The sequence below is a fragment of the Ipomoea nil genome, unplaced genomic scaffold (assembly GCF_001879475.1).
Source record: "Ipomoea nil cultivar Tokyo-kokei standard unplaced genomic scaffold, Asagao_1.1 scaffold2868, whole genome shotgun sequence".
Classification (NCBI taxonomy): domain Eukaryota; kingdom Viridiplantae; phylum Streptophyta; class Magnoliopsida; order Solanales; family Convolvulaceae; genus Ipomoea; species Ipomoea nil.
Genome location: NW_017619296.1, coordinates 301258 through 445436, shown reverse-complemented (window position 1 = coordinate 445436; position 144179 = coordinate 301258). Strand labels below are relative to the sequence as shown.

The window sequence follows — 144179 nt, the reverse complement described above, 5'->3', positions numbered from 1 at the left end:
GTAATCAATGGATGCCAAATACTAATCTCAATTTTACCACATAATAATTAACCATGACTATTATGATACTTAGGGAGACTGAAGTTAAGGTAATAACCAAATTACCATTAAACAAATTAAACAATATACCAACTATATTGCTTTTGCCATAAAATTAAAGAGTTAATATTATTATTAAGGCCCTGAAAAACTATTGATAGATTAAAATTTTAATCAACTTAAACAATAGTTATAGTTCTTAATGGCCAAAATAACAATTAAATCCTTAATGTCTCTAAACAGGCCAAAACAATAATTATTACACTTAATCACTCAAATTAGGCTCACAAACCTTAACGGCCCAAGTGAATTATAACATGGATGGAAAATGGTCTAATATTGAAGTAGACCCAAAACTTAATATTATTACCAACGATGAATAACAAAATATAGTAGTTAGTAATAATTAAAACTTAATAAACATGTTATAATCAAATAACAGTGCTACAATTATTATTTAAATATCAATCAAAATGATGGGATCCATACTTTAATGACCCAAGATAGGTCCCAAACAGCTTGTTCAAAATAGGTTCTAAAGTCCCAAAGGCACATAAAATTAAAATGTGCTCAAAATTAAGGCGAAACCAAACAAGCTGATTTAGTAGGTCATAATACCTAAAATTGACTTAAGGATCCAAAATTGAATGATATTTAATAATAAATTTATGAGTTAATAATATGCTAAATCCAACCTTAATGCATGCTATTATGAATATATAATTATAACAATAATTTATAAATATACGTAGCATGCTTGGATGTGCAAATTAATACATTATTAACCCATATATACTAAATAAATTGCAACACTCGAGACAATTTAATTTGCACTTTAACATTAAATTAAAATTCAAATAGCAAATTAAAACTTAATATTTGCTCTAGAATGATAATTTAATAATTAATTAAGGAGAAATTAAATTAAACAATTGGCTAGTCAAAGCTCAAATAAGATGAAGGAAAAAACTGAAAGAAGCCCAATAAACTTAAAAGAGGCCCAAGAGTTTGTTTATATATAACATTACATCAGGTCTGCCCAAAAAACTGACCCAGCCCAAATAATATATTCCATCATCTTCATCTTTATGCCTAGCCAGAAGCCTTACTTCATGCGGTGCCGACAGGAGAAGCGTGCACCGTTGTCCTCGTCCTCAGTGGCGATGTCGACAGCGATGGAAGGAAAAAAAAAATAGGAAACCCCCCCCCCTCCCCCCCCCTCCTTTTTTTTTTTTAACCGTCGTTGCTTCGCGATAGTCGGAAAATTCGGTCAGTCGCGGCCTCGTAGTGAAAACAGAAAATAATAAATCCAGCAACATTAATTTCCAAAAGACACGACATATAATTTCATAACCCGAACGAACGTGTTTATTAATGCTGGGAAATAATTTTTCAACCGTCCAAAATCATATACGAAAACACGATGTATATGAAAATTAACTTAATACTATTTTTAGCAAAACAATCAACCATGCAGAGATTATAAAGGCTCTAATACCAAATGTTAGATCTAAATAGTTTAACTAATGCTGAACAATAGTATACGAGAAACCCGACCTCGTATGATAGCGGAAGCGTAGCCATGTAGATCTCCAGCCATAGTTGATGTTCCTGTTGTGTTGCATCTTAACGGTAGACATGTTTTGCCTCAGACCTGACTCAGAACCCTAGATGGTGTATTGGTATCTACTAAGCAGTCTGAGTACCGTAACTGAATGTGCTATCTAATCCATAATCCTGTATCCCATCAATCCAGGTTTATATTAGGCACAGAGTTTGGTTAACTAACAACTACTAGTTATTAAGTCCAACCAGACCACTTAATAAGCCTAGTCAACTAGCACCACTTAATTAAGGCTCTAATATATAATATATAATATATAATATATAATATATAATATATAATATATATTATTAGGGAAAATCTTACAAGCACCCCCGAAAGGCCACTTACTGCCTCCACCACTTTGGAAGATTAGACTCCTATCCAAGGTTTACTCACAGCTGTGATAAAGGTCCCTTGGTATATTGCAAGCTCAAAGTTTGAACATTTTCCTCAAGTGCCATATTTCCAAGCTTGCAACATAACAATAAGGTTCCCTTGTCCCAAGCTTGCCATATTGATAAAAAACTTTTTTCATATGGGTCCCAATACAAGTGTTTACATTAAAATTTTGTGCCTGGAAGTAAAAGTTTTGACTAGAAAATGGGAGTACATACATATAAAATTTTCTGTTCATATATTACAGCTCCTGCTATGCTACCCCAACATCATATCCAGCATCACTCAAGAACACGTACACAACATCCATCATCATCATCTCTGCTGAGCTTTGTGCCTCTTAACTTTTCATTGCCTCTCAATCATTGTAGTTGTCTGTGTTTAAGAATTAGATGTTAAGGAGAAACGAAATGCCTGATGAAATTAGATAAAGATTAAAAGAAAATAAACAATACTGAAATAGCCAAAAAATGAAAACAATTAAGCGTGATTTTTCTTTGAGGAGAAACAAAACAAAATCAGATTCAGGTACAACACACTTATTTAAGATGTTTGAGATGTTTACTCTCGTGGTCGATGCTGGAAACAATAAATTAAGTTATTAACGCATTTATATAGGTACAAAAAAATATGAGATACAAAAAAATGAGAGAAAGCAGATAATTATTGATTGCAGAGGAATTGCTACCCTGCACAAAAAATTTAAATAGCATGAAACATGAAACGGTGAGAAATATAATGGAGACAGAGATAGAAAGAGACCCGAATATATTTAGAACGAACAAGGAGGGCTTCATTTCCATAGCTTCGCTGCTCATCTTGAATAAGCTTCGCAGAAGTCAAAACGGAATCGCAGCAGTATTTTAATTGAATATTTAAAATTCAAGTGTGGCAATATCGACAAACGCAATAGGGATCTCTCGCGACGAACTGCAACTTAACTCCAAATGTTGAAGCACAGGGAAATGATCACCCACGGCATTCCAATCTTCCCAAGTCCAGCTGTCAATTACTAACCTTTTCAATTGACGGAACCCTCCCTCATGACTCCCACTCTTTCCCTTCACAAGAATGTATCAATTTTAGAACTTTTAGATTCGGCAACATACCAATCACTACTGGAAATTATGGAATTTCCGACCACCTGAAAATGATCTTAAATTAAGTTGATACCAAAAAGTCCAAAAAGTGGTCGGAAATAGCAACAAAGATTTTTCCAGATACCAAAAGTGGTCGGAACAAGGCTTTTGACTTGATTTAAGATTACTTTCAGGTGGTCGGAAATTCCATAATTTCCACTAGTGAATAAGCCTTATTTCACTCCATTGCAACTCAGTCTCGAAGAATTTGAGCATCTTAAGATTTGGTAGAAAACTAGTTGCCCATGGGATGCCACTATACGGAAGTTTGAGATGCCACTTTTTGATACTTAGTTTCTCAAACTTACCCAAGTGCACAAAATTATAGAAACCATCTGAATTTTCATTTTCAAAATACATTTCACCTTGAATCCCCAATTTTTTAAAAATTTGGAATCCTCTTAAAAAGGTCCTCTGTACAACACTTCGGACGCAACCAAGATATAGTCTCTATGTTTCTATGGACAACCTCCGAAGCCTCTAATGTAAAATGAATTCCGTCAGCATAAAAATTCCTTAACAGTGGCATTTCCAAATTACAAATGCATTAGAGGAATGCAATATACATAATTTTTTACTTAGGGACAAAGCTAAGTATCTCAAGTGAACAAGATTTGCGATATATAGCATCTTATCTTCAAAGTTCCAGAATCCAAGTTTCATGCCTACTACTCTTAATAGTTTGAAGTGACAAAGCACCTTACTGCTGAAATCAATTCTATGATCAACAGAGTGTAAGGAATGGAATTTGTCAAAGCCCATAGATCTAATTTGGATATAGTAACATCCAGGTTTAATACTTATCCAACGACATGCTTTTGAAACCAAGTGTTGTGATTTCCTCTTGTTAAATGGAAGTTCTACTGGTCCAGCAACAGCACCATGATAATCATTTGCAATGACATATAAGAGATTTTCACATTGAGCTTCTCTTAAGCACAAGTCGCGCAAGAGATCATGCATCCTAATTGTCTTGATTTTGCCATCATAACTTTGTTTACCATTTAGAACAAGACTTCTATCAACAAGATCTTGCAAGCATTCCGTGGCCACTTCCTCCGGATTCTTATTGTTCACTGCCCCAAAAAATCCCTCTGCTGCCCACAACTTAACTAACTTCTTTACAGGGATTTCATAATCTTCTGGAAAAACTCCAAAATATAAAAAGCAAGCTTTAGACAGATGTGGTAATTGGTTGTAACTCAGAGATAGTACACTTGAACACGCTCCATTAGAATCACTAATTACACTTTCTGCAACATTGTTCCACTTTTCCACCTTCTCCTCTGTCTTGGAGAGAAGACTAGCTACTAAAGTAATAGCTAGAGGTAATCCTTTACATTTCTTAACTATGTTTTTACCTATTTGCTCAAACACGAAAACAAATTCTGTTTTACCAAACACATTGCAGTAGAGATTCCAACTTTCATTGGCATCTAGGAAAGGCATTTTAATGATAGAGTTACCTGAACTACTAGCATATTCAGCCACCTCTCTCAGTCGAGAAGTCAATAGTATACGGCTTCCAGTATTATCATCTAGAAAGCACCTTTGCACACTACCCCAAGCTTTTATTCTCCATATATCATCTATCACTATCAAGTATCTCTGATCCTTCAAGCGTTTACGTAGCGTTTCTGCTAAGTTGTCATTTCTTTGTTCATGGAGTACATTGCCCTGTATAGGGAGTTCATCTCTTGATGCTGCAATAATGCAACCAATAAAGCATTGGAGCATTTGGTCCAGGTCATATTGTTGAGATACAGTAGCCCATGCTCTCTTGTCAAAATAAGAAATAATTGATGGATCTTCATAAAGTTTTTGAGCTAAAGTGGTCTTGCATATTCCTCCCAAGCCAACAATTGATACAACTTGTAGCTGCTTCGCTGATTGTCGAGTGAGCTGATCCATTATCGTCTTGAACTCCTCATCGCATCTAGCCATTCTGTTGTCAAACTTTGAAGCGCTTTTGGAAAATTTACTCACAGTAATATTCTGGCGTTCTGGATCAAGCTGCGATGATGTTGAACCAAGGAGTAGTCCTCTTTGTCGCATCCGACCAAGGAGTGAAACGTCAGTGATCCTTTCACCTTGTGATGGACCATTTGCTAGCTGCTTTTCACTAATTTTAATCAACTTCTTCTTGAGGTAATCAATCTGTTTTACTGCTTCAGTGAAGATTCCACGAAGACTGGGGAGGGAAGCCTTTATACGAGTACGCTTCGTCCAACCCTTTAATTTGCTAGATATATGACACTCAACTCCATCTCTATCCTTTCTTCAATGCTACATCTCTGATAAGGCTGGGGGTACAGGGTGGCACTAGGAGGTAAGGGTTGGAACTGTGATAAGGCCGGGGGTAGCTATAAGGTTGAAACAGGGCATAAGGTTGGAACTATGAAACTTGTGACATGTAGTTGTCACTGTGTGAATGTGATTTCCTTGCTTATGAGCATGTCTTGATGTGTTCTACCCTGGGAATGGTAGGATGCATCCCAAGTTGTGTGTCTATGCTGGTTGTGGTCTCGTCTTTGTTGTGAGGTTGATGATCCTCGTTTTTATTGAGAGTGTGATGGTCTTTGATGTTGACTTCCTTCCTTGGTTTTGAAATGATATATATTGTATTCCGTTTCAAATGGTTTTGTTTATATCTATCTATATTATGCTATTTAACGCGTATTGATGGGTTACCAGCATTATTCGCTGACCGGGTGTTATCCCTTGATTTTACAGGTTTTGAGTAGATGCCGAGTGCGCTAGATATGGACCTTAGATAGTATAGATCCTATGCTAGACGTTTATCCTTTTTGGCCTGTGTGCCTTAGAATTGTTATTGTTATGTTGGATTGTTGTTGACTAGCCTGTGCACCCATGGTTTATGGGTGTGGCATAACATCTCTCCCATTTTAATTAAGTTTCCGCTGTTGTTTATCTTAATGATTAGATGTTTACCTTTGAATTTAAGTTTTAAAAATGTTGAAAAATCGGGGGTGTTACAACCATCACCATCACCGCCGCCACCACCACTGCCGTCGCCGCCACTGCCATTGCCACCACCACCACCATCACATATTTTTATAAGGTTATTTATGTCTTTTAAAACGTATTTCATTTCTATTCCTTAAATCCACCAAACACTGTAATATAATTCCTAAAATTTATTCCTTCTTCGAACCAAACAATAGAATACAATTCCTATTATATTGCTTACCTATTCCATTCCTTATGAAATAGCATTCCTATTACCTCAAAATTCATTTCATGAACCAAACGTGCTGTTAATAATAATAAGGTTAGCAGTAAAAAAAATGAAAAATTGAAAAGAATTATCTTTATAATAAAAAATTTAAAAAATCATGTTAATGCTTTTTAAAATTATTTCCCCTCCTCCAAAATTTATTTTAATAATAATATAATTTCATAAATCATATTACATATCATTTTCCTAAATTAAATGCAATAAAACGAGTCATATATTATTGATACTTTTACATTGATCTTATAATGAAATAAATGTACACTTTTAAATATTATAATTATTTCTATACTTACCTTTAATTTTATTATTTAAATATATAATAAAAAAATTAATCCGTGCATCGCACTGGTAATTTACTTGTTTTTACTAAAACTAATTGATCACGAGGGTGACTGTTAACTTAGTCACCACAAACACAATAGAACGCACACCATGAGATTGGGTGATTTTCTAAGAGATTTTGTTTGGCGGCATTTTAGAGTGTTGAATCTTGTAGCATCTTGCCATTGAAACGTGGCACATACAATTACGCAAATATAAAAAAGATAAAGTTGTGAATTATGTACTAATTATAAGTTTTGGTGTAGTGGTCAATGCTTGATTATGACATTTTGTATAAGAGCAAGTCAAGCGTTCATATTATAGATTGAAAGCATGTTGAGCAGTTGAGGCCGACATCTTGGAGGGTCGGATTCAACATCCTGCCATTGAAACTTGCACTTTTGCTAATAGCTAAGTGTGAGAAATTGCTCTTCGAATGTTATTCCACCGTTACCAAGCAAACAGTGGCGATTCCCAGGCGGTTATTTCGGCAGGATTTTCAAGTATAAATAGCTTGGAGCAGTTATTTTTACTAATCTTTTGATCCCTTAGTTTAATTTCTCTCTATAGGCCAGGTCTTCTTCCAAAGAAACTCTCCCAAACACTTCTACATTGTAATCCATCAACATTATTGAAGATCTAAAGGAATAATTCAACTTATAATTGCTTTTCAATCTTCAATTCCAGATTTGATCTTCCTATTTCCATAATCGAATGAAGCTAATTAAGTGTTCATTTCAATTGCAATTTACTTTCCTTTCTAATGCTTCCATTGATTCTTCATCTTAGCTATTAAATTGTGACAATGTCTAGCTAAGTCGTAAGGAATTAGGATTAGGTTTACTTGTTAGGATGCTAAAATGTTTTTATTACAATTACGAAGTGACTTGATGTATTGACTTGATTCTTGTTGGAAGTGGACTTTGTATAGACTATTGTATGGTGATGGCCACATCACGCAATAGGTCTTGGAGGTGTGTAGTTGTCAAGAGATTGAGACTACACTATATAGCTAGCCTAATCCACTTGCATTTTGCACCTTACACTGGGAAGTAGAGCTCGGAAGAAAATGTCATGTGGACTCTAACTGTTCGAAGAAATGTCTCAAGTAGTAAGATTGCTAAGAGTGTATGATTTTACTACTTGATAGACAAAAGACCACGAGAGTGGCTTGACAATGGAAACATCTTCAAAGAATCATGACCAATGCATTATACGTACCACTCCCTATACATATGGGCATTCTATTGCATCACCCCAAGGAACACCAAGTCTGAGTCCCCTCCATTCATTTACTTGCTTCTTTACATTTACACGTTGCTTTATTTTCACTCATTACTTTAATAGTGCTCTTTGTTTAAGTCTTGAGACCTAGCTTTCTATCGCTTTTATACACTTGTGCTTAGCTGCGCATTGTTCAATTCTCATTCGCCATCCTTCGGGACGGAGCCAGGAATTCCGTTGAGGGGGATGAAGAAGCAGGGACGGATCTAGAAATTTTTTCCAATGAAGGTGAAACGTTAAAATAAAAGAGATAATTTGAAAAAAAAACATCTAAGAAATATAGGTATAAATATTGTTGGATATGAGCAAAAAATAAAACTCATCAAAACTTTATTAAAATATTCATAACAAAATATGAAACATAATTAATTTGATAAAATAATTTGAATAAAAAACACATTATAAATTACACATCTCATTATTAATATTAAAGAATGTTATGTGTGTGTGTGTGTTAAATATTAAAAAAAAAAACTATTAAAAACGTGATTGTGTTGAAGTAAAAAAAAAACTGTGTAAATGTGTTAATCCAAAATTTGAACCCATAACCTTCATTATAACCAAACACATGCTTTGCCAAGTAATCTAACTCACTTCTTGTTAATATTCATCTGTTTTTTATACTAATACTAAAACATAATAATATTAAAACTTGTAATATATATATATATATATATATATATATATATATATATATATATATATATATATATATATATATATATATATATATATATATGATGGGGTGAGGGGGAAGCTGCACCCTGCCCCCTTTGGCTCCGTCCTTGCTATCCTTAGAGAACGACGTCCCCGAGGAAGTTCTATCTTCCTCACATCTTCTTTCCACCCCTACAGGTATACTATGAATATCAATGATGATGGAGAAACGAAATGAATGGTTAAAGATTAAGATTAAAAGCATTTGAGAAAAGGGTCAAATAAGCCCCTAAACATTTCGCAAAAAGTCAATTAGCCCTACAAACTTTTAAAAAGGTCAATTGAACACATGAACACACGATTTTTAGTCAGTTGACCCCATTAGTCGGTAACTTCTCCGGTAAAAGCCGGTAATTGCCTCCATGGCGCGCCACATAAGCGTTGGTGTGGATACTTGGCTGCCACATAAGCATAAATTAAAAAAATTAAATTAAAAAAATAAAATAAAATCACGGTTCAACCTGCGTCTTCTTCATCTGATTTGCGTCTTCTTCACTGCTTCTTCTTGCCTATTTGAAATATTATTTATCTAATTCACTAGCTCTTAAATATGAGGTACACTTTTCAGCCTTATTAATAAATGTATTCATGGCCTGTTACCAATCTGCGAGTATGCTTTTCTTGCCATTATTTGTTCATCCATCCACAGCTTCTACCCTAGTTGTGTAGCTGTGTAGACAGCAGACTATCACCCAAAGAGGAGTGGGTTATGGTATGCTGGGTGATGGTTGATCTGTATACTCATTGTATTTATTTTCTAGGGATGCTGTAATTATGAAATAAAATAGAATTTATCTGAACATAGGTGGGATGGTGGTCTGGAATTTCAGATGATTATGATGACCCATATGGAGTACAAAGATGAAGAAGAAGAAGAAGAAGAAGAAGAAGAAGAAGAAGAAGAAGAAGAAGAGGCAGTGAAGAAGACACAGATCAGAGGAAGAAGACGCAGGTTGAACCGTGATTTTAATTTGTTTTATTTCTTTAATTTAATTTTTTTATTTATGTTTATGTGACAGCCAAGTACTCACTCCAACGCTTATGTGGCACACCATGGAGACAATTATCGACTTTTACCGGAGAAGTTACCGGTTAATGGGGTCAACTGACTAAAAATCGTGTGTTCATGTGTTCAATTGACCTTTTTAAAAGTTCGTGTGGCTAATTGACTTTTTGTGAAATGTTTAGGGACCTATTTGACTATTTTCTCAAAGCATTTACTTTGTTTGGTGATTATAAAACTAGACTAGACAAGACTAGACTTGACCAATAATTATGAATGAAATTAAAGCTAAATCTATATATCTATATCTATATATCTATATATCTATACAAAAACAAAATCCTTCTATTTCATTTTCCCTCCCAAACTTTTGTAGTAAAGCTTATTTGGTAAAATGCACTACTGAAAATTATGGAATTTCCGATCACCTAAAAGTGATCTTAAATCAAGTCGAAAGTCTTGTTCCGCCCATTTTTGGTATCCGGAAAAACCTTTGTTGCTATTTCTGACCACTTTTTACTTTCGAATTGATTTAAGATCACTTTCAGGTGGTCGGAAATTCAATAATTTTCAGCAGTGATGAGAAATAAAAATTAATTAAAATCTATTAATAGGTAATATTGCATAATTGGTAATATTATGTATGGTATTATATTTTATAGTATAATTGATAATATTATTGTTCAAGTATAATAAAAACCCTATGTAATAATGTAATAATAAAATAAAATTACAATAATAATAATAATAATAATAAATAATAATAATAATAATAATAATAATAATAATAATAATAATAATAATAATAATAATAATAATAATAATAATAATCCAAACCAAACTTTATACAAATTAAAATTAAAAATAATAATAATAAGAAAAAGACAAAGGGGAGCCACGGGATCCCCTTTGTAAATGTTGTGGGATCATTTTGATCTCACATAGAAAATGTTTGGAAACGGAAAATAAGAGGAGCAATACTCCTCTTCCAGTTGTTATATTATAGACCGCGGTGCATAATCGATTATGCACCGCGGCCCATATACGGCGCCGTTTCTTTAAGTAAAGAAACGGCCCGCCGTTAGAGTTAACAGAGTCCGTTTGTTTGGTGTATTAAACACCAACTGACACTACAGTATATCCAAACCGACACTGCAGTTATATCAAAATGATACTGTAGTTATAGTGAAATGAAACTGCAGTGTATATAAACTGAAACTGAATAACATTTCACATATTTGAGTGTATATTGTACAATGAAGCTGTAATTATATCAAAATGATCATGTAGTTGTGTTTTAATAAAACTATAGTGTATATAAAATAAAATTAAATAACATTTTCACATATTTGAGTCTATAAATATCGAATGAAACTATAGTTATATCGAAATGAAATTGTAGTTGTGTTCAACTGAAACTGCAGTGTATACAAAATGACACTGAATAACAGAGTTACTTTTTGCAAAAGGGTGCGAAACGGCGGAAATAAACACGGTTAATTTTCATTTAACAAAAAAGACGCGCGGTGCATAATCGATTATGCACTGCGGTGCATAATATAATTTGCCCTCCTCTTCTAAACATAATTGTTTGCCCATCAATGTGGAAACGGAAAATAACTTCCTCCAAAAAAAAGGGGGAAATCATATTCCATAAAATTCTCCTCTCAACCCAAACACTGAATACCCAGAAAATGATTTATGGAATCATTTTTCGATCAAGTTTCCAAACGCACCTTTAGTATAATTGACTAATAATTATTATGATAACTAAGCTAATAACCTATTTATACTTATTATTAACCTATTTACTCATGTAGGCAAGATTGAGATGTGGTTCATGTTGTTCCATTCCTCCATATGTTTGGCTCATATTCCAATTCATATCGTATCCATAAGGAGGAATTTGGAATGGTGGTAAGGATCTTTGAAACTCATACCCATACATATTTGAGCAATTAGCACTTGAGCACATAAAGCAAATAAAAAAAAAAAGAAAAAAAAATGGTCTAGTCTCCTAGAATAGTCATTCACCAATGTTAACTACCACAAAACAATCAAAACCAAGCCATCCCCGGCAATGGCGCCAAATTTGATGATGACGTTTTTCACACATCCATCAAGTATCAAATCACAGTATAGAGTTTAGATATCGTTCCACTGGAGATGGCTCTTGTAATGTTAGGAATTGATGTAAAGTGGAGTTAAGCACAAGCTAAAACTACCCTTTTAGAAGCTAGACCTATCGATAAGGAGATGGTTTGATATGATTAAGCTAATAACAAATAAGACAAGTAAAACAAAGGACCGGGACTTGGTTGATTCAAGCTAAGATGCCAAATATTGTACCCAAGATTAGGGAATTAAACAAGGCATAGGGTAAGTGAGATGCACAAAAGTGTCCAAATACCACTCTCATAGCTATTTGGACTTGCAACCTCACATTAAACTCCACTCTCATGGTAATTCAACCCAAGGATGCCCAAACAAGAACACAAGGCAAAGATTCTCCTTAACACCCGAAATACTCTCGTATTGGGCATTAAGTGTGTGAATGTGTGGCTAGTGTACAAGCTCTACTCTCGTAGCAACAAACACACTCCAAATGAAGCATATAATTGGGATCCAACAATCATACACAAATTTCTCAACAAACCCATTTCACACAACAACCCTAGATCACCCAAATAATCCCCTTTATGCAATACAACTCAAATAGGCATCAATAGCAAGAAATCAAACCAAATCCTAGTCCCAAAGCACTTAGCTACTCATAATATAACAATAGATACACAATATTAAAAGAGAAATTGAAAGCATAGATGAAAAGTAAAGAGAAGAGATGAATAAGAAAACTTCTCTATTGAAGTCTTGAAATCCAAGATTTGCAATGTTCTTGAGCTTGGAAATGGAAGGGAACAACAAATCTAAGCTATTTTAAACTAACCCTAACTAGAGAAATGAAAGGGAAATGAAAGATGTAATGAAAGATATGTTTTGGGGTGGAAAAATCCTCTTAAAAGGGGTCAAAACGCGTTGCAAAAAGTTGTAGAGGGCTGGCCACGGGCGTGGCTTCACCCGTGGCCAGAAATGCAGGGCACACTGCCCAGTGGCCACCGGTGTGGCTGATGCGTAGTATATTTGCAAACAAATAATTCTCGGAGTACGAGTTATCGATCCACAGGGAAGTGGTTGTATCAAGCACTAGTTACTAACTTATTCACTAGAGCTAATCCTAACAATTACTTAGATGATTGATTGGCATAAAATAAATAAAATAAAACAGAGGTTCAGGATTTTGAAAACAATTAGAGAGAAGTTGAGATTCATGGGATTCAAGTATTTAATCACCTAGTGCCAATTATCGTTTGCAATATTTAGTTTGGAATTAAGATTTGTGTGGGAATGCAAAGTGGAATCGAATTACTCCCGTAATCTCTATTTCTAGTGAATTTCCACTCCCATGGCTTAAACACCCAATAAGATCAAAGATCAGCATTCAATTATTCCTAATTACTACCATCTCCCGATTGGCAACAATCTAGAATAAACTTCCCCTAATAAGTTCCCCTTTCACAAGGACCAACCATTAGGTGCAATCGTGTGTGCCCTAATTTATGCCCCAACTCCCATTGGTGACACAAACATGGCTATGAAGCTAGTAACTATGGCCATTAATTACAAGCATCAAACAATTATTATCACGATTGCAACACAAGTATTAAACCCAAATAATAATATATTAAAGAAACTGAGAGCTCAGGCACATAGGTTCATAAACACTTTTACCCAAGAATCTCTAAAGAATTTAGCCAAGCATGACTAAATTATACATAGCAAATATAAATAAAGAATTACAAATCATCAAAAGAGTACAAGAATTAACCAGACGATTTTCCCAAATCTCCCTAGTCTTCTTCTTGCTTTCCAAGATAACTTGTGGCTCTTGATTTCTCTCCTTCTTGTCTCCAAGAATCTCTGAATTCTCTCGGTCCCCGGTCTCCCATTAGGGTTGAGGAAGGAGGGATTTTATAGTGGGTACAAAGTTGAGATGAAATAGGAATCTTGTACCAAATTGGACTCAAATTCTAATTCCAATATTTAAATAAAGAAATTGTCGTCTTTAATGATATTTAGAATTTGGAAGATTCCTTGAATTGCTAACTTTTAATATGGAGATATGAGCCTTGAAATCCGCGCAATTGATATTAGGAAAAGAGATCTCGCGCTTGTATTGAATTTTGCCCAGCAGCGCCACTTTAAGCGTCTGTTTTTTTATCCGCGCCACTTTAGGCGTCTGTTTTTATCACAGAAACAGACGCATATTCGACGCGTCGAGAATTTTCTCGAGCATCGAGACTTCCTGTGCGCGAATTAATTAGCTACTGGAAAATTTCGACGTGTCGAGCCCTTGGCTAGATGCGTCGAGTCCACTGGGCCCCGAACTCATCCAAAATTGCTCCAAACTCATCCTTGAACTCCCCTTGGTCATATCTTTGACCTAAAATGGTTCAAAAACACTAACAAACACCGTAAAATATTCAAAACAAGTGCGAACCATAATTAAATGATAATAGCAAGGAAAACATGTATTAAATAAGCAAAATTAAAGAGCTTAATTACTGTGATGATTCAAAATAACCATAAAAACAAGCACAGATGTGATAACATCAGTGGCCACGGCCGTGGCCACACCCGTGGCCACAGGCAGTGTGCACTGCCTGTGCACTGAGTTCATCTTTTATGCAAATTTTGGACCCTCGAAACGTTTGAATTGGCCTTCGTGGTCTGCATCAAAGTTGTAGCCCTTGAAGTTAGCCTTCCAATGATATAAAAATCACTTGATTTGGACACTCCTAGACCGAGATATGGTCAAAATACGGAGACTGCGCCAATCTGGGGGAGAAATGCCACCTTACTATCTTTTGCTTTGCCTTTGCTTTGAATTGCCTATATTATCAAGACCACTAAGGCACAAATATTTGGCACATGAAAGAGTGTTGTTCAATCTTCTTTTCTTTATTTTGCCTCACAAAAATATCCCCATGCATGATGACTTGAAATCTTGATCAAATAACTCAATGTTTGGCTCAAAACATCATTTTCTTGTCAAGTCACCTAAGCACAAACAATCATTCCATAAGTTACCAAATTGGCTCAATAATATAATGATTAACAATTAAAAATACCAAAATGTGCAAGGAAAAAGCATTAGTTTTAGACATTCATCAACTCCCCCACACTTAGACTTTTGCTTGTCCTCAGGCAAAAACAAGATCTAAATCACCAATATAGCACCGAAGTTGATCATACTCCCACATTGCACAACTTAACAAACCACAATCCAACTTGACACAACACAACTTGTTTCAAGAATCATCTTAGCATTCCACACAAGTCCCATTCTCAAGCCAATAACCAAGCACCAAAATTATTATAGAGCGTGAGGATCAAGTGTGCACAAATACTAAGTTGAGATTATGCAAAACTTGACTTTGAATGAGATTCCATAGGCTTGCCCTTCATACTCCCACTAGTTCAACTCTAAGATTGCTTGCTAAGATCAAGTAGGACTTTTATTAGGCTTGTCATGAGGCTAAGGGTGAATGGTTGACAAAGAAGGGGTAAGGAAATCAAACAAAAAAGAGAACTTCACACTTATTCACAATTGAGATTGGAAGAGATATGACATCAAAGAACTAAGGAGCAACTAACAACTAAACACAAAACAACACTCTAAAGTAGTGGAGGTTGAGTACAACTTTCAACGCAAACTATCAAACTTTTATTCTAACTTCTTGTTTTTCATTTCCACTTTTTTCCTTTTCACCTTTTTCATGCCTTTTTTTTTTCTCATCATTTTTTCTCATTTTTTTTTTCAAATCAACAAACCAACTTTTTTAATGAATCAAGACCTCCACACTTAGACAATATTATAGAAAGGGTTGCTAACAAAACAAGCTCCTATAAGAAAAATAATCACTTCCATGAAACAGAACAAGTGCTCTATTCTCTCAAGGGTGGAGGGAAACATTTTGGCTAAGGTTTAAGGGTTAGATGACAAGGGTTAACACAAGAAAAACAAACACAAAGGGGATTAGGTGCTTAGCACTTATTGAACAAATAGAAAAGGCTCAACGGGGACAACTAGGGGTAAACATATGTGTACAAGGGTAGACTTAAAGGCTTGGGCTAAACAAAAATGGCCTAAATCATTTCAAAACATGCAAATCTTAGATTTCACTTAGAGAGTAATGAGGCAGGTTCTAGCAAAACAACCATTACCGGAATCTCACATAAGCCTTCACTAGCAATGCACAACACACAAGATCAAGAATTTATTCAATTATTAGGTGGTTAACAAAGTCATTGGCAAGGGAATAGATCAATCATGTGTTACACATTGACTCATCAATCACAAGTTGCATTGTAACAAGTTCCACCAAGCAAACCACAAACCAACAAAGGGGAGTAATCACAAATTCAAGTATATAAAGGCAATTTATTCAACACAAAGCACAATGAGTCATCCAAGCAAGGTTTCAAAAAGTTCATCATTTTTTTTTAGTTCAATTTTTTTTAGAAAACACCCAAATTATCCCCCCCCCCCCCCACACACACACACACTTAAAGGCTACATCGACCTCGATGTGAAAGAAAATAAAGCACGAGGGGAGGAAATGGTGGCACAATAAGCACAAGGAGCACAATCTCTACTATCTACATTAAGTAAAGCACTAAACACATTTAAAGAAAGTAGAGAAGGTAGATGAGACTCCCCTAATGAATCTTCTTGTGCCAAAGAATCATCATGAAGCCTTCTTGGAATTGAGCATACTCCTTAGTGTCACTCCTAGAGTCAAGGGAATATACACATTAAAGCACAAGTGAAAGCATAATAAATCAAAATTCAAAATACAAAGAAAAAATAAGATAAAATGCAATAAAGTGAAAGATAACATGGGGTGCCTCCCATGAAGCTCTAAGTTTAACGTCGCTAGCTCGACTCAACCTCTCAAGTGTTCAACCATCAATGGATTGGAGGAGAAAAATTACCATCTTTCTATCAACCTTTGCTTCTAGGTATTTCTTCAAGTGGTGGCCATCAATCAATTCCCTTAAGCTCATCGTCACCACTTGAAAGTTTAAGACACTAAGCTCATCCAAATCAAACTCCAAGAATATCCCTTCCTCAAATCCATTTTTGATCCATAAATCAAATGAGGTCTTCTTCCTAAAGATTGGGTCTTGATAATACTCAAGAGCTTGATCATTTCCTTGGTCTCCACTTCTTTTCTCTTCTTGACTTTCCTTTTCATTTGCAAATAAGGAGAGTCTTGGATCTTTCTCATGCACCAATAAGAAGTGGGAATCCTTTGATTCAAATATAGGCCAATGCGGGCCTCCACTTTCAAGAACATCAACTCCTCCGGGTTCCCACACTCTTCTAAAGTCTTCACTAATGAGAGTATCATTCATTGGAGAGCATTCATCAAATTCACCGTACATGTTATCAACTTCACTCTCATTAACTTCTTCTTCAAATGGGGTGCTATGCAAAAATTCCTTGCCACCATCATCTTGAATCTCAATTTGAGTCTCAATCTTGTCTTCTTTCTCATTCAAATGGTTGGATTCAAGACACTCCTCAAGCACTTCATTTTCAAGATATTCCCTTACATTCTCATCTCCATCAACCTCATCCCCTTCATTAGATAAGGGAAACTCTTGTTGAACCTCTTCATTGGACAATGAATCTTGAATCGGCTCTTGAGTTGCCCAACTTTGTACTTGAGCCATCATGTTTTCCGATTGAGTTTGTAACTCATCCACTCCTGAAGACGTTTGCATTATCAAACTCATCAACTTGGACATCATCTCGGGCTCTTGATCAAGGGTTGAAATCCTTGTTGAGGCTCTAGGTAAGAGGGCTCTTGAAATTGGCACAAATGTTGGTAGTTAGGAGCCAATGTATAGCAATTTTCGGCATCATGTGCTCCTCCACAAATGGTGCACCATAAAGGTTGTGGCATGGTAAATAGTGGTGTGCCTCCTTGACAAGCTTCTTGACTCATGTAGGCAAGATTGAGATGTGGTTCATGTTGTTCCATTCCTCCATATGTTTGGCTCATATTCCAATTCATATCGTATCCATAAGGAGGAATTTGGAATGGTGGTAAGGATCTTTGAAACTCATACCCATACATATTTGAGCAATTAGCACTTGAGCACATAAAGCAAATAAAAAAAAGAAAGAAAAAAAAAATGGTCTAGTCTCCTAGAATAGTCATTCACCAATGTTAACTATCACAAAACAATCAAAACCAAGCAATCCCCGGCAACGGCGCCAAATTTGATGATGACGTTTTTCACACATCCATCAAGTATCAAATCACAGTATAGAGTTTAGATATCGTTCCACTGGAGATGACTCTTGTAATGTTAGAAATTGATGTAAAGTGGAGTTAAGCACAAGCTAAAACTACCCTTTTAGAAGCTAGACCTATCGATAAGGAGATGGTTTGATATGATTAAGCTAATAACAAATAAGACAAGTAAAACAAAGGACCGGGACTTGGTTGATTCAAGCTAAGATGCCAAATATTGTACTCAAGATTAGGGAATTAAACAAGGCATAGGGTAAGTGAGATGCACAAAAGTGTCCAAATACCACTCTCGTAGCTATTTGGACTTGCAACCTCACATTAAACTCCACTCTCATGGTAATTCAACCCAAGGATGCTCAAACAAGAATACAAGGCAAAGATTTTCCTTAACACCCGAAATACTCTCGTATTGGGCATTAAGTGTGTGAATGTGTGGCTAGTGTACAAGCTCTACTCTCGTAGCAACAAACACACTCTAAATGAAGCATATAATTGGGATCCAACAATCATACACAAATTTCTCAACAAACCCATTTCACACAACAACCCTAGATCACCTAAATAATCCCCTTTATGCAATACAACTCAAATAGGCATCAATAGCAAGAAATCAAACCAAATCCTAGTCCCAAAACACTTAGCTACTCATAATATAACAATAGATACACAATATTAAAAGAGAAATTGAAAGCATAGATGAAAAGTAAAGAGAAGAGATGAATAAGAAAACTTCTCTATTGAAGTCTTGAAATCCAAGATTTGCAATGTTCTTGAGCTTGGAAATGGAAAGGAACCACAAATCTACACTAATCTAAGCTATTTTAAACTAACCCTAACTAGAGAAATGAAAGGGAAATGAAAGATGTAATGAAAGATATATTTTGGGGTGGAAAAATCCTCTTAAAAGGGGTCAAAACTCGCTGCAAAAAGTTGCAGAGGGCTGGCCACGGGCGTGGCTTCACCCGTGGCCAGAAATGCAGGGCACACTGCCCAGTGGCCGTGGCGTGGCCACAGGCAGTGTGCACTGCCTGTGCACTGAGTTCATCTTTTACGCAAATTTTCACCCTCGAAAGGTTTGAAGTAGCCTTCGTGGTCTTCATCAAAGGTTTGAATTAGCTTTCCAATGATATAAAAATCACTTGATTTGGATACTCCTAGATCTAGATATGGTCAAAATACGGAGACTGCGCCAATCTGGGCGAGAAATGCCACCTTACTATCTTTTGCTTTGCCTTTGCTTTGAATTGCCTATATCATCAAGACCACTAAGGCACAAATATTTGGCACATGAAAGAGTGTTGTTCAATCTTCTTTTCTTCATTTTACCTCACAAAAATATCCTCATGCATGATGACTTGAAATCTTGATCAAATAACTCAATGTTTGGCTCAAAACATCATTTTCTTGTCAAGTCACCTAAGCACAAACAATCATTCCATAAGTTACCAAATTGGCTCAATAATATAATGATTAACAAGTAAAAATACCAAAATGTGCAAGGAAAAAGCATTAGTTTTAGACATTCATCATACATCATCAAGTAAAGAAAAATTAAAAATGGAAAGGAAATATTTCAATAATAATATTCTACATCATCAATAGTAAAAACATATTAAAAATTGAAAGAAAATTAAAAATGAAACGAAAATATTTGAACAATAATATTCTACATAATAAATAAAAATAGAACGAAAATTAGGTAAAAATATCACTGCATATACATTCTAATTGACTAAAATGGAATCTTTTTTTTTTTTTGAATGTTACTGGCCCTACTACATTGTAGTATCTGTTCATATACTTTCTCAACCTACTGAAACACAAAGAACCAATAACGCCTTCACTGTGGCTCAAACTTGTAACCTTCCAAATGGAAGTCCAACTCGGGTACCATTAGACCACATAGTCTTGGTACTAAAAGAATAATTGGCTAAAATGGAATCTAATATTACTAATTGACTTAAAATATAAAAGAAAATGGTCTTGATTTTCAAAAAAAAAATCCATAATTGACTAAAATAAAAAAAAAAAATGGTCAGATCATTGCATTATAATTAAAAAGTAGATGAAAATATTTCAATAATAATATTCTATATCATCAATAATAAATGCATATTTTAAACAATGGTAAAGGTAAATTAAAAATGGAATGAAAATATTTTAATAATAATATCTATATCATCAATTAAAAATGGAACGGAAATTAGGTAAAAATATCACTGCATTTGATATTCTAATTGACTGAAATAAAAAAGAATAATTGACTAAAAATGAATCTGATATTACTAATTGACTGAAAATATAAAAGGATTACTAATTGGGTGATATCCTACCATTATATATTCACCCGAGTAACCCGTCCTGATGGACTGAAGGTGTTAGCTCTAGACGAGGATGTACAAGATTGTATTGGCACTACCAATGTCGTCTACAAAGAAGTTTCAATAATGTGTAAATACAATCGTTGATATTATGTTTTTTTAAATGAAAAAATTGCTATATATATATAGACAAAAAAAAAATATATCTTCCATATATACAAATGAATTAAGATATATAGCAATTCATTCTTATAACTGAGTTGCTAGAGAACGAGCCATTTGCCTAATTTATATAAAAAAAAATACTAAACAATGATAATAAAATCTCCAAAATTACAGCACTGCATGCGTACATCTACACATTAGCTATTAATTTGAGCAATTATTTGCTCAAATTCAAACAATGATAACATCAAAACACATAAATGATTCAAATCACATCTTCAATTGCACTATATAATATTTGATGTTCTAATTTAAATAATTATATATCGATCCAAATATTCTTAATATATTACAACAAATCCATTCCGTGCACCGCACGGGCGAAAATACTAGTTTCAATAATAATTAGATAATTGGGGTTGGTGGGCAGGAGGGGGCAATCGTTATATCGTGGACCAGGGTCCACAGTGCACTGTGGACCCTGGTCCTAAATGATTTAGTTTTGAATTATAATTTTGACCGCAACAGTTTATTGTTCAATTCACGTTTCAGGATTTTTTTTTCTGTAAAGCATGTGTATGTGTCTTGTGTTATGCGTTTTTGTGTCTCATGTTATGCAATTCTGTACCTTAAATGTATAGATTCTGTACCTAAAATAGATTAGTAGTTGTGTAACACAATACATATTGTTTGTCTTATTTTACGAAATTATATCATGGATTATGAAATTATGTGACTATAGGACATATACTATCTACGTAAATAAGATTTGAGAATAAGTAAATATATAATATGTATATGTATCTTGTGTAGTGAGTTTTTGTGTCTCGTGTTATAGAATTATGTACCTTAAGAGTATTGATTTTGTACCTAGAATAATTTAAAATTTATATTAAACATGAGAAACGTGAAATTACAGAATCTGTTAAAACTTAAATATAAAAAAAAAACGTCGTTTTGATCCAGAATCCATAATGCTATGTAGACTCTGGCCACGATACAAAATGCCGTGGGAGGGGGGGGGGGGTGGGTGGAGAGGGGATGGAATATGAACAATACTGAAATCGCGAAGCGTGATTTTTTTACTTTTATTTTTTGAGAAGAAACAAAACAAAATAAACAGGTTTATGCAAATATAACAGACTTATTTACCTACTTACCCTTATTCATTGGTCATGTTGGGTGGACACCGATAAAGAATTCAGTTCATCAATTGATGATAGGTAAGCGCTTGATCCTAACAACTCATTCTTTACCTTCCCCTGGGTGAAGAATTTAAAAAGCATGAAATGTGAAACAATCAGAGATATAATGGAGTAATAGAAAGAGACCTGAATATTTTTAGAAAGAGATATTGGATTTAGTCTTCTATGTGATTGAATTATGCTATGAGTTACACTGCCTTATTCATTCCTCACTCTCTACCTTCCCAATCATCACATCCTTCCCTTAAGATGTTACATTAGGAGTTATCTATTAACCTTCTGGACACTGGAAACAATAAATTAAGGGTTATTAAAAAAAAAAAAAAACAGGTGGACACATTTATATAGGTAAGGAAATATGAGATACAGAAAATTGAGAGAAAGCATGCACATAATTATTGATTGCAAAAAATTGATAGAAAGAGACCTTAATATATTTCTAGAATGAACAAGGAGGGCTTCATTTCCATAGCTTCGCTGCCCATCTTGAATAAGCTTCGCAGAAGTCAAAACGGAATCCAAGCAGTATTCTAATTGAATCAATTCAAGTGTGGTAATATCGGCAAACGCAATAGGGATCTCTCGCAACAAACTGCAACCAGTTAACTCTAAATTTTGAAGCACAGGAAAATGATCATTCACGGCATTCCAATCTTCCAAAATTCGGCTTCCAATTACCAACCTTTCAATTGACGGAACCCTCCCTCACAGGGATTTTGACTGAAATGGGCATTGGGAAGTGTTTGTGGACAATAATGGGAGGTCAAATTTTTTTTGACAAGAATAGGAAAAACGAGTTTGGGAAATGTGGTTGTGGTCAAAACCGCATTTCCCAAACTCGTGTGGGGCGCACGCATATTCTACGGACAACCGCATTTGGGAAATGCGGTTGTCGTATAATATACAACAGCCGCATTTCTCAAATGCGGTTGCCGTATAGACGTAGCCGCGTATGAGAAATGCGGCTCTCGTATGTAATAAGAAAGCCGCATTTCCCAAATGCGGCTATGGTATTTCTTTGTCGCCGGCCGGCCAACCGCCGGCGATAACCCGGCGACATAAACGCGTTTGGGAAATCCGTTTTTCGAAAAACGCATTTCCCAAACGCGTTTATGTCCTCCGCGGGCCGGATATTATTCTAATGTTTTGCTACATACATCCCTTTTTTCTAGGCACATTATATTTTTCTAAATTTTGCGACTCTAGTGCGCGTGTTAGTATCTGATAGTCTACATTTACATATTTATACTTTTTTTGAAGTTGAGTAGAGTAGACTAGAGTTGTGGTTGGAATTTATGTGTGTATTAAACTACACATTACGAAATTTAATTTGAGGATACAATACAGAACAAGAATTTTGAGGGCGTTTGTAGTATGTAACTGCAACATAATATATGCATCTAATTTGTGGTTTTTAAGAAAGCCGTAAAAAACAAAGCATAAAATTTTGTATATGCATGTTTCATGATATTGTATTCAATTAAAATTTTATGCATAATGTTAATAAAAAAATTGTCAATTACATGGTATATATAAATCATATAATAAATGATTACAAATTACATAGTTTGAAATATAAAATTGCATAGCTTTTGAAAGACTAATATTACACATTGAATATTATTTTGCATAAATAAACAAATATTCGTTACAAATTTCACAAAGGCAAACCCATGTGGGAGCGTATAACTTGTCAGCTTATAACATGTGGGTGACGCCACGAATGAATAATATCCCATTCGGGCTTTGAATTGAAGGAGTATGTATGCGGAATTGTGAGGCTGCTGTCCCCGACGAATAAATAATGTCCCTCTTGGATTTTGAATTGAAGGAGTATGTCTGCAGAACTGTCAGGCTGCTGTTCTGACAAAAGAACTACCCCTCGTTGTCATTGGAACTTTGATTGAGGTGCATTTTGTCAATGTAAAACCAACCTAGCAATGTAAAGTGAGAGTTATAGAAAAAAAAATTAAGATGTGGTTGTATTAAAAATTTAAGATAATTACGTCGAAACTCACCGCAAATCCAACAATTCCGTGCATAACAAGAGCAATTGATTGTGATTGTAATCACAAGCACTTGCTCTAACCTCAAACCCAACGAACAGAAGGATAGCAATGGCGGAAAGAACCTTTCCCTTCGGAATCGCTCAAAACTCTCATCTCTCGGGTTTATAGGCATTCGCGAGATTTAATTGTATGACATTCAACATTATCCACCGTTGTATCAGGGTGTGATAAAATTTCAAACATTTTGAAAAATTTCCAATCAAAAAATAGAAATTTACAACTCCAAAATTTAGAAAAATACAGCATGTAATTCAACATGATTAAATATCTTGTTGAAATTCAGGAATGCAGAGGGAACAATTTATAGTCCAAGATGTGTAATGCATCCAAAAAAAATTATAATTCTACCTTTATTAAATTCACATGGGCTGTCAGCCCTGAGATGACAACCCATGCGTTGTCATCTCACGGCTGACAGCCCATGTGCGATGTCAGCCCGGCTGACAGTCCCGTATGGGCTGTCAGCCCGGCTGACAGTCCCGTATGGGCTGTCAGCCCGGCTGACAGCCCTATGGGCTGGCGCCGAGATGACAGCCCATTTGGGCTGTCATTTCGATGGCAGCTCCAGCCCATGTGGGTGTCATAATGAGATGTTATCTCATTATGACAACCCATGTGGGTTGATTCATGCATTGTTTTTAACCGCGTAGTGTGTTGAGTTTTTTGAAGTGTGGCTTTTACAAAGTGTCATGTAAAAGTTTGTATTTTGGAACCGGAGTTAATTAAAGGTTAGTGTATTTTAGCATTTTTTATTTTTTAAAGTTTATTTTTGATAGTTTGTAACGCGTTTTTTATCATAGTTATATCTGATATGTATTTTTTTTTTTTTTTTTGCAGGAATTACCTTAAGGAAAATGGCAGGTATGAATTTCACTTCTGTATATGAAATTATTTTTATTGTAAGTATAATTTTATCATGTATGAGATTTTATTTTCTATAGGTAATCAGGTGGTTGTGTTGATATGTCGTCATCCCGAACATGAGGGTCATAAAGATGATGTGGATTTCAACATTGCTCCCCAAAATGCCGTGTTCGTCTCTGCAACATGTTCGTTCGAACAGTTAGTGTCCGAGATTAAGAATTGTCTTCAAATTGGAGACAATGTTGGTGATATATTGTTATGGGGAAAATTTCAGCCAAATCAATCTCAGGGTGATGTAGTTTATCCATTTCCAATAACTGATAATCAGACGTGGTCATATTTTTTGGGGGCTATGTCAACGTTTGGGGCGCTAGTGGTTTTTGTGAAACTTCCACTGCCTTTCCATTCAACATTGAACATGAACATTGTTCAAGGGGGTATTAGCGTTGACCGCACGGCCATTAGAACATGTGAAACACGAATGCGTAGTGTTGGTCGATCACGACAAAGCACGCAAGCAGAGCACATACAGATAGTACCAATGGATCATCTTATTTGTGACGTGAATAATGCCATTTTAGACGAAGAAACAAACACAAGTGGGGATGAATGTTTGTTTCCTTCCGATGATGATGACGACCCTGATTATGAGCCCGTTGAAGAGGTTGAATCGTCTGCCAACACGTCCATACATGATACGGGTGCTCGTCCGCTAGCACATGATCCAGATTGGTACAATGATTATACAGCATACGAGAATGCTTTTCAAACTGCTAGTTCGTCCATTGGAGTTGGAATGGTGTTCGACAGCTACCGACAGTTAAAGAATATGGTGACACAACACAATCTTGACCAACATATGCAGTTTAAAACGGCGACCAAGAAGAGCAAATATTGGAAGGCTACCTGTTTATATCCCCAACAGTGTGCGTGGATGATTAGTGCTGCGCAGATCCAAGATTCTGATGCATGGAAAGTCAAAAAGTTTCATAATATCCACGGATGCCGTGTGGATTATACGGAGGGCTGAGATGACTACAACCTTACCAGTAAAGTAATTGCGGAACTAATTTTGCAAAAAATTGCATATGATCCGTGATACAAAATTAAATACGTCATCGAAGATGTCAAGGCAAAATGGGGTATTCGGGTTGATTATAAGAAGGCTTGGTACGCAAAGGTCATCGCGTTGGAGACGCTGTATGGAAAGTGGGATGAGTCATACAACATATTGCCACAAACGTTAATGGCCATACAGCAAACAAGTCCAGATTCCGTTGTTGATACTGTGTTCACGCAAACGGGAATCCCGAATGAGTTCCGATTTAAGTATGTGTTTTGGGCATTCAAACCGGAAATTGAAGGGTTTAAACACTGTTTACCCGTACTTACGGTCGATGGGACGCATTTGTACGGAAAGTACAAAGGACACCTTCTATTAGCAGTAGCTATAAATGCCAAAAAAGAAATACATCTAGTTGCATACTCAATTGTTGACGCTGAAACAGGAGATAGTTGGAGTTGGTTCCTGAGATTGGTGGCTGAAAATGTTTTTGGCGATTTGGAACACATTTGTATTATCTCGGATATGCATGGTGGCATCGACCATGCATTTCGGGAAGTACCTGAACTGGCCGAGCCGCGGGTCCAGCGTCGATACTGCCTTCGACATTTGTGGTCAAATTTGATGACCAAGTTTAAGAACAAGGAATTAAAAAATCTGTTTTGGCAGGCCGGTTGTGCTATGGATGTTCGGGGGTTTGAGGCGGTAATGAGTATAATTCGGGCAAGTGATGAGGCGGCATATAATTACTTGATGGCAATCCCTGCCCGGTTTTGGGCCCTAAGTCACGATGGGGGATTTAGACATGGATTGATGACGACCAACAGCTCGGAATCTTTCAACAACAGTCTAAAGCGTTGTCGTCTTCTGCCCGTCTCGGCTATATTGAAGCTAACGTACGAAAAAGCTGCTTTAATGTTCGCCGAGAGGCGTACAACTGGACTGGTAATGCAACAAGGGGGGTTGCAATGGCCACGTAATATTCTCGATGAGATGTTGAAAAGGGAGAGCCACAAGTACCGCGCCATTGTAAAACGCCATGATGACCTTGACGGTATATATTCGGTTGCGATTGAAGGTGATATAAATAGGTACGGGAGACCAAACTTCGTGGCGATTAACATCAACGAACAGGTTTGCAACTGTGGCCAGTGGTCTGTGGACGGACTGCCATGCATTCATGCACATGCGGCATGTCATTACGTTGGTAGAGTCCCCGATGGTATGGTTCCGGATATATATTCCCTTGCTAAGTATCTCCAAACTTATGAAGGAACCATCATGCCTTTATTGTCTGAAAATTATTGGCCAGTCCCATCCTTTACGATGTTGCCCCCAACAGTTCGACCTGCTGTTGGTCGACCAGGTCGCCGCGAAAGTACAAGAATTCCGAACGAAATGGATTTGAGGGGAAAGCGTTGTAGTGTTTGTCGTTCAACAAACCACGATATTCGACGATGTCCACGGTTGCAAAGGGATTAATGTGTAATATTAATGTATTATCTGAGCTCACATCGGTGTCTTTCGTTGTTATGTTTAAATACAAGAAATTGGCCCCAAAAAAAAAAAGTTTCATCCACTCAAAAGAAAACAAAATAGGTGACTAGTCATTCGGACTAGTCACCTTGGTTGTTGTCAGTGTACAACTGACAGGAACGTGATTACTCACGTCACTGGCTGTCAGTTGTACACTGACAGCAAGCAACTGGGCCGGACTGTCACAATTGTCACCAATTGTGACAGTCCGGCATTTATTTACTGATTTTTTTTTTATAAAACCGGATTTAATTAATTGGCCCCCAATTATTGGGGGCCATTTTTAAATAAGGTTAAAAAAAAACTTATACTAATTTGATCGAATATATATATTGATAAGTGCAATATTAAAATAGAAATTCAATTGTGCATTACAACAAGTAGAACAAGTAATTACACATTGATTATGTGCCACAAGGGGATCTTCTAATATTACGCGCTGGACGACGACGTTGGTAGTGTACGTGAACTCTGGACTGTTGCTGTTCTTGGGTATTGTTCACCACCTGAGATGTATTTATTGTAGCGTCTTCGTCATAATAATTCTGAATTGCATGTTGAAACGGCTCATTAGGCCGGAGATGCGAAGCGCTTCGAATTCGTCGTCCGTCATGCACCGGAGGTGCTTGTGATGACGACCCAACCGCATACAAATTTGTTTGGTCCGCATATGCGTGTGGGGTCATGAATGATGCACCGACCATTGTTGATTGGTTGAGATCTAATTGAGTGATATCTCCCATATCATATTCAGTATGAAATCCCTGCTCCTCTAAATTAGGACCTCGGCCGTCGGGTTCATCAACGTTTCCTTCAACATGTATGTCATCATTAAGATCCAACTGGGGAATACGGCCACGTCGTCGACCACCTTGCGCACGTCGACCATGGCGGTTATCATCCCGCCGTCGATCCGGAGGGCGCACTTGCTCGGTTGGGGCATAAAGAAAATCGTCATTGTCCCTAGGAAAATCCATAACATAACCATAATTTAGCCGAACAAGTTCGTGTCTTGCAATTTGTTGCATTGCAATGGTACGACTGTTGCTTTCTCCCTGTTTGACTGCAAGTTCTCCGTGGATGTTAATATGTCGTAACGCTTCCACCTATACAATTTATAAATTGTTAACAAAAAATATTAGTGTAATTATTTTCAAAAATTCTTCATTTTTTACATTATTATTTTTCAAAAAATTTGAAATATTTTCGAAAATTCTTCAATTTTTTACAAAAGTATTTTCAGAATACTTTGATATAAAGTATTATTACCGTTTCAATGTATGATGGCGCTGTCTGCATGTACCCCTCGGAGCGACGATGTTGGAGATTACCGATAACTCGTCGACCAACTCGGTAGAACTAATGCTCATAAGCTTGGCTTACATATGGGCCAAGTGGTGCATGTGGTGGTATCTGAACTACGTACTGTGCTCGGTCTTCCCACATAGCAACATATAAGTGATGGCGAACATCCCATTGTTCATTCCTAGTACGACCATCTAATTTGTGTAGTTCGGGGTCATACTCCACGTGTGTTGGAATGTCTTGGTAACCACCAAATTGCCTACAAACTCGGTCCGGATAGTGCCACTCGATGGCATAAAAAACAGTAACGGAACACGTGCAGTACAAACATCTCGGCCTTCCCGACAGAAAATTGGCAAGGCATCAACGTTGTATGGCGTCCACACAAACTGCATTTTTAAATTTGAAGCTATTTCTAAATTAAATTATATCTCACACATAATATAAAATATTTTTAAAATAATTATTATTTTAAATAATTAAAAAAAAAAACAAATATCGTCTCCGGCCAGAGACGAAGAGGTTATCCTCATCTCCATGGCTGGAGACGAAGAAACTCTTCGTCTCCATGGCCGGAGGCGAAGAGTTCCTTCGTCTCCGGCCATGGAGACGGAGTTAACTTCTTCGTCTCTGGCCGGAGACGAAGAAGCTTCCTTCGTCTCCGGCTAGAGACGAAGAGGTTATCTTCGTCTCCATGGCTGGAGACGAAGAAACTCTTCGTCACCATGACCGGAGGCGAAGAGTTCCTTCGTCTCCGGCCATGGAGACGGAGTTAACTTCTTCGTCTCTGGCCGGAGACGAAGAAGCTTCCTTTATCTCCGGCTACAGACGAAGAGGTTATCTTCGTCTCCATGGCCGGAGGCGAAGAGTTCCTTCGTCTCCGGCCATGGAGACGGAGTTAACTTCTTCGTCTCTGGCCGGAGACGAAGAAGCTTCCTTCGTCTCCGGCTAGAGACGAAGAGGTTATCTTCGTTTCCATGGCCGGAGACGAAGAAACTGTTCGTCTCTATGGCCGGAGACGAAGACTCTCTTCGTCTCCGGCCAAAGAGACGAAGATAACTTTGCTTCGTCTCCAGCCGGAGACGAAGAAGGTTTCTTCGTCTCCGGCCATGGAGACGTCTTCATGGCCGGAGACGAAGAAACCTTCTTCGTCTCCGGCGGATTTTTATTTATTTTTTAATTATTAATATTAAGTAAATATATTAAATAATAATTTGAGAAAATTTTTTTTTGAAAAGGTGTGACCTGGTAAGGAATATAATATACTCACGTTATCCACTTGACATCTATCGAGTTCATCACGATATGCTGCATACGTGTGATTAGAGGTAGATGTCCATGTGTGAGGACAATGCCATCTACATTCAACATACCCATGTGTTACAAAACATTGTGCATTTAGGGTTAAACAATGTCATAATGTAGATAAAAATTACCGTGCACCATAAGGTCTGGACAAATCATTTAATGGGAGTACTCTCGCCGGTCGAGTGCAAGGCAAGCGCTCCCATGCCAATAATTGAACCAAAAGTAGACAACCTCCAATAACAGATTGGTCAAAATTTGCAGCGCGACAAAGATATCTGTATAAGTATGCTAGCACACCCGAACCCCAGCTATATTGACCACACATTGTAAAATCCTCAATACAATCCAACAAACATAATTTAATACTATTACGACTCGTTTCTGGAAACAGTAATCCACCCAGAAATAATAAAATTATGCCACGCACGTACTGTTCCAGTTCTTCATCATTGGCATAGTCGATATTAATAGTATTCACGTGTTCATTTAACACAGTAATATTTAAAGACGATTTGCTATACGCACCATTTCTGGGAGTAAATCCTAAAAAGTTCTGAATTTGCACTAAACGTTCTTCTTTATTTTTTTCAATTTCTCCAATTAATGGCCTGCCATCAATTTTTGACCTGAGTAAAACTTCTACATCTTGGAGAGTAATGGTTACCTCACCGAACGGCAAGTGAAATGCATGTACTTCGGGCCTCCACCGTTCAACTAATGCCGTAATCAAATGATGATCAAGTTTCATATCACAACCTAATCGTGTAAGTGCTAAAAATCCTGCCCGGCGTAACAATTCCTCTACACGATCGTTCACACGGAGGCTTCTAAAAGCATTACGAGCATAATGCACACACGATAACAGCGCTTCGAAATCTTCGTAGGCCCACACAAACTCTGATCGATGGACCTTTTGAAATGTTAACAAACTTGGATCGATTGGGCCGGGATGTAAATAATTTTGACTCATTTTTATCAAAAAAAGAGTAAAATTTAAAGTCACCAGAGTGCCAATTTTCGTGTATAGTACTTTGGAAAAAATAACTTGCACATTAATTTTTCAAGGCCTGTTGGTGTTACATTAATATCTTCTATTTATAGGATGTTTTATTTTTTTTTTTTTATACTTTCAACACACCACATTTCTGACTGACGCGTCAGCCAGAAATGGCTCTTGCAGTTCACTGACGTGACATGTCACGTCAGTCTATATAGGGACTTCACTGTCAGTTTGCATTCAAACTGACAGTCAAGTCCCAAAACTAATTAAGCCTCCATTTTTTTTTGTTTATTTTTTTTTATTTTGGGGAAAACTAATTAGCTAACATAATATTGCAAGTAATAGAAACGGAATAATAATACATTAACAAATAGAAGTCGATAGAAGTCAGTAACAGAGATGATAATTCTTTTTTGCATTCAATTCAATTTCACAACATTTTAATACATCATTTTAATGTATCCATATACATATAGATATCTATGTATCTATATGTGGATACTACTAACTCTATTACAAAATTTTAAATATATGGATGATAATACGAACAACAACTGCATATTCCATTATCGGATACCTGCATTAAATGCACCGCACATTGGCCCAATTATATAACTAGATCAAGTTTAGGCTGGGGTCGTAGCTAGCAGTATTATACTTGCATACTTGGCTAACTCAACCCCGATATATATAATAAAAATAAATCATTTTCAATTAAATTTTACAACATATTTTTTTAAAAAAAAATATGTCGCGAGATTTAATTGTATAACGTTGGTTAATCGCGAGACTTAATCGGATGACTTTGACTAACAACTGTCTCAGATCTGCATGATTTGAACCTGAAACGATTGAAAATGACAAATTCATTACATTCTAAAACAATTAAAAAAACTAAGTGACAATTAAATAACATTAAACATTTACTATTATGGACTACATATATTTTCTACTAAAACAAACATACATAACAATTTATTTATTCTACTTACCGTTTCTTTTTCTTGTTTCGCATAGCTAGAATATATAGGAAGCTTCCTGAGTTTATCATAGAGATTTACTTTGCTACACAACTCAATTTATAGTGCTGGACTAGTGGTAGCCTTATTATATAATATTGTGTCAGAATTTTAAAAAAAAAAAAAAAAATAAGATAAAAGCGCGTCTCACCCTTCAGCCTGGTGGGCGCGTGTAACACACGCGCCCACCAAGGCATTGATGTTCTGATAATTGGCAACGGCCTTCTGGCCGTTGCCAATTATTGTATTTATTTATTTTTTTGTGTTTAAATATATTAATTTGATATTTTAAATTTAATAATGTGATTTGTACATATGATTTTTTCAATTATTAATTATAGTTTTATTTGCTCAAAATAAAAATTTTTAGTTAAGCTAATTTTGTTGTAAAATCACCAATTATAGAGGATGACATTATAATATTTTGCAGAAGTCAATAGTTACATTTTAAACTTTTCACTTGTTCTCCGATTCTCATGTTTTTGATACAGGTACATTTGTCCGGACATCTAGGAACCCCACAACCCTGCATATTATATATACCTCCCCTTCTGGCTACTTTATGTTAAACAATGGATCTATTCGATGATTTCGAAATACTTCCAAGTCTCACTCCGCTACTTTGTCGGCGACTGTTGTACCAGGCAAAGACCATCCACGGAAGAAAAGTAATGTTTGCACGAGTAGATCGAAGACCCTCCGATACATTTGTATCTTATCCCACTCGGGGTTGGCACCGATATCTACTGATGTTAGGTATACCCGTGCCCGAATCAAGGAATTTCGCAAATATAGAAGATGCCAAACGCTATGCTCTTGTCATATTTCAATGTTTTCGACAAATTTGTTTCCCACCACGTAAGTTTAATCACAATTTGTATTTGTTCTTAGTGTGTATAGCATTCATTTGTGTTTTCTGAATCCGTTACTAGCATGCAACGATCTCCTGCATATGCCAGATGTGAGTGAATACGCTACGACATGGTTCAATATTCTGGTTACCGAAGACCTTAACATGGTAATTATTTATCAATCTATTTTCATTAACACCATAAATTCAAAAGAACTCTGAAATTGATATTCTATATACACTTGCAAAATAGAGAATTCCAAATTGTATGCACCGCCATCTGATGCAACATCTGACGACAAAAAGCAATACTGTGGCATCATAGCGCATGGATAGAAGTTTGTGTCGAAGATATGCAATTTACAACGGGAATTAGTGAATTCAAGATCGAAAATGATTTATACCCGGAAGACATTATCCTATTTCGATATACCGGATTCTTCATTTTCGAATGTTATTTTTTTAGCGTAGACTCTTACAGTCCAAAGAGAGAATTTAATCAATTTGGTGACATGAGAAATACTCGACAGTTTGATCCAGGTAACAATACATTTACACTCTATAAGGTTAACTGTATATTAGACTTCATACATACTAATTCATTTATATATTATAGCGTACATCACTGTGCCAGCAAGGTATGCGATTGAACCAACATTTGATTTTCTTCAACTGGAGAGATGTAGATCTTTATATCACAATTTTGGTATGCTATTCGCGGTAATGACAATTTAATCATTCAACTTTTCATTAAATACATGTCATTTCTTACGAAACTCCTCTTACTTAAATATAGCGTGACCAATTGAGTGAATTTCTGCGCGACTCCATCGAAGTGGATGAACCTTTAATTTTCAAGGTTGGAGATAGGAAACTAGAACTCTATTTCGACTACACATTAATATTTTATGACGAACAATGGGAGCAAATATACAATCATTTTCAGTTTGATGGATGTGACCGTGTGGTATTCTTTAATGTCGCGCAACACGTTATACTAATGCTACCAATTGCTATCTCCTGTAACGTCGAGAAAATTTATTCGTGGTCCGTCAATTACCATCTTTTGGAGAATGAATACGGCGAAATCCACCAATTATCGACGTCAATGACATGATTTTGCGTTTTGAAAGTTCAATTTATGTAATGATTTAAATATTTATTCCTTTCATTTTGATTTCCGTAGTAAAATGTTGTATTTTTAGTAACGCCGAATATGAGTCGTCAATAATATTTACTATCACCTATAATTAAAACAAAAAAAGGTCCATATTACGTTACTGTTGAAATGAATTATTTTCTAACATAAAATTTCGAATTTTTTTTTTTTTTACTTTTCGGAACATTAATCTATACATTTAATGGAATATATTATAGCAAATATGATATTATAATTTCAAAAGCGAACAACACCTTAACAAAAATAAAATTTTATTTCCAACATATTACAACGCAGTTTTTTTTTTTTTTTGAATACTACTGGCTCTATTACAAATTTATAACATATATTCTAATCATACGAACAACAACTCCAATTCGAACATCAATTTTGTTGCTGTTGGCAGAAATCGCACAAGATGCACATCATTGTCTTTTACGATCCCTTTAGGCAGCAACAATCTTCATGGGAAGAAACACAAAGTCTGTAGGATCAGTCTTTCTGCTACTCCGAGCCAAGAGGACCCATTGCCTCTTGTAACCATGAAGATAATATATATATATATATATATATATATATATATATATATATATATATATATATATATATATAAATGCTGAGCCTATGGTGTTATACACACTGCCTCGAGGATATCCTACAACCTCAAGTAGAATGATGGTTGTGGGGGAGAGGAGTGTCCAACCCAATCAATAGGCCCAGCGCAGATAGTATCAACTTTTCAATTAAAATCCACAACATATTTTTATTCAGAATAAAAATATGTCGCGAGAATTAAATGAAAGTTGTTTGCTAATCGCGAGAATTAATTGAAAGTTAATAAAAACACTAACTCCGCATAATTTATATCAGCAAATCAACCAAAAAAAAAATTAATTAGAGTCCATCACACAAGAATTTTGTATAGAAAAATATTTTTACAAATAAAGATATACACATTAACGTAATACTATATATACATACATAAATTTACAACATATACATATATACATAATATATAATACACTTAATTTTTATTTTTGTTTCTCCAAAAGGTTGAAAATCTTCCCCACATCTCCTTCATACCGTATTTGTGCATTACAACTTTAAACATTAAGAGTGATAACATTATACACGTTTGTATATTATATTCAAAGTTAGCCAATTACATGCAAGAGTTCTCTTTATTTATAGCTATGAAGCACTCATTAACACTATTTATGCTGAGCAACTCACTCGGGATGAGAACTCCACAATCCACATTGGCATATAAGGCCACATGTGGGGCTGTCAACGAGACATGTCTCGCCTGACAGCCCACATGCTAGCTGTCGGCACTGCCCCTCTTGGGGCAGTGTACCGACACAAGAGGTCTCGGCTGACCCCGCCGCGTGCTCACCTATTGTGGTGAGCACGCGGACCGGTCCTCACGGGACACGTCAGCCGAGACAAGACGTCTCGGCTGACTGCCCCATGTGGGCTGTCATCCGAGACTTCTTGTCTCGGCTGACACCGCCGCGTGCTCACCCATTGTGGAGAGCACGCGGACCGGTCCTCACGGGACACGTCAGCCGAGACAAGACGTCTCGGCTGACTGCCCCATGTGGGCTGTCAACCGAGACCTCTTGTCTTGGCTGACACCGCCGCGTGCTCACCCACTGTGGTGAGCACGCGGACCGATACTCAAGGGACCCGTCAGCCGATACCTCTTGTCTCGGCTGACGGCTGACACCACCGCGTGCTCACCCCCTGGGGTGAGCACGCGGACCGGTTCTCACAGGACCCATCAGCCGAGACAAGACGTCTCGGCTGACTACCCCATGTGGGCTGTCAGCCGAGACCTCTTGTCTCGGCTGACACCGTCCTGGTCAGTCAACCGAGTCAAGACTCGGCTGACTGACCCATGTGGTCTGTCCTGTCCCCCCCGCTTGCTCCCAAAACTGGGGTTGAGAGCACAGGATGGCCACAATGGCCATTGAAGTAATATATGTACTTAAATATATTGTTGTTTCTATCTACACCATACAAATAATTTTTATATATAAACTATCATACTTTAAATACTTAGTTTAGATATTTCGTGGTTTGTAAATTTAATAAATATTTTTTTTAATGAATTATAAAATTTTGACTATAACTATGTCCATTTCCCTACATAACTCTAACTGAGCTTATTATATCCCTTCCTTTATCGCAACTCTCTACTACTTTCTTTCTTCACATCTCTTACAATTTGTACATTTTCACTATGATTCCTTTGTTGCAATTTTGGTTTTTAATTAGTTGTTTTAGGTTATCTAAAATTTCAAAGTTTTTTTTTCACCACATGTTGTGCTCGCCATTGCAATGATATTAACTTTCAATTAATTCTCGCGATTTTCTTCTCAATCCAAGAGTCAGAAATACTGAAATTTCACGCACGGCATTCAGAGGTGGTTTTGGAGGCAGTTGCAGTAGCAGTGTACTCGGAACGACCACAGTTGGAGGCCGATTCAGACTACTCTTGGCAATGTGTCCCTCGTGTTGCACCTATGGGCTGGGTTGCACCCATCATGTTCATTGTTTTTCCTATGGAAGTGCAAATGGAAAGACTATGAATAAGGACAAACTGTCAGCCCAAATATATTAACGGTCTACCATTCTACTCTTGAGTTTTTGATCCATATCGGGTTTTCCTGATACTTGAGCTCAAACTCGAAGTCTAGAGGTTCACCGTATAAAATCCTTAGTTATTAATGTCAAATATTTTTTTCCCATGGATAGCTTATCCTTAAAAAATGATGTATCGTGTATTTTGTAAATTTCAGAAATGTAAAGTTCAATATAATATTAAAAAAAAATTTAATTATAAAGTAGTTACTTCTTATATTTTGTATTACGTGAATTATTTACTCACACTCAATACTGTTGAAATATCACATTATCATACACAAAGGTGCATATCCAAATCCGATGTACATGGAGATATATAACTCGTAAATGTATATTTTGTTTTCAATACGATTAAATAATTAATTCTAAAAGTAACAACATTCAAATTCCTAGTTTCTTATGACTCGTCCTCACAGATAAAATTTACAATGTTTAATTAATCACAACTCTAGTCTACTCTACTCAACTTCAAAAAAAGTATAAATATGTAAATGTAGACTATTGGATACTAACACGCGCATTAGAGTCGCAAAATTTAGAAAAATATAATGTGCCCAGAAAAAAGGGATGTATGTAGCAAAACAATAGAATAATATCCGGCCCGCGGAGGACATAAACGCGTTTGGGAAATGCATTTTTCGAAAAACGCATTTCCCAAACGCGTTTATGTCGCCGGGTTATCGCCGGCGGTTGGCCGGCCGGCGACAAAGAAATACCATAGCCGCATTTGGGAAATGCGGCTTTCTTATTACATACGAGAGCCGCATTTCTCATACGCGGCTACGTCTATACGGCAACCGCATTTGAGAAATGCGGCTGTCGTATATTATATGACAACCGCATTTCCCAAATGCGGTTGTCCGTAGAGTATGCGTGCGCCCCACACGAGTTTGGGAAATGCGGTTTTGACCACAACCGCATTTCCCAAACTCGTTTTTCCTATTCTTGTCAAAAAAACTTTGACCTCCCATTATTGTCCACAAACACTTCCCAATGCCCATTTCAGTCAAAAACAATGGCTCCCACTCTTTGCCTTCACAAGGATCAATCAATTTTAGAACTTCTAGATTCGACAACATACCAAAAAGCCTCATATCACTCCATGGAATCTTAGTAAAGATGAATTTGAGCTTCTTAAGATTTGGTAGAAAACTAGTTGTGCATGGAATGCCGCTATATGGAAGTTTAAGAGTACACCATTTGATGCTTAGTTTCTCAAGCTGTCCCAAGTGCACAAGATTACAAAAATAATCTGAATTTTCATTTTCAAACCTGATTTTAGCTTGAATCCCCAAATTTTTAAAATTTGGAATCCTTGTAAAAAGAACCTCCATACACCACTCCGGATTCAACAAAGATATGGTCTGTATATTTCTATGAACAATCTCCGAAGCCTTTAATGTAAAAGGAATTATGCCCGCATAAAAATCCCTTAACAGTGGCATTTTCCAAATTCTAAATACCTCAGAGGAATCCAATATAACGCTAAATCCACGGACAATAAAACTTTGCATATTCCAATGCTCAAAGAGCTTTAATTTAAGAGGGCGTACCATTTCACATAGAGACAAAGCTAAGTATCTCAAGTGAACAAGATTTTTCATATATGCAATAGTATACGACTTACATTATTATCATTTGGAAAACATCTTTGCACACTTTCCCAACCAGTAGAGCTCCATATATTATCCTTCAAGTGTTTACACAGGCTGTTAAGTTGTCATTTCTTTTTTATGGAGTACATTGCTCTGTTTAGGGAGTTCATCATTTGATGCTTCAATAACACGATCAATTTGTTAAACTAAGCGATATCACTCCTCATTCAATAACACCCCCTAATGTATTTTATGTGTTTTGGGGCTGTAGTCCGCATAACTGTTTGGACCACGGTGCACGCAATAATGATGGGAGGATATCATATTATGATGGTTTTTGGGCTGATCCACACGACCTGGCAATTTATATTCTACACCACGGCGCGCGTTGCATTGTGCGCCCAGATGCAAAACGACGTCGTTTCAATTCTTTTTTATTTTTTTTTTGCAATTTCCCGCCCCAGTGTTTGGTAGTTAATTTTTCTTTAAAAAAAACTCATGTTCAAAAATGTACATAATGTTATACATGAATGTACATAATTGTATACATGAATGTACATAATTGTATAACAAAATATACATACTGTTTTTTAAAAGATAATACACATAATCTAACATAATACATAATAAACATAAACTTTTAACATAATACACATCAACTCTTAACATAATACACAAAAATTTCCTAATTCGGATGTACATAATTGTATAAAAAGAATGTACATAATTGTATAAAAAATGTACATAATTGTATGAATAAATATACATAATTGTATGAACAAATATACATAATCACATCAACTTCCTACCGCGCCTCCCAAAACGATATCGTTTTGGGAGGCGCGCGGTGCACAGTGCTACGCGCGCCGTGGTATAGGGTATAACGATTGACACAACCTTTATAGTTGATTTGGAGCATTTTTTTAATTGCACTTTTTTATTTAAAAAAATATTGGTATATGCTTCTCGTCCATATAATTATCTCTCCTTGTTCACTGGTTGGTCACCCTTAGATTAAAAAATAAATATTATTTATTTTTATAGATTACTGGTAAATTGACTTACCCAACTTTGAGTTAAGGAATCTAGGTATCTAATAAAAAATTAACAAGTCAAGAAATAACTAATAAGGAGTGATAATTATATGGTCTTTAGTATAATCTCAAAATATTTTAAAATATTTGTAATAGTTTAATTATTAGTGGTATTATTTTTCTTAGTGTAAGTTATTTGAGATTTGCAAGGGGTTTGAATCGTTAGTTCATGGTGGGCATTGCAAGTCCAAAGTTTGGACATTTTCCTCAAGTGCCATATTGCCAAGCTTGCAACATAACAATAAGCTAGGTTCACCAATGGGAGACAGGTCTTAATGAAGTTGAGCTTCTTAAGATTTAGTAGAAAACTAATTACTTCATAAATGTCTATTTCCAAATAGCTAGCTCATTCATTTCTGGTAATAAATAAAAGCCTTAACTAAAGATAAACTAGGCCCATTCCTATGTTGTAATATGTAGCATTATGCTGTGCATCCGTATGCACCATGCATGGTGCATACGAATGCAAAAACGACGTCGTTTTGGTGTCTAACTTAAAAAAATAAAAAATAAAAATCAGAATTGCATAACTACACATCTATAATTTCACTACACTTCCATAATTTCATAATTATACATCCAGAATTGCATAACTACACTTCTAGAATTGCATAACTACACTTCCAGAATTGCATAACTATAATTCCTGAATTGCATAACTACACATCCATAACTTCATAACTACACATCCATAATTATTGCATAACTACACTTCCAGAATTGCATAACTACACTTCCAGAATTTATAACTAGAAAATTCAAAATGAATGAACTAAAAATGAATAACATAATGTTGTTACTGGGAATCGAAACTGATTTTTTTTTTTTTAAGTAGGGCGCGCGTTTTATGCAAAACGACGTTGTTTTTGCATTCGTATGCACCATGCACGGTGTAACGGATACACAACATAATTTGCCTTGTAATATAGCATGTGCATCATATGGGTCATGATCAAACAATACAACTTCATTTGATTTATTGTTAAAAAAAAAAAAAAATCAGTTCCGAGAAGCAAAAACCATTTCAACTCACCATAATGGTACATCCTGCGACACACTGCGTAAATTCCTGAGTAATCCAACAAAGAAGAAGACAAATAGTGAAGATGAAGACAATGACAATGCTACTCAAAAGAGAATTAAGAAGACTTGAGAAATTCAAATCAAAAGTAGTATTTATTTAGACTATCAATTTTACCAGGGGCGGAGCCAAGATTACATGATGCGGGGGGCCAATTACGATTTAAGAGTGAATAATTAAATATATTAATATTCATTTAATATATTTCAACATACATTATTACATTACAAATCCAATAAAACTGAGTAGCAGACTAATATTTTCTTTTTAATAATGTGCCTCCTCATGATATATATATATATATATATATATATATATATATATATATATATACATAATCACCTTATGCTTTAACTAATCTTAATTAATTCTTTGTTTCAAATTAATATCTATCTTATATATCTAATTCTTTGTTTATGTAATCACCATCTTCTTTGAGTTAGAAGACCGAAGCCACCATTAATGCAGTTATTCAGAGAATGCTGGTTGAAGAGAAATGGAAATATACAATCAGTAATTCATCAAAAGATTCAAAGCTTCAAAAACATATGAAAAAATGACCAAGTCACTTCTTAAAGAATATAAGAATTGATATTGTGGAAAGTCTACACTAGTGTTAGACATGATATATTTTGTACTCTTAAATGTAACATTATATTAGTATAGTTATACTTTGATTTAGTCAATAACTACTAGCTAATGTATAGGAATAGTTAGACTAGTCATCTGGGTCTATTGTATCTCCGTGTAATCGTTGAGTTTTGGTAATCAACGCAAACTATTCTCTAATCTGGTATCAGTTAGCCCAGGTTTCTCTCTCTCTCTCCCCAACCATGTCCCCAAACAACCTATCCACGCCAAACCACTTCGTTCAATGAAACTAACTACAAAAAATTTCCTGTTTTGGCGCACACAGCTAGTCCCGTTCCTCCGCGGGCAAGGTTTGTTGGGATTCGTAAATGGCGATACGCCTTTCCCTCCAGCGGTCATCCCTGCTCCGGCCACCAGTGAGGCAAACTCCGGCGGCACAACCTCTACCACCATGGCAAATCCGGCGAAGAGGCAGCGGTCACGGCTGATGCGTGGTTCCCAACACCGGGGCGTCGTCTCATGCCACGCCGGACCCGACGATGATGGCACACTCTGAGTCCTACGTTGGAGGCGATGTGTTGCGCATGAGCAACGGTTCAGGTTTGGGGATTGCTGGTATTGGTCATGCGTCGTTGTATTCCGAGTCTAGACGTCTTCGTTTATCTAATATTTTGCATGTCCCTGATCTTTCACTCCCGTTATTATCTGTCAATCGTTTCACTGCCGATAACAATGTGTTTTTTGAATTTCAGCATAACTGCAGATACACAACTGTTGTACAACAGTCGCGTATGTCATTGCCGCGTAAAGCGTTGGACTTTACGCGACCTTTGCGTAACAGTCGCGGAATGTTAGTAATACGCGACTGTTGTGTAATAGTCGCGAATGTTTGTAATACGCTACCGTTCTACGCTAGGAACGGTCGCGGTTTTTTTTTTTTATATTTTTTTATATCAAATTTCCACGACTATTCTTTATAAATTTAGTCTGCAAGATTGATTGGGAGGGGTCAAATATTTTGAGGAGAGAGGACACCAAAATAAGTATTATACTATTAAAAAAAATTTAGAGGGGGAGGGGGCCAGGGTCCCCTGCACCATGCAGGCCAGGTAACTCCGCCCCTGGATTTTACAAAGTTACAAATATTTATTTTAATGACAATTATAATGAATCTTCCATATTATCTTGCATTCATATGCTTTGAATTACCTATTTGAATAAACAAATTTGACATTCAATTACCTATGTATGATCTTTTCCTATATAATATTGCATTTGATATACTTTAAAATACTTATTTAAATATAAACATTTGGCATTAGCACATTCGCGCAATCCACGTGTAAAACTAGACATTGTATAAAGGAGTTCAGGAATAATCCGACAAGGAAAAATATTTGATGCACTCTCGATCGGTATATTACATCTATACACGGGCGGTTAGCCATAATATAGTGCAACACCTTATCCAAAAAATAATCACAGCATTATATTCCTTCAAGCAACAAAATAACCACAACAATAAACCCACAACAAGTACAGTACAGAAACCACTGGCAGGCTTGCAGGCAGATTCATATATAGTTTTACTACATGGACGATCAAATCTTACTTCCTAAATTTTACTCATTGATGTGCAGGTACTGATAAGCAACAAACCTACAACCAGTATATGCAGTACAAAAATCAGTGGCAGGCAGATTCACATAGTACAGCTCCTGCTATGCTATGCTATGCAAACATCCATCATCACCCAAGAACAAACAACATCCATCCATCCATCATCATCATCTCTGCTTAGCTTTGTGCCTCTTAACTTTTCATCGCCTCTCAATCTTTATAGTTGTCTGTATGTGTTTAATAATTAGATGTTAAGGAGAAACGAAATAAAACAGATCGACTTATTTAAGTACGTATCTACATACCCTTATTCATTCATTACTCCTACGGGAAACAATATGTAAGTGGACACATTTATATTGGTAAGGAAATATGAGAAAGAGAAAAATGAGAGAAAGCATGCACATAATTATTGATTGCAGAGGAATTGCAAAGAATTTAAATAGCATGAAATGTGAAACAGTCAGAGATATAATGGAAGCAGAGATAGAAAGAGACCCGAATATATTTAGAACTAACAAGGAGGGCTTCATTTCCATAGCTTCGCTGCTCATCTTGAATAAGCTTTGCAGAAGTCAAAACGGAATCCAAGCAGTCATTTAATTGAATCAATTCAAGTGTGGTAATATCGGCAAACGCAATAGGGATCTCTTGCAAAATTCTGCACAAACTTAACTCTAAATGTTGAAGCACAGGAAAATGATCACCCACAGCATTCCAATCTTCCAAATTCCTGCTTTTAATTACCAACCTTTTCAATTGCCGGAACCCTCCCTCCGATGTCTCCCACTTTTTTCCTTCACAAGCATCTATCAATTTTAGAACTTCTAGATTTGACAACATACCAATAAGCTCCATATCACTCCATGCCAAATAGGTCCAGAAGAATTCGAGCTTCTTAAGATTTGGTAGAAAACTAGTTGCCCATTGGATGCCCCTATACGGAAGTTTGAGATGCCAGTCTTTGATGCTTAGTTTCTCAAGCTGCCCCAAGTGCACAAAATTATAGAAATCAATTGATGTTTCATTGTCAAAACGCCTTTCACCTTGAACTCCCAACTTTTTTAAATTTGGAATCCTTGTAAAGAGATCGTCTGTACAACAATTCGGACGCAACCAAGATATAGTCTCGATGTTTCTATGAACAACTTCCGAAGCCTCTAATGTAAAAGGAATTATGTCCGCATAAAAATTCCTTAATAGTGGCATTTTCCAAATTCGCTCGGAGGAATCCAATATAACACTACATCCACGAACAATAAAACTTTGCATATTCCAATGCTCAAAGAGCTTTAGTTTAAGAGGGCCAGCTTTTTCATTTAGGGACAAAGCTAAGTATCTCAAGTGAACAAGATTTGCCATATATAGCATCTTATCTTCAAAGTTCCAAAATCCAAGTTTCATGTCTACTACTCTTAATAGTTTAAAGTGACAAAGCACCTTAATGCTGAAATCAACATGATCAACAGAGTGTAAGGAATGGAATTTGTCAAAGCCCATAGATCTAATTTGAATATTGAAACATCCTGGTCTAATACTTATCCAAGGACAAGCTTTTGAAAACAAGTGCTGTAATTTCCTCTTGAAAAATGGGAGTTTTACGAGTCCTATGACATTCAAGAGGTTTTCACGTCGAGCTTCTCTCAAGCACAAGTCTCGCAAGAGATCATGCATCCTAATTGTCTTGAATTTGCCACTGTAGCTCAATTTACCAATTAGAACAAGACTTCTATCAACAAGATCTTGCAAGCATTCCATGGCCACTTCCTCCAGATTCTTATTGTTCACTGCCTCGAAAAATCCCTCGGCTACCCACAACTTAACTAACTTCTTTACCGGGATTTCATAATCTTCTGGAAAAACTCCAAAATATAGAAAGCAAGCTTTAGAGGGGTGTGGTAATTGGTTGTAACTCAAAGATAGTACACTTGAACATGCTTCATTAGAATCACCAATTACACTGTCTGCAACATTCTTCCACTTTTCCACCTTCTCCTCTGTCTTGGAGAGAAGACTAGCCACTAAAGTAATAGCTAGAGGTAATCCTTTACATTTCTTCACTATGTCTCTACCAATTTGCTCAAACACCAAAAGAAATTCCGTTTTACCGAACACACTGCAGTAGAGATTCCAACTTTCATTGGCATCTAAGAAAGGCATGTTAATGATAGAGTTACCTGAACTAGCAGCATATTCAGCCACCTCTCTGAGACGAGAAGTCAGTAGTATACGGCTTCCATTATTATCATTTGGAAAGCATCTTTGCACACTTTCCCAAGCTTTTTTGCTCCATATATCATCTATCACTATCAAGTATCTCTGATCCTTCAAGAGTTTACGTAGCATTTCTGCTAATTGGCCTGGGCCATTGCTGCTTTCTTCATCACTTGATGCACTAACACAACCAATAAGGCATTTGAGCATCTGCCCAACGGTATACTCTTGGGATATAGTAACCCATGCTTGCTTGTAAAAATGAGAAGTAATTGATGGATCCTTGTAGACTTTCTCAGCTAAAGTGGTCTTGCCTATTCCTCCCATGCCAACGATTGATACAACTTGGAGCTGCTCAGCTGTTTGTTGCGCGAGCTTGTCCAATATTATCTTGAATTCCTTGTCGCATCCAACCATTTTACTCTCAAACTTTGAAACGCTTTTGGAAAATTTACTCACAGTAATATTCTCTCGTTCTGGATCAGCAGGCTGGGATGATGTTGAACCAAGGAGTAGTCCTCTTTGTCGTCGCATCCGACCAAAAAGTGAAATACCCGTGATTGATGGACCCTTTGCAAACTGGTGTTTACTTGTAATCTTAATCAACTTCTTCTTCAGGTAATCAGTCTGTTTTACTGCTTGCTTGAAGATTCCATGAAGCCTGAGGAGGCAAGCATCTATACTGCTTGAGTGAAGATATATGCTACTCAATTCCATCTCAATTCTTTCTTCAGCTTTGAAAGCTACATCTCTCATCTCTGCCTCTAAATCTTTCATCGCCGAATTATTATAGGCGGTCTCAGATTTCTCAAGAATTTCTTGGAAGAAACCAAGATTTTCATGGAGAGAATTAACTATCTCTTGATTGTCTTGAAGAGGCAAGCGTGGTTGTGATTGCAAGAAATGTAGATGGAGTGTTCCTTTAAGAGACGTTACAGCAGCATAAGCCATTTGCGTCTGTCTATGTAGTAGCTGATCAGAGCAGAACAAAGAAGAAATGAAAGTTGTGATGCAATTTAGACAGGAATTCTAACAACCATGATTTTAAAATTATATTTTTAATTGCAAAATGGCAGCATTATATTGACTTTTAGTACTTCATATTAAAATTTGTGTGACTTTCTGCAACTTGTAACACTAATTGCGAGTCATATGGAATTAAATATTAGAGGATAGATGATGTTTTCAAAAAAACAAAAAAAAAAAAAAAAAGTATTTGAGGAAGATAATGATAACATGAGAAGAAATTGTTTAATGTTAAGTGGAATCTTACAGCTCAAATTTTTTTTTTTTTTTCTGTCTGTTTTGTGTCTATCAAAGCCAGCTCCAGCTTCATCCAAAATAGGAACAACTAATCAGGTTAATGTTTCAAAAATTCACTTCAAAAAAATTTAAGTAGGGATTGTAGATCAGGTTCATGAATACAAGTGAATTAGGCTGAGCTTGGAAATATTAGAAAATAATTAATTCTTTGAAAAATATTTTCATTTGTTAGTGTTTGGCTGAAATACTCATTTTTATCTTTTTATGAAAATACTTATTGTTTTTTACAAGGTAGTATCTGTTCCATACTTTTTCAAACGTTTTTAGTCCAAAGAGCCTAAGCCTCCACCACCAGAGTAATAGAGTTGGAAGTACTTCGAACCTATGACCATCCACTTGGAATGGTAACTAGGATATCATCAGTTCATCACAATACATGATAGTTGGCAAATATTTTTTATTTAGGTAAAAGTAAAAATATTATATTGTTTCTATTTGATTAATTTTTTAAAAACATGAGCATAACTCTATTACAAAGCGGTTTCTTATAAAATATAAATTATTTTAATGATGATAATAATAATTATTTATAATAGTCATAAAGAGTAATAATAATTGTAATGAAAATGTAAATAATAACTAATTTTAACTTATAATTTATTATAACAAAAATAAATATAATAACTTGAATTAAAAGTAGCTTGATCTTATTATAGATGCTTCTATGATTTCAATTGCATAAAAAGAGTATGTATTGAATTAGCTAAGGTTGTTGTTGTGAGTATGCTATAATTTGATCTCTTGTATCATTTAGGGTTCAATTATGCTTGAGAATCTTTGGAATTGTGTGTAGCTATAAGAATAGGACATGCAATTAGACATAGTACATACTCACAATTTCAATCTCGCTTGGAAAAAAGGGGATTGGAAGAAGATCGACTTTGTAGGTTATGTTTTTGATAAATTGTTCCAATTAGAATTGATTCGCCATAAGAGTATGATTGTTTGGTAATTGAAGTTTGTAGCTGTTGATATAAATAAGAAGAGGAAGAAGAAGATTACCTAAATTAAAGCAGCATTAAGAAATCCCAGCAGTCTCTCTTCACCCTATCACCACAACCAGATAGCTAAGCTTATTGAGTGGCGGTACGTAATTGAGTCCTTAGCTTGAAGAAAATAGATGGCGGCTGAGGATGATGGTGGCGGCACTACTTCTTCTTCTTCCTCCTTGCTTGTTGCTGCTAAGGATTTTGTACGATCTGTTGGAACATGGCGCTCATTTGATATGAAATAATGCCCATGTATGTTGAGAATTCAGGTAGGTAGGTGCAATTTATAATACGGAGTAATATAAGAAGAGGTAGGGATCAAATATTCTATGTATGATTTGGAAGAAGTACAGTGCAATTTATTATATTATGCTCATCATGTGCATAGTTGACATTCATTAACTTAATACATAATTTAATAACATTGGTTGGGGGAATTTCCTTCTGGCAGCAGAGCGTAGTGGCTAATTCAATTTCCATCTCTCATCTCGTCGTGTGATGAAGGCAGCGCAAGAAAATAATTGCAACACCGAAGCATTATATTTTTAATTGCAAAATGACAGTATTATACTTTAACATACAAAACTCCTATCTACTAATTAATCCACGCCCTGAACTCTCTGCTTTAGATGGACAAAATCAGTTCAGTTCAGATGAAGAAATAACACCAACTTTATACCACAATTGAAGCACAAACCATAATACTTTATGATATAACACCGTACATATTTAGCCAAATTCATTACAGCAACAAATCCACAGCATGTACAAAAACCATTGGCAGATTCATATATAACAGATCCTCCTATGCTATGAGAGAGTATTTTTATGCTATATATACTGAGGGAATCACAACCATTCTCTACTATTAGACAGAAAAATTGACTCCGAGCCAACACATGAACAGTATGATTCGCTGACTGTTGCTAGATGGTCCCACCAATGTGGGTAGGGTGGTGACCAAAAGCTTAACAATTAAGCTTGGAAGATGAAGTGAAAGGTTTTATGATTAATGGCTTCATTCATGGGAGATTAAAGTGGGCAAATGAAAAGACAAAAGAGTTTGACTTTGTAAAGCCTATATAAAGGCCATGGATTTGGCTACCTTGGATATAAGAGAGTTCAAGAAGAAGAAAAAGAGAGGAGAGGAAATTTGTTGAGATATACAAGTGTGAGAAAATTAGCCGAGAAGAAGTTGGTGGATTTCGTAGAAATTCTTGTGCCTCGGGGTATATGTTATTTTCTCTTGTATTTTGTGTTGCCTCTAATCGTTGAATTAGAGAAGCCTCCTCTGTTGTACCCATTATCTATATAGTGGAAGGTTTACTGGCTTGTGCCCGTGGTTTTTTACTCCTTGCCTTGAGGAGGTTTTTCCACGTTAAAATTCTTGGTGTTCTTCTTGGTGCCGTTTATTTATTTTCATTGTGCTAATTATATATTCTTGCGAGCTTTCTTCCCAACAACTGGTATGAGAGCCTTGTTCAAGTGAGAAGCTATGGAAGGAAAGTTCAATAGAATTGCAAGTTTGAATGGCACAAATTATCACATATGGAGAAATAAGATAAAAGATCTACTATATGTGATGAAGTTGCATTTACCCGTGTTTGCTACCCAGAAACCTGAAAATAAATCAGATGAAGAGTGGGCCTTTGAGCATGAACAGGTATGTGGTTTTATTCGGCAATTTGTTGAAGATAATGTGTATAATCATATTTGTAGTGAAACCCACGCAAGGACACTGTGGAGTAAACTTGAAGATTTATATGCTTCAAAGACTGGCAACAACAAATTGTTTTATCTCACAAAATTGGTGCAGTTAAGATATAACGAGGGTAGTTCTGTTGTGGATCACTTGAATGAATTTCAAGGGATTGTTGATCAATTGTCAGGTGTGTGAGTTAATTTTGATGATGAGGTCCTTGCTCTTATGGTACTAGCATCATTGCCAGATTCTTGGGAAACTTTAAAGATTTCTTTGACTAATTCTGCTCCTAACGGTGTTGTAACAATGGAACTTGTTAAAAGTGGTGTCCTGAATGAAGAGATGAGACGAAGGTCACAAGGTACTTCCTCTCAACATTCAGAGGTCTTGGCTACAACAAATAGGGGGAGAAGTCAAAGCAAGGGTCCAAGGAGTAAAGATAAAAACAAAGATAACAGTAGAGGTAAATCTAATAAATTTGCTAATGTTGAATGTTATCATTGTCACAAAAAGGGGCATATTAAGAAATTTTGCCGACTACGGAAGAAAGAAAATCAAAAAAATAAAGACTCTGAAAAGAATAATGGTAGTGATGATGATAGTGTAGCTGCTACAGTTGAACATGATTTTCTTATCTTCTATGATGGTGACACAGATGCCATTAATTTGGCAAGTCATGATACAAACTGGGTAATTGATAGTGGTGCATCCATTCATGCTACAGCTCGAAAGGATTTTTTTGTTAGTTATGCAACAGGTGATTTTGGAGTTGTGAAAATGGGCAATGATGGTAATGCAAAGATTGTTGGTGTTGGCGATGTTCAGTTAGAAACCAACAATGGCACCAAGTTGCTTCTGAAAAATGTGAAGCATGTTCCAGATATCAGGTATAATTTAATTTCTGCTAGAAAATTAGATGATGAAGGGTATTGTAATACTTTCCAAAATGGCCAATGGAAACTCACAAGAGGTTCTCTAGTTGTGGCTCGAGGCACAAAGTGTTCTACACTTTATGATTTACAGGCCAAGATCTCAGGAAATATTGTCAATACGATTGAGAACGATGATACGAATGATATATGGCATAAGAGGCTTGCACATATATCTGAGGAGAGGGATGTCCATGCTGGTCAGAAAAAGGAGCTTAGCTGGGTTGAACAATGTTCATTTGAAGAGGTGTGCTCATTGTCTAGCAGGGAAGCAGAACCGAGTATCCTTTAAAAGTTCTGCTGAGACTAAGAAGAAACTAGAGGTATTGGAACTGATACACTCTGATGTGTGTGGACCTTTCAAAACTAGGTCACTTGGTGGTGCTCGCTATTTTGTTACCTTCATTGATGACTGCTCAAGGAAATTATGGGTTTATTCTTTGAGGCATAAAAGTCAAGTTGTGGACATATTCAAGCAATTTCATGCCCTAGTTGAGAGACAGACTGGGAAGAAGCTAAAATGCATAAAGTCAGATAATGGAGGAGAGTATATTGGGCCACTCAATAGGTATTGCGTAGAGCAGGGTATTCGCCATAAGAAAACACCACCAAAGACTCCTCAGTTAAATGGTGTTGCTGAGAGGATGAACAGGACTTTGATTGAGAGAGTTAGATGTTTGTTGTCACATGCAAAGTTACCAAAGACATTCTGGGCTGAGGCACTAAGTACTGTTGCGCATGTGTTGAATCTCTCACCATGTGCTCCTTTAAGGTTTGACATACCAAATCGGGTATGGACAGGAAATGATGTTCCCTATGATTATCTACGTGTCTTCGGGTGCAAAACATTTGTGCACATTCCGAAAGATGAAAGACCGAAACTTGATGTTAAGACACGACAGTGTGTGTTTATTGGCTATGGTCTAGATGACTTTGGCTACAGATTTTATGATCCAGTTAAAAAGAAGCTTGTGAGAAGCCGAGATGCTGTGTTCGTGGAGAATCAAACCATAGAGGATATTGACCGGGTTAAAGAATTGGGATCTCATAACGGTGATTCAGTTGATACTGAGATAGTACCTCCAACAGTGGTTCTTGAAGAGGTTGGAGAGGAGGACCAAATTGAGCAGCAAGATGTTACTGATGCTTCCATTAATGATGATGAACTCCCAATTCCAGAAGCTTCAACTCCACCTCAGCTTCGAAGACTGATTACACTCCGGGTGAAGAATCGAGAGAAAGTAGTCCTGAAATAGATTATATTCCGGGTCAAAAACTGGGTGTAACTCTGATGCAGTTTAGAAATGACAATGCAGCAGCCAGAGGATACCTTCTGTCACAAATGAATGACGATTTGTTCGACATCTATGTCAAACAAGACTCGGCAAAAGTCATTTGCGAATCACTGTCAGAAAAGTACGGTGCCAATGAAACTGAAAATCAAAGTGTCAGAACTGTCTACAACAAAAGGAGTAGAAAAATCAAGAAGTTCAAAGGAAGGTGTTTTACATGCAGAAAGCAAGGACACCGAGCACACCAGTGCTACCATCACAATGGCAAAACTAGCAAAAGGCAATCTGACAGAGCAAGATGAGTATTGAATCTCTTTAAATAAGCAGTTATTTTTTAGTAACTATATTTGCTCTAGTTCGAAGGGTTCGCATGAAGTATGATTGTCTTAGTACTGAATTCTAGTTGAGCTGTCTAGATTTTGATTACTTAGTAGTACTTATTTCTTTAGTATTTTGAATACTAATGACATTGATTGATATAATTCGTGCATAGATATTGCTCAAACTTTTTACTAAATTTATTTGTATAAAAATAAGAGCATATATCATAGGCTTCAATTGTAATTTAGTGAGAACATGGAAAAGTCATCATCTTAAACACTCTGTCTAGGAAGATGGTTTTTAAGTAAACTTCGGTTTCACCACTCGACCTGGGAGTACTTAAGAAGTAGGGCGTTGATCTCGTAGGCTAGTTAGAGCGCCACTTGATCTTCACCTGAAATGAGGTTGACTTTCATATGTTCTTAAACAATCAAAGCCTTGCAATAGAAATTGTTGAAGTACTGCAATAGTAATATTGATCTGCATCCTATGAATGCTATATATGAATTTCTCTTCAAGAGAATGGAAAATTGTGCAAGTGGAAACTCTGAAGTCTCATTGTTGAGAGATATTTCCGAATAAATATGAGCTCGAACATATTCCTTGTGTATGGGATTAATTTCTTATAAGAATATGATGTGAAATTTGTGGTTATGTTGTTCAACTTGATGTAGCATGTGGACAACATTATTTCTATGGCTTACTAACAATGAGCATTTGTATATATATTATTTAAACTCTTGGTTGAGTCATATTGAAATACCTATAATTCATAGTTAAAGGGTAATTGTGATCAATTGAGATAACCAAGTTTGTTGAAATATATTCAACTGTTGAGCATGTATCAGGCAGAGTGCGAAGCTTCTATAATGCTCAACAAAGCAAGTCGGCAAAACTCAGTCTACAAAGGAGCTAATTTTGGGCACCAAAGATCAGTCTAGGTAAGAGATCAAATGCATTTGACAAAAATATTTGTAAGTGTTGCACTGTGGGGGTAATAAACTCCTTATATTTTCATCAAAAGTTTCTCTGTGGTATTGAGAATAATGATGAAAGAGGATGTTTCATGTTAAACATGAAAATCTCAAGGGATTATTTACGAGTAAACGAAGTACTCGTCAAAGTGCATGTAAGTTTGATCAAAAGAATCAATTTACTTGAGGGCTAATTATGAGGATTAGTCGCTGACTCATTGGAAGAACTTAAAGTCCAAGTGGTAATGAATTCGTGGTGGATCCCACTTCTGTGGTCAAACGAAGCCATGAAAAGAGTTACAAAATAGTACACTAGTTGGTCATTCCGACAGTGTGTGTACTTGTGAGGTTGAGCTACAGCTCGTAATGAATTCATAACTCTTTGAGAAAGGGTGGTTTTGTTGAGACAAACCTAATGAATTCACCGCATAATGACATGAGTACAAAGTGCTCTTGGTGACTTATACTCAATTGAGGTGGTCTATGTTGAGGTAGACCTAAAGAAATCCCTAACTTGAGTAGAAAAGGGCTAACCGCCTCTTATGAAAGATAATGGGGTTATCCCAAGAAGCTGAATGGCTGAGAAACATGGTGATAACCATGCAATTGTGGGGGTGTCCAACACCTTCACCACATTGTGATTCACTCTCCTATAATAGGTGGTCTATGTTGAGATAGACTTGACAGAGGTAAAGTCTATATTGAGATAGACTTCGACGGATTTGAAAAGTCTATATTGAGATAGACATGACGGGGATTTTTGTGAAAGTTGATGTATGCGTTAGAGTTCAAAATTTCTCTAACCAATGAGTTCAAGATTCATATCACTCTTGGGAAGGAAATTACTCAATGTCACTACGTGTTAGTTCAAGAGCTGATTCACTAACATTAAGGTCAACTTCGGTGTACTGCTCAGACATTCCTTTATTAATCCTTCTTTCTGAATGGGTGGGATTGTTGGAAAAACTATTCAATAAAGAAGGATTTTTCACTTATTTATTTCTTCTCCTAATTGTTTGGAGCTGCCTGAATAATTCCTCTCTTGTCTACCAGTCAGAGACATGCCTTTTATTCAGGATCCATTACCACTAAAATAGCACTATTTGTGTGGTCTGAAGGGAGAAAGATGTTGAAGTTTTGTACTATAAAATCCTACTTCCAGTTCACGCAGAGAGAGAACACAAGAGAGCTTCTCATCTTTGTTCATAGCTTCCTCCTTATATGAGCATAACACTACATTATTAATCTGTGTAGCCTGTAGAAAGCATGCCGGAACCGTCACCGGAAAATTTATGCTTTTAAGGTAGTGTTATTGTAACACGGCACAGATTTCCTTTCAACTATACACCAATAGTGTCCGTGCTTCTTAAAAGGCTTCCAGATCACGCGTTGACGTTGCTATTTTCCCCAACAACTCCCAGTTCCAGAAGCTTCAACTCCACCTCAGCTTCGAAGAAGTTCAAGAGTTAGACAGCCTTCCACAAGGTACTCTTCTGATATTTATGAAATTAATTTTGTTGATAATGGTGAACCAGAATGTTATGCAGAAGCTGTGGAGGATGAACACAAGGAAAAGTGGATTGAAGCCATGAAAGATGAGATGAAATCCTTGTATGAGAATAATACCTTTGAGTTAGTAAAGCTACCTAAAGGTAAGAGAGCTTTGACAAACAAGTGGGTGTACAGAGTAAAGCAGGAAGAACACTCTTCACGGCCATGGTATAAAGCTAGACTAGTTGTCAAGGGATTCGACCAGAGAAAAGGTATTGACTTTGATGAGATATTTTCTCCAGTGGTTAAGATGTCTTCCATTCGTGTTGTTCTTGGACTAGCAGCCAGCCTAGATTTAGAAATTGAGCAAATGGATGTAAAGACTGCTTTTCTTCATGGTGATTTAGATGAAGAAATATACATGGAGCAGCCAGAGGGTTTTGAAGTCAAGGGAAAAGAGGACTATATGTCTGTAAGCTAAAAAAGAGCCTATATGGCTTAAAACAGGCACCAAGGCAATGGTACAAGAAGTTTGAGTCAGTTATGGCGCAACAAGGTTACATGAAGACTACTTCTGACCATTGTGTATTCTTTCAGAAATTCTCTGATGATTATTTTATTATGCTTCTGTTGTACGTTGATGATATGTTGATCTTCGGCAAGAGTGCTTCTAGAATTAATCAGCTAAAGAAACAGTTGAGCAAGTCTTTTGCTATGAAAGACTTGGAGCCAGCAAAACAGATTCTTGGGATAAGAATTACACGAGATAGGAACGCCAAAAAGTTGTGGTTGTCTCAGGAGAAGTACATTGAGAAAATACTTTGTAGGTTTAACATGGACAATGCTAAAGCGGTTAGTTCTCCTCTTGCTAATCACTTTAAATTAAGTAGTAAGCAAAGTCCTTCTACAAAGGAAGAAAAGGCAAGTATGCAACAAGTCCCTTATAATTCTGCAGGGAAAAGCTTGAGATCTGTCGTTCAGCTGCAGGGATGCAAGTCCCTCCCACATTGGCGTGAGGGGGAGTTTGTTGCTAGATGGTTCCACCAATGTGGGTAGGGTGGTGACCCAAAGCTTCACAATTAAGCTTGGAAGATGAAGTGAAAGGTTTTTTGATTAATGGCTTCATTCATGTCCACTTAATGGGAGATTAAAATGGGCAAATGAAAAGACAAAAGAGTTGGCTTTGTAAAGCCTATATAAAGGCCATGGATTTGGCTACCCTGGATATGAAAGAGTTCAAGAAGAAGAAAAAGAGAGGAGAGGAAATTTGTTGAGATATACAAGTGTGAGAAAATTAGCCGAGAAGAAGTTGGTGGATTTCGTAGAAATTCTTGTGCCTCGGGGTATGTTATTTTATCCTGTATTTTGTGTTGCCTCTAATCGTTGAATTAGAGAAGCCTCCTCTGTTGTACCAATTATCTATATAGTGGAAGGTTTACTGGCTTGTGCCCGTGGTTTTTTACTCCTTGCCTTGAGGAGGTTTTTCCACGTTGAAATTCTTGGTGTTCTTCTTGGTGCCGTTTATTTATTTTCATTGTGCTAATTATATATTCTTGTGAGCTTTCTTCCCAACACTGATCGCATTACAAAAGATACAAAAGTGTGTGGAAAACAATTTAACAGTGATTTTATGTCAGCTAAGACAAGATAAAAGAAGGACTAGTCATTGTCATTTGATAGGCCTCGAACCACTCAGCTGAGCACCTCCCTAATGGCCACTTTGGAAGAGTAGACTCTTATCCAAGGTATACTCATAGCCGTGATAAAGGACCCTTGGGACACACCACCTAACTACATATTGGTGAAGAAATGTGAAACAGTCACAGGTCGTTTGGGACGGGAGAGACCTAAGCATGTTTAGAACGAACACAAAGGCCATGATTTCCATATCTTCACTGCTCATCTTGAATACACAATGCAGAAACCAAAACGGAATAACGACACTTATTTAACTGAATCAATGCAAGTGTGGTGATATCAGCAAACTCAATAGGGATCTTTCGCAACAAATCGCAACCACTTAACTCTAAATGCTCGAGCACAGGGAAATGGTCACCCACAACATTCCAATATTCGAGATACGTGCTTTCAATTACCAACCTTTTTAATTGACGAAACCCTCCCTCAGATGGCCACTTTTTGCCTAGCCAAGCATTTTCCAGTTTTAGAACTTCTAGATTTGGCAACATACCAATAAGTTTCATATTACTCCATGGCAATCTAGTCTTGAACAATTTTAGCTTCTTAAGATTTGGTAGAACACTAGTTGCCCATTGAATGCGCCTATCCTGAAGTTCGAGATGCCACCCTTTGATGCTTAGTTTCTCAAGCTGCTCGAAGTGCACGAAATTATAAAAATCATCTAAATTTTCATTTTCAAAATCCATTCCACCTTGAATCCCCAATTTTTTTAAATTTGGAATCCTTGTAAAAAGATCATCTTTACAACAATCGGGACGCAACCAAAATAGAGTTTCTATGTTTCTATGAACAACCTCTGAAGCCTCTAATGTAAAAGGATATTTTTTGACATAAAAATTCCTTAACAGTGGCATTTTCCAAGTGGAGCAGAATCCTTCCGGAGTGACGAGCACTACGCCGCTGCCGCAACCTTTGCTGTTGGAAGAACCATCTGTGGACAAGGTCCACCACCCTCCATCTTCAGTTCTACCTGGTCCGTCACTTCCCGGGCTGTGCACTCTACTATAAAGTCTACAAGAGCTTGTCCTTTGATGACGGGCCTCGGTTTGAAGTGTATGTAAAACTGACTGAGGTGCATGGCCCACCGTGCCATCCTGGCCGAGCTATTGGTATTCTGGAGGAAGCTTCCCAACAGTTGGTGTGGGAGCACGTGGATGGGGTGAGCTTGGAAGTAATGAGCTAACCTTTTTGATGAAGTGACTATGGCAAATACCGTTTTCTCTAACGCAGTGCATGTACCGGAGCTCCGCGTCGTGTAGGGCTTTACTTACGTAGCAGATGGGACGCTAAGTCCCTCCTTCTTCTTTGACCAACACAGAGCTGATCGCACCCTGTGACACGCCCAAGTACAAGAGTAAGGTATCACCTGCCTCTAGCTTTGCAAGCAGGGGCGGGGACAACAAATCTTTTTTCAATTCCTCTAAGGCCTTTTGACAATCTAGCGTCCTCTCGAACCCTTTGTTCTTTTTCAAGATTTGGAAGAAAGGGAGGGATTGTTCAGCCGATTTAGATAGGAACCGGCCTAAGGCTGCCAGACGCCCGTTGAGCCTCTGGACTTCCTTTATGGACCGTGGAGGCTCCATGTCACAGATAGTCCTTACCTTTTCTGGGTTCGGCTCAATGCCGTCCTAGTGACCATAAAGCACAAAAATTTGCCCCCATCAACAGCGAAGGTGCATTTTTTTGGGTTCAAACGCAAATTAAACTTCTTCATAATAGAGAATACCTCGCTGAGATCCTCGACATGGGAGGTGGCCTTGCGACTTTTGACGATCATGTCGTCCACGTATACTTCCATGCTCCGCCCTAGCACGGCTTTGAATAGCTTTGCCACCATGCGAGTGTATGTGGCCCCAACATTTTTCAATCTGAATGGCATGACCAAGTAGCAGAATATCCCCTCGGGAGTGGTGAAGGCGGTCTTCTCGGTGTCCTCCTCATACATGGATATCTGATGGTACCTACGGAAGGAGTCCATGAAACTCATAAGCTCACATCCTGCCGTCTCATCCACCAACTGATCTATATTAGGTAATGGAAACCGATCCATAGGGCATGCCCTGTTGAGGGGTCTGTGTAGTCTATGCACATCCTCCACGTTGATCCTTTGGGAGCCAAGACTACGTTGCTCAACCACTGCTGTTTGTAAATCTCCTTGATGTGCCCCACGTGAAGCAATGCGACCACCTCCTTTTTCACGAACTCCCTCCGTTCTGCCGACATATACCTTTTTCGCTGATGTACCGGCTTTCCGCTGGGGTCGACTGCGAGCTTGTGGTTTATGATGCCTCGATCTATGCCTGGCATGTCCTCCGGCCCCCATGCGAACACCGCGCGGGAGCGGCAGATCACATCTACTATCTGGGCCCTTAGCTCCGGGCTTAAGCCTGTGCCGATCTTCACCACTCGATCTGGTCTTGAGGGATTTAGAACTATATCATCTGTTTCTGATATGGGCTCAGCGCGGGGCCAGGCCTCTTCTTCTTTGAAAATTTTCTCTGCCATCGCGTGGACTTGTAGATCCTTACTACCAATCTTCTTGCATGCTTTTACGTAACAACTGCGAGCTGCTCGCTGGTCTCCTCTGACGACCCCTATCCCATTCGGAGTAGGGAACTTCATACATAAGTGTTCCACCAACACTATGGCCTTGAGGTCCTCCAGGGCTGGCCCCCCAATATGATGTTGTGCGCACAAGTGAGTCTTACCACGATGAATTCCATGTCCAATTTGCGAATGTTGGGGCTCGTGCCTATCTCCATTGGTAGGACCACCGACCCTTCTGTGTCCACCGAATCCCCAGTAAATCCAGAGAGTGGAGTTCGTACCTCTTTGAGCTGGCTCCTAGGTAGCCCTAACTTGGTGAAGGCGTCGTAGTACATCACATTGACCGAGCTTCCTGTGTCAACCAGGATGCGGTGCACGATCATATCATCGATGTCCATCTTAATCACCAGTGCGTCGCGATGGGGTAGGGGGCCCTCGGGAAGGTCCTCGTCAGAGAAAGTGATGGCCTCCCGCTTCTGCTTCTTTCCTTTGGGAAGACTCACCACTTCTCCTACGTACAGCTGTCGGCTCCACTTCTTCCTCTCTGCGGATGTGTCGTCCCCCGCAGGTCCACCATAAATAAAGTGTATGGTGTGCTTCTTTGGTCGTCTGGGCGCCACCTCCATTTCTTTCTCACTATCATCCTGCTCAGATATTTGGTCGTGTTCTCTTTTTTTTTTTTTGTGTTCGAGGTGGACGGTTCGACGTCATCATCTTTCCTCCAGACATTTTTTGGTGGATTGCGTTGCGGCTGTTGCTGCTGCTTGGACCGCTTGATGAAATGTCGGAAGCAGACCTGCTGGATGAGCTCTTCTATTTACCTCTTCAACACGTTACATTCATCTGTATCGTGCCCGGGTTGCCTATTGAACCTGTAGTACTTTGTTTGGTCTCTTTCGGGGAGACCTTCATGTACTCCGGCGGGAACTCCACTATTCCCATCTCCTCAGCTTGCTTTAGAATGACACTGACGGGATGGGTAAGAGGGGCTAAATTACGCAGGGGGACCAGGCGAGGTCGTTCGTAGTCTCGGCCTTTCCCTGTGGACGAGTGGTTCGAGCGTGGTGCCTGGCTGGGCAGACCAGCTTTCCCAGGCTTCCCACCCTTTCTACCATCCTCTTCGTCCTTCTTCTTCCTATCGACATCCTCTGCTTTCGGCATAGCGGCTGGCCGTCCTCATCAAATCTTCGTAAGAGCAGCGGTGGTGGGCGTTCGGCTGCTTGTGGAAATACCCCGATCTTAAGGCATGGATAAATATCGGGATCGCCGCTTTGGAGTCGAAGTCGTAGACATTATTAACTTCCTTTTTCCATTTGTTCAGGAAGTCTTTGAGGCTCTCGCCTCTATCTTGCTTTACTACACAAAGGTGAGAGAAGGGTTTATTATGGTGTATGATACTGGAGAAGTATGTCAGGAAGCTCTTGGACAATTTTCCAAAATTTTGGATCGACCCATCTGGGATGGTGTTGAGCTAGTCTTGGACCGCTCCATTCAATGTGGAGAAGAATGCTCGGCACATGACGCATCCCCTGCCCCGATCATTACCATAGCAGCCTTGTATCTCGTCATGTGGACACGCGGGTCAGTGGCCCCCGTGTACGCTTTGATGGCGGGCACCTAAAGTCCCTCGACAAAGGTATGTCCATTATACTTGGGGAGAATGGTGCTACCATACGTACCTCGAGTTCCGGCGACTGCTCCCGTGCCTCCACCCTCCTTGCTAACTCCTTGATTCTTCATTGCAGCCTCTCGACCAGGGTCGACTCGTTAGGGTGCCAGCGCGGGCCGGCTGCCGCTCATCCATGTATCGGCGTGGAGCTGGCTCATCGACGTGCCGCTCGTCCAAGTGTCGGCGTGGAGCCGGCTAATCGACATGCTGCCCATTTGAGTGTCGACGCGGAGCTGGTTCATCGACGTGTCGTCCATCCAAGTGTTGGCGTGAAACCCGTTCATCAGCGCGCCGCTCGTCCGCCGAGTGTCGACGCGGAGCCGGCTCATCGGTGCGCCGCTCATCCGAGTGTCGACGCAGGGCCGATTCACCACCGTGTCGGCGCGGGGCCGATTCACGAGACTCGCGCATCCTCTCAAAGGGTGATCTCTCTCCTTCTCTATTTTCGTGCCGACGAGGGCTCTGGTAGAGGACCCCTCGGCCCGTGATCCTATCCTTTGCCGCGCGGGCCCCCTGTGTCCCAATCGTTCAAGGGAAGAGCGGGAGGGTCCTGGTTGCCGTCTGGCCGGTCCACTTCTTTGGGTGCCCTCCTCTGGACCCCCTGTCCTGGAATGGCACCCTGCGTCCCTCGCTGCACGGGTTGCGTCCTGTCGGGCATCTATCCTCCGCAGGGATTCTACCTCTATTTCCTGAGGTCGCGGCGGGGCCACTTGGCATTGCAGTCCCACCGCCACCTGATTTAGCACCGTTGCAGCTTGTTGAATGGCTTCGGTGGTCACCTGGAGGTTCACGGCTTGGTTCGCCCCTCCATTGTTGAGTTGGTCTCGAAGGTCCCCGTGCCTCCCGTTGTTGAGCTGTACTCAGAGGTCCCTGCCACGATTGTTTGTGAGTTGGTCCCGGAGGTTACCTGAGGCATTGCCGTTATTCCGGTTGCAGGAACCGTGGGAGCTGCGGGACGCTATTCTTTCAAGCTTGCTGTTGAAAGATGGAATGGGTTGTGTTGTCGTTGCCTGCTTGAGTATTGAACTCAGGCTCTCAATGAAGCACCAATGACGGTAAATATGTTACCGGATAAAAATATTAAAATAGCAGAATAACGAATTGTTGTATTGCAAGTGTTTGAGTACAGAATATTGAACATGTCGCCTCCTAGCTGAGGGGAGTTCTACTTATACTAGGCCCTAACGGTAACAACGTAGTGGGTGACGGATATATTAGGAACCGACCCGCACCGACCCGCGGGCGCGGGCAAGAACGGGTCCCGTGGCGGCGCCACGTACCCGCCCGGACCGGAGCCTCGCCACGTGGCCCCCGAACGGGCCACGTTGGAGGCCGGGCCGACCTCCACATGGGCTCGGCCCGAGCCCATGACGGGCTCGGCCTTGCCCCACAGCACGACCCGGTCGTGAGACCGGGCACGGTCAACTCGGATCTAACCACCCCCCGCGTTAGGGGGTGGCGGTTAGGGGCGGGAGTTGTATAAAAACCCCCCACCTTGTCTAGTTAAGACACGATCTACTTTACGGACACACTTTGTACTGAAGAATCATTGTAATAGCCAATTCCACGGCATTTAATACAATTTACGGTCTCACGGCCTTCGCTATATCATTCGTATCATTTCTTTATTATTCATATTCTCATTCGGGTTAGTTAGGTCGGACCCCCGGTTTAATTAATTCCATCATTGGTGCTCTTGTTGAGAGCTGCTGTACAAGCTTAAGCGCTCTCTCCCCACTATTGTTCATCCACAGCGATGGCACGATCGAGATCTAGCTCTCGTCATACCAATGGTTCCCGCGGCACCCAGCTCGTCGCGAATGGGAACGGCCCCAACGGGGCCCCCGCCCCCAGCATCCAACCAGCCGCCTCCGCCAGGTCGGGGAAGGATTTGAGGGCCCAGCTCACCAACCACCGTAGTAGCGGTGCGCCACCAACTCCCCCCGCCGCCCCCGCTCCAGCTCGCGCACTCATCCAGGAAGGGGTGGCGGTCTTCAAGCAAGCTTCCACCGCGCTGGCGCGCGTCGCGGCGGGCCTCCGAGCAGAGGAACAAGCCGCCCTGGGCGCCGCCTGGGGGGCGCTGTCACCGCCTCCGCCTCCTCCTACCCGGGGGCGCAGCGGCCCGAGCACCCGACCTGTGTGATTTGAAGCAGGGGAGCTCAGAATCACTCGCTGAGTACCTCAGCAAATGGAAGAAAGAGGCCATGGGGGTCGCCGACTTTGATGGGAAGTCGGCCATAGTGATTTTCCGGAACAACCTGAGGTCGGGCGCCTTTCACCATGACCTCATCAGGTACCCCCCCAGGACCTATAACGACCTGATGGACAAGGCAGCAAGGTACGCTGACACCGAGGCCGCCGAGAAGAGGAATAAAGAGCAGGAGGAAGGACGTGGTCGAAAAGACAAGGCACCCCAGGAGGAGCGCAAGGCGCCGCGGCCGCACCGACGTGAGTACGCTGAGGGGCCCAAACTGAACCCTACACGCTATCTCACCCCGCTGACACAACCAGTGGGTACCATCTTGACGCACGCGGAGGACCAGGGAATCGTGGTGTTCCCGAAGGAGGAGTGCATGAAGATATCGGCAAGGGGGGAACCCAACAAGTACTGCAGGTTCCACAGGCAGAAGGGGCATGCGTCCTCTTGAAGCGACAAATCGAGGAACTCATCCAAATGGGTTACCTCGGCCAATTCATTAAGAGGCCCGGCTAGGCGCAAGGCTAGAAGCCAGGCAACGTATGGAGGAAGGGGGGTGGCCAAGCGCCATCCACCTCGGCTCCCCGCAAGATGGACCACCACGACCACAGCTCCGAGGAGGAGGAGAAGACGACGGAGGACTCCCAGCCCCCGAAGAAGCGGACCATCTACGTCATCTTTGGGGGGCCCGAGGGAGGGGACTCGCCAGCCGAGCGGAAGAGGTGGGCGAGGAGCTTGTACGTGGGGGAGGTCACACGTACCCCCACGAGAAGAAACCGAAGAGGGAGCCCATCATGTTCACCGACGCCGACCTGCCAGATGGGCCCCTCCCCCACCGAGACGCCCTGGTGGTTAAGCTGGACATAAACAACGTGGTGGTGCACCGGGTGCTCGTAGACACGGGCAGCTCGGTGAACGTCATGTACTACGACACGTTCACCCAGCTGGGACTCTCAAGAGGACAGCTGGAGCAAGTACGGACCCCCCTGTCCGGGTTCACGGGGGATTCGATCAAAACGGAGGGGTCGATCAATTTGGAGGTGGAGATAGGCACCCCACCGCACACCAGGAGGTGGGAGGTCGAGTTCGTAGTCGTCAAGATCAGTTGCGCCCACAACATTATTCTCGGCCAGCCCGCCCTGGAGGACCTCAGGTGTGTGATTTCCATAGAGCACCTGTGTCTCAAGTTCCCAACACCAACCGGGGTTGGGGTCGCCCGGGGAGACCAAAAGGTGAGCCGCAGCTACTACCTGAAGGCGTGCCGCCAAATTGGTCAGAAGGACCTCCAGGTCCATACCATTGTTGAGAAGGCGTTTCGAGAGGAGGCAGGTCGACCTCGAGCCGAGCCCGTGGTCGAGACAGAGGAGGTCATCCTCGACTTCAGCCGACCTGACCGGGTCGTGAAGGTAGGGGTCGGCCTCCTGGCCGACCTCCGGGCACGGATAATCGACACCATCAGGAGCTACAAGGAGGTCTTCGCATGGGGCCCCGAGGATATGCCGGGCCTGAGCCGAGACGTGATCACGCACAAGCTGGCTGTCGACCCCACAGTCAAGCTAGTCCAGCAACGCAAAAGGTACCTCTCCGCTGAGAGGAGGGAGTTCGTCAAAAAGGAGGTCGACACCCTGCTAGAGATCGGCCATATCCGGGAGGTCATATACCCCATGTGGTTAGCAAACGTAGTCCTCGCCCCGAAGCCACCCACCTGGAGGATGTGCGTGGACTACACCGACCTCAACAAGGCCTGCCCTATGGACCCCTTCCCCCTCCCCAACATTGACCAGCTGGTGGACGAGACTGCAGGTTGTGCCCTTATGAGCTTCCTAGATGCGTTCCGGGGGTACCACCAAATTTTCATGGAGGAAGCCGACGAGGAGAAGACAGCTTTCACCACGCTAGAGGGGGTCTATTGCTACAAAGTCATGGCTTTTGGACTGAAAAATTCGGGCGCCACCTACACCCGAATGGTGGCCAAGGTGTTCAAGCAGGTCATCGGCCGCAACCTCTAGACCTACGTTGACGACATGATCGTCAAGAGCACGGACGCCGACCTCCACACGGACGACCTTACCGAGGTATTTCTGATTATGCAACGCTTCAATTTACGGTTGAACCCCAAGAAGTGTACTTTCGGGGTACACGGGGGGAAATTTTTGGGGTACATGGTCTCGAAGAGGGGCATTGAGCCCAACCCCGACAAGATCAAGGCCATCCTGGACATGGAACCTCCGAGGTCCCTCCGGGAGGTCCAGCGCCTCAACGGCCGGTTGGCAGCCTTGGGCCGTTTCCTTTCGAGGTCGGCCGAGAAATCGTTGCCATTCTTTGGAGTCCTCAAAAAGACGAAGGGCTTCGAGTGGTCCGAAGAGTGCCAGAAGGCGTTCGAGGACCTCAAGACGTACCTCATGTCACTCCCCCCCCCCTGGCCAAACCCGTTAAGGGGGAGGTCCTGTACCTCTACCTGGGCATCTCGCAGGCCGCGGTCAGCTCCGTGCTAGTCCGGGACGATGAGGGGGTCCAGCGGCCCGTATACTACACGAGCCGAGCTCTACGGGGGGCGGAGGTCATGTACACACCCGTGGAGAAGGCTATCTTCGCGGTAGATGCGATGGCGAAAAAGCTGAACCACTACTTCCAGGCCCACCCTGTGCAGGCCCTCACAAATCAGCCACTAGACGCGGTGCTGAGGGCCTCGGGGTCGGCCAATAGGTTGGTCAGGTGGGCCATGCGGCTGAGCCAATTCGACATCCAATTCAAGCCCAGACCCGCCATCAAGGGGCAGGCACTGACTGACTTCATAGTCGAGTGCACTGCCCGGGAGGTCACGGGGCGGGTCCGGGAGGACGACGAGGAATGGTGGACCCTCTCAACGGACGGGTCCTCCAGCACCAAAAGCTGCGGAGGTGGGGTCGTCCTCATAACACCGAAGGGGTTTCGGGCCTACTACGCCCTCCACTTCGCGTTCAAATTATCCAACAACGAGGCCGAGTATGAAGCACTCCTGGGGGGGCTCCGCCTCGCACTATATATGAGGGTGGAGAAGCTCAAAATCCGATGTGACTCTAGACTCGTGGTGGGACAGGTCACAGGTGAATTTGAAGCAAGTGATGAAAGAATGAGGAGGTACCGGGAAGTGGTGCTCCAGCTACTGGGGCAGCTGATCAATTATGAGGTCCTACAGGTACCCCGAGACCAGAACACAGATGCTGACATGTTATCCAAGCTCGCCCAAGGGGCCCCGGAACATATCTCCAAGATAGCCCGAATTGAAGATTTCAAGAGGTCGAGCCTGGATGCCTACCCGGTCCTACCCGTGCAAATCCGACCTCCCTGCTGGTTGGACCACCTCAAGGAGTACAAGAAGACATGCACGCTACCTCCCGACGAGGTCGACGCCAAGCTGGTGAAACGGCGAGCCCCCACGTACGTGGTCATGGGGGACATACTCTACAAGAGGTCCTATAACGGCGCCTTGCTGCGCTGCTTGTACCCAGACGAAGCCAGGTCAGTCATAGAAGAAATCCACGAAGGGACCTGTTCAGCCCACCAGGGGGCCTTCACCATGTCCCGGAGGGCCATCTTACAGGGGTACTTTTGTCCCAAAATGGCCAAGGAGTGCGCCGACTATGCCCGGGGTTGCGAGACCTGCCAACACTTCCAAGTCACCCCCGGCCGGCCACCCACGAGCTACACCCCCATCAGCTCGGTCATCCCCTTCTCCAGGTGGGGAGTGGACCTAGTGGGAGCTCTGCCCATGGGGTCGGGAAAAAGGAAGTACCTCATAGTAGCAGTGGACTACTTCACCAAGTGGGTAGAGGCGGAACCGCTGGCGACCATAACAAGTGCCCGTTGCAAGCACTTTGTGTACAAAAAGTCAAAAATATTTTGTGTCGTTTTGGGGTCCCGATGCAACTCATCACCGACAACGGACGCCAATTCGAGGGGCACGAGTTCGAGGGGTTCTGTGCAGAATGACACATTACCCACAGCCGGGTAGCAGTATGCTACCCTCAAGCAAATGGCCAGGTGGAAAATGCCAACCGCACCATTGTGGGTGGCCTGAAAAAGAAACTGGAATCCGCGGGGGGAGCGTGGGTGGAGGAGCTCGACGCCATTCTTTGGGCCTACCACACCACCCCCCGGAGGGCTACTGGGGAGACGCCTTTTTCCTTAGCCTACGGTTTCGAAGCCCGAGCTCCAGCGGAGGTAGTCATACCTTCCCGGCGGGAGGAGGACTACGACCCTGACACGAACGAGGAGCACCATAGAATTGACCTCCACATGATTGATGACAGGCGCGAAGTAGCCGCGATTCGAGCTGAAAACTACCAGAGGCAGACCAAGGCATATCACGATAAGCGGGTCCGACCCCGCTATTTCCAAGTAGGTGACTATGTGCTCAGGAGAAGGGAGGCGAGCCAGCCCCAAGTCGGAGGAAAGTTTGCCCCTAATTGGGAGGGCCCGTACATTATAGCAGCCGTGGTCCGCCCGGGCAGCTACGAGCTAAAAACTCCCAAAGGAAAGATGATAGCCAGGGTCTGGAACTCAGAGCACCTGCTGAAATTTTACCAGTAGACCTACCACGTGAGAGGTGGGTCTTGGCGTTGCTATTATAGGAGGGAGACCATTCCCCTCCCCTAATAATGTCTTAGTGAGCGGCAATAGTCGGAATAAAATCGCATATTACAGAACACATTGTGCGCAGGATCCCTTTTGTTACAAAGTTGGTTCTCATGCATTTTATCTCCCTTTAAAAAAAAAAAAAAAAAACGTGAAACATGGGGGAACGAGTGCTCACTCATGTCTTCCCCCACCCCCCCCCCCCCGTGGACCCTAAGGGGGCACGAGGTCCGGCCTCGCGTACTAACCCCGACGGAAAACGCACCCTAAGGGGGCACGAGGGACGACCTCGCGTACCAACCCTGACGGAAGAGCCCGGTGGCACAGTCTCGTCGAACTGTGCCCGAGCAGCTAACGCGCACCCTAAGGGGGCACGAGGTCTAACCTCGCGTACAAACCCCGACGGAGGAGCCCGGTGGTTTGGTCCTGCAGGACTGGGCCAAAGCGGTTTGGCGCACCCTAAGGGGGCACGAGGTCCGACCTCGCGTACAAACCCCGACGGAAGAGCCCGGTGGCGTAGTCCGGAAGGACTTAGCCCGAGAGGCTAACGTACCCTAAGGGGGCACGAGGTCCGACCTCGCGTACCAACCCCGACGGGAGAGCCCGAGGACATAGTCCCGTAGGACTTTGTTGAAGAGGCTAGCACATGGCAAAAAAAAATATATATATAGTGCCGTGCCTACCTCGGCCAGCTGCCGAGGCCCACCTCGGTGAGTTTCTGAGGTCCACCTCGGCAACTGCCGGGGTCCACCTCGGCAACTGCCGAGGTGGCAAAAGAAAAAAAAAAATCATCCCAAGTATTTCAGGGAAAGGCGATAGCAGGTAAAAGGTGGCACCCGTTACTGAAACAAAGGAGCAGTAGCCATAACATCCAAGTCTAGTACATCACCAAGGGAGAACAAGGTCGGCTACTTTGAGCTCGGGCCACGTGCGTGAGGAGGGTCGGGGCGCGGAGCAAACCGACCCGGAGGGAGCGGAGCAAGGAGGTGGAGCGGCCCAAGACGTCTCACCTCGGCCCAAGACACCTCGACTCAAGACACCTCGGCACAAGGCACCTTGACCATGGTGAGTTCGGCTACATTCGCACATGGAGGTCGGGTCCGGATGTTTACTCTCATTCGTTGACTCCTACTCGCAACGAAGAGAGTGGGGGACTCATGATGGATATATTATACCCACGACCCGACCCGGGGTAGCAACATGGACCCGCGGCACCATGGTGGAGCCCAAGAGCAACACGGACCCGGGGGACCATGGAGGTGCCCAAGAGCAACACGGACACGGGGGACCACGGAGGTGCCCAAGAGTAGCACGGACCCGAGGGACCACGGAGGTGCCCAGGAGCAGCACGGACCCGGGGGACCCCGGAGGTGCCCAAGAGCAGCACGGACCCGGGGGACCACGGAGGTGCCAAGGAGCAGCACGGACCCGGGGGACCACGGAGGTGCCCAAGAGCAACATGGACCCGGAGCACCACGGAGGTGCCCCGACCCGAGCCGACCTACGGGGGCTCGGGTCGGGGAGCTCGGTCCTACCCGAGCTCGGCACCTCCCGGGCTCGGGACCCGACCCGACCCGGTCCACCCAGACCCGGTCAAACTTGAGATCTAACCACCCCCGATTTAAGGGGAGGCGGTTGGGGGGTTTGCTTGTATAAAAACCCCGCTCCTTGTCCTAACAAGGGGCAATTCAATCCACGTTATACGATTATTACACACTTTTGTCCTACGGAATCTTTGTAATAGCCAAATACTACGGCAATTAATATAATATATGGTCCACAGCGACCTTTACGACGTCGTTCCATATTTCGTTTATATATTATTTATATAACGTTCTTATCCGGATTTATTGATTCGGGCACATCCCCAGGTTAATTAAATCCATCAGTGGGGCATAAATGGGGAGCTGAGGCATTAATTCTCCCCCTTCAATGATGGCAATAAGTGGCAGTAAAGTCACCACCCGTTGGTGTTTTGCCCGTTGGAATTCTATATGTTGGGTTTCCACGTGGTGCCGGGTCGAGTGCCTGTTGATGATCCGGGTCGGGTGCCAGCACCATTATCCTGTCAGTATACTTTCATGACAAAAGTTTTGGAATTATATTTAATAATTTTATAATTAATTATTTATATTAATAAATTATGATATTAACTATATATTAATTAATTTTAGTATACACTAATTGATATTCATGGTGAGAATATTTTATGAATAATTGATATTCATGGTAAGTTGGTCCGTTTTCATTTTTATGATTAGGTTGTTAGTTTGCTTATATTTATTTATTCATTTATTTATAGTGAGTAATTATATTCAGTATTTCCGTATATATGGTACAAAACAACAATGGAAATCTAGAATTTTTAGATGCTTATCATAGAACTAATTTAAAATTCCTATTCGTACTACAATTTTACATTAAAATTCCTATTTGTAATACAATAATATTAAAACTGAAAAATTATAAAAAATATTCTGTATCATGTATGTAACAATATTAGATTGAAAATGTTATAATATATTATAGAAAAATTTTACATGTGAATCATTATAAATCAGAAGTCATTATAACATTTTTTTTTTGCAAATAAAATAATAAAAGTATTCCGTTACTACTCCAATTCAACAATATTATTCATATTCTTATTCGTACTACAATTCTATATCAAAATTCATATTCATAATAAAATACAATAATATTAAAATTCCTATTCTATTCAACAATATTATTTTGTCACCCGTCACTACTCCAATTCGTATAAAAAAAATGCAAATTTAAACATCCCCATAATACTTTCGAATCTGCAAATTATAAACAACAATATTTTTCTTTCGATTCTTCAAATCATAAACACACAATATTGTTCTTTCACTAATGGGGTATGTTTTTTTCTTTGCTTCCAACCTATCTCCCAAGACAAGAACAAAGAATAAAATTAACTGAGAATAAAAATGACACCAAATTTAGGCCAATTGAAATAGGAAATGAATATTAATAATTGACTGAAAATTTAAAATGATTCCAAACTGACTCAAATGCAAAAAAAATAGAATGGTCAGACCGCCCAAACAATAGTGTAGGTAAATTCGTAAAGTATTTTGTTATTAAATAATTTACTAGAAATATTTAAAAATGAATATGTTATTAATAAATTAACTAATTGACTAATTGATATGCATTTAAAAAGAATAATTGACAGAAAATAAAAATTGCACGGAAATTTGGCGAATCGAAAAAAGAAGTGAATATTAATAATTGACTAAAAATTGAAAATGATCCCAAATTAATCGAAATGAAAAAAAAATGGTCAGACCGTCCAAACAATAGTATATGTAAATTGGAAAAGGGGCCTGTTATTAATATTTGACTTGAAATACTAAAAAAAGAATTTTTTTTTTAGTAATTAACTAATTGATTTTTCTGAAAATAATTAACTAATTGATATGTATTAAGAAAATAATTGACTAAGAAAGCAACGCGACTAGTGGTTGTGGGAGCCACTATTGCAAGGTATTGAGGCTGACGAAGAACCTGAGACTACAGAGCTTAGCTACAAACGAATATAGACAAACGATTGATTGGTTCTAAAAATGGATTGCAAACATCGGAGATGAGATTACAGGGTTTGTAAACAATGGTGTGTTTGAGATGGATATTCCGCCAATGTTTATGTTGAAGTGTGGACCTGATCCAATCGCAACTATAGTTGAAAGCATCTTTCCAACTGCGAATTATGGAATGCTTGAAGAGTCTCACCTAGAAGGACGAGCAATTCTCTCACCGACTTTAGATGTTGTTGATCAAATTAATCAGTATATGCGTGATATGATCACTGCAGAAGGTCGGACATATTTAAGTTGTGACTCTTTGTGTAATGTAGAATCAAATGGTGATAATCTATCACAAGTACACAATCCTGAATTTTTAAATAGCTTGAGATTGTCTAGACTTCCAAATCATTCATTGACAATAAAAGTTGGTGCATTTGTTATGTTACTGCGGAACATAGACCACTCTCTTTGTCTTTGCAACGGTACACGCCTCATCGTCACAAGATTGGCGGATCATATTGTCGAAGCAAGAATAGTTAATGGAACGCAACAAGGAACCAAAGTTCTTATACCACGAATGTCTCTCACCCCTTCTGATACGAGATTGTCATTCAAGTTCCAGCATAAACAATTCTCATTGATGCTAGCATATGTCATGACTATCAATAAAAGCCAGGGTCAAATACTAACTCAAGTTGGCTTATTATTGAAAAAATATGGGGCCCCCACAAATTGGGGGCCCTGTGCGGTCACACATGCTAGACATGCTCAGAACCGGCCCTAGGGGTATGTACACAATCTAATATAATATTCTACTCCGCAATTTTGTGTGTGTGTGTGTAATTTTTTTTTTTTTAATGATGTACGAATTTTAAAAGAAACCAGGGCTAAATTTATCCCTACAATTTTTCTCCTTTTAAGATGACATGTTTAAAAAAAATATATATATATTAAAAAGGGCCCTTCGCTTGAAAGCTTTCACTCGTTGAAAGTACGGACGACCGCAGTTTGGTTCGAATCGAACCGTGTATTGTAGGAATCGAATTGGAACACAAAAGGTTCCAGATCCAGTTCCATAATATTAGGAATCGGACGGTTCTGGTTCCATAATATTAGGAACTGGACGGTTCTAAATCCTAATAAATAAATAAATAAATAAAAATTAAAGTTTATTTGTACAATGATTTTGTTCTGGTTGACTGAATGCATTTGAACCGATGAAAGTAGAGTTTTTATTAGTTCGTTCGTACATAATCTGCAATGTTTCAACATCTTCCTTGAACTCCTGAGAACTTGGCGAATGAAATGCAGGTACGCGTCACTCTATGCTGCAAAACTTATTCAGAAGCTCCGAGGTGATGGGATTTATATGAGGCCTCTAGGCAATGTGATATACGTTATGTGTGGGCCTTGCACCTCACCCCAAGTGCGTAGCAACATATTGGAAAAGATATACACAAGGCTCAAAGACTTGAGTTAAGCCAAGACTGAACCCCTTGCTCAAACAAATTTAGCATGAAAGTGAATCCTTCATTTTAGTGTTGATAGTACTAGGTAGTGGGTAATAGGTTTGGCTTAGTAAAATCACTGTATGGATCAATGTAAACAGATCTAGATTGAATAGGTTTGTGTTGAACATTTAACTATGTAGCCTAATTTTTTTTATAGTTAAATTGGATGTTGGTATATTCTCTTTGATGTTGTTGAATGCTAGATTAAAATTGTCATTGTGTTTAACCTTGGCCATGTTGAATAAATGCTATGGATGAATTAATTCCAATGGTATCTTTGGTTGCAATTTCAAATTTAGTCCCATATTATGATTTTTGCCGTTAACATTCTAGATTATCATATTTTGGATATTTTTGGTCCTTCTGAAAACCCTATTTTAGGTAAGATTATTTCGTCTCTTCAATTTTTTTTTTTATTTTCTCAAAGAGTTAATTTTAGCGGAAGTCTTTTATTTTTTGTGGCAATTTTAAATTTAGTCCCAAACAATTGTTTCTGTCCTTTAACACCCTGGACTATAATATTTTGGACAATTTTGGTCCTTCCGATGAAACCCAATTTTAGAAAAGGGTATTTTTCGATGACAAAGAAGATGTTTTTATTTATTTATTTATTTTTTTGCTCTACAGCTATTGTAGATGATTCATATAATCATGGACTAAAATAATAGCGGTTAGACAAAAGCTAACCGGGTGACGACATACTGAGCTTTCCAACTGTGTTGCAAAATGATTTTCCCTCGCACCCGGAGGTCCTCACGTATTCGGTATCACTATTGCTGAAGGGGGAAAGAGATGAAGACAAGAGCATGGTGAAGGAAATGGTGCAATAAACAACTGAGGAAACGAAAATTGGATAAAAAAAAAACTTGAAAAAAAATTAAAGAGACGAAAACTCTCTTGTCTAAAATAAGATTTCATCAGAAAAATTCATCGAAAGATCCAAAAGTATCCAAAATATAATAGTCTGGGTTGTTAAATCAATCGTTATATACATCGTGCACCAGGGCAGACAATGCATTGTGCGCCCTGACCAAAACGACATCGTTTTTATTGTTCAAATTTTATGTGTATTATGTTAAGAGTTTATGTGTATTCTGTTATGATTTTATGTGCATTATGTATTATGTTAGATTATGTGTATTCTGTTATGAGTTTATGCATATTATGTATTATGTTAGGTCATGTGTATTCTGTTATGAGTTTATGTGTATTATGTTATGCGTTTATGTGTATTATGTATTATGTTAGATTATGTGTATTTTGTTATGAGTTTGTGTATTATGTATTATGTTAGATTATGTGTATTTTGCTATGAGTTTATGTGTATTCTGTTTTGTGTTTATGTACATTCGAAACAAAGTTTTTGTTTTTGTTTTTTTGTTATTTTTTAATTTAATGGTAGAAACTGGAAATAGAATTTCTAATATATATATATATATATATATATATATATATATATATATATATATATATATATATATATATATATATATATATATATATATATATATAGTGAAAGGTTCCCGTGCGGTTGTGCGGGTGATTAATGTGCGTGAGTGTTGTGTCTAATGTGCCTGAGATTTATACTTAATGTGCGTGAATGTGTAAAATGCAGCAGAAAATATAGATGTCAGTTTCTCCTTTCCTAATGGGGTCGATCACCCTTCGCCGAAGTTCCCGCGTGATTTACGGAGAATCGAATTGCAGGTTTTTTGTGAAAAAATGGCGCTTAATCTTGGAAGTTGCTGAGGACACTCAATATGCAAGAACGAACTCAACACAGCAACATAACATACATAAGCAAGCTAAGACAGCACTGCAAAGGTTTCCAAGATAAGAGAGAAACAGAAAGAGTTTTTGAAGGAAGAAGTAACAAGAAGCTTGGGCTTTAATGTGCGTGAGTTTTCTGTTCTGCTTCTTTCTGAGCTCGTAATTCTGAATTACTCACGCACATTAAGCACAAATCTCACGCATATTAAGCACAATACTCAGACACATTAAGTACAAAACTCACGCATATTGACATGACGCACATTAAGTACAAATCTCAGGCACATTGAGTACCAATCTCACGCACATTAAGTATAAACCTCACGCACATTAATCCACCGCACATCCGCACGGGAAGCAACAAATGCACATGATCCCTTCCCTATATATATATATATATATATATATATATATATATATATATATATATATATGTATATATATATATATATATGTATGTATGTACACACATACATACATACATACATACATATACATACATACATACATACAGACATACATACATACATATATATATATATATATATATATATATATATATATATATATATATATATATATATATATATATATATATATATATATATATATATATATAGTCAAAACGATGTTGTTTTGGCCAGGGTGAACAATGCTGGTGCACGATATATATAATTGCCTTGTTAAAAGGTATAAAACAATAATATAGATTGTATGGGTCTAAATTTTTTATTTTTTTGTTTTTGTATTTTAAAATCTTTTATTCCCTTTATATGGTTATACATAATCAAATATCAATATTGATGATCATTCAAATTTTACTCTACTACCAAACATTATCAAATATTTAATTTCTGAAATTGCACCGTGAATCTTGAATACAAGATGAACCTTAGAATTCTACTTGATTTTATGTTATGCGAAAATGCTGTTCATTAATTAGATTATTTAATCAAATGTATATAACGAAAATTGAAAGCATAAAATAAAACAATAACACAAGAGAATTGTTACGCAGTTCGGAGCGCTTCTCCTACGTCTGTGGGGCAACCCACGTCTGCCCAATCCACTATAGATGTTCACCAAGGAGTATTACAAGAGGTAAGTACAAATGGCTCTCAGCCTTTACCACTACAACCCTTCCTAACACCTATTCAGGACTGAACCGTGCATGCCATAAAAATCTTCAAGCGAAGCTTCAGCTGTACCAGGTACTGTCTGTGCAGTCCAGAATTAAACTACAATAATATAATCAAAGAGATAATATAAGAGCTTGTAAAATATTCTTTCACTTAGAATAGCAGTTCTTGATTCGTCAGTTTCCCAAAAGGAATAGCTTCCTTTTATAGTAACTTTTAATCCACCAGATTTGATCCATAAAGATAGCATCCATAATCTTCAACAAACCACATCCACACATTCTATTTTGAACTTCCCTCACTGTATGCTTTGCTGACTTTATCTTCTTAAATTTCCAATAAATGATAGCCACTTAAAATAATCTTATAAGTAGATTTGAATGCTACAAATTTTTGAACAAGAGAATTAGAAAAATGAAAGAAGATATGAGTAAGGATGAAAAACCGTTAGGGAACGGTTGAGATTAAAATAAGAGAGATGTCTACCGAAATAGAAGTGAAAACGAGAAAAGAAGGAAACGACGAGTAAAGAAATTGGTTAAGAATTTAGTTTAAGCAATTCTCGGGAAGAATTTGAAAGTCAAAGGATTGACAGTGAAGTCGGGATCTATTAAAATCGAGGACTATGTTCAATTTCGACCCGATTTGAAGATTTGACGAAGTCGGAGGACCGATTTCAATTTAGGGTCGAATCGGATCCGACCCGGTGGCGGGTCTAGTCCACGGGCCAGAATGGGACCTGTTTCGTGTGACGGAACGTGGTCATGGACCACGTATTGGTTCGTGACCTGGGGGCCGTGTCAGCTTCGCTGACAACGGGCCTTGGCGCGGGCCATTGAGAGGGCCGCTGCCAAGCCCCACCCCCTAAACCCTTAAGCTATTTCTTCCCAAGCCGAGAGATCAGATTCACATTATCTTCTTCTTCTCTTCTTCGCTGCACACTGCCCTCCTCCAAATCAACATCTTTCTTCAAGGAAACTTCAAGAGTGTCTTCCCCAGGCCATACTAAGCGCAAGAAAAATGCTAGTTGGTTCATTCACTGCAATTTTAACAAGATCAAGACAACAAAGCTTGGACCATAATGGTGAAAGGAAAACAACAAGTAGAGGGAACCAGTCAGGAAGCACCTACCTACTCAGTAATCGGAGGTAAAACCTATTTTCCCGAATTCTTTTTTGAAGATTTTAATAGTATATTGGAAAATCGAGTTCGTTGAGGAAGTTTCTAAGAAATCAAGAAGAAATTTACCTTGATTTGGTGATTGAATTTTATGAGAATTTGTCCACAAAACATAAAAAGGGAGTGACTTCGATTGTTTCCAATGTGAGAGGCACGAAAGTAGAATTGACACCACAGAAATTGTCAAATTGGTTTGACTTACCGTTGGATGGATTGGATATGTATGATCGAGAGGATTGGGTTAATTCCCACGCGGGGTTGACTCATCGAGAGTATTTGAGATACATGACCGGGAGTAGAGAAGTGTTCCCTAAGGAATACCGTCCCGAGAGACCTACCTTCACTGGAGAGAAAAAATTGCTAGTTTTGTTGATAGAAGAGTGCTTGTTTCCGTGTAGGAACAACTCTACGGAAATTGGTAGTTGGACGTGTACCATTACCTTTATGTTGAGATTTGGTCGTGCTATCAATTTTCCAGTTTTGATTCTTATGCACATGGCTTACTTTAAGGCAAAGAACAGGAAGAATATGCCCTATGGCATGATGTTAAGTTGGGTTTTCAAAAAGATGAATTTACCTGAGTTGGGAGAAAGAATCCAAAGAACCACTAGGTCGGCTTTGAATGCTGTCAATTTGAGATATTATGAGTTGTATACTTGTATCAGGTTGCTGAGAACAAGTATTTGACCCTAGCTGACATTGCTATGAAGCCCTTGGACGAGAGGATGGCTCTTGTGGTTAGTTTGAATGTACCACAAAGAAAGTGGTCGAATGTTGGGATTGAATCAGGACACATAGCTGAGGCTAGTGGAGAAGGGGTTGCAATGGGAACTGATTCGGGAGTTGGCATGAGTCATGAGGGAGCACCATTTACAACTACCCAGCCGAGAGCACCACAGGGTTATATGAGTGGGCCTCAAGGACCTACTTATGAGGATTTGTATGCCATGATCAACAACTGTTTCGACAATTTGAGTGCTCAATTGAATTATGGTTTTGCCAACTTTGATCAAAGGCCAACAGTCATGGAACAAAGGATGGGGATTGAGAATATACAGAGCTGGACTCCCTATGGTTGGGATCCGAGCTACATGCCACCAGGTGATTCCTCGGGATGCTTTGATCAAGGTAACTAGTTAAGCTTTTAAGTTCAGCTATAGATTCGTTGGTGCAGTTGTTTAGATAAGTTAGATAAGAACTCAGAGATTCCTAAATTTTTTCAAAGTGTTCCAGCAGAAAATTCCAACCTTTTGGTTTCATCACCTTTCTCTTCGAGAACTTAATCCACTAGTTTCTTCTAAGTTTCGGACGAAACTTCTTTTAAGGGGGATAGAGTGTAACAACCCAAAATTTCATTTTATAAATCCGGTATTAAGAAATCCCAAAATAGCCTTTTTCAGTCCATTAAATTTTTTTGCGATCAATTGGTGTTTGAATAAAATATTTTCGGCACATTTTAAATTAATCCGACACCAAAATTTGATTCTATTCGAAAATTCCTAAGTTTTCGGGTACTTCGCGTACCAAGATTTAAATCGAGAAATTTATCTGAGTGAGACCGGCAGAATTCAAAAAGATTTTAAACAAGTGTTCATCCAAATAGCCTTTTGAGAAAATTCATTTTCAACCCCCAAGGTATTTAAAGTTAGCATTTCTAACCTTGGTCCATGATACAAGGTGAACCATTCCATTCCAAAAGACTTTGCTGAAATTCATTTTATGCAAGCTTTTACCATTTTGCCCTCAACCAATCATTGGCCTTCTACCTAGGGTTTTGGACCCTATATAAACCCCATTATTCCATCTTGGTTCCCTGATCTCGTTCTTTGCCTCTCCACACAAATTGTCTGCCAAGAGAAAGGGAGAAAACAACATCACAGTAAGCTCATTTCCCTCTTCAATCCCAGCCTTCATTTCTCTTCTAGTTCCTTTTAGTCTTTGAGGTTCTAGGCTAAGGTTGTATGGTGTTTGGGAAGTATAGGTGGTGAAGGAGGCTCAAGCTAGATAGAGAGGAAGAAGAGATCCAAGCTAGAAGAAAGACTACAAGAGGTATAACCCCATGGATTCCTCTTTAAAATTGGCTTTGTGAAGCCTTAGTTTTGAGTAGAAATGAGTAGAAACTATGAGTTTTTGATGTGTTCATGCTTAGAAGTGATTTAGTATTTGTTTGTGAGTTGTTGAGATTGTTTTGGACTTGTTTGGATTGGATTTTGCAGATGAAAAACCTTCTGGTGCACAACACAGTGTGCACCAGATCAGATGGACGGCCCTAGCCGCGGCCCATCAGGAGGGCCGCCGGCTAGAGTCGTGCATGCACGGGACCAGGGCACGGCCCTAGAGGAGGGCCGCTGCCTAGTCCCGATGAAGTGATGGGGTATAAGGGATGGACCATTAAGAGTCCCGCCCCAGGCCCCTGACTTTAATTCTGAGAAGAATCTGTGCAATGGTCGGGCCCTTGTGGCTCAGCTACGTGTCGTTTCGGGCCGAGTGTTACGGGCCCTTGTGGCTCGGCTCTTCGGGACCATTTCGACGCACGTTTTGGCTTTGATTTCATTGGATTTGGATTAAAAACGAGTATGTTATGAAGGAATTTGTGAAGAATTGCTACACAGAGTATATATTTGCTAAGTTACTATGTATGAAGAATTATTTGACTATGTGATCTAATGATTTTTTTTTATTGAGTAAAGAAGCATGATCATTTGAAAATATGATTCATTATGAAAACATGACTAGATTGAGATATTTGATCAATGAGAAGTGAAGCATATTTTGTTGATAGAATGTATAGAATTTGCTATGTTGCAAACCGTGCATGACATTTTATTCTTAAGTATTTCATGTTATCTTATACTTGGTTAGAAGCATGTTATAGGGCATTTTGACATTTCACATGTGTCATATTTCAAAAATGCATAAGGGGCCAATGTGAGCCCAAGAATACTTTCAAAAACCATAAGCATGTGGTATATCATTCTTTGATGCATTGAGAAGTAGTAGAATTGTTGCATGCATGAGAGATATATTTATGTATTATCTATATCGGTGAGGTTTTGGAGGGTACCGTTTAGACTATGTCCTCTCGGGAGATATTTATGGACATTGGGGTCCCAGTATATGTAACGCGGCGTATTCCCACATTACGAGGTGGAAACTTCTTGCCAGGCTTGGAATCCAGGTTAGGGTTTGTGCACAGTAATAGTTCGATACTTGATTCCACACATTTTGAACCACGAGATTGGTTTCGCAGACGGTAGGAGATATTGGGTCGGATTTATGCCGTTCCTGATGAAAGAGAAAGAAGAGAGTCAATAGAGACTCAAGAAATAGAGTCAAAAGAGACTCAAGATAAAGAAAGAGAGTCAACAGAGACTCAAGAGAAAGAAAGAGAGTCAAAAGAGACTCAAGAGAAAGAAATAGAGTCAAGAGAGACTCAAGAAAGTAACAAAGAGACCTCCACAGAAAGTACTCTATTTTATAAAAGAGTGTATGAGTATTTATATATCTATTATTGCACGAGATTGCATATAAGTATGAGTATGTATATAGTATTGCATGAGATTGCATATGAGTATGAGTATATTATTGAACTAGATTTCATAAGAGTATGATTATATTGTTGCACGAGATTGCATATGAGTCTGAGTATATTATTGCACTAGATTGCATAAGAGTATGATTATATTGTTGCGCGAGATTGCATATGAGCATGAGTATATTATTGCACGAGATTGCATATGAGCATGAATATATTATTGCACGAGATTGCATATGAGCATGAGTATATTATTGCACGAGATTGCATATGAGCATGAGTATATAGTTGCATGAGAATGCATATGAGTATGAGTATATTATTGTATGAGATTGCATAAGAGTATGACTATAGTATTGCACGAGATTACATATGAATATGTATATAGTATTGCATGAGATTGCATAAGAGTATGATTATAGAATTGCATGAGATTGCATAGGAGTATGATTATAGGATTACACGAGATTGCATATGAGTAAGATTATTGAATTGCACAAGATTGCCTATTTGAATGAAGTATAATATTGCACGAGATTGCATATGAGTATGACACATATTATTGCACGAGATTGCATAAGAGTATGATTATAGCATCGCATGAGATTGCATATGATTATGTTTACAGCTTTGCACAAGTTTGTATATGAGAGTGATGTATAGTATTACACTAGATTGCATGTGAGTAAAGTATCGTATAAGATTTCATAATGAGAAAGTTGACTTAAGAATTTCCATCGAATATGATTGTCTTGTTGTACTAGAAGCTCTATTTATCAAGTTATGTGATGAGAATGTGAAAGTATGAGAATACCTGTTATATGGTCTATTAGCATGATCTTATTTGTAAGCATGAATTGCTTGTTAAGTTATTTGAGAAGTTTGTATGTTGATGAATCTATGTGATCAGTCTTATACATGTATGAGAATGCCAGCCGATATTATAGGGTGCAAGCATCTAGAAAGAATGTGATAAATCTAAAGATGATTTGAGATGAGCTTTTTGTAATAAAGAAGTCAATGTTTTCTAAGCAAATGCTAGAATGCTTTACAGGGTTGAGTGTGGTTATACTTAGCTTCGTGCTAACGTGTGTTTTCTTATTTGTATATGTGTTGCTTGCAAAACCCATTTCAGGTGGGCCCAGCAGTGTGAAGAAGTCGAGTTAGATTAGTCTCATAGATAGAGATATCTAAACTCTAGTTTGATTGATGTTTACGACTATGGATTTTAGACCTTTTGACTTTATGTTTTGAGGATGATGTAGACTATTTGGGGTAATGTATTTCCCTTTACGTTTTCAGTTTTATGATGAATGCCAGACTTTTACTTTATTTCTAGTTTTACCCCTTAGCCTGTGCAATCACCACGGAGTGGTGGTTGTGGCGGTGACACTCCCACTATTTATTTATTAGTTATTTCCGCTGCTTAGTGATGTTAATGTCTGTTTAGAGTCATAATTAAGAGTTAGAAATGTGGGGTGTTACACTCGTGTTTATGGTATGTTGAGCTGGATGAAATGATTTGGTCTATTTCCCAGCTTAACAGGCACCACAAATGGTTGATTCGACTTTCATCTTGGTTAAACCACGAACACCTTCTATCTTCATTAGTTTATCAAGTAGTCTGTAACTCAGATGCCCCAGTTTTTGGTGTCATAGCTCAGCTTCATCTATGCTGGTCCTGCAACAGAAGATATGTTAGTTAGAATATAGCAATTGTCAATTGACCTTTTACATTCCATAACGCATTGATTTGTTTTGTCCAGGACACTGCAGTTATTTTTTGTGAAGCACACGTTCCAGTTTTGGTCACATAGTTGACTTATACTTATGAGATTTGCGTGATGTCCACTGACTAGCAATACTTTTTCTAGTTTTGGCAGGCCAACTACATTTAGCATGCCTATGCCAGTGACCTAACCTTTAATACCGTCACCAAAGGTAACTTCACCTTTGCTTGCATTTACGTTATTTAGAAATTTGGCATTTCCTGTCATGTGACGGGAACACCTGCTGTCAAAGTACCATTTCTCTTATCTTCCTACACTTTTAGAGTAAAAAGAGACAAACGAAATATAGTCAGTCTTTTAACCCAAATATGTTTTGTAAAGGGTTGGATGTTATTGTGCCTGAACTTCTCGATTCTTTGATCCTTGTAGAAGTAGTAGCATTCGGGTCTGGTATGTCCACGCAACCTGCAATAATGACATACGGGGTTATAGAGTTTGTATTGTTGCTTGTTTGACCTTACTATACCACTGTTATGTTTCGTTGAGCTGGATTCAGGAATGTCTCCTGGATCAGGTCCAGACGCTTTGACAAATACCGTTTTATCCTTTGAGTTGCTTCTGGTGAAACCCAAACCGAATTTTGCAGAAGTTTTTCTTCCGGAATCAAGGATTTTGTCAAGTGTTGAAGTTGTGTCCATCATTTGGATTTGTCGTTTGTAGGTGCTTAGTTCCTGCTTCAAGGTCTGTACTTCCTGTTTCAGTCTCTCTTCTCGGTCAACCGCTTCTTTAAGAAGTACATCCCTATCTGCTATTTGAGTTTGGTACACTTTACTAGCATTTGTTATAATCCCTATCTCACTAGTTAATCTACGATTTGATTTTCGTAGGGCTTCCCATTTGGGGTACAACTTATTAAACTCAACTTCAAAAGATAAAACATTTAATTCTAAATCTTCCGCTGAGACATATTCATCACCCTCTGAGTCAGCTCCTTCATCAGGTTCTGAACAACCAGCAACACGTGCAGTAAATGCAACAAAATTACCGAAGATTTCTTCTATATCAGATCCAGTTGTTTCAGCATCAGGTTCGTCGTCACTCCAGGTAATGGCGGACATAGATTTTTTGCGTCTGAGATAGGTGGGACACTCCGCTTGTACATGTCCAAAATCTTCGCACTCATAGCATTTGATTCCTTTATTATTAGATTTTTCTTTAGACTGCCCTGAACGTGAGACAGACTGCTTGAAGCTTGACGAGCCTGCTCTAGGGCCAGTTTTGGACAATGTTGCTCCTCTTTGTGGATTTCTGTTGCGCGAATTTTTTGAAACCTGTTTCAATATTTTTGAGAACTGTTTAGTAAAAAATACAACAGTATCATCACCTGGTTCGTCTAAGTCAGATACAACATTATTTTCTTCAGCGAAAAAGGCTACATTTTTTTGTTGTTTCGTGTGATCAGTTAAAATTTCCATTTCATAGGTTCTAAGATTTCCCATTAACTGAGTAACAGTTTTGTTCTCCCAGGCGTCGTGTTCCTGAATAGCCATGACTTTCATTCTGAACCTCGGTGGTAAGGACCTCAGAATTTTTTTAACACGTTTTGCTTGTGGGAAAGGTTCACCGAGGACCATCGCACGATTCGCGAGTTCCTGTACGCGTGTGTGAAAGTTCGTGATGGTTTCATCTTCATTCATCCAAAGCTCTTCAAAGTCGGACTGGACCAGTTGCAGCTTTGATTGTTTCACTGACGTAGTTCCTTCGTAAGTTGACTCAAGAGCCTTCCATGCACCTTTAGCTGAATCAATACTTGGAACTATAGAAAACTGACTTTCATGCATAAGGGAGTAAATCGTATCTAAGGCCTTATCGTTATATCCAGCATTAGTTATTTCAGTTTGGGACCATTCGGTTTCTGGTTTAGTTACTCGCGTTCCATCATCACTGGTATTGGCTTTAGTCGTATGAGTCCAACCTGTCACCACGGACCGCCATACTGCATCACCCTGAGCTTTTAGATGTGTACGTGTGCGAGCTTTCCAATAAGCGTAGTTGTCGTTGATTAGCTGGGGAAGAACCTTAACATGATCCATTTTGTAAAACTCAACAACCCGTGAGATTGAACAAATTAACAGAATAAAGAAAAGCAATAAAAGCCGCTGAAAGCTTGAGTTCAAGAGGCACGGAATAGCCAGATCGACAGACTAATAAATTAAGTCCGCAGGCTTTGATACCAATTGAAATTGCACCGTGAATCTTGAATAGAAGATGAACCTTAGAATTCTACTTGATTTTATGTTATGCGAAAATCCCGTTCATTAATTAGATTATTTAATCAAATGTAAATAACGAAAATTGAAAGCATAAAATAAAACAATAACACAAGAGAATTGTTACGTAGTTCAGAGCGCTTCTCCTACGTCTGCGGGGCAACCCACGTCTGCCCAATCCACTATAGATGTTCACGAAAGAGTATTACAAGAGGTAAGTACAAATGGCTCTCAGCCTTTACCACTACAACCCTTTTAACACCTATTCAGGACTGAACCGTGCATGCCATAGCAATCTTCAAGCGAAGCTTCAGCTGTACCAGGTACTGTTTGTGCAGTCCAGAATTAAACTAGAATAATATAATCAAAGAGATAATATAAGAGCTTGTAAAATATTCTTTCACTTAGAATAACAGTTCTCAATTTGTCAGTTTCCAAAAAGGAATAGCTTCTTTTTATATTAACTTTTAATCCACCAGATTTGATCCATAAAGATAGCATCCATAATCTTCAACAAACCACATCCACACATTGTATTTTGAACTTACCTCGCTGTATGCTCTGCTGATTTTCCCTTCTTAAATTTCCAATAAATGATAGCCACTTAAAATAATCTTATAAGATAGGAAATGGTCCAAATAGATTTAAACTAATCTTAAATCTAATTAAATTGAAACTAAATAAATTAGCCAATTAAGATTTTAATGTGTACTAAACTTGTACACTTACAATTTCCATTCTAATTCCGATTCACATGTATGAACTAAACACACCATTAAATTTCCATCTCTCATGATGTGATTAAGGCATGCAGCGCAAGTGGAGTACGTACTTCAACATACAAAACTCCTATCTACTAATTAATCCACTCTCTGGTTTTAGATGGAAAAATGAGTTGAGATCAGATGAGATGAAGAAATAACACCAACTTTGAACTTTATACCACAATTATATATATTGAACCACACTCCGTATTCACCCAAATTCATTACTGCAACGAACGCACAACAACTACAAAATAGATCCTCCTGCTATGTTATGCGAGAGAGTGCTTTTATGTTATACTGAGAGAATGACAACCATTCTCTACGATGATGAGACTGAAAAATTGACTCCGATTAAACACATGGACACTACGATTCGCTGATCATTTAGAAAAAAATACAAAAGTGTGTGAAAAATAATTTAACAGTAGTTTTATGTCAGCTAATTAAGACAAAGATAAAATGAGGACTAGTCATTGTCATTTGATAGGCGTCAGCTTGAACCACCGACAGTGCCTCGGTTTCCACTTGAAGCTTCTCTTGATACCTGGTCTGAGCACCTCCCTAATGGCCACTGCCTCCGCCACTTTGTGCGCACCATTTTTGCCCAAAGAGACTTCATTTCTTCTCTCTTGTAAGGAAAAAAAAAAAAGAAAACTTTTTGCTTATTCTTGATGAGTTGATGGATAACACTTAGCTTGCTCCATTTGCTCTCTCTTCACCCACTCTGTTACATGAAAATGTTTAGTAAACTGCTGCAACCAACAAAACAAAAATTCATAAACAATTATCAGTGACACCCCAAAGTGCTATCTGCTGCAACCAAACAGTGCATCACTCATTCACTTGGATGGTATGATTGAAATTTATAGATTACTAAATGAAGCTCATCCAAGTTAATTGCTCAATTCGACTAATATAATATTGTCTTCATAACTTCAAAACTACCAACGTTCTATATATATATATATATATATATATATATATATATATATATATATATATATTATGAAATTTGGATACTTTAATAAAACAACTTAAAATAACTTCCTCTTATTGGAAGTTGCATTTTATCCGCTTTCAAAAGTCTAATATCAAAATATTTCGATATACTCCTTAAAATAGCAACACCAAACAGCTTTCAGAAAATTATAAGTGTTGGAATAGGAGCTACATGAATGGAGAATGGAGAGAAGCAGAGAGGAACGAGAAGATGAAAAATGGAAATCTGTATTATGCAAAACCAGTACAGAACTTTACAATATAAGGAAGAAGATGAACAGTTATAGAAAGTAGGAGAAAAGACTATAAAAGCCCTATACTATTTATTTTCTATTTATTTTATCCTCCAACACCCCCCGTAAGCTGGAGCGTGTAGATCCTACATGCCCAGCTTAAACACAAAAGGTGGTGAGGTTCACAATCAGTAGCTGCAACTAGTATAGACTTGATGTAATCCTTTTCTTTTCTTGATTATCCAGGCTTCTCATTGAGTCCACCAAGGATGGTAGACCTCCTTATACACCCATTCTTTTCAGACCATCAGATTCTGCCTACACAGATTCTGCCTCCTGCCCCTCTCCACCATATTGTAGAAATCAAGCTGGAAATCAGAAATAAATTGGAGAATGGCAGAAACAGATGTCATTAGAGTAGGCTTTAGTACTGAAGCATCTCCCTGGGTTCCTTTCTTGATTTTATTGGATGTGTCTGCTAATGTCAATGCTGAACTATAGCCAATTGAGCACCATCAGCTATCATCACAATCTCAGCAGCCAATTCAAAAACATGAGTTATTGGATGTACCATGAATGATTCACACCAGTCATGGTACATTCCAAAAGGACCTCTCTTATATATTATAGGAATGGTATCGAGAGAAACAATTGCAACAATGTTCATAACCCACACTTTCAAATCTTTCAATGCAGCCTCAAATCCTCCATAGACAGCATTCATGTCCATGACATTCCGCACAGTAAACCAGTTAATTCCCATTCCATTCAAATATGACTTGGGTCACAACTCGTGTCCAATGTTTATAATCTGTAGCAAAGTCTTCAGGAGCTGGCTTCCCATACACACCTGTCTCAGTACTCAGTAACCAATAAGGTGATTTCTCCAGCCTAGCAGGCCATGATTCTAGCCATTGAGAACCCCTCTCTGATTCAGAAGTTGGAACTTTGTGCATGCAAGCTTGCAAAGGCACATTCCAGGTTCTTTGTTGAGCAACAATTGTATTCACAAACTGATTGTCTGCAGCTTCCATTGATAGAATGGGCCTGCTATGTACAACCACTCTACTTAAATCGGCCTTACAAACACCTCGAAGAACCTCCACCAAATTTTCTGCTGGAAAATCTGGAAGAGCAACATCTAGGTAGCAAAGAGAGATCTGAGGGACACTCGGCACCATACTGAGCTCCTTCTTCACTTCCTCAAACGGCTCAGAAACACCGGTCAACGGCTTGTTGTTCGAGCCCTTGGAAGCACAAACCAGGAGCGTATTTCCATTTCCGGCCTTGGCCGGAAGACATTTCAATGATGAAGCAGAGAAAAACAGGGGACTCGGATAATCCCCATGGGAATTCAATCGGAAATGGAAAATCTCACCACCTCCTATGACAACGAGGACACAACCGCTGTGGCTGGATTGTAGTTCCTCTTTGTGAATAAGTTCCACTGCGGAACGAGAGACACAACTACTGTGGCTGGATTGTAATTCCTCTTCGTGAATAAGTTCCACTGCGGAACAGCTATGGATTTCGCCATAATTGGAGATCCAGCGATCGGAATAGACGGAGCTCCTCCCTTTCGCTGCGGAACGGTTGTGGAGATCGCCTGAACTGGAGATCGACTCAGAATCAACGGAGCTCCTTCCTTCCACTGCGGAAGGGCTAAGGAGATCGACGATGAACAGACTCGGATCGCCTTCCGCTGCGGATCGGCTACGGAAGTCTGCTCCGAAATCAGATTCCTCTCTGGAATCATTGCTGATGCCGATCGAATTGCTGATCGAGCATCGGCTTTGTTGTTTCTACTCTGCGTAGCATTAATCTTCTCCACTGCCTGGGATTGAAGAAGAGCACGGTTGATCGAGTTCCTCTGCGGAACCGACTTTGGAACAATGAACGGTGATTGTGTGACCGGAGTATTAGCCTGCGTCTTCTGATTCACGCCGGCGACAGTAGAGACGGCGACGGTGTAGGATCGCCGCTCTGATACCATGTTGGAATAGGAGCTACATGAATGGAGAATGGAGAGAAGCAGAGAGGAACGAGAAGATGAAAAATGGAAATGTGTATTATGCAAAACCAGTACAGAACTTTACAATATAAGGAAGAAGATGAACAGTTATAGAAAGTAGGAGAAAAGACGATAAAAGCCCTATACTATTTATTTTCTATTTATTTTATCCTCCAACAGTAAGCTCTTTCTGCAAACCAACCAAACACATTAAAAAGAAATTGTACTTTTCGTCCTTAAACTAGAATTGACGTTGCAAACTTCGTCCCATTAAAAACAAAACATTATGGACGAAATTTGCAATGTTGTACAGCTTAGAAAAAAACAAAAAAGTGAGCACCACATATATGTTGTTAAAATGACGAAAAAATATTAACCACCAATGACTTATTCACCAACTATGGCAAAATTATAAATACTCCCAGGAAAGTTAACAAACTCAGATTCCCCCATTTATCGAGTGAAAAAAAAAAAATAAAAAAAAAAAGAATGAAAAGAAGAGATGTCCATCAACAACTTATTCTGAGAAGCAGAAACCATTGCAGTTTACCAAAATATATATAGAATAGTATGCTTTGCAACACAGTATTCTGCAAATTCAAATACCTACCTGCCTAATCCACCAAAGCATCCACAATAAACAAATTAAATGCAAAAACCATTATGAACTCATTCATTCATCACTCTCTTCCTCCTCATCCGACCCCTGCAATTGATAAATTAAGTAAATATGAAAAAAAAAAAAGGTGAACACAGCAGTTAGATAGGTAAGAAAATATGAGATAGAAGTGAGAGGAAACAGATCAGATATGATATGATGGCCGTGAAGAATTAATCAAGTAGCATGCATGAAGTAAGTGCATATATGTTAAATGCCTAAATGGTCACACATATAATATATTAGAGCTGAGGGATAGAAAGAGACCATAATGTTTTTCGAACGAACAAGGAGGGCATTTCCATAGTTGTTGTATTGCTCTTCTTGAATCAACTTGCGGAAGCCAAAACGGAATCCAAACACCAGGTTTACTGAATCAATGCTAGTGTGGTGATATCCGCAAAACCACTAGGAATCTCATGCAAAGAATAGCAATTATGTAACTCTAGACATTCTAGCACAGGGAAATTGTCACCCATAGCATTCCAACATTTCAAACATCTATCTTCAATTACCAATTTTTTCAATCGACGGAACCCTTCCTTGGATGGTTCCCACATTATGTCTTCGCTAGCAACAACATGTTTCAGTTTTAGAACCTCTAAATTCGGCAACATACCAATAAGCCTCATATCACTCCATGCCAAATTAGTCCAGACGAATTTGAGCTTCTTAAGATTTGGTAGAAAATCAGTTGCCCATGAGATGCCGCTACGTGGAATACAGTTGAGATCATACCAATTTTTGATGCTTAACTTCTCAAGCTGCCCCAAATGCACAAAATTGTAAAAACAATCTAGATTCTTTCCATTGCTTTCACCATCATATCCATCAATCCCCAATTTTTTTAAATTTGGAATCCTTGTAAACAAATACTGTGTACAGAGCTTAGGATCCAACCAATATATACTCTCTAAATTTCCATGAACAACTGACAAAGTTCCTAATGAAACAATCCGATTAATGCAAATATTCCTTAATAGTGGCATTTTACCAATTCCAGATGCCTTAGCACAATCCAATGTAATATGATCTCCACAAACAATAAAGCTTTGTATATTCCAATACTCAAAGAGCTCTAAATCAAAATATCTGTTGTTATTAAGTACTAAATTCCTCAAAGCTAAGTATCTCAAATGAATAAGATTTGCGGTCGCATTTAGTACCCCATATCCAAATGAAGACATCTGTTGTTTATTTATTACCCTATGTTCATATGAAGGCATCAATTCTATATCTACTACTCTTAGTAGTTTGAAGTGTGAAATTAGATGTTCCATACGTTCAGAGTAATAAGAGTAAGGGTAGTGAAAGGAATGTGATTTGTGAAAGCACATTCTGGAAGGAAGTAGATGCAACTTTGACGTAGCACTTATCCAACGACAAGACTTCTTGTAAAATGGAAGTTTTTCATCTCCAATGACATTCAAGAGATTTTCATGATGAGCTTCTCTTAAACACAAATCCCGCAACAGGTCATGTATCCTTATTGTCTTCATTTTCCCATTGTAGCTCTGTTTGCTAACAAAAACAAGACTTCTATCAACAAGATCTTGCAAGCATTCCATGGCCACTTCCTCCATATTCCGATGGTCCTCAACCCTCAAAAATCCCTCTGCCGCCCACAACCTAACCAACTTCTTCACGCGGATCTCATAGTCTTCAGGAAAAACTCCAAAATATAGAAAGCAAGCTTTTAAGTGGTGTCGTAATTGGTTGTAACTCAAATATAGTATTCTGGAACATGCATCATTAGAATCATCAATTACATATCTATTCACATTTTTGACAACATTATTCCACTTCTCCACTGCCGCCTCTGTCTTGGAGAGAAGACTAGTTATTACAATAATAGCTAGAGGTAATCCATTACATTTCTTCACTGTGCTTCTACCAATTTGTTCAAACACTGAAAGAAATTCCGTTTGACCAAACACATTGCAGTAGAGATTCCAACTTTCATTGGCATCTAAGAAAGGCATGTTAATGGTAGAGTTATTACCTGAATTTGCATATTCAGCCACCTCCCTAAGCCGAGAAGTCAACAGGATACGACTTCCATTATTATCTTCTGGAAAGCATCTTTGCACACTATCCCAAGCAGTGGTGCTCCATATATCATCAATCACTATCAAATATCTTTGATTTTTCAAGTGTTTACGCAGACTTTCTGCCAAGTTACCATTTGATGTTGCATTAACACAACCAATAAGGCATTGGAGCATTTGTTCCACGTTATACTCTTGAGATACAGCAACCCATGCTCGGATGTAAAAATGATAAGTAATTGATGGATCTTCATAGACTTTGCGAGCTAAAGTGGTCTTGCCTATTCCGCCCATGCCTACAATTGATACAACTTGTAGCTGCTTTGCTGATTGTCGGGTGAGCTGATCCATTATCGTCTTGAACTCCTCATTGCATCCGAACATTCCACTGTCATACTTCATTGGAGCGTTTTTAGAAAATTTACTCACAGTAATATTATTCTCGTGTTCTAAATCAGGTTGTGATGATGTTGAACCATGGAGTAGTCCACTTTGTCGCATCCTTTCACCTTGTGATGGACCCTTTGCAAGCTGCTTTTCAGTTTTAATCTTAATCAACTTCTTCTTGAGGTAATCAGTCTTTTTAACTGCTTCATTGAAGATCCCATGAAGCCTGAGGAGGCAAGCAAGATGCTTCGTCAAACCCTTTGCTGGATAAATGGTAGTCAGCTCCATTTCAATCCTTTCTTCAGCTTCGAACACTGCATCTCTGATCTCTGCCTCTAGATCTTTCATTGCCCCCGCATCATCATAGGCGATCTCAGATTTCTCAAGACTTTCTTGAAGGAAACCAAGATTTCTATGGAGAGAGACCACCTTTTGTTTATAAATAAGAGACAGGCGTGGTTGTGATTGCAAGAAGTGTAGATGGAGTGTTCCTTTAAGCGAAGTTACAGAAGCATAAGCCATTTGAGTCTGTCTATGTCTATGTGGTAAGCTGTTGATCAGAGCAGTACTGAGAAGAAATGAAAGATGTATGTGATACAATTTAGACAGCAATTCTCATCAATGCTAAACTATAAACAAAGTAAAACAACCATATTTTAAAATTAGCGGGGTAGTTGGTTAGTGTTTTTTCTTTTGTTTTTTTAAGGCTTATTGGGAAAAGAATCCAAACTTCACATTTATATCAAAAAATTTAAGTTTTGATAATTTAATACTCAGTATCAAATATTCGTCTCTAATAACAATTATGTCCAATTATTTTAATTAAGGGAACAATGCAATTTTAACCCCTTAATTTTTCTTTGGTAGCAGTGGCTTTAGTCCCTAATTTTTTGTTGTTACAATATACACCCTTAACTCTTTAAGAAGTTAATTGTAGTTTGAATTGAACCCATAAAACAACAAAACAATTAAATTCTATTAAAATTATACATAATACATAAGTATTTTAATAATTTTTATTAATGTTTCTTCTTTAATTATAATCTTGTTTAGTTTCAACATTTCATTTGTAAAATAAAAAAAAAATGATTTTAACATGATCATGTAGGAGAAATAGGGACAATGTGACACCATTGAAAAGGAACATTTTAGGCAATAAAGTTGTCAAATCCCGATCTATTCTGCACATGAGACGGAATTGTTTAATATTAGTGGGAGGACTTCCATCAACAAGTTCATGCAAGCATTGACTATCGATCAGATCAGAGTGATACAATTTAGTGCACTAGCTAGCTACGATGGAATTTCTGAATTTTCCTTGTGGCACGCAAATCCTCATACAAATAGCTTTTGTCATAATGCTTTCCTGTTACAATCCACGGCAACACCAAGGTAGAAGAAAATATTTTTCTTTCTGAGCTTCTTTTATTTATTTATTATTATTATTATTATTTTTTTTGGCTACAACCAAGAATAGAATATTCTTCTCCGTCGTAGAATCCTATGTAGGTGGAGAAAAGATTTAGGGCATCTTATACAAGGAAAATTGTGTTATGGGTTATAACCACTTTGACCAAACCAACTGTAGTCCGTGGCGGATCCAGAAAATTATGTGAGTGGGGGCGTACTTAAAATGACTTTAGAATTGTCAACGATTGTTAGGGTCTGTTTGGAAACCCGGAAAATGACTTCTGGAAAATGAGTCATTTTCCAGAAGTCATTTTCCTTTCCTGTGTTTGGCTGCACAATGGAAAACTGTCTTTTGGTGTTTGGTTCATTTTCCAGAAAATGAACAGAATGACATACTTATTTTTATTAAACATTTTAATTATTATATACTAAATAATATATTTTTATTTTTGTTTGTAGAATATAACAATTTTTATTACAAATTATATGCAACATAAATTTTGATTGTATTTAATTCTAATGCCATTGCTCTCTATCTTTCTAGTACTAAAACTATTGTCACAATATGACAATTTGAAATCACAATTACATGTTAGAAACAGCATAAACGCATAAATAATCAAGTCTTGAAAATTAAAGTCCACAAAGTGTTAGGATCCAATATAACAAGTACTAAGATCCAACATAACCAATCCATGTCTTAACATGCATGTTAACCAACAAAAAAGACATACATGATTTAATCCGTAGAAGAAATAAATTTCTCAATCCATTTCCTCTTCAAACTTGCATTCTTCGCATTGAAAATTCGCACCTGAACCTCATTTGTCATCAAGTATTCAAATACCTTACATAGGTCATCCTCATGAAAGCCATCACCTATGCTCATCACATCCGCAAACAACTGATTTTCATCAATACCGGTATTCAAAGATTTAATTGTCGTGGCAATGCTACCGAGCTGTTCAGCAATTTCATCCACCTTCAAGTCAAGTGTCTTTCGCTTACGACCGGATCTTTGAGACGACGCAGTTGATGCAGATGTTTTTCCCTTACTAATTTCTTCATCAATGTTATCAGGCAGGGTTTCATCAATGTTATCAGGCAATATTTCATCATGAGGACCATCTAAATTAACATCTGCAAAAGACTTTGCAAACCGTCCTATGGCACAATCTCTGCCAATGACAATGGACATCTCATTATAGAAATCAATCTTCCTGTTTAACAATGTTTCATACTTGGGAGTTGCCTATAAAAAAAAAAAAACATGAGATCTTTTCTAATTAAAAAAACATTATTTATGCAATAGTCAAATTATGATACTAAAATATTACCGTGATAAGCTCCATATACGGGGCTTCATCACATGTGACCATTTTTAAGTTATCATCCCATCCAAGACCACTCATGTTCTTCAGCTTCAGAATCATCATCCAAGTGTTCTTCACTGTTTTCAAGTGATTCTCAACATGTTTGAGTTCACATGCAACATTAAATTGTTCGGATATGGCCGTTGCAACACGATTGAATGAAGAGGCTTTAAAACTATTAGTTGGATTATTAGGATTCCTAGCCTCTTCAGCTAATATCTTTAAAAATACGCCCTCCATTGGCTTTGTCCACCGAAATTGTTTAGAAGTGGCAATTCCCTTTCCCTTATTCATGTTGCTATAATAACATAAAAACAATAACAACTAATGTCAACCAATAACAACAAAGCATACTCAAGTACAACTAATAATATCCAATAACAAAGTATAATCAAGTACACAACAATAAGAAATGTTCAACAACTAATAATATTCATAAACAAAGCATACTCAAATACATAACAATAAGAAACTAGACTCTAATTCCTAATAATAAAGTCATTCCACATTTGTTCTGCCATCTCATCCCTTTTTGTATTCCATTATCTAGCTTCTTGTCTTTCTTCTGTTTGGGTATGAGTTAATGGTAACAAGTTATCGTCATCAACATCAACTGTTGCTTGATTCAACTCATCATTAGGATCAACACCCATAATATGGTTATGAAGTATACAACAAGCTAAAACTATATCCACTTGTGTCTGTAATCCCAAAAAGGTTCAGCATCTAACACACGGAACTGTTTCTTCAAAATTCCAAACACTCTCTCAATAGATGTACGTAAATACGAATGACGAAGATTGAAAAGTTCTTTCTTATTCTCAGGACGATGAGCACTAAACTCTTTCAAATGGTATCTAATGCCACGGTTTGGAGTAAGTATTCCATTCCGTATGCCATATCCAGCATCACCAAGATAATATTTCCCTACAAGTTTACATAATTTGATTACTTATATGCAATAACGAACAACACAATGTAAAAATTGATTACATAATTTTATTTTATACCTTCTGGAATTTTAAATTTATTTGGACGTGTGAGTGCATCATTCAAGACTCGAGAATCATGTGCACTACCTTCCCACCCAGCTAGCACATAACAAAATCGCAAATCAAAAGTGACAGCAGCAAATACATTTTGTGTTGTTCCACCCTTACGTCCGCGAAAGCTTCCTTGCATATTAATTGGCACGGATGCACGAATATGAGTTCCATCTATTGCTCCTAAGCAATCTTTGAAATATGGATAAAATCTTGGATTGCTAATGATTTCATGAGGAGTTACTTCACCATCCGGTAATACTATGAGGTTCGTATACAAAGATAAAATGGCTCTCAAAACACTTCTAAAGTAATGATGAACTGTCTCAATTGACCTCTAATACCTTGAACCAATTACTTGAAAGCGTACATTGTGACCTATTATATGTAAAAATATTAACACTTGTTCCTTAATACTTACGGCTCTAGTTGTGCGTAATAAGTTCTTAGTAGCAAAAATGTCACACAATTTATAGAAGGCAATAGGTCGCATTCTAATAACGGTAATGCATTTGTTATCACCCTCACACAAGATACTATTTATGTAACTCTCTCGCTCATCATCTCTATTGAGGATGTCATGTTCTATTTGGTTTGTATTCCTAAGTTGTTGCAATAGAAGGACTCCCATAGCTAGTATAGCACTTGCTGCACCCATAACAGTTGCACGCACATTATTTCTATCCATCTATACAATCAAAATAATATGACAACAAATAACAACAATTAAAATTAACACATAACCACAACTTAAGCAAAGCATGTTATTATATAATAAGTAAAAAAAAAAAATACTAGCAACAAGTTCACGGTTTGGCATAAAAAAATAAAAGCAAAAAAAATTGCAACTGGTTTCGAAACCAATTGGTTTCCGCATCGGAAACCAGTGACTGGTTTTCCGCATCGGAAACCAGATCTTGTTTCCGATGCGGAAAACCATACTCACAGGTTTCCCAAGCCATAATATTTGGAAAAAAAAATAAAAATAATATACCTTGTAGCTTTTCTAGTGTTGGTGAAGCTTTTGTGGATTGTTGGAGGAGATGTGTTGTGTAACACCCCGTGTTACGACCCCTAAAACCATTTAACTAATTAATCAATAGCCCAAGAGAAAGAATAAATTATAATGATTAATTAGGGAAAAAGGCCCACCATAGTCCATGGGCCCTCATATATAAACCCAACCCCTAAGCCCAATCCTTAGTTCAAAAAGGAATAGAATTAGCAAACCTATAATATTAGTTCCTAATTAGGACTCCTAAATATATAAATAGGGGACTTAAGAGGCACCTAGAACTCCCCACCACCCCAAAAGAGCTCCAAGAATCCCCTTAGGAGAAATCAAGAAAGCAAGAAAGCTTAAAGAAAGATCCTTCATAGCCAAGGAATTAATTAAGGCTAAGAGGTAACCCATGTCTCAACAAAACCTATTTTCATAGCTATGACTCCCCCTTAGGGTTTCCCCCATATTATTGTGTATTGGCGAGATATGAAGATTATTATTGATGTTTGATGTGATGATCCCATGAGGGATCTTGATGATCTTGGTATTGGGAGATTCTTGATGATTATGGAATTCTTGATGATTATATAGAGTTCTTGATGATTATGTGTTGTTCTTGATAATTGTGTGATGCTCTTGATGTTTATGTGTTATTCTTACCGAATCTTGCAATTAAAAGACGAACCGTATACTTGTTGATATAAAAGTGATTAGAACCCTAGGTTGTATCATATGATCTTATTCTTGGATTATCGGGTGGGGAAATCGCATGTTTGGGTGTTGATTATATTTAGAAAAGCATGATAGGTTATGTGCCGTTCGTTTCTTGTATTCGATTCGTTAATTGTCTACGTGTTGTCGTTAATTGCGTTGTAAAGTGTCTAAGCATGGTTTCGGGTTCCAGAACGGTTCCCGAGGCGTAAAGTGTGTGAAAAGAGTCAGTGGGGGGTAGGGGACCCGCCACCTACCCACGGCCGTGAAACACCGCCCGGCAGCGGGTGGCCGGCGGGCGGGCAGCTGCCCGCCGGCGACCCGCTGCCCGGAACAGTAAAGTCCGGCGGGTGGCCCCCCACCCACCGGCTACCCGCTGGAAATTATCCCACCTCGGGATCCCGGCTTCCCCGTTTGATGTTCCCCCGTCCCCCGTGGTGTCCCAACGGACCCCGTTTATCGTGCCTATGTCTAGTTTGATGTTTCGGGTACCGTTCGTAGGTTTATGAGTCTATTATATTGCATGCTAGTTGAATTGGTATCTCGTTACCCTAGGTGGAAGGAGTATGAGCCCCTTAGGACTATTCTTAGTATGTGATGGATCACGCATAGGTTTTGTTATGCGCTTTCTCCCCCTTCCCAATGTGTAATATGGGTTGCATGTGCTTGATATGTGTTATGTGTGGGTGTTACCCCAATTCGGTTGCGATCGGATTGGTTATCCTGAGCTGCGGTTCAGAAGCTGGCTGCGGTCAGATTGACACTCTTGGGCTGCGGTCCACCGTTTGGTTGCGATCAAACGTTTCTATACGAGCTGCGGTTCGTCCTCTTTCCTGGCTGCGGTCAGATGACATTCTCTTGGGCTGCGGTCTACTGTGTGGTTGCGATCAAACACTATGATGAGCTGCGGTTCATCGGTCGGTTGCGATCGACCCCTCCGTGTTGCGATATGGGGCAGGGTGCTGCGGGGCCGTGCCAGAGCTATATGCGCTGACCCTCATGTATGGGCATGCGATTGGTCCTGTGGCGCCAACAAAGTGTGTTATGTGTTGTGACATGGACGAGTTGTGATTACGAGTGTCTTGGGGGGATGTGACTATGGGATTTATATTGGGGATTGTTCATGTTGGGTTATGATCATTGTTTATGCTTTGCCTTATCTGCCTTATCTGTTGTGAACTGCATATGCTCGTTATAACTGTTGCTTGTGTCTGGCCTTATCTGTCGAGTCATTCCCGGTTTTAAAGCTAGAGTTCGTAGGATATATCTTCATGCTCAAAATGGTTTTCGTATATCTATATATATCTCTATATGTATTGTATTTCAACGCGTTGGAGTGGGTTACCAGCATCTCTCGCTGAACAGATATATTTGGCTTTCAGGCACAGAGGACTAGAGCACTGGAGCGCGTTAGAACTGGAACGTAGAAGTAGATTAGTTTCCCCTTTCGGCCTGCGCGCCATATTATGCATTGTGTTTCAATGGATACTAGTTAGACAGCCTGTGCACCTGGGTTCTCTAGCCCAGGTGTGGCATAGCACCCCGTACACTTATGATATACTTTGGGATGTAATGAGATATTACCTCTATTATATAAGCTTAAAATGTCTTAAAAATCTGGGGTGTTACAGTTGGTATCAGAGCCTAAGTTTGACCCTAGGAAAAGACTCTTAAGACCGGACTTTGGGACATTAGGCTTGAACTCTAGGTACCTAGGAACATAGGACTCAGGAATCTTAGGACGCGCGGTGAGATTGTGAAACCTACACATAACTTCTCTACACTTTACCCTTCCTCATTCTAAAACCCTTCCCCACTTATCACTTCATAAGAAGTACATCAGACTCTAATTTAACGTTCTTATAAACACTGACCAGAAAAACGATAGCATGGCACCAAACAGAAGGCAATCAAGAACTCCAGAGCCCGCCACAGACGACCCCTTAACCCAAACCCTACGACAGCTGACACAAGTCACACATGCACTAAGTGACGCGGCCCTTCGCAACAACAGGCCCCCACCACCTCTATCAAACGCAAACTCAGACGTCGCCCGACAAGTTTCAAATCACCGACTACCCACGTTTTCGGGAGAAGAGGATCCCGCGGTCCCAGAAGAATGGATCCGAACCCTTGACAAGATTTTTGGGGTAGTAGAATGCCCGGAGGAACGCCGCGTAGAGATAGCCTCGTTCTACTTCGGGCACGAGGCCGATCTCTGGTGGATCCACGAGGGACCCACTTATCAACAAGAACCGGGGTTCAATTGGGAGAACCTCAAGACACGACTACGAGAGAGATTCTACCCAACCCACGTAAAGGCATCCATGTACGAAGAGTTCCTTCATCTAAAACAAGTAACGGCCACCGTCGTGGAATACCATAAACGATTCCTCGAGCTGGCACGCTTCGCACCAGAGCTACTCCCCACCGAGGTAACCAAGATAGAAAGATTCGTGTCGGGCCTCAACTTCGAAGCTCGGAAGGCGCTAGTGGTAAGCAGACCTCGGACCCTCAACGAAGCTTACTCCAGCGCCGCGAATCTCTATCGAATCTAACTACTCCAACGCGGAGTTCAGGAACAAATACGAAGAAGAAACACCGGAAGTGGGGCACCGCCAGTGAAAAGAACGAGAAACGACACCGGCACAAGGACGAACAACCCGACCAACCAAAGACCGCCCCTGGGAAACAACGAAGCTAATCCAAGAAGCTTCCCTTGCCCAAGATGCAACAAAAGCCACAGGGGCAAGGATTGCGCGGGCAATCCCTGGCGATGCTTCAACTGCAGGGAGGAAGGACACAAGGCCTTCCAGTGCACTCGACCCCAAAGGCCACGCCCCACCACAGTGGGTCAACACGGGGGCACCGATCATCAAGGGAGTTACGGCGCTCCCGGGAAGGTATTTGTCATGAGCCACACTCAAGCCAACCTCGGGAACGAGGAGGACCTCGGGAGGGGAAACCCAATCCCGGAAGACGAGGACCATACGGACCCCACGGAAGATAACCAAGAAGACGAATACTGTCTAGGATAAGCCGTCACACCCCCTTGTAACCACCCCCTCTTTTGTCATAAAAAAACCACTTACTTAGCTTAGCTATTTCGGAATTATTATGAATAAAGATTTTTGATCAAATTCCAATTTCCACTACAAAGATAAAACACAAGTTATACTATCAACCCAACCTTCCCTCCACTAAAGGACGAAACAAGGAAAAAAAGACAAAAACCACACCATCAAGAAATACTTAATGTTACCATTAGGAATGGAACCTTGGACCTCCCCTTTACAAGTTAAAGCCTCAACCACTAAACCATGAGTGTTTCTTAAAACCTCAAGGGAATACTCCCTTGTTAAACACCTCCAAATCCCTAAAACCCACAAAATCCCTAAATCAAAAACCCTTCTTCTTCTTCTTCTTCTTCTTCTTCCTCCCCACTCCCTCTCCTCCTCCCTCTCACACACCCCGCTACCCCACCATAGCAACCACCCACAATCACCTCACGCCATCGCCAATCGGACGCCGCCACCGCCCGGCCACTCCCCGCCGACCTCGCCCCGCCTCGCCGCCGTCCAAACCGAGCCACCGGAGACCACCCGCTATCCACCCGAACGCCACCCAGCTGCAACCCGCTGCCCAAACGCCACCCCCACGCCGTCGCACCAACCCAGAACCGCCTAGCCGCCACCACCTTGCGACGCCACACCGTCGGAGACCCCACCGGAAAAATCGTGCCAGAACACCGCCGCCGCCTCGCCGGAAAAGAAGATCGCCAGAAAAACACCGGAAAACGTCGCCATCAACCGAAGCACCACGATGCCAAAGAAACCCCTCGGAACCCGCACCCCGGAGTGGAGCAACGCTGATTACACCGTGATCGGAGGTAAAGCACTTGAACCCGACCAATTCTCTCTGGAATTGGTTGATATGCTCAAACATCAAGGGCTTTTAGATACGTATCTCACCATCAAAGGGGATACGTACCCCGAATTGGTGAAGGAGTTCTATCAACACCTTGTAGCCACCAAACGGGGTGACAAGGTAGAAATCACCACCAAAGTCCGTGGCAAGGAAATTGTGCTTTCCGAAGGCCGTTTCGCCAAGCTCTTGAAATTGACCACCACGGGTGTGTCTAACTATGACCGAAAGGGGTGGATTGATACCCAAAATACGGGATACAAGGACTACCTCGGGTACCTACTCGGGAAGGAGGACGGGTTCACCTCGGCCACACGGCCAAACCGGAAGTGGCTATCGGCAGAACAAAAGATATTGGTTATGATTGTAACCGATAGCCTCTTGCCCACCAATAATAAAAGCAAGGACGTAGGGAGCCTAGAGTGCACCTTTGCTTATCTCTTGAAATATAAAATCAAGTTCAACCTGCCGGCACTCATGCTAAACCACATGGAATTCTGCAAGACAAACAACCGGCTTAGTCTACCCTACGGGATGATCCTAAGTTGGATCATGGAAAAGAAAGGGGTGGACCTAAGCCACACCGAGGTCAAAACCGCCAATGGTATGGTTTTCAATGCTCAAAACATTCGCCGCAACAACATCTACTACACCGAAGGGGGACATTACTTCACCCTCGAAGAAATTTGCCAAAAACCCGAGGAAGAGCGGAAAGAATTGGTTGACCGGTTGGACATCTCCAACAAGAAGCTCAAGCGAGCCATGCAAGATTGTGGGGGCTCGGAGGGAAATGAGGAACAGGAGGAGGATGACGGGCCTAACCCGTCAGTGCACCCACGGTCAGGAGGGGACCCGAGGGGACAGGACGAGGGTTCGGTCAATGAGCGCATTCTCGCACAACTCAACCGACAGAACCAAATCATGGAAGAAGGGTTCTCATCCTTGATTCGCACCACACGCGCACTCGATCAGAGGGTGGCAGCAATCGAGGCCGCCTTGGGCACTCGTGGGGCGTCCAGTTCCAGCGCAGGAAACCGAGGTACACCTGGAACTTCTCTATCACAACACCATCAAAAGTTCAGCCTACCCCAGGCCAAGACAAACGTAAGGCCGCAACCCTAATCAGGAGGCCGAGCTACGAGGTGTCTAGGGGTGAAAGGATGGACTATAACACCGGGCTTCGGGGACGAAGCCCCTTGTAAGGGGGGAGAGTGTAACACCCCGTGTTATGACCCCTAAAACCATTTAACTAATTAATCAATAGCCCAAGAGAAAGAATAAATTATAATGATTAATTAGGGAAAAAGGCCCACCATAGTCCATGGGCCCTCATATATAAACCCAACCCCTAAGCCCAATCCTTAGTTCCAAAAGGAATAGAATTAGCAAACCTATAATATTAGTTCCTAATTAGGACTCCTAAATATATAAATAGGGGACTTAAGAGGCACCTAGAACTCCCCACAAGATTAACGCCCCACCACCCCAAAAGAGCTCCAAGAATCCCCTTAGGAGAAATCAAGAAAGCAAGAAAGCTTAAAGAAAGATCCTTCATAGCCAAGGAATTAATTAAGGCTAAGAGGTAACCCATGTCTCAACAAAACCTATTTTCATAGCTATGACTCCCCCTTAGGGTTTCCCCCATATTATTGTGTATTGGCGAGATATGGTGATTATTATTGATGTTTGATGTGATGATCCCATGAGGGATCTTGATGATCTTGGTATTGGGAGATTCTTGATGATTATGGAATTCTTGATGATTATATAGAGTTCTTGATGATTATGTGTTGTTCTTGATAATTATGTGATGCTCTTGATGTTTATGTGTTATTCTTACCGAATCTTGCAATTAAAAGACGAACCGTATACTTGTTGATATAAAAGTGATTAGAACCCTAGGTTGTATCATATGATCTTATTCTTGGATTATCGGGTGGGGAAATCGCATGTTTGGGTGTTGATTATATTTAGAAAAGCATGATAGGTTATGTGCCGTTCGTTTCTTGTATTCGATTCGTTAATTGTCTACGTGTTGTCGTTAATTGCGTTGTAAAGTGTCTAAGCATGGTTTCGGGTTCCACAACGGTTCCCGAGGCGTAAAGTGTGTGAAAAGAGTCAGTGGGGGGTAGGGGACCCGCCACCTACCCACGGCCGTGAAACACCGCCCGGCAGCGGGTGGCCGGCGGGCGGGCAGCTGCCCGCCGGCGACCCGCTGCCCGGAACAGTAAAGTCCGGCGGGTGGCCCCCCACCCACCGGCTACCCGCTGGAAATTATCCCACCTTGGGATCCCGGCTTCCCCGTTTGATGTTCCCCCGTCCCCCGTGGTGTCCCAACGGACCCCGTTTATCGTGCCTATGTCTAGTTTGATGTTTCGGGTACCGTTCGTAGGTTTATGAGTCTATTATATTGCATGCTAGTTGAATTGGTATCTCGTTAACCTAGGTGGAAGGAGTATGAGCCCCGTAGGACTATTCTTAGTATGTGATGGATCACGCATAGGTTCTGTTATGCGCTTTCTCCCCCTTCCCAATGTGTAATATGGGTTGCATGTGCTTGATATGTGTTATGTGTGGGTGTTACCCCAATTCGGTTGCGATCGGATTGGTTATCCTGAGCTGCGGTTCAGAAGCTGGCTGCGGTCAGATTGACACTCTTGGGCTGCGGTCCACCGTTTGGTTGCGATCAAACGTTTCTATACGAGCTGCGGTTCGTCCTCTTTCCTGGCTGCGGTCAGATGACATTCTCTTGGGCTGCGGTCCACTGTGTGGTTGCGATCAAACACTATGATGAGTTGCGGTTCATCGGTCGGTTGCGATCGACCCCTCCGTGTTGCGATACGGGGCAGGGTGCTGCGGGGCCGTGCCAGAGCTATATGCGCTGACCCTCATGTATGGGCATGCGATTGGTCCTGTGGCGCCAACAAAGTGTGTTATGTGTTGTGACATGGACGAGTTGTGATTACGAGTGTCTTGGGGGGATGTGACTATGGGATTTATATTGGGGATTGTTCATGTTGGGTTATGATCATTGTTTATGCTTTGCCTTATCTGCCTTATCTGTTGTGAACTGCATATGCTCGTTATAACTGTTGCTTGTGTCTGGCCTTATCTGTCGAGTCATTCCCGGTTTTAAAGCTAGAGTTCGTAGGATATATCTTCATGCTCAAAATGGTTTTCGTATATCTATATATATCTCTATATGTATTGTATTTCAACGCGTTGGAGTGGGTTACCAGCATCTCTCGCTGAACAGATATATTTGGCTTTCAGGCACAGAGGACTAGAGCACTGGAGCGCGTTAGAACTGGAACGTAGAAGTAGATTAGTTTCCCCTTTCGGCCTGCGCGCCATATTATGCATTGTGTTTCAATGGATACTAGTTAGACAGCCTGTGCACCTGGGTTCTCTAGCCCAGGTGTGGCATAGCACCCCGTACACTTATGATATACTTTGGGATGTAATGAGATATTACCTCTATTATATAAGCTTAAAATGTCTTAAAAATCTGGGGTGTTACATTTTGGTAGTTCTTTGTTGAATGGTTAAGAAGCAGTGAAGGGAGAAGAAGCAGTGAAGGGAGAAGAAGCAGTGAAGGGAGAAGAAGCAGTGAAGGGAGAAGAAGCGTGTCTACGGATGTTGATTGAAAGATGGAAAATGACTTTCGCCAAAAAAAAGGGGAAGTCATTTTCCAGATTTGAGCCCTCATTTTCCATTGACTAGAAGTCATTTTCCTTTGACTATTTCATTTTCAGCCTTCCCAAACACCAAAAACCTGGAAAATGACTTATGTTCCAAACAGACCCTTAGTGTTTTATTTTTTTCCATGTAAACCCCAACATATGATTGGCAATATTATTATGGCAAACTAAGATAGGGTTTAGCTTGGTGTCTGTTTACTGTTATAGAAGACTGATTGATCGGAGACATCGACAGATGCACTGACACTGAAGATCTGAGAAAGAAAGAAGTTTCCAAAACACTGAACGCGGCTTGAAGACTCTTTTGGAAAGAAAAATCAGCGGATCTGTTTTGGAAGGTATGGACTGAATCTCTAAGATTGCATTCTTCTCAAATAGTCCTACCATCTACAAATCAAAGATATTTTTAAAGAGTGGCTTTTCTAAGGAAGTATAAGTATCCCCATTCGGCCAGGAATTAGGGTTACAGTTTAAGCGGACAAAAAAGCACTCTTTGCTATACAGAAGATTACATCTTTGAGCATGTTTCTTCTCAAGAATATATGTTCTCGGTGATTATGATGAAGAACTTTAGAAGAACTATCGTTACTTGAACGAAAGGACACGAAGATCACTCAGTTGTGGGAATAACGTGGGACTGTGTCATTGAAGCGGACTGCATCAGAGTTAGCTCTCCAACCGAAGGGATTTTGTTGGACTTCTGCATGCACAGCTCTCCGCCTTCAACAATCTACTAAACCTTTGTAGACTGGGTACATACCTTGTGTGGGGCACTTGGGTGAGATTCTTGTTTCTCTACCTTTGTACATTGGATCATGAGTTAGTGGATTGGACGCCTCGGTGATTGTCCCCCAGACGTAGATACACACTGTATCGAACTGGGTAAACATTGTGACACCCCGAAAATCCTACTCCTTAATTAGGATTAATTGAAGAATTAATCCTAATTTCCTCATGAATTCCTTTCCAAAAATCCTGAAATTTAATAGTCAAGGGACTAGAAGTTGACTAATTCCTTAGTCAACCATGAGTACCTTTTGATTTGTGCTTTGTACCTAGCCTTTTAGTAAGGGTAAATTTTTCCTTTCACACAATGCTAGCATTAAAACCCTACCCTAACCAAGGAATCCAAATCATTTTTCAGGATTTCCCTTCTCTCCACATCTCTTTCTTGCTCCCTACTCCTCCTTCTCTCTAGGATATCCTAGGGTTCATCTTCACAAGTTCTTCAAGAAATCCCAAGCCAAGATTCCAACTTTCCAACACTACAAGGCTAGCAATGGTAAGATCTATCCTTCCCTACCTTTTCCTTACAAGATTCCTCCATCTTTTCTCTAAATCTTTCTTCTACCTTGTGAGTTTTGGGAGTTTGTAGGAGATCTAGTGGTGGGTGAAGTGCTAGGTTGATCTAGAGGAGCTTTGGTATTGCTTTGAGGTTGAAGAAGGTGTTCTTGGTCTACAAGACGTAACCCATGCTTCACAAAACCTATTTTCACTTGATAATAATAATTGTTGGCTTCTATGTGACATTCTTGATGTGTTTGAGTGATTGATGCATGATCTTGTGATAATGCATTTTTAGAGCTTGTATTTTAGGGTTCTTGGATGTTATTTTATGAGTTAATCATAGGTTCAAGTCATATCTTTGTTGTGTGGAAGATTTGGGGTCATTTGGACTTGAACTTGGCCTTAAAAGTGCAAAACAGCGAATGCTGATTTTTGGGTGCAGGGTGTACCCGCGGGTGGAGCCCTACCCGCGGGGAACATGTTTGAGAAATGGTTTGTGGTTGTTTTCCCACCCTTTCGCCCATTCGTGTGTGATTCTTTGGCCCCCGTTTGATTGGATTGTTGAGCTTTTGTGTGTCTCCTTGTTGTTACGTATGTTTAGAGCGATGTCTTAAGTATCCAAGTTAGGATTTGGTGTCTTGAATCGTGCTATGTGTTCAACCTTGTGATTCGTTGAACCATGATGAGTCTTGTATGTTCTTCGGAACTATGTTGGTTTACCCGTTTGTTAGGCATGCTAGTTTGATGTTGAAATACTAGCGTGTGTGGTTTGTTCTTTCCTATTGTGGATGATAACTTGTGTTGATCATCGTTGGTGTCGGATTGTGATCCTTTCCTTGTTGAGTATGGTTTCATATCTTTGTTGTGATCCATTGGTTGATTCCTATGATGATTGTGTGTATACTGGCTGTACCTTGATTGCACGGTTAATGGTATGGGACATTAATCACCAAGGTACAGATGTGGTCCTCGTGGTGGCCATGAATTGATGTGATGAGATGTTTGAGCTGGTAAAGTGGACAGTGTGGGGACTTATGTGTGAACGGACTGGTAGTGAAGCTCCAGATGGCCGTTTGGTTACTTGTGACTTGTGGGCAACATGGGAAACTCATCCCCGTTGCTAGAGATGGTAACTAACCAGTTGAGCTTGGAATCTCAATAGAGATGTATACACTTAAAGTTGCTAGCTCTGTTTCCATTGGGTTGCGGTCCTTGTCATTGTGATGACACTATGTATGTGATCCGGGTCGTTGCGATGACTACGTGATACATGTTTGTTGATGATTTGGAGCCCTCCACACTGATCCACTATGAATCGAGCCGTGGTGCTGACTCCACGGTATACGACTTGGTGTGATTGTGTCCTATATGGACTTGGAACTTGTTATGGTGTGAATATGGCCTTCCATTGCTTAAGAGCATGTCTATTGTGAATCCTTCGTTGTGTGTCGCATGTTGTACCTTGTTGTTGAGCTTGTTGCTTGTGGTTCTATTGTCTTGTTGAGTATGTTGGTCTTTGACCTTTGTTGTGAGTGATTGATGAGTCTATTGGTGTTTCCTATCCCGGCTTTAAAATGATATATACTGTATTCCCAGTTTCAAACACTTTTGATTATATTTATGTATATTATGATACTTAACGCGTGTTGATGGGTTACCAGCATTATTCGCTGACCGGGTGTTATCCCTTATCTTTTACAGGTTGAGTAGCTTTGGAGAGCGTGCTAGTGGCCTGTAGATAGATTAGATCTCTTCCTTTAATAGTTGTTGAGGCCTGTGAGCCTAAGTAGTTGATTTGTTAGACTGGTTTAGTTGTAGTATCTGCCTGTGCACCTATGTTTGATATAGGTGTGGCATAGCACCTCCGTGTTTAAACGTTGCTTCCGTTGCTTAATGATTAATGTTTAGCTTTATGTCTCTTGTTTAAGCTTTTAAAATTTGTTGAAAATCGGGGGTGTTACAAACATCGTTTTTTTTTATTTTTATTTCTGCTTTTAATTTCCCTCAACAAACCATTCTCCGATTTATCTGTCTGACTGACACCTCACGCGATCTCATCTGTCAGTCATTTACAACAGTGCTTACTGCTAGCTATTATCTTAATCTGGGAAAATGCAAAATTACATGTGGTATCAGAGCTTTTAAGTCTACACAATGACTTGATCCTTGCGGGAAATTCTTTTTATTTTGTTTTTTCTCTCATTAAGAACCTGTCTCTCTTATTGTCTGTTGGGTATTTGTCTGCTTTCTGCCTGTGTTTTTGGCTGGGTGTCTTTTGATTCAGGATGGATGCAAGTATGAAACCACTTGAATTGGATGGTCACAACTATTCCTTCTGGAAGGCTCGAATGGAGATTTATCTTCAGGCTCAAGGTACCAGAGTCTATCGTACTGTTCTCACTGGGTGGAGTCCTCCAACAGTGCAGAATGCTGATGGAACTGCTGAAGCCAAACCTATTGAGACATGGACTGGAGAAGAGATGACATCTTCTGATCTGAATAATAATGCTCTAAATTCTATTGTTGGATCTCTGCATGAATCAGTCTTTACCCTTGTCACCGGAATAAAAGAAGCAAAACGTGTATGCGACACTCTTGAAACTAGATACGAAGGTACCAGTGATGTCAAGCAGTCAAAACTTCAGTTGGTATTATCAGAATTTGAATCTCTCAGGATGGGTGAAGAGGAAACAATATCAATCTTTCACAGTCGGGTTCAAAGTTTGATGAACCGAGCCTCTGTACTTGGCGAACCTTTTACTGATGAAAGAGTGGTCAAAAAGATCCTTCGATCTTTATCAAAACGTTTTCGAATGAAGGTGACCGCAATTCAGGAACACTCAGGCTGGGAGAAAAAGAGTGTGGGGGAACTTATGGGAAGCTTACACACTTATGAACTTGAAGTACTAGCGGATGATGAACCTGTGACCAGTAGGAAAGGCAAGTCAGTAGCTTTTGTTGCCGAAGCTGATCGAGAATCTGACACAGACGATGTTGATGACGAATCCTTGGCTCTTCTAACGAAGAACTTTAAAAAAATTCTAAAAGGTTTCAACCGCAGTAGTCAAGGACAACCCAACAGGACACAGTACAAAAGTGGAACCTCCTCATATCAGAAAACAGAAACGCCCTCCTTCTCACAGAACAATCAGCCTCAAAGTGGCCGAACAAGACAAATCAGAAGTAATCTGACTGACACTGCTAGACCTCTAAACATATCAATGCAATGTCGAGAGTGTGAAGGTTTTGGACATATTCAATCTGAATGTTCAACTTATCTCAAAAGGAAGAAAGCTATGCCGATGGCTACCCTTAGTGATGATGAAGAAGAAACAGCAAATGATTAGTCTGATGAAAATGTGGGAAACTTCGTTGCCTTCTTTACGGCAACAGAAAATCAATCAGAAGAGAATGACACAGATGAAGAATCGTACATATCATCAGATGACTTTGAAGAGAGACATACACAACTGGAACTGGAATTTGCCAAACTAGTTGGAAGTTGGGAATAACTGGTGAAGGTTAACAAGAGTCTGAATGACGATCTGAAGCAACGAGATGATCAACTGAAGAAACTATCTACTGAACTTTTCCTAAAAGAAGATCTCATCACTCAGATAAGGTCACGAGATGGAAAATTGATAAAGGAACTGGAGAATATAAAGAAGAAGATCAAGATGATGGATACCACCTCTACCTTAGATAAAATTCTAGATTCTGGTCGAAATCCCAATGATAAGAAGGGACTTGTTTTTGAACGAGGAGAGTCCTCAAAGAAAGCACCTATGTTTGTAAGAGAAGGAACTTTAGTTGATAGGTCCTTTCATGATCAAAGTCAATCATCACAGATAAAACAGAAAGGGATCATACACACTGGAATTACTGAATATCAGTCTGACAGATTCAAAGTACAATCCCAGTACTCAAGGTTCAAGACCAAGCCTGTAAAATTCAGACAATACATACCCATCTGTCACTACTGCCAAATAAAAGGGCATACCTGACCTGAATGTTATTTCTTCTACCGAGATCAGAGGAAGGGTAAATATCAGAACAAGTCCATTACCCCTTTTGTGAGACAAGTTTGGGTAAGGAAATCAGAGGTAATCTGCTACCCCACAATCGTTCTGCCCGCCTCTATGACCGCAACAAGATGGTATTTCGACAATGGTTGTTCCAGACATATGACTGGGAATGTCAAGTGTCTTATGTCTATTCATCCTAGTAGTGGATCGGTTACGTATGGAGACGGACAAAAAGGAAAGATTGTTGGAAACGGTACCCTAAATGTTCCAGGTTTACCACATCTGGATGAGGTTCTCTTAGTCCGTGGTCTGAAAGCAAATCTCATTAGCATCAGTCAGCTATGTGATCAAAACTGGAACGTGTGCTTTAATCGAGACTGCTGCAGAGTCAGTGATAAAGCAGACCAAGTGGTAATGGAAGGAACACGATCTTCTGACAATTGTTATGTTCTGACCAATAAAACAGCTTGTCTGATATAAAAAACAGATGAATCAAAACTATGGCATCGACGATTGGGTCACATAAATTTCAGAGATATGGATAAAATGATCAAGTTAGATGCTGTTCGTGGGATACCTAAACTTAAAATAGAACAGGAAGGAATCTGTGGAGCTTGTGCCATTGGAAAGCAAATAAGGACACCTCACAAAGTAGTAAAGATGATAACTATTGAGAGATGTTTTGAACTGGTTCATATAGACCTCATGGGACCAACTCAGACTGAAAGCATGGGTGGAAAGAAATACATCTTTGTATGTGTAGATGACTTCTCTCGGTTCAGCTGGGTATACTTTCTGAGGGAAAAGTCTGAGGCATTCAATGCATTCAAGACTCTATGCATAAGAGTGCAGAAAGAAAATGATGAACCAATCATAAAAATCCAAAGGCTAAGAGGTGATCATGGGAAAGAGTTCAAAAATTCTCTGTACTCGGATTTCTGTTCTGAAAATGGTATAACTCATGAGTTCTCAGATCCCAGAACAGCTCAACAAAATGGTGTGGTGGAAAGAAAGAACCGAACCCTACAGGAACTATGGATTAAGGCTATGCAAGAGGAGCTTCATCAGTTTGACCGAAATCATGTGTGGGATCTTGTACCTAAACCTGAGAAAGTTAACATAATTGGGACAAAATGGATTTTCAAGAATGAAACGGATGAAGCTGGAAATATTACAAGAAACAAAGCTCGGTTAGTTGCTTAAGGATACACCCAAATTGAGGGTATTGAATATGATGGAACGTTTGCCCAAGTTGCAAGATTGGAGTCAATCAGAATTCTATTGGCAGTTGCATGTATTCTTGGTTTTACACTGTTTCAGATGGATGTTAAGACAGCTTTTCTGAACGGGTATCTGCATGAGGATATCTACGTAGCACAACCTAAAATTTTTGAAGACCCAGCTCATCCGACGCATGTCTACAAGCTAAGGAAAGCTCTTTATGGGCTTAAACAAGCTCTAAGGGCATGGTACGAACGTCTGACACAGTATCTGCTACATCATGGATACAACCGAGGCAGTGTTGATAAAACCTTGTTTGTCAAAACCATTGGAAGCCATGTGACTATAGCTCAGATTTACATGGATGATATTGTCTTCAACTCTACTCTACAGAAATATACTGATGACTTATTGAAGGTTATGGAGGAAGAATTTGAAATGTCCATGGTAGGTCAACTGACTTATTTCTTAGGACTTCAAGTCAAATAGAGTGCTGAAGGCTACTTCATTTCGCAAGAAAAGTATGCCAAGAATTTGGTGAAAAAGTTTGATTTGGAATCATGCAAGACTCCTAGAACTCCTATCTCCACTTCCACAAAGGTATCAAAAGATGATACTGGTGTGTCAGTGGATAACACAGTCTATCGAAGCTTAATTGGGAGTCTGCTCTATTTGACAATAAGTCGCCCAGATATTATGTTCAGTGTAGGGATGTGTGCAAGATATCAATCTGATCCCAAAGAATCACATCTAATAGTAGCTAAACGGATTTTGAAATACATCAAAGGCACAATTCAGTATGGGTTATGGTATTCCAAGGACAGTGAACTCAACCTAAGTGCATATTGTAATGCTGATTGGGCAGGGAACATAGATGACAGAAAAAGTACATCAGGTGGATGTTTCTTTGTTGGAAAGAATTTAGTCTCATGGCTAAGTAAGAAGAAGAATTCAATCTCTCTAAGCACTGCAGAGGCAGAATATATAGCAGCTGGAGGATGCTGCACTCAATTGGTCTGGATGAAGCAAATGCTGTTAGACTATGGTCTCACACAACGGACTATGACACTCTACTGTGACAATGTTAGTGCTATAAACATCTCTAAGAATCCTGTTCAACACTCCAGAACGAAGCACATTGATATAAGACATCACTATATCAGAGACTTGGTAGAGTCAAAGGAGATAGAATTGGACTATATTCAAACAGATAAGCAATTGGCAGACATTCTGACTAAACCTCTGGATGCAAATCGGTTTGAGATTCTTAGATCTGCTCTGGGAATCTGCAGGATTGATATATAAGGCAGAATGTTGACATAGAAGGAGAGTGTATGATAATCGGGTCAAAATTTTATATTTGACTACCTTTTTAATCTCCCTTCGATTTATGTTAAGATTAGTTCTTAACCTTGGTTACCAAAATTAATTCGCCTCTTTCAAAATTGAAATCGTCTGTTTAATCCCTAAAAATGCTATACCGTTGCGTCAATCACATCCTCTGCATACAGTCTGACAATCGCATTTAAGAGGGTTCATCACTCTTGGGATTGTATATTTGATCGGGCCTCATTCGTTTGAAGAAAGAGATCAAAAATACTACTTTGCTCTCGGTTATTGGCTTACTGATTTCATCTAGGGTTTCTCTCTTCTCCTTCCCTAATCACACCATAATGGCGGATGCTGTGAGGAATATCATCATCAAGCTGGGAAGGAAATTCCATTCCCCAGAAACAGCCAGCAAGCATGTCAAAACTCTCCTACAACTTGCTATGAAGAAGAAGTTGAAACTTGACCCTGTTCTCCGCGACGAAATTGTGGTCACAGTGATCTCAGATTATCCGGAGTTCTATGCGGATTGGTCTGACGAAGACACAAGTGACCTCTTGATGCTGGCCTTTGAAGCAAGTGATGATGTTAGCCCTGCATCTATACCTGAACCTGATGACGGAAACCGGGCTGGGGCCTTCCTCCAATTTGCCCAGAGGGCACTGGAATCCGAAGAAGTCTCACGACGGCGGATAGCAACTCAACCTCTCTATCTTCAAGCTGCTGAGGAAGAAGCCAAACACCGTCTTGACATTCTTCGTAACAGGTCTAACACTTCTGAAACCCCTATTGAGATATCTCCGGTAAGCTAGATGATTTAATTTCTGATGATGTTGAATCTGCTCTGCCTGTTGCACAATTTGTTAAATATTGTCCTATCTGTGAAATCTTCTGTGTCTGATGATCCTCTTCGTGTATCTTCTGAAAATTTGGAGTGTACCAAAGTTGTTCTTCATAGTAATTCTGATGATAAGGTAGAAAATTTGAGTCTAGTTGTGTACTCTGCTGATGTTGCAAGATCTGCTATTCCTGGTGTGCCTGTATCTGATGCTGCAAAGTCATTGGATGAAGGTTGTCCAGTTAATGTTTCACCTAAGGTGTCGTCTGAAATTGAGCCTGCCAGACCCTCAAGTCCTCATTCTTCTAATCAACTTGATGGAGTTCCAGTTTATACGTCAACCTCTTTGGCTGAGAGGCTTGATCACATTCGCCACTTTGCTGGTTTACCATCTACTTCTGTACCAGAACCTTATAAAGTCATTCACCCAGATGATCCTTCTGTACAGACTGACATTGATGATGAGAAGATTTTGGCTGAAGTTTATGGTCCTCAAGCTCAGTTGTCTGTACCTCTTACTATGGAAGCAACAGCTCATCCAGACTCGACCTCCTTCAAGATTCGCGAAGTATCTAAACTTCTTGGTACTTCGTCTGCTCCTGTATCTGAGACAAGTCACTCAGTTTCACCAAGTCCAACCGATCATTCTCCATCTAGAGAGACCAGAAAGTCGAAGTGCAAAGGAATTCCTGAGAGAGTAGCTGTTGAGACCGGCGATGATAATCTTGATACGGTTCAACCTAAGAAAAGAAGACGATCTGCTGAAACCGTCAAGGCTGAAAGTGATCCACCTGTGCAACAGGTTTTCAAAACTCTGCGATCGTCTGTCAAGAACAAGGCACCTGCTGTGAACTCCACCACATCTACCAGAAAGATGAAACCAACTACAAGGTCGAGAGGAAGAAGTGTTACTCCTAATGTCCAAACTGCTTCGGACAGCCCTGACACATCAATTTACACACCTCAGTTTGTCTCTGCTACAGCTCAAGGAAAATGGTCTACGATGGTTCGACAGGAACTAATAGTTCAACGATCGGTGGATGAGAATCAGTTGAACTCTGTCTGTGACATTTTGCCTTTGCTCAGTGAAGTTGGCCTCATGAAGACTGTCACCTCCATTTTCCCCTACTCCATGTTGCTGACCTACGAGTTCTACTGTAATTTGAATGAAGAAATTGACAACCTTACGGGGACCCGGTGCATGCAGATTTTCATCAGAGGAAAATGGTATGTGCTTGACCCGGACGTGATTAATGAGTATTATGGTCTGAAGGCTGTTGATGAGGAAGAGATTACGGATTGGGATTTAGTTGCAAGGACCCTTACTAGTGGTCAGACTCCTATATGGCCAACAGGTGATGTGGATACTCTGTCTAGCTCGAAGCTCACTTCCAGATACGTCATTCTGCACCGTATTGCCTTACACAATTGGCTACCTTCTGTTCATTTTAATACGGTTGGCAAACAACTAGCTGATCTACTATTCCGCATTAGCACCAGAATGACCATTGATCTGGGGAAGTGGATCTTCTATCATTTCCTCACCTTAATTCATCCGAGGGAACAGAAGGTAAGGTTACCTTATCCTAATCTCATCTTTGGAGTTCTGACAACGCAGGGCCTGGTCCCAATGCCAAGCGAGATTATTTGCCCAACTTTTCTATACACTGTTGATCCACGGCTCTTGACTGGAAAGCACATTCGTGATGTTACACCAGTGGCTGCTCCCCCGTCTTCTGATGCTGACACTCCTGTTGATGACTCGCCACATGCGAGGGACATTCAGCTCTCCCTTCAATTGAAGGCTCGAGTGTCTGAGTTGGAAACTGTTAATGGAATCATTGCGAAGCAGCTCACTGCGGCCCGTACTGAACTTGCCACTGTTCTGCTTCGTCTGAGCCTGACTGAGTCTGCTGCTACTGAAAACGAGAAGTCCGACAGTGATGCGCCCTCGAATGCCTTATAGGTCCTTTGTCTATCTTTGGCAAAAAGGGGGAGTGATTGGACTCGGGGGGAGTTTTTGTGTCTCTGTACCTTCTGGCCCTGTCTGGGCGTATGTGTGTGATGATCTACGAAGAATGCTACTCCTTGTTTTTGTTTGATCAGCACGACATGTGTGCTGTTTTCCTTTAAGGGTTGTAATTCAGACTTATGCTCTTTATGCGATGTTTTTTTGTCATCCTTTCTTTCTCCATAGTTTTTGTTTTATCTTAGTCGAGTTGTTTTGCCAAATAATAGCCAAAGGGGGAGTTTGTTAGTGTTTTATTTTTCTCCATGTAAACACCAACATATGATTGGCAATATTATTATGGCACACTAAGATATGATTTAGTTTGGTGTGTGTTTACTATTATAGAAGGATGATTGATCGGAGACATCGACAGACGCACTAACACTGAAGATCTGAGAAAGAAAGAAGTTTCCAAAACACTGAACGCGGCTTGAAGATTCTTTTGGAAAGAAAAATCAGCGGATCTATTTTGGAAGGTATGGACTGAATCTCTAAGATTGCATTCTTCTCAAATAGTCCTACCATCTACAAATCAAAGATATTTTTGGAGAGTGGCTTTTCTAAGGAAGTATAAGTATTCCCATTCGGCCAGGAATTAGGGTTACGGTTTAAGCGGACAAAAAGCACTCTTTGCTATACAGAAGATTACATCTTTGAGCATGTCTCTTCTCAAGAATATATGTTCTCGGTGATTATGATGAAGAACTTGAGAAGAACTATCGTTACTTGAACGAAAGGACGCGAAGATCACTTAGTTGTGGGAATAACGTGGGACTGCGTCATTGAAGCGGACTGCATCAGAGTTAGCTCTCCAACCGAAGGGATTTTGTTGGACTTTTGCATGCACAACTCTCCGCCTTCAACAATCCACTAAATCTTTGTAGACTGGGTACATACCTTGTGTGGGGCACTTGGGTGAGATTCTTGTTTCTCTACCTTTGTACATTGGATCATGAGTTAGTGGATTGGACGCCTCGGTGATCGTCCCCTAGACGTAGATACACACTGTATCGAACTGGGTAAACATCGTTTGTGTTGTTTTTATTTCTGCTTTTAATTTCCCTCAACAAACCATTCTTCGATTTATCTGTCTGACGGACACCTCACACGATCTCATCAGTCAGTCATTTACAACAGTGTTTACTGCTACCTATTATCTTAATCTGGGAAAATGCAAAATTACAACGACAAAATATCAAACACCTATAATATGGTTCAAATACATTATATATTATAATACAATATTTATGATAGACTACAGGATCGTTAAGGGCGGAGCCAAAACTATACTTGGGCTGGGTGAAATTTCAAAATACTTTGAGAGGTTATAAAAATATTTATGGCAAAATATAAAACACAATCAATTAAATAAAATAGTTTGAATAGAAAAGACATTATATTCATAAATAATTAAATTTAATTTTCTTTTAATTAAATCAACTTTAAATTTTTCTAAATTAATTTGAATACGATGAAGTATAATATAAACTTGTTTACTACATTGACTAAATGATTCACAAAAAAAAAAAAGTAGACTTATTCAAGGTTAAACCAACTAAGCTACTAAATCCCTTAGTGACTTGTACATGTACATATATATATTCAGGATTAGAAAGGGGTGAGGGGGGCAGCTGCCCCCACTGCCCCCATTGTGGCTCCGCCACGAACTGTAGTGTGATGGTATCTCAGTTATCCTCTTCAAATAGGTGGTCATAGATTTGAATGTTTGAGAAAACATAGAGCAGATAATACCTTGTAAAAAATAATGAGTATTTTAAAAACAAGTACTAATAATGTCCTAATAGCAATCTCAACAATGAGATTTTTGTATTGAAAGCTAAGGTGTCTTGTTATCCGGTAATCCTAATCTATGGGATTCCATTATGTGGAACCAAACTCCTACGGGTATCTTCTCGGTTAGTTCTGCGTATAATCTGTCTACTTCCCAACCGATAGCACAGACTGGAAGCTCATTTGGAGTACAAGTTTGCGTGCCTAACAGGATTAAATTCTTCATGTGACTTATATCATGCACGGTCATTCGAGGTCGTTGGCGAGAAGATATAGTGTCGCTTGAAATAATGGTGAAGTGTTGAGGGCTCTCGGTCTGATTTAAGGGAAAAAAAACCCTAGGTTTGCATTTGATATAAGGGAAAATTAAAAACAAAAAGTAAAACCCTAGGTTTGCATCTTCGCAGGGGCGACGGTGGCAGGGCAGCATCAGTGATGGCGTCGGATCGGCAGAAACAATGAAGAAATCAACGACGGCTGTGGCGTCGACAACTATGGAGGTTCGCGGTGGAGTTATATCTAAGAGAGTGTGGAGGCTGGCGTCGTCTGAGTGAGAGAAGGGAGAGTGAAAAAGATGACCTAGTAGATCTAATCTGGGAGGGTTTAGTTTGGTTAACTATATGCATCCGAAGTTTGAGAGCTTCGGACTCATATAGTTTTTGCAAATAAGCTGCCCCATAATATGCGTCCAAAGTTCCGGAACTTTGGACGCATATTGTTTTTAATTTTAGAAAAAACATAAAAAATATCATATATTGACATTTTAATTACAAAAATGTCACTGCTCTCCCATTTACGCGTCCAAAGTTTAAACTTTGGACGTAGATTCTTAGATTTTTTTGATATTTTTTATACTAGCGATTTTACGCAATCTGATGACTACTATGTTTACCAGGGAGTCAGCGAAGACATCGACGATGTCCTATTGCTATGGAGGTTTGGAAGGCCCTCGACCATGCCTCCCCAACTTGTTGAGAGAGATCTCCGGAAAGACGGGAAGAAATGGAGTGAGGAAAATCTTAAAATAAGAGGGATGAAACATGATGAAACATAGATTTTTGAAAGGACCCCTAGCCACAAATTTGGCCCTACATCGGCCTCTGCCCAACAATTCTCCCTCTCAGCACCTATCAATCTTAACTGCATAGTGTTTACTCTTGCTGGGACTCGATCTCGTGAGCTGGCTCTAGTACCACTTGTTAGAATCAAACACTTACCACTATTTCATAAGTTATAGCTCACAGTGAGGATGCAGCTAGCTATAGCTTTTGGCGTAGTGGTAAGCGTTTGATCCTAACAAGTGGTACCAGAGTCAGGTCACAAGTTAAGTCAAATTGATCCTAACAAAAGCTTTTCTAGTAGCAATGAATATTCAATTGGTTTGTTTATTTTTGGGACTTCTACAGCTATGGGATGAACACCTAGTTTGGCAGATCTCTTTACTTCCAGCCGTTGGTAGGGTGGTTGTGTAACACCCCACTTTTCTAAGTCTTAATTATAACCCTAAACAGTCATTAACATAAACTAAACAGCGGAAATATTAACCAAAAGATAAATAGTGGGAGTGTCACCGCCACAACCACCACTCCGTGGTGATTGCACAAGCTAAAGGGTACTTCTTGAAATAAGATAAAAATCTGGTATCTAAATAAAATACTGGAAACGTAAGGGAGAAAAACGTCACCCCAAATAGTCTACAACATCATCAAAAGAACATAAAGTCAATAAGTCTAGTCATCACAACATGAACATCAATAAATCTAGAGTTTAGACATCTCTAACTACGAGACTAATCTAACTCGACTTCTTCTCACTGCTGAGTCCACCTGAAAGGGGTTTTGCAAGCAACACATAGACAAATAGGAAAACACCCGTTTGCACGCAGCTAATTATAACCACACTCAACCTTGTAAAACATTCTAGCATTTACTTGAAAACATTTGATTTCTTTATCAACAATAACTCATCTCAATTCACCTTTAAATCTATCATATACTTTCTAGATGCTTGCATCCTATAATATCAGCTGGCAAACTCATATATATATATATATATATATATATATATATATATATATAAGACTGATAACTTAGTTTCACCAACATATAACTTCTCAAATGACTTATCGAGCAAATCATGCTTACAGATAGGATCATGCTAATAAACCATATAACAGGTAGTCTCATACTTCATATTCTCATCTCACAATTCGGTAAACAAGACTTCTAATACAACAAAACAATTATAAGTCAACATTCACTTTATGTATTCTCATACGATACTTTACTCAAATACAATCTTGTGCAATGCTATAATCATACTCAAGTGCAATCTCGTGCAACAATATGCTCATACTCATACGCAATCTCATGCAATAATATACTCATACTCATATGCAATCTTGTGCAATAATATACTCATACTCATATGGAATCTCATGCAATAATATACTCATACTTATATGCAATCTCGTGCAATAATATACACATACTCATATGCATTCTCGTGCAATAATAAATAAATAAATAAATAAATATATATATATATATATATATATATATATATATATATATATATATGTATACACTCTCTTTGTAAAAATAGAGTACTTTCTGTGGAGATCTCTTTCTTTATCTTGAGTCTCTGTTGACTCGCTTTCTTTCTTTTGCGTCTCTCTTGACTCGCTTCCTTTCTTTCTTTCGCTCGTAGACGCCTCAGGGTTTCATCGTAGCGTGAATTGCCCCATCGGGAACGGCGTAAATCCGACCCAATATCTCCTACCGTCTATGGAACCAAACTCGTGGTTCACGCGCTGTGGAATCAGGTATCGAACTTTCAGTGTGCACACCCCCTACCAGGATTCCAAGCCTGGCGGACAGTTTCCAACCTCGTAACGTGGGAATACGCCGCGTTAGATGTACTGGGACCGCAATGTCCATAACTGTCATCCGAGAAGACATAGTCCAAACGGGTCCTCCAAAACCTAACAGATATAGATAATACATAAATATATCTCTCATGCATCAATCTCATGCATGCAACAACTCTACTACTTCTCACTTCATCAAAGAATGATATACCACATGCTTATGGTTTCTGAAATTATTCTTAGGCTCACGTAGGCCCCTTATGCATTTTTGAAATATGACACATGTGAAATGTCAAAATGCTCTATAACATGCTTCTAAAACCATGAATGAAATATCATGAAATACTTAAGAATATAATGTCATGCTCGGTTGGCAACAAAGCAAATTCTATACATTTCACTTCAAAAATTATACTTCTATTCTCATTCATCAAATAACTCAATGTAATCATGCTTTCATAATAAATCATATTCCCAAATGATCATGCTTCTTATTAAATAAAAACCTCAATCAGATCAGAAAGACAACAATTTCTCATATACAGTGCATAGCAAAAAATATACTCTGTGTAGTATTTCTTCACAATTTCCATCATAACATACTCATTTTAGATCCAAATTCAACAAAATCAAAGCCAAAACGTAAGTCGAGACGGTCCCGAAGAGCTGAGCCACAAGGGACCTTAACACTTGGCCCGAAACGTCACGTAGCTGAGCCACAAGGGTCTGACCATTGCATAGATTCATCTCAGAATCAAAGTCAGGGACCTGGGGCAGGACTCCTCATGGTCCTCCCCTTATACCCTGTCACTTCACCGGGACTAGGCAGCGGCCCTCCTCTAGGGCCGTGCCCTAGTCCCGTGCAAGCACGGCTCTAGCCGGCGGCCCTCTTGATGGGCCGTGGCTAGGGCCGTTACTCTGATCTGGTGCACACTGTGTTGTGCACCAGATGATTTTTCATCTACAAAATCCCATCCAAACAAGTCCAAAACAATCTCAACAACACACAAACAAATACTAAATCACTTCTAAGCATAAACACATCAAAAACTCATAGTTTCTACTCATTTCTACTCAACATAAAGGCTTCACTAAGCCATATTTTATAAGGGAGTCCATGGGGTTATACCTCTTGTAGTTCTTCTTCTTAGCTTGGATCTCTTCTTCCTCTCTATCTAGCTAGAGCCTCCTTCACCACCTAGACACCTCAACAACAACACAAGCCAATCCTAACCAACTCAGAGATTGAAAGCTAGGATGGAAACCTTAAGGATAAGAGGTGAAGGGATGAGATGAAAAGCTTACTGTGTTGTTCTTCTTCTACTTGGCAGACAAGAATTTGTGAAGGCAAAGAAGAGATTTGGAGAAGACAATGTAGCTAAAGAGATATTTTATAGGGTCCAAAACCCTAGGATAATTGCCAATGATTGGTTGAGGGCAAAAGAGTAATTTCTTTGGCTAAAAGATGAATCAAGAAAGGCTATGGATGGTTTATGGTCTACCATGCTTCATGAACCATGGGCTAGAAATGCTAACTTTAAATACTTTGGGGTTGAAAATGAATTTTCTCAAAATTTATTTAGAGGAACCCTTTATTTTAAATCTTGGTACGCGAAGTACCCAAAAATTTAGGAATTTCGAATCAAATAAGTCTTGGTGTCGAATTAATTTTAAATGTGACTAAAATAATTTATTTGAACACCAATTGATTGCAAAAATTTTTAATGGAGTGAAAATGGCTATTTTGGAATTTTTTATTACCGGATTTATGAAATAAAATTTTGGGTTGTTACACCCTATCCCCCTTAAAATAAGTTTCGTCCCGAAACTTAGAAAGAACGGATCAGTTTTCTTAAAATAGAAGCTTTCAAAAAGATGGCAAGAACTTCAAGAATTGGCTTAAAAGTTTTCTTGGAATGCTAGGAAGAAATGGGATCTCTGATTTCCAAACAAGCACCCAAATAACTAAGGCGCGAAACTTGATCTAACACTAGAACTCACTAACCCAAAGTTTCTTTGTTACTCCTCTTATTCTCATCGTTCTTACCACTTCTTCGGTCTCGATACTTTGAACTTCCACGTTTTCTTTCATAAAAACTGAGAGTGTTTCCTAAACACTTTTCTTTCTTACTCAGTAGCATCTTACTATTCTTTACTAGGGCCAGATACCCACAATTCAATCTACTACAGATCATAACTTCTCTTGCTTGAAGTATTAAGTTTTTCTTTACGAACTGCTTACCGTTCTCACTCGTCACTAATAGATTACAGTAACGAAAACCAATTCTCATAACTCTATTAGTTCACTTCGACCATAGTTAATAAACTTCAACTACCACAATCCTCTCATTTCAACGTCATTAATTCGTCATTCGTTGCTTAATCTTCTATCTATCGATGATAAACATCATCGACTCTCAAAATTACTTTGCTCAAATACTCATTAATCGGTCTTTATCGACATACTAGACGTAATATTGTAGCCTTTCTTTCATACCATACATGGATACTCATCTTAGGGGTTTATCCATCCTTCAAACCACGTAATGTGATCCAACTCACTCTTAGTTCTCTTTATTGTAGATTAAATGTAGCAACTCTCTTTCAATCTAGTTCGGTGTATTCCTTTTGGGGCTTCTTTACTAATTCCAGGGTATAACTTATCCCTTTGCCAAGTACTTTGTTCTAAAACTTCTTGATAATACTTAACCATCGTTTCATCTGTCAAGTGATTTTAAGATAGAATGCCGTGCCTCCGTTAACACAAGGCCTTAGCTATTCTTGTTACTTTTACCAATTGCTACTTATCTCTTACTAGCCTTGTTTACCTTCTGTACCTCAACGGAATTCCCACACGGGAAATACAATTATACATCTTCTCTACACTTTAAATCTTTACCCATGTTAGTCAACAGTGCTAACTTGTAAGTCTCTTTTCCTGAGTATTTTCTAGAACTTCTTGTGGTTCAATAAACTCCGACTTTGATTCCTCTCCTTCTTACTAATCTTTACCATCTCGTGACTCTTAGTGTTACTTTCTTTCTTGCCTTAGCCGCGTTACATCTTTCAAGGGTCCTTCGATGCTGTAACACCCCAGATTTTCAAGATATTTAAAACTTATAAAATAAAGGTGAAATCTCATTAAGTCCCAATCAGAGTACGAGAGTACGGGGTGCTATGCCACACCTGAGCTAGAGAACTCAGGTGCACAGGCTAACTAACTAATGTCCCAGTAATATAAATGCATAAACGTGGCACGCAGGCCAAAAGGGAAACTAACTACTTCTACGCTCCAAGCTCTAGCGCACTCCAGTGACCTATTCTTCTGTGCCTGAAAGCCAAATATATATGTTCAGCGAGAGATGCTGGTAACCCACTCCAACGCGTTAAAATACAATACATATAGAGATATATATAGATATACGAAAACCATTTTGAGCATGAAGATATATCCTACGAGACTCTAGCTGTTAAACCGGGAATGACTCGACAGATAAGGCTAGACACAAGCAACAGTTATAACAAGCGTATACAATCCATAACAGGCAAGACAGATAAAGCTGAGCACAATTAATAATCATAACCCAACATAGACAATCCCCAGCATAAATCCCATAGTCACATCCCCCAATATACTCATAAACACAACTCATCCATATCTCATCACATAGCACACTTTGATGGCGCCACAGGACCAATCGCATGCCCATACATGAGGGTCAGCGCATATAGCTCTGACACGGCCCCGCAGCACCCTGCCCCGTCTCACATTACGGAGGAGCCGATCGCAACCGACTGATGGACCTTTGTCCTACATAATATTTATATACCTGACCGGTCTTTACCAGCCTGGTTAACAGTTGAGATGGTTCTCAGCCCATTCAACTGCCCGTATAGTAGACCTTTGTCCTATATAATATTTATATACCTGACCGGTCTCTACCAGCCTGGTTAACAGCCGGTATGGTTCTCAGCCCATCCGACTTCCCGTATAGTGGAACTTAGTCCTATATAATATTTATATACCTGACCGGTCTCTACCAGCCTGGTTAACAGCCGGTATGGTTCTCAGCCCACCCGACTGCCCGTATAGCCCGATTGATCTTAACCAATTCGGGGTTACACACACACATAACATATAGCAAGTACATGCAACCCACATTAACACGTTGGGAAGGGGGAGAAAACGTATAACAAAACCTATGCGTGATCCATCACATACTAAGAATAGTCCTAAGGGGTTCATGCTTTTTCCACCTAGGTCAACGGGATACCAATTCAACTAGCATGCAATATAATGGACTCCTAAACCTACGAACGGTACCCGAAATATCAAACTAGACATAGGCACGATAAACGGAGTCCGTTGGGACACCACGGGGGACGGGGGAACATCAAACGGGGAAGCCGGGAACCCAAGATGGGGAAAATTCCAGCGGGTAGCCGGTGGGTGGGGGGCCACCCGCCGGCTGCCCGCCCGCCGGCTGCCCGCCCGCCGGCTGCCCGCTGCTGGGATCACCATTCCGCCCGTGGGTAGGTGGCGGGTCCCCTACCCCCCACCTACCCCCCACTGACTCTTATCACACCATTTCGCCCCGGGAACCATTGTGGAACCCGAAACCATGCTTAGACACTTTACAACGCAATCAGCGACAACACGTAGACAATTAACGGATCAAATACGAGAAACGAACGGCACATAACCTATCATGCTTTTCTAAACATAATCAACACCCAAACATGCGATTTCCCCACCTGATAGTCCAAGAATAATATCATACGATACAACCTAGGGTTCTAATCACTTTTATATCAACAAGAATACGATTCGCCTTCTAATTGCAAGATTCGGTAAGAATAACACATAAGAATCAAGGGCATCACACAATTATCAAGAACAACACATAATCATCAAGAACTCCATATATCATCAAGAACATCATAATTATCAAGACTCCCAATATCAAGATTATCAAGATCTCCCATGGGATCATCACATCAATCATCAATAATAATCATCACAAGTCATTAATACACAATAATATGGGGAAACCCTAAGGGGGAATCATAACTATGAAAATAGGTTTTGTTGAGACATGGGTTACCTCTTAGCCTTAATTAATTCCTTGGCTATGAAGGGTCTTTCTTTAAGCTTTCTTGCTTTCTTGATTTTTTCTAGGGGGATTCTTGGAGCTCTTTGGGGTGGTGGGCGTTATTCTTGTGGTGGGGGGGTTCTAGGTGCCTCTTAAGTCCCCTATTTATATATTTGGGAGTCCTAGTTAGGAACTAATATTATGGGCTTGCTAATTCTATTTCTTTTGGGACTAAGGATTGGGTTTAGGGATAAGGGCCCGTGGACTATGGTGGGCCTTTCCTAATTAATTATTGTGATTTAATTCTTTCTTTTGGGTAATTGATTAAATGATTTAATTGCTCTTAGGGGTCGTAACACGGGGTGTTACAGATGCAAAGTCTCATTCTATTCCACGAAAGTTCAACGATTGCACTTAATCGTTTAGATTTACTCCTACTAATCTCGTTCCCTCAATTATCCAATCATTCTATAAGTTCAACTGCTTCTTGTTTCATTCTCATTGCTAAAATTCTTCTTTAAGTTCTCACATAACTTTATCCTGCTTTAAATTTACATTCTTCTACTTGTCCCTTTTTGCTTAGTTCTTTCCCTAACTTCTTCACACTTAATCGGGACCCACAACTTACTGACAACGTTTCTTACTATCTTTATATCTTTCATAGCCCAAAGTTACCATCCATCGTCTTAGACTTTCACACCTTCGGAGTTTCAACACCTAACTTATCCATTCATCATTTCTTCAAAGGTAGATTGAATCGCTTTCATGTCTGTTTTGTCCCACTTTAAGTCCAAATTCTCGGTGCTCCAAGTTTCTACTTTTAACCTTCGAGTTTATTCTTCAAAATTTTCTTCAGCATTGATCTCAAAAGCGTCATCTTAAGTAGGTTTGGCTTCTTCTTACTGCATTGACGTTTACACTTGCCTTCCTTCCACAATTGTGGATCTTTTACTGTGGTCTCTAAGCTCTAATCACTTCCTTTTCTTCATATTTGTCTCTAGCTGCACGAAGTTTCACTTCAATCCTTGAGGTTAGCTTGGATCTTGTGGGCGATACTGCACGAGCCATGATGCCGATCATTTCGAGCCAAGACTGCTACAACCGACTCCAAACCGCAAGCAGAGTAACCTTCTTCATCACGTTCTTCGGTTGACTAGATAAGCACACTACTACTTTACTTCTTTGCAACAAAAGATTCTTGCTACTTCTAACCTTCTTTCCTCAAAAGCAAAGATCACACAAGTAAAAGACATAAACAGAATATAAGCACAACTCTCATACTTATCACATTATCATCTTTCACATAACTTTTCAATTCTCAACTTTTAACTTTTAACTTCTCAAGGGTAAAATCAAGGCTAAACGAGGCATCTGCTGGACTAACAAACTTGAATTCACCAGATAGGTGTACACTTGATTTGAAGGAAATTGACTCCACAGAAGAAGAATGTAAGAGGTTTCTAAACTTGAAACTCAAGAGTACTACGGGTTACAACCCAAGTTCTGCTTATCAAAGCCAAGATTTTCCAAGATTCAACAAAGTCTTGTGAAACAAAAGCTGTGGATCGAATTCCAAGAGAAGGGCACAACAAGGAATAATCTCAATGAAGTAACTCAATACTAACGGATTCCAAATAAAGATGCAATAAAGATTTAATCCCAAGCGATAGATCAACACTAGTGGATTCCAAATGAAGATATAAAAGAAAGATGATCTCAAATCAATAGCTCAATAACAAGGAAATACCACCACAATGGACGATCTCAAGACTATAGCAACACGATCCGAGAGTACAAAAGGATGCATAGTCAATACAATAGCTCTCTAAGAGCAAAACACTTTCAAGAATACTCATCAAATATAAGCTCATAGGAATAACTCAACAAATACGGATTCCAATGGCATAACAACAACGATCAGATCTTGACTCAACAACTCAATGGATCCCAACAATATGGATTCAAGGATAATAAGCTCAAGTGAAATACAATGAGATTCCAAGAATAAGGTTTTCAACAAGATCATACTAGCTTCAAGATTCAATTACACTAGCATTGCAACTCAATGATATCTCACAAAAATACTTAGAAAGAATCCATAAGCGTGCTAGATGCAAACTCATCAATGAATCGTGGAAGATCAAGAATAGACATTAGCAATAATTCAAGGCTCAACTCAATTAAGACAATTTCGCATACTCAGCTTTAGACATGGATAGCTTCGATAGACATCGAAAGCAAACTGAAAGTAGTCAAAATGACTCAGGGATCAATAACAAGTTACGAGAAAATTTCCAGAAAGCATGAACTCAAACTCGATGATACAATTTCAAGGATTATCATGCCATCAACAACAAAGAACTTAGAATGGAAGATTGGCACAAGGAACACAACGAGATACTCAAGAATTAACTGCTTTTAACTTTTCCTTTCATTTAAAGCAAGGCTTACAACAAGTAAGGCACATAAGCAAGAAACAAGTACAAGCTCTTATACTTTTCACATTAGCAACTTTTACAAAACTTCCACTTTCAAACTTTAACTTTCAAAATCTCAACTTCTAACATTCACTTCAACTTCTCACTGAACACTTCTCTGCTTTAGTCTCAAAGATAGACAAAAGCACATTAAGCACATTGATAAATCACATAAACAGATAAGCAAACGCAAGGGAACTCACAACCTCACTGCATTCCCATGGTACTTAGAGTTTCTCTTAACTCTAATTCTCATACTTAGTCACTGAACTTAGAGTATTTCACATCTCAAATTCATAACTTAGGGTTCCATCTTATCTCAAATTTCATAACTTAGGGCTCTTTCCCTAATCTGGTCCTTCCTAGGATTTCCACTTAAAGTTCCCTTCTTATCTTGTCTTTCTTAAAACTTCAACTTAGAGGTCTTTCCTTAACTTGTCCTTCTTCCTAGGAATTTTAATTAGAGTTTCTATACTCATTCTTAAGAGTCAAACTTCCTAAGTCTCTCGTGGTTCGTACCGCTCTGATACCAATTTATAACACCCCACTTTTCTAACTCTTAATTATAACCCTAAATAGTCATTAACATAAACTAAGCAGCAGAAATATTAACCAACATATAAATAGTGGGAGTGTCACCGCCACAACCACCACTATATGGTGATTGCACAAGCTAAAGGGTACTTCTAGAAATAAGATAAAAATCTGGTATCTAAAAAAAATACTGGAAAAGTAAGAGGGAAAAACGTCACCCCAAATAGTCAACAACATCATCAAAAGAACATAAAGTCAATAAGTCTAGTCATCAAAACATGAACATCAATAAATCTAGAGTTTAGACATCTCTAACTACGAGACTAATCTAACTCGACTTCTAGCTTCTCACTGCTAAGTCCACCTGAAAGGGGTTTTGCAAGCAACACATAGACAAATAGGAAAACACCCGTTAGCACGGACCTAAGTATAACCACACTCAACCCTGTAAAGCATTCTAGCATTTACTTGAAAACATTTGATTCCTTTATCAACAATAACTCATCTCAATTCGCCTTTAAATCTATCACATACTTTCTAGATGCTTGCACCCTATAATATCAGCTGGCAAACGCATATATATATATATATATATATATATATATATAAGACTGATCACTTAGTTTCATCAACATATAACTTCTCAAATGACTTATCGAGTAAATCATGCTTATAGATAGGATCATGCTAATAAACCATATAACAGGTAGTCTCATACTTTCATATTCTCATCTCATAATTCGGTAAACAAGACTTCTAATACAGCAAAACGATTATAAGTCAACATTCACTTTATGTATTCTCATACGATACTTTGCTCAAATACAATCTTGTGCAATGCTATAAACATACTCAAGTGCAATCTCGTGCAACAATATACTCATACTCATATGCAATCTCATGCAATAATATACTCATACTCATATGCAATCTTGTGCAATAATATACTCATACTCATATGCAATCTCATGCAATAATATAATCATACTCCTATGCAATCTCGTGCAATAATATACTCATACTCATATGCATTCTCGTGCAATAATAAATAAATAAATAAATAAATAAATATATATATATATATATATATATATATATATATATATATGTATGTATACACTCTCTTTGTAAAAATAGAGTACTTTCTGTGGAGGTCTCTTTCTTTCTCTTGAGTCTCTCTTGACTCGCTCTCTTTTTCTTGAGTCTCTCTTGACTCGCGCTTTCTTTCTTTTGAGTCTCTCTTGACTCGCTTTCTTTCTTTCTTTTGCTCGTAGACGGCTCAGGGTTTCATCGTAGCATGAATTGCCGGCGTAAATCCGACCCAATATCTCCTACCGTATATGGAACCAAATTCATGGTTCACGCGCTATGGAATCAGGTATCGAACTTTCAGTGTGCACACCCCCTACCAGGATTCCAAGCCTGGCAGGCAGTTTCCAACCTCGTAACGTGGGAATACGGCCGCGTTACATGTACTAGGACCACTATGTCCATAACTGTCATCCGAGAGGACATAGTCCAAAGTGGTCCTCCAAAACCTAACTGATATAGATAATACATAAATATATCTCTCATGCATCAATCTCATGCATGCAACAACTCTACTACTTCTCAATGCATCAAAGAATGATATACCACATGCTTATGGTTTCTGAAAATATTCTTAGGCTCACGTAGGCCCCTTATGCATTTTTGAAATATGACACATGTGAAATATCAAAATGCTCTATAACATGCTTCTAAAACCATGATGAAATATCATGAAATACTTAAGAATATAATGTCGTGCTCAGTTGGCGACAAAGCAAATTCTATACATTTCACTTCAACAATTATACTTCTATTCTCATTGATCAAATAACTCAATGTAATCATGCTTTCATAATAAATCATATTCTCAAATGATCATGTTTCTTTACATAATAAAAACCTCAATCAGATCACAAAGACAACAATTTATCATATACAGTGCATAGCAAAATATATACTCTGTGTAGTATTTCTTCACAATTTCCTTCATAACATACTCATTTTAGATCAAAATTCAACGAAATCAAAGCCAAAACGTGCGTCGAGACGGTCCCGAAGAGCTGAGCCACAAGGGTCCACCCACTGCACAGATTCATCTCAGAATCAAAGTCAGGGACCTGGGGCGAGACTCCTCATGGTCCGCCCCTTATACCCTGTCACTTCACCGGACTAGGCAGCATCCCTCCTCTAGGGTCGTGCCCTAGTCCCGTACAAGCACGGCTCTAGCCGGCGGCCCTCCTGATGGGTCGCGACTAGGGTCGTTACTCTGATCTGGTGCACACTGTGTTGTGCACCAGAAGGTTTTTCATCTGCAAAATCCAATCCAAACAAGTCCAAAACAATCTCAATAACACACAAACAAATACTAAATCACTTCTTAGCATAAACACATCAAAAACTCATAGTTTCTACTCATTTCTACTCAACATAAAGGCTTCACAGAAGCATATTTTAAAAGGGAGTCCATGGGGTTATACCTCTTGTAGTTCTTCTTCTTAGCTTAGATCTCTTCTTCCTCTCTATCTAGCTTGAGCCTCCTTCACCACCTAGACACCTCAACAACAACACAAGCCAATCCTAACCAACTCAGAGATTGAAAGCTAGGATGGAAACCTTAAGGATAAGAGGTGAAGGGATGGGATGAAAAGCTTACTGTGTTGTTCTTCTTCTACTTGGCTGACAAGAATTTGGGAAGGCAAAGAAGAAATTAGGAGAAGACAATGTAGCTAAAGAGATATTTTATAGGGTCCAAAACCCTAGGATAATTGCCAATAATTGGTTGAGGGCAAAAGAGTAATTTCTTTGGCTAAAAGATTAATCAGGAAAGGCTTTGGATGGTTCATGAACCATGAGCTAGAAATGCTAACTTTAAATACTTTGGGGTTGAAAATGAATTTTCTCAAAATCTATTTAGAGGAACCCTTGTTTTAAATCTTTTTGAATTCTCCCGGTCTCACTCAGATAAATTTCTCGATTTAAATCATGTTACGCGAAGTACCTGAAAATTTAGGAATTTCGAATAAAATAAGTCTTGGTGTCGAATTAATTTAAAATGTGACTAAAATAATTTATTTGAACACCAATTGATCGCAAAATTTTTGAATGGAGTGAAAATGGCTATTTTGGAATTTCTTAATACCGGATTTATGAAATAAAATTTTGGGTTGTTACAGGTTGTGTTGGGAACTTTTTGTGCAATGGAACTCCAAGCTGAAGGCTCCAATGCCGGGTATGTGGTTTTATTATTCTTTCATGTTTCGCATCCTCGAATCTGTACAATGATTTTGTTCTGGTTGACTGAATGCTTTTGAACCAATGAAAGTAGAGTTTTTATTTGTTCGTTCGTACATAATCTGCAATGTTTCAACATCTTCCTTAAACTCCCGAGAACTTGGCGAATAAAATGCAGGTACGCGTCACTCTATGTTGCAAAACTTATTCATAAGATCCGAGGTGATGGGATTTACATGAGGCCTCTAGGCAATGTGATATATGTTATGTGTGGGCCTTGCACCTCACCCCAGGTGTGTAGCAATGTATTGGAAAAGATATACACAAGGCTCAAAGACTTGAGTGAAGCCAAGACTGAACCCCTTTGCTCAAACAAATTTAGTTTGAAAGTGAATCCTTCGTTTTAGTGTTGATAGTACTAGGTAGTGGGTAATAGGTTTGGCTTAGTATAATCATTATATGGATCAATGTAAATAGATCTAGATTGAATAGGTTTGTGTTGAACATTTAACTATGTAGCCTAGTTTTTTTAATCGTTAAATTGGATGTTGGTTTATTCTCTTTGATGTTGTTGAATGGTAGATTAAAATTGTCATTGTGTTTAACCTTGGCCAATTGAATACATGCTATGGATGAATTAATCACGGCTGGAAATCAACAGATTTCCGGCCAACCAAAAGTGGTCGAAAACAGCCTAAATCGGGTCAGAAACCATGTTTCCGACCACTTTTCTTACCAAAATGGGGATCGAGAAAAACGCCCGTCACTAATTCCGACCACCAAAGACAGTTCGGAAACAGTGAGCACATTTTTATAATCGTCGGAAACAAACGACGAGTTTGATACTTAGACGGATCCATATTACCGACCACCATTTGGTCGGAAAGCCCGACGATCGGGCGGTCGGAAATCTGGATCCAAGAATTCATTTGTTCTAGATTTCCGACCCCTGGTGGTCAGAAATTAATAAATAAATATTTTTTTTCTTTTGTAATTTATAGTTTCTATTGCTACTTTTCCTACAAATTATACACTGCTTTACCAATTTTAAAACTAGCAATTTCATAACACAAATATTATACATTTCAATAGCAAATTTAATTATACATAATGTTGCAATTCTAATATCCACCATCATTAAAAATGCTAATACAATCAAAATATTTCCTAAATCACAAAAAAGTTAGAATCTTGGATCTATTGCTCAAGATCATCTAACCCATCACAAAAAAAGTTAGAATCTTGGATCTATTGCTCAAGATCATCTAACCCATCACCAAAAAAAAGTTAGAATCTTGGATCTATTGCTCAAGATCATCTAACCCAACACCACTACTTTCATGGCTAATGGCTGGATTAGTATACTGAAAACAAGGCTGATTTGCACCATGAATTGCAACAAATTCCACTTCTAACCATGCCAATTTTTCCTTCATTTTCTTGTTCTCTTCTTTTAGTTCCTTAACTTGATCCTCATAAACTGCATGTGCCCATGATTGTCCGAATTTAGAATTCTTTTGCGTCACAGCCTCAGCGAGGTAGCGCGGTGTATCTGATCCAAATCCATAAACAGATCCTCTTTTCTTGAGGCCACCGGCTGCCACGAACCATGCATTTGACTCTCCAAGCTCAGGTTGAGTTTGTTGTTTTTGAATTGCAGCCTCCTATATTTAACAATTTTTACCAAACACAATCATTTTATCATCTCAAAATCTAATAAATGTTATAACAATCATTTTCCTAGAAATTCCTCAAACAATTACCAATACAGTGTAGCAAGACTCAATAAGACTCTCAAGGTAGTAAGACTTCATAGTAGTAAGACTCTTGAAGTAGTAGAAGGCAGTAACTCAATATCTTTTCTTCATTATAAATAAAAAGATTCAATACAGTAAAGGTTTGCACACAGTAAAGGTTTTAGCTAGTATGCAGCGAGACTTCTCCCACATAAAGGAATGAAACAAGTTTACAAAGGAAGCAAGAGTTAGATGTATCAAGGCTTATACATATAGAGAATCTTATAAGAGATCAATGTCAAACATTTTCTGCCCTAACAGGATAAAGAGATCATTTTCATCATGAAGTCAACATGTAGATCACAAGTTTTTTTTGACAAGCAATCTAGTTTAAGTTGGTTTAGTAAGCCCCAAATATGGCGGTTTATGGACTGTAAAATTGGAAGATGACACAGTCTAATAACAGATAGGCTTAAGTTTAAATTGATTTCATCTTTAATTTGTACAGCCAAACTTCCACTTAGTGATCTAGAACTGAATGTGTGCATTGTGTGTATAGGGCTGGTGCTATTGCGGCTAAGTATGGTGACAAGAGTGTTTACTTTGACTTGGAGGATTTGGGCAACACCACCGGGCAATGGGACTTGTATGGCTCAGATGCACCTTCACCATACAACTCTCTTCAGGTATATTTGGCTTCATTTTATTCTTATAATATATCATAGTTAGATTAAAAACCAAAACACAAAAATTAAATAAAAAATTGCAAGGATTTCAAGTTGTAGGTGATCTAGATTCAAACTGACAAGTAAGACTAGAAAAGCAATGGTGGACACCATCAGGCCAATCCAAGCAATTAACACAGGAAACATATCAAAGCACATTTCAGTTCATGTAATGACAAACCAATCAAATAACCACATTAACATTCACATAATTTAACAAAAAACATAACACATAATTAGTAGCAAGATTCCATACTTTCATAACTAGTCATTCGTATATATTTTCATTGTAATTAATCCCCTAACATGTCTAAACTAAGCATACTTTTAATTAGTTCTCAAGTCCATATAGTTTCTGCTGTAATATAATCTGCATTCTAAATATCAGGATAGGGGTATTCTTACTACTATATTTGGATGTTGGCACAAGTATATTATGGAGTATACTTTTTAAAACAAGTAAAACTGCTTTACTAGGCCTACACTTTTAATTCTAGGAAAAGTTTTAGTATCTTACATTATTTACATGATTAGCCTTTTTGCAAACAAACTCATTTGTCTTTTTGCGTTTGTGAGTTGCTTGGAACAACACAACATGTGAGGGCTCTTCTCCAAGCTTTAATTTTCTTTCTATCCAAGAACAATAAACCAAATATTAATGTTGTTCTTTAACTATAAATTATATTTAAATAGTAGTAAATGACTTACTAATCTTTTCCTATGCTCAGAAATAGAGATTGAACCTGCAGTGTGCAGTGATGGTCCCAATCCCCCGCAATCTGAATTTCTATTTCTTTTGTTCTTCGCAGCAGTCTTCTTAAACTCCTCCGTATTCCAAATGCTGCGGTATTGGGCCAAAACCTGATCATTCATCCAATTTGGTGTTGCATGGTCTCTTGCCAAATTGATGCGAACCTTCCCCAACGTGTCAGATAATCTTCTAGCAGCCTTTTTGTGGAATATATTCTGAATTACTGCCTCATCTTCTGGATTCCACTTATACTTTTTCTTTGATAAGATTAAAAAAAATCAAATTGTAATTAGTAAATGTATAAAGTAATAGTTATAGCATCTGGAGCATAAAGTAGGTATAAAGTAATTTGTAAAGGTATAAATTATTAAATGTATATATTAGTAGTTCCCTATGGTAGTTATAAAGTAATTTACTAATAGCAGTTATAAAATAAGTTACCCTGAATTCATTAAACCATACGTCCTTCATATGTATAGGAGCATCGTTGTATGATTTTATAGCATCTGGAAATATTTTAGTTACGTAATCGATAACTTTATTTGCACGCCATGGTTCAAACCTGTAAAAAATTATAAATGTTAGAGATAAATGTTAACACATTATAGTTATTATAGTTATCAATATAAGACTTACAAATTGTTCCCAATGGGGCGTACTATGGGCATGTTGCTTGGTGAAGTTGGAGGTGATGGAACATCATTTGGTGAGGCGGATATAGTTCGCTCTGAATCACTATTTCGGCTGGACTGTGGGAAATTATTTGATGGTGGACTTGGTAGTTGATTTCTTTCAGAGTTAGATATTGGTGGTTGGGACATCAACGTTGTATTATTTTGCCTTGCACGTTGAGACATTTTCTGCTTAAAATCAAAAGAAAGTTAGTGGTGTAAAATACCATTTCTAAGTTTTGTGTTTGTAAATGATCATTTTGAGTTCTGGTTTTTGAAACCAGAACTCAAAATGATTTTTTGAGTTCTAGTTTCACAAACCAAAACTCAAAATGATATTTTGAGTGCTGGTTTCACATAATAGAACTCAAAATGATCCTTTGAGTTCTGGTTTCACATACCATTTCTAAGTTTTGTGTTTGTACATGCAATGATATATATCATGCAGAGAAAACTTAAATAACATGCATTTATATCTCTACTCTATTTGGTTACACTTTTTTTCTTTCATCTTTTTTCCAATTCCTAAAGGATCTCTCAAGTTCTAGACACTCCCAACTCGAAGTGTATGCTATACTTGGAGCTCACCATGATTCCACCAATCTAACACAAGCCAAATTGAGAATCAAGGCTAGGATCAGCAAGAATAGCCCCCTTTGATTAGAACCCTCCAAGCCAAAACCAAGCACAACTAAAAGAGCTAGGAGCATCAAAACAAAAGCTAATCAACAAAAGAGCTTCATCTCTACACTAAGCAATAGTGTAGATTAGCTTCTAAAAGCACAAAACACTTTTGCAATTCACAGAATGCAGATCAACCGAGAATTAGCTTCAAAATACTTCAAAACATCAGCTTCCTAATTGAAAATGCCTCAAAATCTGCTCTGCAACCTCTCAGATTCTCTGCAAATCTGCAGCTTTTCTGAGACTGTAGATGAGCATCTAGCCTGCAATCCACTTCAGCTCCATTCCACAACAATTGCAAAGAAAGGCTTCATCGCTACACCAAAGTGCAGATCTGCCAACAACATCTGCACAGCATATCAGCTCAAAGCCTCATCTCTGCTGCCAGTCCCCAAACACACTGTAAACCCTCAGAGACTGCCCAGGGTAGCAGCCCATCATTGGGTTGGTTACACATAAATATGATTTAGGCTTTAGCTATTGCATGGGTGATGAACATTGATGGATTCTTCAAATTTGCACTTTCATTTGCTCTCTTAATATTTTCAATTGGGATAGATACCTTATAATACATTCTCAGTCCCTATGAATTATACAACAAAGCACAAACCAGAAATTTAAAAACCAGAAATTAAGAAACATAATCTATATTCAAAAATTTAGAATAGAAATTTCAAAAACCAGAACTCATAATGATCTTTTGAGTTCTGGTTTCACATAGTTTCTTCCATTAACCTTCAATACAAACAATTTCATCCAGAAATTTCAATTTTAAAGTGTTAGATTTGAATGCTCACAGCTTTTTTTCCATGAAGTTAATCCTGCTGAGTCTACTGCATTGTTTTCCCTAGGAGTGAAGACACATGACAAGTCATTTAGGGATGGTACAATGGAAGCTTGATAAGCAGCAACAACACCAAGAACATGAGGACCTAAATTCGAACAAGAAATAGAATATTTCAGAATCCATTAAAAAAAAACTAAATTCGATTAGGGACTGGGTTACTCAAACATTGAAAGATTAGAAAGTACATGGGGTTTCAGAATACGAGATTAGGGATTGCCATTGTTGTGCCACTGCCGGTGCTGGAGGCGTGAAGGAAGAAGTAGGCCGTGAAGGAGGAAATACGCTGTGAAAGATATGTGAAGTGGGAGAGAGAAGGATGGAGAAGTGAAGTAGTGGAGGGAGAGGGAAATCAAGTAGTGGAGGGAGAGAGAACTTAGTGAAATTTTGGGACCAAATTTTCAGATTTGCGCCATTTTTTTTTTTTTATTTTTATGTTTTCGGTCTAATTCTTTAGTTTTTTAGCATTAATTAAATTTTTCTTAAACACTAATTAAAATTAAAATAAACATTAAAATCATTTAAATTTCAACTCTAAATTAAAAATCACCCTCATCATTCTTTGATTCCTCATTATCATCTTCATCACCAATATCTCCAATATCATCTTCTACAGAATCATCATTGTCATCTTTTTCAATTTCTTCAGTATCTTCTTTTCTTAATCTTCAATTTGGACACCTTGGTCGGACCATTGATTTCCGATGTGAGGTAATTCCACTTCATTCATTTGTAATGGTTCGTGCACTAACTCTTGCACGGCATCTTGAATACTTTGATCACCCCCATATGTAGGCAACGGTATGTTATCATGTTGATATGTGTAACTAGAGCTATAGGCAGTGTCAATAGTTCCTCTTGGGCGTACATTCAAGACTACCCATCAATTCATTTTCTCCCGTATACCTCGTGGGTATGGAATATAACACACCAGACATGCGCTTTGTGCAATGATAAAAGGATCATACTTCCTATATCGTTTATTGCAATGCACCTCAGCGATACCATATTCAGAATTGAATATTGACCCAATATTGGGTGTTGGGTCAAACCACTCACACTTGAAGAGAACAACCTTTTTTATTGGAACATTGGGGTACTCAACCTCAACAACCTCTTGCAATTTGCCAAAAAAATTTGATTCAAATTGTGTTAAACTTGTTCCCTTGATTGACACTCCGTAGTTAGAAGTGTATGTGTTAACCTCCATTATCGGCCCAGATGCCAAATCAATGAGTGATTGGTTACACACATTGTTCGTTGGGCAATATACCTAATAATAAATACAAAGCAAATGTCATATAACAAAAAATATAGATAATAATGAATCAAAAATGACAAAGTGCATTAACTTCTTACATATTCTTTAAACCAATGTGCAAAATTTCTTTCAACTTCATTGTTTACATCTTCATCAGTACAACCAGGATTGTAATGTCGTAAACCATTTTCATACAACCATTTTCAATGGGAAAAAGTGGAGCACACATACCTTAAAATCGGTTGAACCTCCTAACAATTCAGTAACACATATTGATGAGCGGTAAAACGTTCTTCTACACTCAAATATCTTGTCTTTCTCCTGCCCATCGACCGACCAGGACGATTGAATATTGACAACGTAACTAGCAAGTTCTGATCAATGCCGCCATCATTTAGGTTCTGACCTATCCTTGTTCTTCTACTCTGCACATCATCTTCAAAATAAAATGATGCAAAGTGTGTTGCCTCTTCAAGCATATATGCATCAGCAATTGAACCTTCAACATATCTCTTATTTTTCATTTTGGACTTCAAGTGATTGAGGAAGCGTTCAAATGAATAGATCCAACGATATTGTACTGGGCCACCTAAACGTGCTTCATAGGGAAGATGAACAGGCAAGTGTTCCATGCAATCAAACAGTGATGGAGGGAAAAACCATTCTAACTTACACAATGTTAAAACAATTGAGTTTTCCATTTCCTGAATTTTGTCTACACGTAGGGATGTAGAGCAAAGATTTCCGAAAAACGCACTTAACTCAGTCAAAGGCTTCCAGTGACAGCTTGGTAAAAACATGAAGGCTACAGGCATAAGAAACTGCATAAAAATATGACAATCATGACCTTTCATCCCTATTAATTTAGAAGATATGGAATCAAACACATGTAGACAAATTAGAAGAAAACCCATCAGGTAACTTCAAAGTTCGTAGCCACTCATAGATAGCTAATTGATTAGTACGATTCAAACTGTAGCTTGCCTTGGGCATAAGATAACGTCCATTCTTTTCCACCAACTCAAGTTCGGGCCTATTACACACGTGCTTCATATCGAGACGTGCATTAGGCGTGCCTTTATTTTTAGCTGTGCCTTTGACATCCATAACTGTGTGGAAAATGTCATCAAACACATTTTTCTCTATATGCATCACATCAAGATTGTGACGTAACAAATTATCCTTCCAATACGGCAAATCCCAAAATATGCTCTCTTTTTTTTCCAATCGTGTGCTTGTCCAAACCCCTCAACGCGACCAATTGGACCATCAATAATCCTTGGGATACTTTTCAAACTATGAAACAACTCATCTCATGTCCAAATTGGTTGAGGTCTTGATTTCTCAGCTCGTTGTTTGACGAAGGTATCTCGATTCTTTCACCAGGAGTGATTCATTGGAAGGAATTGACAGTGACAATCAAACCAACATGTTTTATGACCATTCTTCAAATAAAATGATTTAGAATAATGAAGACAATAAAGACATGCTAGTTTCCCGGTTGTCTGCCATCAAGATAACATACCGTATGCAGGAAAGTCATTGATGGTCCACATTAACGCAGCACGCATCATAAAATTTTGTTTAAGTGATGCATCATAAGTTAAGACACCTGTTTCTCATAACAATTGAAGTTCATCAATTAAAGGCTGGAGATAGACATCAATATTAGCCTTTGGGTTCTTCGGTCCAGGAGTAATACACGTTAAGAATGTGTATGGTGTAGTCATACACATTGAAGATGGGAGATTTTACGGAACAACCATAACAGGCCAACAAGAGTACGGCTTTGCATTGAAACCAAATGGAGAAAATCCATCGGAACATAAGCCCAGTCTTACATTTCGAGGATCTGCTGAGAAATCAGGGAACCTTCTATCAAAGTGCTTCTATGCTTCACCATCAGAGGGATGACACATAATACCAGGTTCACGACGATTTTCATAATGCCATCACATTTGTGAAGCAAAGCTATATGATGCATACAGACGTTGCAATCGAGGAATGAGAGGAAGGTAATGCATTCTTTTGTAAGGCACCTCTTTTGCACGAGTAGATTCAGATGGGCAAGGTTTAAATCTTGTCTCACCACAAAACTTACAGTGCTTGTCATTTATTTCAGACTTATAGTACAACATACAACTGTTTACACAACAATCAATCTTCTCATGTCCAAGACCAAGCTTTGTAAGTAACTTTTTTTCATCATAATACCTGGTAAGTACTCGATTATCGGGACCCACCAAATGGTTAATATACTGAAATATCCGATCTATTGCTAGCTGCGGTATATTAAAATTTATCTTGATATTCATCATCCTCAATGTATATGCCAGCTCTGTTTCTTCATTAACATTCATTGATAAAGGTTGTCTCGCAGCATCTAACAAATCATAGAAGTTTCTTGCACTACTATGTGGTTCTTCATCTTGGTCATTTCTGACATTTAATGGAAAAAATGATGGACCAGATGCATCAAAAACCATTTGTTCAGACTGGTTATTTTCACTAGGGCCCTCATTCATGTGTGGTTGTATTGAAGGTGGAAGTTCACCGTGACATGTCCAAATCCAATTACTTGGTTCAAAACCCTTCCTATACAAATGAACACGAACATCATTTGCAGACAAGTGTACTCTATTCTTACACTTACTACATGGGCACCTAATCTTCATTGAAGCCTTGTATACAGGAAGTGTGCTTGCATAAGTTACAAATTCCTCAACACCCAATAAGAACTCATCTGTGTACCCCCTTTTTCCGGGTAACAATCGATTATACATCCATTTCCGATGTTCAGGTATATTATCCATGTAAAACAACTGTAAAAACATATATACAGTGCAAACACATATATAAATATATTAAAAATAATACTAATATTTTAAATAATCATATACGCTCATACTAATAATTAGACACATATAAAATCTAATTTGTAAAAAGTACAAATATATAAATAATTATAAACATACTCACATATACATATATGCACACTATACATTCTTCAATCATATTAAAATAAATAATCTAAATAAGTATTCACAAAAATATATTTAAAAAATCAAACTAGATCTAAAAAAAAAATTCATACTAGTTAACAGACACACATATAAAATGTAATTTTTAAAAAAGTACAAATACACAAATAATTATAAACACATTCACATAAATACACGTATACATATATGCACACTATACATTCTTCAATCATATTAAAATAAATAATCTAAATAAGTATTCACAAAAATATATTTAAAATATCAAACTAGATCTAAAAAAATTCATACTAGTAAATAGACACACATATAAAATGTAATTTTTAAAAAGTAAAAATATACAAATAATTATAAACATATTCACATACACACACATATACATTCTTCAATCATATTAAAATAAATAATCTAAATAAGTATTCACTAAAATATATTAAAAAAATCAAACTAGATCTAAAAAAAAAGTCTTAATAAATAGTAGATTTAAAAATGTAAACACATACCTTAACTTGATATCATGTAGTACAACTTGATTCTAGCACTATTATGCATGAATTATTGAAAGAAAACTTGCAAAGAAGAAAAAAACAGTAGAAAGGGGTAAAAACAGAGAAAATAGGTTTGGAAATACACAGTGGAAGCATATATATATATATATATATATATATATATATATATATATATATATATATATATATATATTTAAAATTCAAATCGCCGACAGTTTCCGACAACTTACTAATATTGGTCGGAAATTTCGAGCCCGTCCCGACCCCCTTACCCATTCACCGGAAAAATGCGAAAAACGTGATTTTTCCGACCACTTTTTGTGGTGGTCGGAAAATGGTCAGAAATACAATGATTTCCAGCAATGAATTCTAATGGAGGTCTCTGGTCTTTGGTTGCAACTCAAAATTTAGTCCCATATTATCGTTTTTGTTATTTAACATTTCAGCCTATTATATTTTGAAAACTTTTGGTCCTTCCGATGAATCCATATTTTAGGCAAGAGTATTTTTATCTCTTCAATTTATTATTATTATTATTATTATTATTATTATTATTATTATTATTATTATTATTATTATTATTGTCAAAGAGTTAATTCCAGTGGGTGTCTTTTGTCTTTGGTGACAATTCCAAATTTTGTCATAGATAATTGTTTATCTTTTAACATCCTAGACTATCCTAGACTATCATATTTTAGACAGTCTGTCCTTATGAAACCCAATTTTAGTGAAGGTATTTTTCGATGACAAAGAAAAAGCTTCTTTCCTTTTTTCTCTCTCTTTTTTTATTTTTTATTTTTTATTTATTTTTGTTTTTGCTCTACAACTATAGTAGATGATTCACATAATCATGGAGTAAAACAAAAGCGGTACTGAAGCCAACCGGGTGGCATCATACTAAGCTTTCCAACTGTGTTGCAAAATGATTTTTCCTCGCACCCAGAGGTCCTCACGTATTCGGTATCATCATTGACGAAGGACGATTTGGAGAAAGAGATGAAGATGAGTCTGGTGAAGGAAATAGTGCAATCCACGACTGAGGAAACAAAAGTTGAAAAAAAAAACATGAAACGGAAAATTAAAGAAACGAAAATGCTCTTGTCTAGGTTTCATTAGAAAAAGTCATCGAAAGGATCAAAAGTGTCCAAAATGTAAATATGTGATAGTTTAGATTGTTAAATGACAAAAACGATATATGAAATGGGTCTAGGGGTGACCACGGTTCGGTTCGAACCGTAACCAACACTGTAGCATTAGTTGGGTTCCAAACTGGAGAAGAAAAAAAAAATAGCATTAGTTGGCAGCTTCAAGCTGCCTGGCATACTGCCGCAATGGGCAGTGGGTCCCCCTGGCGCAAAGGCCAAATTTTGGCCATCTTGGCCTTTGCGCCAATTTGGCCAATAACATGGCCTATTTTTTTTTTTTTTTTTATAAATCCGGTTAGAACCGGCGGTTTTAACCGGAACCGTCGGTTCTAGAACTGGAATCGGAATCTTTATATAAAGTTTTACTTTCGGTTCCAGTTTGTTCGTTTCCGGAATCGGAACCAGCGGTTCTGAAACGGAATCAGCGGTTCTGAATCGGAACCGTGATAACCTCTAAATGGGTCTAAATTTGTTGTTTTTTTTTTTTTGAGTTAATACCTCCAATGGTCCTCCGAGTATTAGGGTATTACTAGGTGTGGTCCTCCGAGTTTAAAACGACCACAAGACGTTCTTTGAGTTCAAAAAAATAACCACTCGTGGTCCTCCGTTAAGATTGGTGTCAAATGGGTGTTAAGTGTGAGGGCAAACCGGTCATTTCTCGTATGGTTATACCTCCAATGGTTCTCTGAGTATTAGGGTATTACCAGGTGTGGTCCTCCGACTTTAAAATGACAACTAGACGCCCTACTAGTTTAAAAAATTTACCACCTGTGGTCCTCAGTTAGGTTTGTTGTCAAAGGGGCGTTAAGTTTGAGGACAAAGTTGTCTTTTCACCTATCGGATGACCACACCTGATAATATCCTAATACTCGGAGGACCATTGGAGGTATTAGCTCTGTTTTTTTGTTTGTTTTGTTTTTGTATTTTTAAAACTTTTATTCCCATTATAGTTTTCAAAAAAAAAACTTTTATTTCCATTATAGGGTCATACATAACTAAACATCAATATTACTAATCATTCCAGTTCCACCTTACTATCAAACATTATCAAATATTTGATTCCTATTCCAATTCCAATTCTCATTTACGAATGAAACACACCCTTAAATTCCATTCTCTCGTCATGTGATTTAAGGAATGCAGCGCAAGTCGAGTACTTCAAGATAGAAAACTCCTATCTACTAATTAATCAACTCTCTGCTTTTAGATGGAAAAATCAGTTCAGATCAAATGAAGAAAGAAAATACACCAACTTTATACGACAATTGAAGCACAAACCATAATACTTTATGATGCAACACACTACGTATTCACCCAAATTCATTACAGCAACAAGCCCACAACTACAGTAACCATTGGTAAATTCATATATAACAGATCCTGCTATGCTATGCGAAAGAGTGTCTTTATACTATATTAAGGGGATGACGACCAAGTCTTTATACTATATTAAGGGGATGACGACCATTCTCTAATCTCTACCATCAGATTAAAAAAATTGACTCCAAGCCAACACGTGAACAGTACGATTCGCTGATCGTTTAGACTGAAAACTTTTTGCGTATTGTTGATGAGTTGATGGATAACTGTAATACCCACTACTTTAGAAATAAAGATATATCTGTGTCATTAAATGAGGTCAACAAGTCAAAACTTATTAAAAGATGATATTGGGTAAATTACAAACTTACCCCTCTTTATCCATAAAGCTTAAGGAATCCCTTTTATCTTGGAAGACCATCTCATTTGAAAGAAGAAAAAGAGAATATTGGCTAGAGAGATAGAGGAAGGGAAAAACCTTGAAGCTTTGATCTCCATCTTCTTCAAGCTTAGATCTCAAAGCTATTGGAGTATTATATTATAGGTGAGTTTGACCTCCATATTTAACTCTTTGAGTTGGGTTTATCATTTTAGCCCTAAGATTGGTGTTTGAAAATATTAGGGATTTTTGACAAGGAGTATTTGGCGAGATAAATAGCTAAGATTTGGATGTTTTAGGTAAGTGATTAACTCTTCTCTCCTTATTTTGCAAAACCCACAACTTATTATGGAATAATCTCCACTACTTTGAATACCCATTTTATGATATTTTTTGGGTTTGAAATGCTAAGCTGAAGTCTGGATTGGAATTCTTATGTATTTTGGAGTTTGGACTAAAATTGTGTTTGGGTTTGTTGGAACTGTGTTTTCGGCGTGAAGGTTAAGGTAAATTTCTAACTGAAATTATCACCATGTGTAGTGATGGTAGAATGGTTTATGGTTATTGTGCTGGTAGTGGTTGGTCTTGGGTTCAATTTTGCTTGTTAATATGCCTTATGTTTGTTTTATATATGTTATATATGCTTATAAAATAAATTATTTATTTAAAGTGAGACTTGAACTCTTAACCTCATACTTATTATTTAAGTTCTTTCCAACTAAGCCATTTCAATCCTTTTGAAATTAATTTGATTTAATAAACCATTCTATGATTTTTAAAGAGTTATGTACTAAGAAAATCATTATTTTGAGAATGGTTTATACCTTGCATATTTCTTAGTTTGATAAACTT

The 144179-nt window shown here is 39.0% G+C and overlaps 6 protein-coding genes and 2 long non-coding RNA genes across 10 annotated transcripts; 3 read left to right on the top strand and 5 right to left on the bottom strand.

Moving 5' to 3' along the window:
- Positions 1–2280: 2280 nt before the first annotated feature.
- On the bottom strand, positions 2281–22057 carry LOC109160666. The gene is made up of 3 exons (XR_002050799.1): positions 22037–22057; positions 7978–7983; positions 2281–2416 (listed from the first exon to the last, which is right to left on the bottom strand). It is a non-coding gene; the product is annotated as an uncharacterized LOC109160666 (long non-coding RNA).
- Positions 22058–26021: 3964 nt separating this feature from the next.
- LOC109160647 lies at positions 26022–27320 on the top strand. The gene has a single exon (XM_019308929.1). It carries the CDS (start codon positions 26022–26024, stop codon positions 27318–27320), a length of 1299 nt encoding a protein of 432 aa, XP_019164474.1.
- Positions 27321–43083: 15763 nt separating this feature from the next.
- Positions 43084–45810, bottom strand: LOC109160645 (putative late blight resistance protein homolog R1A-10). The gene has a single exon (XM_019308928.1). It carries the CDS (start codon positions 45808–45810, stop codon positions 43084–43086), a length of 2727 nt encoding a protein of 908 aa, XP_019164473.1.
- Positions 45811–47825: 2015 nt separating this feature from the next.
- LOC109160664 lies at positions 47826–84607 on the bottom strand. Of its 3 annotated transcripts, none has more exons than XR_002050796.1 (4): positions 84571–84607; positions 55468–55571; positions 51532–51537; positions 47826–48091 (listed from the first exon to the last, which is right to left on the bottom strand). It is a non-coding gene; the product is annotated as an uncharacterized LOC109160664 (long non-coding RNA). The 3 variants fall into 3 exon arrangements; XR_002050795.1 differs by lacking the exon at positions 51532–51537 and adding an exon at positions 50304–50306 and having other exon boundaries at positions 47826–48097; XR_002050797.1 differs by lacking the exon at positions 51532–51537.
- Positions 84608–87982: 3375 nt separating this feature from the next.
- Positions 87983–90924, bottom strand: LOC109160644 (disease resistance protein RPP13-like). The gene is made up of 4 exons (XM_019308927.1): positions 89181–90924; positions 88483–89141; positions 88235–88375; positions 87983–88015 (listed from the first exon to the last, which is right to left on the bottom strand). The coding sequence occupies exons 1-4, from the start codon at positions 90922–90924 to the stop codon at positions 87983–87985; spliced, it is 2577 nt and encodes an 858-aa protein (XP_019164472.1).
- A 16278-nt stretch (positions 90925–107202) lies between these two features.
- On the top strand, positions 107203–109359 carry LOC109160643. The gene is made up of 3 exons (XM_019308926.1): positions 107203–108189; positions 108376–108798; positions 108889–109359. The coding sequence occupies exons 1-3, from the start codon at positions 107203–107205 to the stop codon at positions 109357–109359; spliced, it is 1881 nt and encodes a 626-aa protein (XP_019164471.1).
- Positions 109360–112259: 2900 nt separating this feature from the next.
- LOC109160642 lies at positions 112260–114233 on the top strand. The gene has a single exon (XM_019308925.1). The coding sequence runs from the start codon at positions 112260–112262 to the stop codon at positions 114231–114233; it is 1974 nt and encodes a 657-aa protein (XP_019164470.1).
- A 19594-nt stretch (positions 114234–133827) lies between these two features.
- Positions 133828–134404, bottom strand: LOC109160641. Its single transcript, XM_019308924.1, has 2 exons — positions 134152–134404; positions 133828–134077 (listed from the first exon to the last, which is right to left on the bottom strand). Exons 1-2 carry the CDS (start codon positions 134370–134372, stop codon positions 133828–133830), a joined length of 471 nt encoding a protein of 156 aa, XP_019164469.1. The 5' UTR covers positions 134373–134404.
- Between the last annotated feature and the right edge of the window lie 9775 nt (positions 134405–144179).

Bases quoted from the DNA above. Each gene is read 5' to 3' on its own strand.
- LOC109160645 (XM_019308928.1), bottom strand. From the start codon at position 45,810: ATGGCTTATGCTGCTGTAACGTCTCTTAAAGGAACACTCCATCTACAT.
- LOC109160647 (XM_019308929.1), top strand. From the start codon at position 26,022: ATGGCCATACAGCAAACAAGTCCAGATTCCGTTGTTGATACTGTGTTC.
- LOC109160643 (XM_019308926.1), top strand. From the start codon at position 107,203: ATGGAGATTTATCTTCAGGCTCAAGGTACCAGAGTCTATCGTACTGTT. The intron at 108,190-108,375 runs GCAAATGATTAG...TAACTGGTGAAG, and splicing joins GTGATGATGAAGAAGAAACA to GTTAACAAGAGTCTGAATGA. The intron at 108,799-108,888 runs GTAAAATTCAGA...TACCGAGATCAG, and splicing joins CAAGGTTCAAGACCAAGCCT to AGGAAGGGTAAATATCAGAA.
- LOC109160641 (XM_019308924.1), bottom strand. From the start codon at position 134,372: ATGTCTCAACGTGCAAGGCAAAATAATACAACGTTGATGTCCCAACCA. The intron at 134,078-134,151 runs GTAAGTCTTATA...AATTTTTTACAG, and splicing joins CGCCCCATTGGGAACAATTT to GTTTGAACCATGGCGTGCAA.
- LOC109160644 (XM_019308927.1), bottom strand. From the start codon at position 90,924: ATGGCTTATGCTTCTGTAACTTCGCTTAAAGGAACACTCCATCTACAC. The intron at 89,142-89,180 runs AACATAGGGTAA...TGTCTTCATTTG, and splicing joins AGAATTGATGCCTTCATATG to GATATGGGGTACTAAATGCG. The intron at 88,016-88,234 runs GTCTCTTTCTAT...TATCAATTGCAG, and splicing joins TTCGTTCGAAAAACATTATG to GGGTCGGATGAGGAGGAAGA.
- LOC109160642 (XM_019308925.1), top strand. From the start codon at position 112,260: ATGTTGAATCTGCTCTGCCTGTTGCACAATTTGTTAAATATTGTCCTA.